This window comes from Gossypium hirsutum, chromosome A05, assembly GCF_007990345.1.
Source record: "Gossypium hirsutum isolate 1008001.06 chromosome A05, Gossypium_hirsutum_v2.1, whole genome shotgun sequence".
NCBI classification, from domain to species: domain Eukaryota; kingdom Viridiplantae; phylum Streptophyta; class Magnoliopsida; order Malvales; family Malvaceae; genus Gossypium; species Gossypium hirsutum.
Genome location: NC_053428.1, coordinates 103,556,915 through 103,676,056, shown reverse-complemented (window position 1 = coordinate 103,676,056; position 119,142 = coordinate 103,556,915). Strand labels below are relative to the sequence as shown.

Genomic DNA, 119,142 nt, shown 5'->3' with positions numbered 1-119,142 from the left:
ATATTCTAACTTGATTTATTGTTTTAGTATTGAAAAGCAAAGGAAGTTGGTGAAAGTTAGAAAGGGAAAGAGAATGAAAATGAGAAAGTAACAGAAGCTTAGTTGGTTTTTGTTTGTATATTTAATTTTTTATATGCTTTATATTTTTGCCTAAATTGCTTGTTTACAGAATTGTTTTTATAGTGTTAGTGTGATATGAGTCTCAAGACTCAATTTCAAGCCCATGGATGTGATGGGTTTACACTAACTCAAGACCCAATAAAAATGTCAAAGGTCAAGCAAATCAAATCAAGATTCGACCAAAGCCAGTATGTGTGGATGAGTTTTTTTCAAGGAAAACAGGAATGATACATGCACGGAATTAGTGAAATGTATTAAAGTCAATTCAACCAAACTGTTAAATTTCAACCTGAAAAAATTAGTTAACTTGCGATAAATTTTTGGATGGGATCTAGGCATTTCTAGATTAATATGTCTTCATAGCGTTCGAATATCTATCTCTTAGCTTTGAAACGCACTTTGAATCACCCAATTTCAAGTCCGAGAACTCAAGTTACGATCGTTTAAGTAAAGATTGCACAAATAAAATTTCTGGACAGGATTATTACAAAAATTACGAGTTTCAAGCTTTTAATTTGACTAATAAGTCAACAAATATGCTGATCAATTAACTAATTTGGCTCAATATATGGCAGATAGTTTTGTCCAATTAGATCGCCCACCTACAAGTAATTTACCCCTATTACGAGTCGATGCTTGTCGGCATAGGATAACTAGATTTTATATGGTTTTCTTTTACTTCCTCTTATGTACCAAAAAAATGTATCTTGAAAATAAGGTAAGCAAGGTAATTTCCTTGAGTACTTACTTAGCATTGTATATATTTAGTGCGTTTGTTGATTTATGCATAGGTTGAAAAGTAAGTAAGAATATTTCGTTGAGTACTAACATTGTACATGCTTAGTGCGTTTGTTGATTTTATGTGTGGGTTGGAGACCATAAATTGAGGTGATAATCGTGTCTCTTCAACTTGGATCACATCACTTGAGAAGAAGACATGTACTTCTGGACCTTTTTGTATTTTGAATTATGGTCTTTGTTTGTTATGCACCTAGGATCAATTTTAGAAAGAGAGCAAGGCATAGATAAACTATTTTAACTTGCTTTTCTATGAATTATTGATCTTTTGTACAACTCTTAGCATGCATGTTGTTTATCAAGTGAACATTGAATAATCTATGCTTATCGAAATGATATTATGAGATGTTTTAACGTTGTTAATTGATCATAATAGAAATGATATGTTTTGATTGGTTTTGGTATGATTTTAAAAGTGATTTTTAACTTAAATTTTGAAGTCCTACACCTAAGTATCGTTTCTTGGCCTATTGGTATCGATATGTGGGTAAATAGTAGTTAAAATTTATTTCTAGCGGAGCAATGTATCAATACTGTAACGACCTGAATTTTACGGTTATCAGAAAAGTGTATTTTGGGGTCTTTATTTCTGAAAAATGGATTCGTAAATATTTATTAGAAATATTTACTAAGTTAATTGTAAGGTTAATTAAATTGTGGATGGGTGAATAAAAGTTAATTAGGTATAAGGATTAAATTAAATAAAGAGTAAAAGTCTAATTATAGATTAAAAGAAAGTTAAAAGGACTAAAATGACAATTAGGCCATTTAGCATAAATGAGGTGGCAAAGCAATGTAAAAATCTAAAGATTTTTTTTTATGATTTAATTTAGATTATTATTATTATTATTATTAAATAAGTTAAATAAAGACAATTGTATGGTAGTGATTTAATACAAGTGTATTAATAGAAATATATATATTTGTGATATTTTATTTAATTAGTAAAAGATATTTATTAGATAAAATAATTAAATTGTGAGATTTTTTATGTAATGAACAAATTAGATAGTGACATTTGTAATAATGTGAATATATACATTTGTATTATATTTATTTATTTACTTAAAAATTAAATAAAAGATAATTACTAATTAAATAATTATATTAGGAAATTTTTATTAGTAAATAAATTGGTACCTAATTGATTAATTAATGTCTTAATATCGTAAATTGAAAAGTTTTAAAATAAATTTTAAAATACGATCCCTTTTTATGAATGTCGAGTTTAAAAGTGCTTGAATTGGATCAAAACGATTGCTAAAGATTTCCTCGTCTCGAGACATCAGAGAATCACATCCCGTAAGTTAGGACGCGATACCTTGAACTTCCGAGCGCAAGTTTATCTTTAATTTTAATTGAAATTTCATGTGTTCTTAAAACTCGAAAGGATATTTGGCTATTTAGAATCAACGAGAGAATCGAAATCCCGTAAGTTAGGGCACAATTCTTCGGTGTTCCAAGACGCGAAACATTGTCTTATTTTCAAGATTTTCTTTTGTTTTAAATTTGGATCTAAAAATTTTAGTGAAGTATTTAAGAGGTACGTTCAGAAACAAATCACGATGAATAATTAAAATGATGAAACAAAAATGTACCATAAAAAGGTCATAATGTTAAAATGTTTGGACATGATTAGAATGACAAAGCTTTACGAATCAATGTATGAAACATATAGACCACTCAATGAATAGGTGAGCAGGCTAAACGTATATAGTATTAAGCATGTATATTTCGAAATAGAAATAATATATAAATAACATGAATAATGAATAGATAAATAACATAACAGGGTAAACGAATAAATGAATATAAAATGCAAAGTATTGAATTTAGAACATAAAACATGTAAGGGTATGATAAACGGACAAATAAGACCAGATGTAACAAAAGGATAATCATTTGAAATCCAAGCAAAATGAGTTGGGATTTAACCGATTTCAAAAATGGAATTTGGAGTTAAGAAATGTATAAAGTAGTTTTCCTTTATAAAAATAATGATGTAAATGAATTTTGAAGTGCACAACATACAAAATAATTTAAACCAAGTAATGCATATGAAACTTTAAATAGATGATATATACAATAAAAGGCCCAATATAAATAATATATGAAAGGGATAATGATATATGAAAAAGTTTTAAATAATAAAAATATATAAAAAATTTCTTTTAAATATATACATAATAGATTTGAATGGAAATGTATATATGTACATACATATATGTAAATTGGTTTAAAAGAAAAAAGACAAATCGTATATATAAGATAACGTGAAATCAATGATATATATTAAAACGATTTTATCACGAACTATGTATATAGATATGTATGTAAGATAATGAGTATATAAAATATTTTAGAGTAAGCAATGTACAGAAAGTTCAAAATAAGTAACAATGAAAGGAATTTAAAACGATTGATGTATAAGATAGTATAAAATAATGTATACGGAATTTTAAAATATGTGTTATGTATAAAATAACTTAAACTAAAAGATATATAAAAAATCGCAAGATAATAATGCGTATGGTAGTTTAAAATACACAATATATGTGGAAAGATAACTTTAGAATAAAAATATACATAAAAGAGTTTTGACATAAATAATATAAATAAAAAAATCTGAAGTTTAAAAAACTATGTAAAAGATATAAATAAATGAAATGATAATAGCAAGAATAAAATATGTATATATGAAAAATAAACGTAATATTACTATATAAATATAAATAAAAGTATCATGAATAGAAATATAATAGGAACATAAATAAATAAATAAATAAGATCAGAGAAACAGTGATAATGTTAGAAAAAATAGAATAAACATGAATATAAGTATAATAATAATAGTAATAATATAATAATGACAATAGTGACAAAAAGTAACAACAATAATAATAATAATATCAATAATAATGATGATGATGATGATGATAATAAATGAAATGAGTAATTAATGAAAGAAAATATATATAAAAAATGAATGATAGATGAATAAATAATAAAATAATAAAAGATAACAAAATAGCAACAACAAAAGTAAGTAAAATTGGAGAGAAATAAAAGAATTATAAATTAATGATTCCAATAATGTAAACGAATAATATTTACCAATAAATAAATGAACAAGTAAAACAGATGAATAATGGAAAAATATATTTATAAACAAATAAATAGATGAATGAGGGAGTGAGTAAACTAACAAAAATGGACTAATTTGAAAGTCAAATAGGGTTTTGGGGTAAAAATAGAAATAAAATAAAATCAAAGGACCAAATTGCGGTGCGCTGAAAGTAGCAGGGACTAAATGAGATAATATCCCTAGTCCTTATGCGTTGTGTTTTGGCTAGCAAGGCCCTGGGTTAAATTAAAAATGAAATAAAATTAAAGAGGATAATTTGAAGAAAAATAAAAAGGAAAATGGGATTAAAATGAAAATGCGGAAAAGTGGAAGAGACTAGCCACACAAATGATCCATTTTAGGCGCATGGACCCTTTCCCTTTACCCAAACGGCGTTGTTTTAGTTTTATTATTTAAATCAAACTTTTATTTTGAAAACCTTTATTTCCTTTTTTATTTTTTTTCTAAAAACCTAACAGTTTCAAACTCCTCTATCTCTTCTCCTTCTTTTCAGCCGACAAGGCCATTCCCTGCTCGCCTGCACGCTGCCATGGCCGGTGACCGATGTTGCGGAGAATGAGCTTTTACGCTCTGTCTTCAAAGCCTCTTTTGAAGGCTAAACTTTCAGCAACCAAAGAACGAGAAAAAAAAGAGTTCTTTGTCCCTTTGCCGAACTCGATTACAACGACGGAGAAATCACTCCGACGCGAGCTCAAAGGGATTCAGGTGAGCCATTTTCCTTCCTTTTAGTTTTTGCTTAAACAGATTCGCGAAGAGAAAGAAAAAAATAAAAGAAAATACAAAAGAAAAAAACTAAATAAAAATAAAAAAGAACCAAGAACACCTTTTAGTTTCCAATCTTTCTTAGATTTGCTTGTGTGCGTTTTGATTTCTAATATCTGTGTTACAATCTTTCTTTTTGTAAAAAAAAATAAAAACCCCCCTTTTCAAAATACAATCCGTTTTTTTTTTCAAAATTTCTCCCTTCGGTTTTATAATCGATTACAATAACAATAAAAAATGCTCTTATTCCTCCGTTGTGGCTGCTTTTTTTGTTGTTTGTGTTTGCAGGGTATGGGCGTGTCAGACGCGTGGAGGGAGCATATGCTGGTGGTGCCCGAGGCGGCCATTGGTTGGCCGAGTGTGCTGCTGAGGCTTGAGGGCTGCTGCTGTTTTCTCTTCTCTGCAGTGGGCTAAGATTTGGGCTTTAGGGTTTGTATTTAATTGGGTTTGGTCTTTTAGTTTGGGCCGGGCATAATTGGGCCTGTACAATATGTATTTGTGTATTAAATAGATATTTATTAAATTATTATTATTATTATTATTATTATTATTATTATCAAATAAATTGAATTATGATAAATGTAGGGTGGAGATAAAATAAATGTGTAATAATATGTATAATATAATTGTAATACATGTATTGTTTATTAAAATAGATATTTATTATTTATTTATTGTTATTAAATAAAAGATATTAATAATTTTTATATAAGATTTTTATATGACAAACTAATTAAAAGGTGACAAATGTAATATAAATATTTGTTAATAAAAAGAAATTTATTATTATTATTATATAAATAAATATAAAAGAAATGAAACAAAACAAAACAAAAAGAAACAGAGAATAAAAACGAAAAACTGGGGAGAAAGAAAGAAAGGAAAAAGGGAAAGAAAGAAAAGGGAGAAATAGTGATTTTAAAGCTTGGAATTTAAATAGGTAAGTCAATTAAGTTTTTTTTTAATTTTGATGTTTTAGAAGTTTTAGAACAAAGTTTTGTTGAAATTAAGTTGGAGGTTTTGGAAGTTCATAGGTTTATCAATATGGTTCATGTTGAATAAAATGATGAATTAAGGGGTTAATTGAATGAATATTTTAAGTTAGAATTGATTAATGGATTAAATTGTAAAAGAAGCTATAAGTTTTATGTTAGAGGAACTAAATTGAAAGAAACTTGAGATTATGGTTTTAGGATGAAATTTAGATAGTTATGTCTAAGTTTGGTTGAAAATTGAGTAGAAACAAAGTATGAATTGAGATAGAAAAATAAGTGAAATTAGTTAAGAACAAAATTGAAGTTAAAGTAGAAATTGAATAGAAATTAAATAAGAAATTTAAATATTAAATGTAAATTAGTATTGTATTATGATTATGAAAATTGTTTTAATTTTCGTAGTTAATGTTGTGCCAGAAAACCTCAGCTAAGAAAGGAAAAGACAAAGTCAACGAGGGTTAGTTCGAAAATTAAGGTTTGTATTTCTATAATCTGAACTTAATATTTAATTTTTGAAATTATTATTTAATATTTATGGTAAGTGCACCGAGATGATTATTTGAATTGGAGTGAATATTGGTTGAAATTGAAAAGTGAATTTAATTATTAATTGTTGTATTTTGATTAAATATTATGGTAAGTAATTTAGGTGAGAATTATTTGTATTGTGTTTTACAATTGAAATAGATTGACTTGTTATGTGATAAATTTATTGAATTTATATGGATATATATGATTGATGTGGAAATTGAATATTGAATATATGTTATATTAAAAATTAAATTGATTGGAAATGTGATTAAATAAAATATGAATATGTGATTAATGTGGAATTTGGAATATTTGTTACTGAAAAGTAAATTGAATTGTATTGAATTATGAATTTATGTGATTAATTAAAATGTAAATTGATTGATAAAATTAAAAGTGAATTGAATACCCTATTAACAGTATCGAGCTAGTCAGATATAATTGGCATGCCATAGGATTGGAAGTGTTTAGGGATACTTCGACCTTGAGTCGATGAGGCATTATAAGTGTCGTACTGTTACTTCGACTTCAAGTCGATGAGGCACCTTGTGTGTTGTACTGCTACTGTTACATCAGTTTAATCCGATGAGGTACTGAGTACCATACTGTTACTATTTACTTCGCAAAGCCGATGAGGCACTGAGTGCCGTACTGGTGTGTTGGTTGGATCCGTGTATCCGTCAATGTCCGAGTCATGTTAATAAGGGTGAATAAAAGTACTGAACGACTAACTGTTATTGAATAATTGATTGTTACTGAATAACTGATTGCTACTGAGAAAATGATTATTACTGAATGATATTGATAAACTGATTGATATTGAAAAATATTGACTGATATTGAGCTTGGAACAAAATGAAATTACTAATTGAAATGTAAATTGTTGAATATTATTTATTGATATTGAATAGTGAACTGAAACATAATTGAAACACATGAATTATGTAACTTTAAATGGGAAATAAGTGAATAATATTATTGTTCAACTGAATTGTGAACATATTGTGGAAAATTATACGAGTTAGTAGATGAAAGAATTGATTGAGTTATAAAGAATTTATCTATGAATTGAACAATTATATAATTGTGATTGTTATATGATTTTTAAGTAAATGTTATATTTTCATATTATTAAGTGTCTGGGTTATAGAAATACCACTGAATCCATACTCAGCATACGATTTGTTTCCGTGCAGGATAGGTTAAAGTCAGACCGTTGAATCAGCATCCTAGGCCGATCCCGAACTCAATGTGATGAGGTATATTAATTATTGGTAATGGCATGTACCTAAAATGTCTATGTACCTAAAATGTCTATGTGTGTCATTTTGGATTGTCAATGTAAGGATGAAATAAGTAAATTTAGATGTAGTAATAGTATATGGTAAGAACTGGCTTATTTGGTAAGAATTTGAACTATTTGATAATGTATGTGAAATACTTAAAAATATTCATCATATAAGCACGTAAAATGTTTAATTTGACATGTTTTGAGTAGGTTTGAACGTGATTTAAAGTAATTGAACTGAATTGACTAGTAATGCCTCGTAATCATGTTCCGTGGACGGATAAGGGTTAGAGGATGTTACAAATACTTACTCAAACAGTGTCTAAATGAGGTTTTTAAAGGGATAGGGTATTGATACCCTATTGCAAGGTATCGACACTTGCAACCCAATTTGTTAAAAACGAGATTTTTATTGACCTAATAAGTTTGAAAGATGTTTTAATGTTTATACTTGAGTCTTAATCATCAAAATTGAATTTAATAAAGACCAAAATGGTGATTTGTAAGTTAGTAGATGTATCTGAACATCAATTGTAACAACGATTATCCATAGTCTTCGTCAATACAAGTATAGAGTGTTATAGATCATCTAGCAATCAAACACTTTTAAAAATCAACTCTTGTTACGCAACTCTTGAAAATTAAAAATTATTTGTTATATTAAAAAAAACTTATATAAAAATAATAACATATTTTTTAGCACTAAAAAAAAGAATAACATGATATAAAATAAAGAATATTGGCTTTTTTACGCAAATAATATATAAAAAATAATTACAAAAAATAAGTAAACTGAACAATTCCTGTCGGTGCCACTTGACACACCAACGACAATATCTTGCTTTCCCCCTAATTATGTGGCCGTAATTAGTTTAAAAAAAAATTAGTGTCGCCACTATATCAGGTAGGTGGCACCGATATATATATTTTCCAAAATATTCGAGAACATACGAGTATACTAAGGAACAAAAAATAGTTTTTTTAATGGTGTCATTGGTCTATTAGGCGGAACGAGAGAAAATAAAATAAAATAAAAAATTGATTGGAAATGAAAAAGAAGCTAAAGTTAAAAAAAATAGCCTTAGAAAAAGAAGAGTAAAAACTTCAGATGCACTTGTAAAACTGTTTCGTTCATCTTTTATAAGAAAAGAAAAGAAAAGACTATTGAGTTTTGCGACTTCACTTTTTGTTGTCGTCCTTGCTTTGCTTTTCTTCTCTAATTTTCAAATGTTTAGAAAACTAAATATTCTCAAATGTTGAGAAAGATGAAATGTTTTCAAAGATACAAAAAAGAAAGGTTGATAAAAAAAAGTAGAATAGTACAATTAGATTAAAGTTTTAAAAGGTTTTTTTTTTATAAATAAGTTAAAAGTAATTTCGATTCCTTAAGAGACGAGGAGTCAAATAATTTGAAGTTGACTCGAGAATAAACAGTTCAACTGACATCATTATAAGATATCATTTATTAATTGACTAAATATATTATTTAAAAAAGGTTGAGTTTTTTTTTTTTTTAATTTGGTCCCATGCTCCTGTCAACACATCAAAATCAAGCTAAACAATTTTTAATTTGTTGCAAACCAAGAATGGTTAATAGTCTCAAAATAATAACTTTTAATCTGTGAGACAATTAAATCATAGACTGTGTGAAAATGTTTGTTTTTTTCCTTCGACTGAAATGATTTTATTAAAAGAAAGAATGAAATTATTTTTCATAAAACCTTAAATTAAATTTTTTTATTATTTTAAAAATTAATTAATTTTTTTATTAATAATTAATTAAATAATAAAAAAAATTCAAATTTCAAAATCTATCTTAAATCTATATTCTTATCTAATATTATTTTATAAATGGATATATTTGAAACACTTTTTTTTCTAAATTAAATATTGAGAATTTAATTGAATTAAACATGAAGTCTACACAGGATCAATCAACAAAATTTTATCCTATACATATATATATAATTATTTTCATTTTCATTTTTACTTTTACTTTTTTTTTAATAACATGCTTAGTAAATCAATAGTGATACCTCATGATGATGCCAATTAAATCATTTATTCTCAAGAGAATTTAAAATTAATTGACTCCTCATCTTTTAGGAAATCGAAATTACTTTTAATTTTTTAATTAAAAAAAAAAGAAATAACTTCTAATTTAAAAGTTTTAAAAGTCTATGTCTAATTGTACTATTTTATACTTTTATCTTTAATAACATTTTATCTTTTTCAACAATTGAGGATATTTAATTTTCTCAACATTTGAAAATTAAAGAAGAGAAACAAAATAGGGAAGACAATAAAAAGTGAAGACTCAAAGCTTTTAGTTTTTCTTTTCTTTTCTTATAAAAGATGAAGGAAACAATTGTGCAAGTAGATTTGGAGTTCTTACTCTTCTTTTTTTTACGTCTATTTTTTCATTTTCAATCAATTTTTTTATCAGCGCCAGATGAATTTTCTTAGATATTAAAAAATATATATATACTAATACCTCCTAACATAGTGATGATATCAAAAAATATAACTAATGATGATAGTATAATTGGGAAGAAAATGGGGTGGTGTTGCCGATATGTCAGACAGTACTTGCAAAAACTGTTTATTTTATTTATTTTTGTAATTAATTTTTTACTTGTCTCATTTTTGTAATTATTTATTTTTTATATTATTTGTGTAAAAATCATGTGATATAAAATAAAAGTGTGGTCAACATGTGCAAACATGAACAAAAATTGGAAGGATGTTGAACTTGGAATCATACAATCAAAATATCCTGAAAAGCATCTTTAAATCTGTCCAAATCCATCATGTACTGCCTTGAAACTTGAAATCTCTATTATAAAATAATATATACACTATTATTTTTACAACTATTTCAGGTAATGTTTATCTATTAAAAGTTTTAAATATATATTTTATAATTATAAAATTAATCCTGATCCCTCCACTTTATAAAAATTAAAAAAAACCCACTACTTTTACTTTAATTTATTTGAATTTTGTTTTATACTTCATGAAAATTAAAAAATTATTTTTGAATGTATGAAAATTAAAAATTTTAGCCTAATTAAATAATATTATTAAATTGTTGCCTTTAAAATCAGTTATTTAACAATTTATATTCATAAAATAAACAAAAATCTAGAATTCAATAATTTATGTGCAATAAATTAGTAAAAGTAAGTGACTCAAATTCACGTATTTACCAACAATATAGGCTCTCTGGTTGTCAAGGAACAAACTGATGCATGAAGGAACAAGGCAAACAGTTAATGAGCTCAGTTCGTTTGTTTTAGGGTATGTTAAAGAACTGGAAATGATAGAAAAGACTTACCCAAAGGCTAGCCAATACCAACTTATGCGATGGACCCTTCTAGAGACCTAATGGGTGAAGGCCAACTTTGACGGAGGGTTTTGCAGTGACCTGTAAGAATCCAGTATCGAGATGAAAATGGTCTGTTAATGGGGGCATATTGTAGTTGGAATAGAAATATTTAGTCAACTGAAGTGGTGGAGGCGCTGGATGCAGTTCAAGCTGTTCATTTTGCCCAGGATATGGGTTTTCACTGATCGCCTTTAAGGGGGATTCAATGGTGGTCATTTCGAAGATAAAGATGCAACATTTGGACATATCGAAAGTTAGCATATATATATGGGAAGCCAAGCAATTACTTATGGGTTTTTGGAAGTTTAAATTTCAACGTATAAAAAGATGAGGGAATCGAGTTGCTCACCTATTAGCCAATGAAGGTTTTCGTCAAAAATGAGACATGCACTAGGTGGAAGAGGGCCCAACGGTGATACGAGAAACAGTGGCGATGAAGGAAATGAGGATCAATCGCGCTGATTCATAGCCTTTTCGTGGTTTGGGAAAGCTGTACTTGTGAATCTAGGCAACAATTCATGAACACTCTTCATTTTGGAGCTTTCACTAGAGATTGGGATCAGAAATGAAAGGTCTCTGAGCTGGTGTACATAGGTGTTGAAAGGCTGGTGTTGGTTACTGGTTAGTTTGTAAATCTAACTAAAGGTTGTTACTTAGTTAATTAGTTAAGGACTAAAATGCTGATATATAAATAGGTTATAGGTGTAATTTAAAAATATTCCTTTTATTTCTTAATGAAAGCATCTTTTAGATTACTTTCGTTTCCCCTATTTTTCATGCCCTAACTATCGACGCTATTACTATGCTCTATTTCTTTGTGATTATCACCGGCGTACCACCGACCAACAACGGTCACTGATGTTTTCCAACATGGTATCAGAGCCACCGGCGGTTGCTTCTTTTCCAGTTGCCATGAGTTTGTTCTCGTTTGATTTTTTGTTTACAAACGCTACTTTCCTCTTCTGCAAATTTCTTCTGTTTAATTGTTCACCAATTAGTAACTTTCGTGACATAAGTGTGGTTATTGCTGATTATTGATTGGTTAGAATGGTGACTCCATTGAATTATATTGTCGGTTTCAACCATCCATTGTATTTGCATCCGTCTGATACTCCAGGTACACAATTAATTTCTTATCAACTTCTTAGGCTTGAGAATTTTACTGTTTGTAGTCGTGCTATACAAATAGCACTGTTGGCAAAGAATAAATTGGGTTTTGTTGATGGTTCATGTTTTAAAGAATCGGTGCCAGCCGATTTGTATCATAATAGGATAGATGCAATGCTCTAGTGTTGTTATAGATTTTAAACATTGTTAGCAATGAGCTTTCAGCTAGAATAGTCTTTGCTTCGAGTGCTGCGGTAATTTGGACAGATCTTAGTGAACGTTTTAACAAATTTGATACTTCTCGATTTTTCTTTTTGCATCGAAAGATTGCTTCTCATTATTAAGGGACTACATCAGTATTTATATATTTCACCAAAATGCGCCTGTTGTGGGATGAGTACGATGTGCTTGTCGCGTTTTCTTCTTGTGATTGTTGTGAACACTCAAAGCAAAATGACCATATTGTTTAGTAACGTTTGTTCCAGTTTTTAGTGGGTCTAAATGAAACTTATGGTGCTATTCGTAGTCAGATTCTATTAATGACCTTGCTACCCACTGTTAATCATGTCTATTCCATGTTGATGCAAGAAGAATCTCAATGGTTTCATGCTTTAGGGCCAGTTGCTTCCGAACCAGCATTGATTTTTCAGCTAATGTAGCTCAAAAGAAATGATTTAATGGTGTCTGTGACCATTGCAAAATCAAGGGACACAAAAGGGAAAACTGTTACAGGTTAACTGGATATCCTCCCGATTTTAAGTTCACAAAAAGAAAGACTACCAATTCCGCTAACTCTGTGGTGAATAATGTAATTGCAATTGACACGGTGGATACAATTACTAATGTTGGTCCATCTCATACTCCTCAAGCTCCTGTCTTCACATAAGCTCAATATCAACAAATATTAAGCTTGTTGAATAAAGAGTCTTCTGTAACACTCGCTGCAAGTTTGCTCGAGACTAGTTTGGCAGGTATGGTCTTACCTTGTGAATGGATATTGGACACTGGCGCTACTAACCACATGCTATCTAACTTTCACTATTTGGAATCTACTGTTTCATGTGCATTATTTTCATATTGTGTTCGATTACCTACTAGTTCATCCTCACCAATCACACATATTGGTTCTTGCACTGTTTCTCCTTATATTAAATTAACCAATGTGTTGTATATACCATATTTTCGTTATAATTTGCTGTTTATTTCTAAGCTTATTAAAGACTTACATTGTTATTTTTCATTTTATCTCTATTTCTGCATATTTCAGGATCTCTCAAGTTGAAAGATGAATGGGATTGGTAGAGAACAAGATGGTTTGTTTACCTTTCATCCTTTTCGAACTATTTTTTCCCTAAATTCAGCTTCAATTCTGTCACCAAAATCTACATCAACCATGGGTAACATCTCATTTCATACAACTGCCACTACTGATTCGTCTTTACTCTGGCATTCTCGACTTGGTCATGCTTCTATTTCGAGGTTGAATAAGATGCCTTTGCAACCATGTATTTTTTTTAATAGTACTTCTATACAACAATGTTCTGTATGTCCTCTAGCAAAACAAACTAGACTGTTATTTCCAATAGGTAAAACTCGGGCTAAGGCAATGTTTTCTTTTATTTATTTAGATTTGTGGGGTCCTTATAGAGTTTCAACCCATAGTGGGCATAGATATTTCTTGACGATTGTAAATGATTTTACTTGTTTGACTTAGGTGTATCTTTTGCGTTTAAAGAGTGATGTTTTAGTACAGCTCAAACAAATTTTTCTCATGATTAAAAATCAAATTTTTACTACTATTAAAACTATACTGAGTGATAATAGAAGTGAAGTTTTTAACATTGCATGTATTGAATTTTTTCGTACCATGAAAGCTATACACTAAAGTTCTTGTACTCACACTCCACAACAAAATGGGGTGGCGAAGCGTAAACATCGACATTTACTTGAGGTAGCCCGCTATTTAAAATTTTGATCTCATATACCTAGCAAATTTTCAAGAGAGTGTGTCTTAGCAGCCGGTTTTTTTATTAGCCATTTATGGACTCCTCTTTTAGATTGGAAAAGTCATTTTGAGGTTTTCTACAAGAAATTACCTGATCTTTCTTGCTTAAAGTTTTTTGGTTGTCTTTGCTATGCCACCACGCCTCATTATCGTAATAAATTTTCCCTAAAAGCAATACCATCTATTTTCATAGGGTATTCGACCGTCCAAAAAGGCTATATTTTATTCAACCACCACACGAAAACATTTTGTTAATTGGGATGTCATTTTTCATGAAAATATTCTTTCTTTTAAATTTCCCGTTCAATCTCATTTTTTCTTCCCTATATCTAATAGTACCATTTTTCTTGACCTTGATAATTCTTTTTCCTATCTCCCTAATATCATGGCTTCACCACTCAATTCATTATCCGTTCTTCCTGTTTCATTCCCTGATTCACCCGTTGTTCCTCTATCACCTACACCACCTTTTACGTCGTAATTCACGTCTTCTTAAACAACCACAATAGATGCAAGACTATGTTTGTTCTAACCAATCCTCTGCTCCTTCGCTTGAGACAGTTCAGTATGCCATTTCCCGGTCTTATCCTTCTTCTCATTTACTATATCATTCTCGTTCTTTTGCTGCTAATATTTTTGCTATTACTGAACCCCAAACTTATTAAAAGGCTATTCTAGATTCGAGATAGATTGATTTTATGAAATAAAAAATTCAGGCTTTGGAAGAGAGTGACACGTGGGAGGTGGTATCTACCTCATGGTAAGATTCTCATTGGCTGCAAATGGGTTTATAAGGTGAAATACAAATCTAATGGCTCCATTGAGCGGTTCAAGGCATGAGTTGTTGGTAAAGGTTATCGACAGCAAGTAGGAGTGAATTTTCAAGAGACTTTTTCTCCAGTGGCGAAACAGGTTACTGTTTGTACTATTATTAGTGTTGTTGCTATGAATGATTGGCCGTTTTTTCAAATGGATGTGTATAATGCATTTCTTCAGGGTGATTTGTATAAAAAGGTTTACATGGACCTTCCGGAGGGTTTTCGTAAACAGAGGGAGCATAAGGTTTATCGTTTGAAACAAAATTCTCGACAATAGAATTTGAAGCTGAGTGAGGCTCTCTCACATGGTGGATATGTTCAGAGCAAACATGATTATTCTTTGTTCACAAAAAAATAATATGATAAGATTGTTGTGTTACTTGTTTATGTAGATGACTTGTTGATTGTAGGAAATGACATTGGGATGATTGATAGGTTAAAAAGGTTATTTATAGGTGTTTTAAAATGAAAGATTTGGGAGAACTGAAGTATTTCCTTAGCATTGAGATGGCACAATCAAACAAAGGCACCGTTTTAAGTCAGAGGAAGTATGTATTGGAGTTGATATTAGATGTTGGGTTCAGCGAAGCCAAGCCGGCCAGCACACCACTTGAGCAAAATACGAGGTTTACCACCACAGCTAAATATGATGAACTTGTGCATTTAATAGGCTATGATGATGAGTTGCTGCTAGATGTGTCAGCATATCAAAGATTTATGGGTCGATTGTTGTACTTAACAATACACGGCCAGATATATCATATGCGGTTCAACACTTGAGCCAATTTATGCAAAAACTAAAGAAATTTTACTATGAAACAGCACTTCTAATTGTTTGATACATAAAGAAGAGTCCAGGGCAAGGGATTTTTTTTGCTGCTAAAAACAAAGTACAACTTGTTGCCTATTGTGATTCTAATTGGGTTGCATGTCTTATGACTAGAAGATCAGTCACTGGTTTTTGTATTAAGCTTGGCAATTCGCTTGTTTCTTGAAAGTTAATAAAGTGAAGCATGGTTTCACGTTCATCAGTTGAATCTGAGTATAGGAGTATGACATCAATAGTTGCTGAAATAGTATGGTTAAGTGGTCTGTTTAAAGATATATATTTTGATCAATTTGATTCAGCCTTGTTGTTTTCTGATAGCCAAGCAACACTTCAGATTGCAGTAAATCCAATATTCCATGAATGAACTAAACAAATTGAAATTGATTGTCTTTTTGTTAGAGAAAAAATATGATAAGGGTTAATTCAGACACAACATGTGCGTACAGATGAACAATTTGCAGATGTGATGAAAAAGGCACTTGAAGTCCAACAACATGAGTTTTTGATGTCCAAGTTGGGGGTTAAGGATCATTATCACCCTCCAACTTGAGGGGGAGTGTTGAAAGGCTGGTGTTAGTTACTGGTTAGTTTGTAAATCTAACTAAAGGTTGTTACTTGGTTAATTAGTCAGGGACTAAAATGTTGATATATAAATATGTTGTGGGTGTAATTTAAAAATATTCCTTTTATCTCTTAATGAAAGCATCTTTCAGATTACTTTCGTTTCCCCTCTTTTTCATGCCCTAACTATCGACATTATTACTCTACTCTGTTTCTTGTGACTATCACCGACGTACCACCGACCGACGACTATCACTGTCGTTTTCTAGCAATAGGAAACTGGTAGATTTCTTCTCTTGGTTTTTTATTGTTGGTTTTAATGCATTGATTGTTTTGCTTTTATTTGTACTCTATTGGCTTATCGAGTTTTGACCCTTTTATTTAATGTTGGTTTTAATAAAGCACACCCGTTTAATACTAAAAAAATTTAGATTATCAATTTTTATAAAATACAAGAACTAAGTTATGACAAATTAATCTAGCGATACTAACTTTTTCATTTTTCGTATAGAAATAAAATTCATAAACTAACCTAAACTTTTTCAATATAATTAAATAAGATAGGAAATGATTGCACACAAGATCAAATCCCCAACCTTATTTCAACACAACTTAACTCACACAAATGGTTATCACTAGCCTATTAACTTGCTAGCCTATAGTTTTCTTTTAAAATAAGATAACATGGCTGCATTAAGGTTGAGAAGTGCTCATTCCTTTAAGATAGAAAAATTTAACTTTTGATGGGCGGAGCCTAATATAGGCTCAAGGGGCCATGACTCCTTAAAGGTTTAAAATTTTTGCAATTTAACCTTTTGTAGATATACTATGGCCCACCCAAAAATATAAGTAGACCCCCTAATGTTAAAGATTTTTGTAATTTCCCCCTTTGTATATATATACTATAACCCTCAGAAAAATATAAGTAGGCCCCTTTAATAGTTTTATAGTATTAAAAATAATATTAAAAAAATTATTCTTGATAAAAACAGTGGTTAAATATAAAATTAGTACCTGAACTTGTCTAGTTCTCCCATATTGGTATCTATGGATTTTTTTGTCTTAGATTGGTATCCAAAATTTTTTCGTCCACTAGTTTGGTACTTGAGCCTAACGACGTTAAGATTTTGTTGATGTGGCAACGCTGGCTACTCACATGGCGCCATGTGGACTACTTTTATAGATCATTTTCATTTTCATTCTCTCTTTTTCATTTTTCATTTTCATTTTTCCACCCTAGCCACCCTGCTTTTACGTCGCTGCTAGGCCACCGTCCGGTGAGCTCTTTGACCAGCGGCGACAACATCATTTTTTTCCTCCCTTGAAAATCCATCATTAACTATTTTATGTGTTCTTTTTTTAGTTTATTTTTTTAATCCTCACGTGAGAAAGTGAGAGAAAATAAAGATACAACAGAGAGAAAATGTGAGAAAATTTTAATGAACTGATTTTAGTTTTTTCTTAAGCTTAAATTTATAGCTAATTTTTGGGTTTTCTTTTTTCTTCTTTGTTTTCAAATGCTGAATCGAAAAATCGGTGAATGAATCAGAGAAGAGTTTAGATCCACAGCTATGGCATGCATGTGCTGAACCCAACCCCAAAATTTGAAATTTTCTTTACTGCACAATGAAACAAATTTGCAACAAAAGAAAAAGTTTTCTTGTAAAACACTTAGTCCAATTTGCAAAATTTAAAGCTTTAGTTTAGAAATTTCCTTTGTTAGGAACTAACCTAAATCAATAAAATAAAAAATATATTTGTTAAAAACCCATCCATTCCAATCGATGCTCAACCCTATGAGTTCCTCCATCAACAGTCCAAACAAGAAAAGGAATAGCTCTCCAAAATAATGCTAGGAAGTCTCCTTGTACGATCTTATCCTCTTGACATGGATGAAATAATGAATTGGTTTAAATTTTTTTCAAGTTTAAATTCATAGCTAAGTTTTGGGTTTTCTTTTTTCTTTTTTGTTTTCAAAGTCTAAATTGAAAAATTGATGAAGGAATCAGAGAAAAACTTAAATTCACAGTTATGGAATGCATGTGTTGGACCCAACCCCAAAATTTGAAATTTTCTTTATTACATGCTGAAGCAAATTCGAAACAAAAGAAAAAAATCTTTGTAAAAATTTAGTCTAATCTGAGAAATTTAGAGCTTTAGTTCAGAAATTTCCTTTGTTAGGAACTAACCCAAATCTGTAAAAAAAAAAAATTGCTCAAAACCTATCCATTCCAACTGAAGTTCAGTCCCATGAGTTACTCCATTAACAATCCAAAAAATGAAAAAGGAAACAGTTCCCCCAAAATAATGCCAAAAAGTTTCATTATACGATCTTATCCTCCTGATATGGATGAAAGTTTGAGAACAGCTACTCATCGGTGAGTGGCGGTTCATATCAGCAACGACGATAGAGGTGGCAATGAGGCAAGAAAAAGAGAAGGGGGAAGGATAATGAAAGAAAAATGGGGGGGGGACTAGGAGGAATGTGTAAGGAAAAGTTGAAGGGTAAAAAATAGAAAAATTAAAGGAAAAAAAATAATAACATTATCATGATGTCACTAATGACATGTATCACTGTTTGACGCTGTCACGTGTCCCAACATAACGATTTTAAAAAAAGGTACCAAATTAGTTGACAAAAAAAATTTCAGGTGCTAATTTAGAAAAAAAAAACCATAGGTACTAATCTGGGATAAGTGGATAAGTTCAGATACTAATTTTATATTTAGCCCTAAAAACAAAGGGAAAATCTTCTTGAAGAAGCTAAATTATTCATGATAACTTTTGAATGATATTTTTGTTAAATAATTATTTAATATTTTACTTCAAATAATAATATTTTATAAGTAATATAATATATATATAAAGAAAAGAAAAGAAAAGAAAAGAAAAGATGAACATATTTTTATCATCTTTCTTCTTTATATTCGTGCCTAGCAAGAAAAGAAGAAAACAAAAATCTTCATCATTTTCCTCCAAATTTTAAGTACAATGTATGTTTTTCTTCAAAATTTTCATAAACTTTGAATCATTGAAGCTTCTTTTACATATATGTACCAATAGTTTTTTATTTTATCAAGTGCATTAAAAGTTGCCATTAAAAGATATTGATGGAAGCTTATAAAATTAAGTGAAATGTGTATATTTTTTTTTATAAAAAATGATTAGGAGACGGTTTCTAACTTGTTATAAGTGTAAAAACGAAACAAAAATAGCTAGATAATATTATAGTAAGTTTCGGCCAAAGTGAATGAGAGGAAGAAAACTTAGGTCACTTTGTTTAAAATTATGTTAAATGATTGCTTGTTAATACTGTTTTTTTAATCAATTGTTTGTATGTTTAAATCGATTGTCATGCTGTAATACTGTTTCTTTTAAATCGATTGTTATGGTGGAATATTGCTTCTTTTAAATCGATTGTTATGGTGGAATATTGCTTCTTTTTCTTTTGAGTCGATTATTTATTTGTTTAAATTGATTGTTATGTTAGAATACTGCTTCTTTTAAATCGATTGTTTATATGTTTAAATTTATTGTTACGTACCACATCTAATTTTAGCTTCCCCAAGATTAACATCCTAGCTCCGCCAATGATTTAGTCTTAGCTCAATTGGCATGGACATTATTGTCAATGTAGGAGGACATGGGTTCAAGTGCGCTGAAGTATATTATCCTCTTATTTATGGGTATCCTTCATAATTTATATAAACTATTAAAATGCAATTTCGGAATTTTAATAGTTTAAGCATAGTATAATAACTTTTTAATTATTATTTACTATTAAAAGCGGTCTAGTGATGTGTTTACAATTTTACACTCTATTAATCAAATAATAAAATCTCACATTCCAATCAAATGTAAAATAATAAACTCTGAAAAAATACAAAATATTTATAAATTCAAGTATTCTTTTTGATAAGACCAAAAGTCTAGTTATTGGTATATAGATTTATTTTGAACTAGATAATTAAATTACTTGATTACTTTATTGAATTTGCGTCACTTCCAATCGAGTCATCAATTCAATTGTTAAATTATGAAAATATTTTTAATTAAAATAAATTATATTATTTAATGGCACTTAAGTCTTTTCCATTTAAACAAAACCCCCCAAAAATATGTTTATTGTGTGATTTGAACCGAACCAATTTTATCAGTAAAATATTTAATTTATCACTCAACTAAACTTTATTTTAATATTTTAATATATTTTATATTTGATTGAGTTTATATCACAAGTTAACTCGACATTGACTTAAGATTGATAATAACACAAAGATAAATAATTAAACCTAATTTTTTTAATTTTAATTTGTTATTACTTACACTTATTTTGATGATCGAAATACAAATTTATTAAAGTTTGATAATTAAAATGAATGTATATAATAATAAAATTAACGATGAAATATTAAAATGATAAAAGTATACAACGGAAGTGACTAAGATGAATATTACAAAATTCTTTTTGGTGAAAAAAGAACAATTACCTATCTAAATTACATAAAGTTCTTCTGAAAAGGAATAAAACTCCTAAGTCTGATTCAACAAAAGCTAAAATCTCATTTAAAGTGAATAAAAACTTGCAAGTATTTTTCCTTGACCAAAGCCAACTTTGCTAAACAATTTGTACTCTAGTTGTGCTCTTTAGGGATGTAACGCAAAAATCACTGATATTCTTGAGACAAAATTTGCTGTATTTATCTAATTAATGTGAAGTTCAATGAGTTAAAAAATTTCCTTGTAAGACTTTTACAACTTCTAAGCTATTAAATTGAATTATTATCTTATTGTAACCACCACGTTAGATGTCTCAAAATTCTACATCGAAAATCAAACACTTTTCTATATATCGATTATATCCAAAACCTTAAACTTGAGCTGCAATACTACAAATTTTTTAAAGCGAAAATTAAAACGTTATAAAAATTAGATGACAAATTGTACAATTTACCCTTATTTTTGTGAATTATAAACAACACTCGCACGTGAAAAACATAAATCAAAATGACGAATTAGAATATAATATTTACGCACGAAGCTCAAAATCAGAAAAGAAATATTTGTTCAATAGTTTTATGGTTGAAGAGAGAGGGTAGCACATAGGAATTTCAATAGTAAACAAAAGGAAAAAGGAATGACAAAAGTAACGGGGAATCCAACACAGCACACAGATCTTGTCTTGAAGAACCAATAAACAAAATTAAATGTAAGAAAAATGGGTAATAAGACATCAGCTGCTGAGAGGGACTGACATGCAAAATGGGTAAAGCTTACACTGATGATGGCCATGTATGGTAATTGGTGAAGACTTTTTTGGCCTTACTTTTTTAATACTAATAGTGATTGCCCCCTCATTTGGGTAAAGCTTTGCCCTTTCATCGTCAAGGTCTTGGGTCTATCTTGATTTTTATTTTTATTTTTTTGAGTATCGCAGTACCCGTTCAATCTTTACATTATAAGAGTAAACGATTGATTGAGTATGATGTGATATTGGCATTGAAACTTAAAAAAAAAAAAGGGAAAAAAAATCAATCTTTCTTCTCTACTCACTCAAAGTTTGAAACTTTACAGTAAGAAAAGTAGAAAAAAGGAAAAGGAAATGAGTAGAACAAGCTCAGGGACGAAACCCACAATGGTTCTTCCCTACCAGACCCCAAGCTTGACAGAGCATTATAGCATAGGGAAGAAACTTGGGCAAGGTCAGTTTGGGACTACATACCTCTGTACCCACAAACCAACGGGGCAGCACTTCGCGTGCAAGTCAATCCCAAAGCGGAAGCTGATTTGTCAAGAGGACTACGATGATGTTTGGAGAGAAATCCAGATAATGCACCACTTATCCGAGCACCCACATGTGGTGAGGATCAGGGGTACCTACGAGGATCAGCTATCTGTGCACTTGGTGATGGAGCTTTGTGAGGGCGGTGAGCTTTTTGATAGGATAGTCCAGAAAGGTCATTACAGTGAGAGGGAAGCTGCTAAGTTGATCAAAACCATTGTTGGAGTTGTTGAGGCTTGTCATTCTCTTGGGGTCATGCACAGAGATCTTAAGCCTGAGAACTTCTTGTTTGATACGGTTGAGGAAGATGCTACCCTCAAGGCCACTGATTTTGGGTTGTCTGTTTTCTACAAGCCAGGTTTATTCTTTTCTATCTTTTTCTTCTCTGATTGGTTGTCATTGATGCCATATTGTGTTTTCTCTTTGTTGCGAAACTAGGGTTCACTTTTGATTTGGGCTTTGGCAATGAAATCCTGGTCCTGAATTAGTCAAACACATCAATTTCATTTTCAGTGATACGAGCACTGTGATTTGCCTAGCTTAGTATTAGCTGGAATATCATTGGATACACTTTTTGTTAGCGAGGGAGGTAAAGGGAATGAGAGATGGGATTTAGTCGGATTAAGGTGTGTCAATAGTCAATAGGAGGAAATGGACTTACTTGCAGGTGGTAGAAGTAGGCTGCTGAAGAAAGCCTTATATGCTTTTGTTGTGTATAACAATATACATGTCAACATATACATACAGTGGGACGGCCAATGGGCTAAAAATTTAAGATGATGAAAAGGAAAAGCCTGTTAACTGGAATGCAACAAACATTGGTACTTGATGATTACTTGAGTGTGCAAAGGGTGAAAGGAAGGAGAAATGAGTGCTGATAGGGGTTAAAAGTGCATACAGCATAGTGTGTGTTGCAGGGACCTTTCAGAACCATAAAACCCTCGAAGTTACTAATATGCTGTCATTAATGTTTTGGTGCCAGTAACTGCAACGATAAGCAGCAGAAAATGTAGGGAAACCCCTTTATCATATCGTGTTTGATTTTACAGCAAGATCTTTTTTTATTCTATGGCTGTGTAGCGCTTTTGTTGTGGTGGAGAAAACTTTCAAGATCTGGATTGTGTTTCTTAGCCTTATTTAATGTTTCCGAGTGTTATAAACTTTCTAGCATGTCTTATTAAGTTGTTCTGTTGTATCACTTTTACAAAAACTTTATAGTTTTTCCCCTATCTTTCTAGGTGAATCTTTCTCTGATGTTGTCGGGAGTCCATACTATGTTGCACCAGAGGTTTTACGGAAGCATTATGGACCTGAAGCAGATGTGTGGAGTGCTGGTGTTATCCTATACATATTATTGAGTGGGGTGCCACCATTTTGGGCAGGTAGAGATTCTTTTAGTGTATATATTGCTGGTAGAAAAAGTTTGTAGTTTTGAGGAGCAATTCTTTTTTATACTTCCAAATCTGATCATTGGCGACATTCTTGCATTCCTTCCAGAAACTGAAATGGGAATTTTCCGGCAGATTTTACAAGAGAAAATAGATTTTGATTCAGAACCTTGGCCTGCTATTTCTGATAGTGCAAAGGATCTCATAAGAAAAATGCTTGACCGCCATCCAAAGAGAAGGCTAACTGCTCATCAAGTCTTGTGTAAGTTTCTCTTGCTGCATAAAGGGGATAATGGATTTGTCAGATATGGCTATTATTGAGATTCGGAACTTGAATTTGTAAGAAGGGATTTCAATCTCAATTTAATATAAAATGTGTAATAGAATCATTAGAACATGACTTTCATGATTATTTTGATTTCATTTACTTCCTAGATCTCTGCTTAATGGTGAATTTAGAATACCTGAATGAAATATGGAATTGAAATCCATCTTGTTATGCAATCTAAAATACATAAGTGTATTAGATCTTAACTAGTATTTACGTAATGTGAGCCTTCATCCTCATCATTTATATTCAAATCAAAACCGAATCCACTTTATCAAATTTATAGTCCCAAACACAACAAAGAATTGTCAGGAAATTTACTGCTGATGTCCTCAACCTTATGGTTGTAACCATTTATATCAGGCCACCCATGGATTGTAGATGACACCATTGCACCCGATAAACCTCTTGATTCTGCAGTATTGTCACGCCTGAAGCAGTTCTCAGCAATGAACAAACTTAAAAAGATGGCTTTACGAGTAAGTAAATGCATAATATGTATTTTAATTTTTAATTAGATAGCTTATATGTTCTTGGACTGCTAAAGCTTATTTGTTTTTCTCTTTAACATTTCTTTTTTCAATTTCTTTGGAAAATATTCATTTGCATCTATACTAGTTTGGTTCAACATGAGATGAGCAGATTTCTTATGTTTGAAGCATTTTGCTGGCTCCTGTTAGCTTCACTTTTCTGTTTACATCCTTGAAATACTGTATGCTGTGTAAATATTTTATTCTCTGACGTTTTTTTCTTATTTGTTCTGATGGCTCGATACCCTTTCTCAGTTTCACTTATAGAAAAGGCTTCAAGGAAGATCAGTGTGATGAGCAAATTTCCTACGAGTTTTCTAGTTTTACTTTAGAGATAATGCGACATAGTTATAACGGCTGAAGTAAATCTAGTGAATATTATCTACCTCATATATATTTAAGCTAGTACCATAAGGTGGACTCTCAAGTCATGTAAAAATTTTGTAGGACTTGTTTTATCTTTCCTAAATAAGACAGATATCATCCCAATTATAGAGGTTTAAGACTCTCATCCTGCAAATGAGGTTTTAGCATTGTTGGCAAAGGCTGAGGTCCCAGACCTTGAAGGCCTGGGTTCAAGTCCCACCATCTGCAATTGCAATGTGTGGGTCTCCCTCCCATCCTATGTGTATGCCTTGTGTGGGTTTTGTTTGGTTCTTTACGGATTAGCCTGTTTTTTCACCCACTGTTTATTGTTTTGGATGGATTCTACATTCTCTTGCCTGTTAGCAGCACATTGTTTAATCTCTAAAATTTCAAAGGATTTGTTGACCTGAAAATCAACATCTTAATCTTGGTGTACATGCTCATGGTCACGGCCTATGAAGTATGTTGCATGAAGCTTAGTGGAATGATTCTAAACAGTTTTTTAATAGAAGTATGAGTGAAGTGCAGTTCATGTACTTCTGAGTGTTGGAGTTGGTTCTTGGTAGAATGGTTGAGAACATGCTAATATTTTACACATTCGTGTTTCCATCTCATGTTATGTATTCTTACCATGTTGTAATCATGTTTAAGTTATTTTTTATATTTCTAAATTTTGGTATGTTAGTAATTTGTATTAAAAAGATTTTGAGGCATTTGTGTATACGTATTGTGTTTATGTTTCTATTTTGCATCATCTCATGTTTCTGTTGTGTTCTATTTGTTAAATTTTTTATTTCATGTTGTGTACTTGTCGTCTATGATATTGCTGAATTTAGTAGTGGCAAGCTCTCAAGAAAGGGTTCTTAATCAATTGCTGTTATGATTGGTTTCTTGAACATGTAAAACCGTTTTTCTTAAAGCATTAGATATCATTCATGAGACCCTCTTTGGTCTTTGATGCATTTTCCCTAGATGTGTAACCGTAACTTCTAATTTAGGATTGAACAAAAGTCTATCCTCGATTGATAGGGGTATAGCGAGTTTTGTTAATGTTGAGCGAATTTTTTTTGTGAAATATTGTTGACATGGCGGTACTTTCAATGTTGCGAAACTTGACCTTTTCCTAAGCTCTTATGAGTTAGGACACTTCAGCAAGACAATAAAAAGATTGCAGGCTTCCCCTTTTTCTCTCCCTTTCCATCCCTTATATGATAACTGCTGAAGTTTTCCAAACTGCTGAAGTTTTCCAAATATGGATTGCCATCTCGAGTTTTGACCAAGTATTTACAAGTTACCTAGATTTATTGATGGCCTTAGATTGATCAGTTTCAGCTCAGAGTAGAAGATTGGTTGCATCTCTTATTTTCCATGTTATATAATCCATAACCTCTGTTACTTGTGATTTGTTCTTCCATATCATCATTTAGGAATATATTGTAAAAAACACTGTTTTCGGGCTTTCTCATATTATGTGTGTTGTGCAAATATTCTGCTAACTTCCATACACAATGTTAGGTTATAGCAGAAAGGCTTTCGGAAGAAGAAATCGGTGGTCTGAAAGAGTTATTTAAAATGATAGATACCGACAATAGTGGAACAATTACATATGAAGAATTAAAAGACGGCCTCAAACGAGTGGGTTCTGAACTTATGGAATCGGAGATCAAAGATCTTATGGATGCAGTAAGGAATTCCATCGATGTTATTCGGCAATCCTTGTGTACACCTCTTGCACTTACTTTTGATCCTTTGCTAAATGGACAAACCTTCATGTTGTTTTGGCAGGCAGACATTGACAACAATGGGACAATCGATTACGGTGAATTCCTTGCTGCCACGGTGCACTTGAATAAACTGGAAAGGGAAGAGAATCTGGTGGGTGCCTTCTCCTTTTTCGACAAAGATGGGAGTGGATACATAACCATTGATGAGCTTCAACAAGCCTGCAAAGAGTTTGGATTAAGCGACGTCCATCTCGACGAGATGATCAAAGAAATCGATCAAGATAACGTGAGTTTGTTTTGCTTTCTTGACTTCACCATACATTTAAAAAAAGCTTGTATGTCCACAGTTAATGGAATGTATTGTGTAATAAATAGGATGGACAAATAGACTATGGGGAGTTTGCAGCAATGATGAGGAAGGGCAATGGAGGTATTGGGAGGAGAACTATGAGAAGGACGATCAATTTGGGAGACGCGTTCGGAGTGACGGCAAATGGGGCTAAGGAATTGAATAGTTCAGTTTGAAGTAAGTTTTTTTTGTGCTAAAACATTCAGTGGCTAATTACTATTAATTAGTTACTATATAAGTTGACATTTTCAAGTTTATGAGAAACTTGTGCGGTTCCAGAAATGAAAATGAGATATAATGTGGGACAATTAACACCACCTGCAGGCTGCAATGCATTAGCAAGTGTCAATTCAAAACGAATCCAGAAAATTCTTTATATAGAAAAATATAAATTTATCATTTTACAATTTCTAAAAGGATTAAACTATAATTGTTTTTAATTTCGAGGGGTTAGAATTGAATATAAGGTTTTCAATAAATCAAAGCGCAATTTTACCATGTATTGACTAGGGCTTGTGCTCATAATGATTGCTTCATAAGAGAGCCTAAGTGACCCTTCTTCAATCATCCATTTTTTTTATTATAAAACTTTCTTCAATCATTTTTTTTATCCCATTATGTGTAAATATTTTTTTAAAAAAAATGTGAAGTTAAGTTATTAAAAATTATAAAGTTTTAAGTTTAAATTTCATTACGGGCAGATAATTTTTTAAAAAAATGGTAAATAATTTCATTATACCATGCCAAACCATACCAAATTAAGCTTATCACACTTTGAATCTGAAATCAAATGCTCAAAAGGCACAAAACTCATTATGCAAGCTTGAAATCATGAATCCAAATGGCATCAAACATGGTCAAAACCATTCACAAACCTTGACATTAACAAGTAAAGATGCCCATTTACATAATAAAGACTTTATATACATGTTACAATATTAGGACTCAAAATAAACATAATTTTACTGTTTTGTTGATAGTGTGTTATTTGCACTGATCCGGCTTGATGAGTTCCATAAGTTGGGAAATCTACATGTAGGAGAAACAATGATAGGTGAGCATTCAATGCTTAATAAATTCAAATAGAAATTACAACACTTATCTTACTCATAGGTGAGCATGTAACATATCAAAAGTTAGGCATACATTTAACTAGCACGTGGCACTAAATGCCACAACAAAAACGTAAGCACGTGGCACTAAATGTCACAACAAAGTGAACATAAGAATCATAAGCATTCATATGCATTAAACATGTTAGTTACGTACCTATTTAATGTATCAAATTCGATTCATTTCCATTTTTTCGTTTCAATGTTTAATTTCAATATTTCTCTCAATAGAACCCTAGTAAAACGGATTTGGACACGCAGGTGAACTGCAATACACCAAGATACCTTGTACAAGCATAAACAACACCACACCAAGGCACCGAAGTGCGAAGCCCGTAGCCATCAAATCTTTAAAGATATTTGAATACATTCCTCCACCAGACCAAGGTCTCCGTAGAAACAATGAATACTCAATGATCCACAACAAATGCTGGATCCCAAAATAACCTATTATAATCTCCATATCATCAATTATGCCGTACATAAGTGCGCATATGACCCTATTGGCGTGTCAACTGTATCCTAATCTTTTACTAAGTTCACATGGGCATCAATCATTCATATTTGCATATTTATTCAAAATAAATTAATACATTATAAATTTCATTACCAAATATTGATATTATCTTTATATATATTAGTAATCTCACACATTTAATTATTATAGTTATGATCATATCTGTTTCTTTTTAACATCATTTCTAGAACTAATCATAGCCTCTCCCTAACCCATGAATAAGAGAATAATGTACTTCAGTGCATTCGAACCTACGTCCTCCTATATTGGCAACAATGCCCATACCAATCAATGTAAGACTCAATTGACAAATTATCAAATTATATTCAATAATTTTATAGATTTATAGTTTTATTACTTTATAATATATTATGTTATAAAAAATATGACCAAATTGGTTAATTTCTCATTAATATATCATCATATTAATTAATATTACTTTTATCATTTTCACATAATAATACTAATAATTTATTATTCTAATGTCAATTTAATAATACAATTACTATTACTAAAATTTGAACATAATAATATTAACAATAAAAGGTATTCTCATAAGTTCAAAAGTTTACCAAAACTCGTTTATATATATATTATAGATAAAATATAATTAATATATTTTTTATATATAAAATTTGAACATTAAAATAATATTTTAACTAAAATTTTTTATTTTTATTTCGAATCAATTTTACTAAAATTAGAGATAATATGATATAAATAACTAATTTAGTAAAGAGTGTACTTCATTATTTATGATTGTTGTTGTTATAAATCAAGTACCAAACTGATACAAGAAAATTAAAGTTAAAGTACCACATTGAAAGATGTCTTAAATTAGAGGGGTAATTTTGTATTTTAGAAATATATGCTGGATTTCAATGTAAAATATAAATTAAAAATGGTAAATAAATAGAAATGTTGGCAGTACGTTAGAACCAAACAACTTGCTTTGTTGGTTTATGATAAAATAAACAAAAATATCTCTCTTTCTCTTTTTCTGTTTTCCATCTCGAAGCAATCGAATCTCGAAAACCCCATCTGAGATAGAACAAAAGAAAAGGAAAAAAGAAATGTCGCCGCCAGCAGCAGCAGCGGTAGCGGCAGCGGCAGCGGGCGGAGGAGGAGGACAGCCTCAGCGGCAGCAGCAACAAGGTGGATTTGGACAGAGCATAACCGGAATCATAAGGATCGCCGTCTTCTGGTACTTCGCTTCCAAATTCTTCTCTCCCAAAAAGCCCGTCGATCCTTCTAACCTCATCTCCAATCTCTTCCAGAAGGGCGAACCACTGGTACGGTTGTTCCTCAATTAGGAAACTTCCTTTTTCTTTGTTTTTCATTGTTGCATGATTTTTTTTGGCATTTTTCAGGATATGTGGTTGTATCTTTCTGAGCACCAAAGGTTCAATGACTTTGGGAACGAAGCTTCTCTTGTTTGGCATGAAACTAATATTCCTTATGCCACTTGGGGTCCTGAAAGCACTCGTACTCTTTCTTTAGACTACCATCCTTCCGATGTAAGGTGTTCGACAATATGTATATCTTTTACTTGCTTGCAATTCGCTTGTTTCTTTCTTTAGAGTTTAGAACGGTTGATGAAGTTTGATGTTTTAATCTCTCAGACCTTGAAAAACAATGGCAGTCTTTATGCTCATGTTTTCTTTGCACGCTCGGGTTACCCTCCAGATCCAAATGATCCTGAATACCAGCCTCAAGCTGCCTTTGGGAGGACTCACCGTGAGTTCCCTTCTCTGTCATTACATTTCTTTTTGGAGATTAATGGTGAACAATTAACCTCCTTTTAATTGATTTCAGCTGTGGTGAAATATTTGCCCAAGTCAAGATCAGATAAGAGGAAAAGTCTTCTTGGGAACTCCAAGGACGGTGAAGTGTTTGAACCTGAGCCACAGGTTTGTTCTTTACCAGTATCGGCATAGCTTATTTATTTGAACAATGTTGTTACCTTTAAGAAAAACTATTTTGGGTTCGGGTAGGGTAGATCTAAACTTTCTTGGTGTTTGTTCTTTTGAATCGTTTGATGCTCCTCATAATAACATCTCTTGTATTTCCAATCTTTAATTCCCTTCCAGTTCCACCGAAATTTACTACAATATAATGATCTAAGTGCCGAATCATATTGATTCAGGTGGCTGATGATACTGAAGCTGACTCTAAAGATGAGGGCCCTGTTGAATGGATTTCTTATTGGAAACCAAATATTACTATTAACTTGGTTGAAGATTTTACAAGGTAAGTTTCTGCTTAATGTCATGCTTCTGTAATACACTGTAAAAAGAATAGATTGCTGTTTATCTTTATTCTATGGCTTGTGTTTTTGCTCTCTTTTCTTTCTTTGGAAAATAAACTAATATTTTGGCTCCTTTTTTTTTTTTTCTATTCCAGATATGCGCATAATGCTGTACCACCAAATATTGCTCCTTGTATCCTTCAGTTCTTTACCCTTTTTTCATTCCACATCTCAATCACGGTTGTTTGAGACTTACACATAATTTGCCACTTTCTTGGTTTTCTGTTATAGTCTTGTTAAAGATTTTTATTCTTGAAGAAAATTATTTAGATTTTACATAGTATGATTTTGATCCTGGAACACTGTTTGATTTTTACCATAACTTGTTGGAAACAATTGTAGATATAACCATAATATAACCATAACTAGCTTACTGACAGTGATCTCCGTATCTTCCAGAAAATGCTCCTAGCTTTCATTTTTTTTTTCTTAATTGGAAACCATCTTGCTGGATATAGTATGTTTGTTGAATTGAGCCGATATTTGATAATCCGATAGTCACCTCTGGTAGCTACTATTTTAATGTGTTATAGCTGCAAAGTGCAGACCAGCTTTGAGTTTCTTGACTTCAGATTTGCAGACTTAAATATTGATCCTAGTCAAGGAAATTACTATCCTACCATCTCCTTCAATGAGTTTTGGTTACTTAGAGATAAGTTGATTGCAATCAATGAGACAGTGACAGTATTGCCTCTCAATTTGGAGGTTGGACCCATAAGCATGATGAAGTGGCAACTATTCATGCAGATTGACCAATCATTCCAAATTCATCGTAGTTATGGCAGCATGGTTGAAGGCGAGGCTGATGAACTTAAGGTATTCCTATCTTTTATTGCCTTGGAATTTTGTCATCTTAGAAATCATTATGAAGAATGACTGGCTAAAAGGTTTAAGATTTGGTTATAGAATATGATTTTTACCTTTAAAGTTACATTTGAGAAATTTAAAACTAAAATAAAATCTCATTTCGCAAAAGAAAGCAAATAAATGTAGGATATGGAATAAATCTTATCATCTCTTTGACTCGGATAAACTAGCCCTTACCACCAGCATGCTTTAGTTGGAGTTTGAATGTATAAGATGAGGCTGACTACCGCTCTTTGTTAGAAACATGCTTAACATGCCACAAGTGAGTGCTAAGTCTCACATCAGAAATGGTACTAGGTCAATTTTGAGAATAAATAGCGGGGATGGTTATCTCACCTAATAAGTTAGTCTTCTTGTTGAGTGCTATGCCTGTAACATGGGGTAAAGAGCCATGTTGTGGGTGTTATAATGTAGACTTGAAGGCATAATGGCATCAAACCCCTCATCTAATGTAGGCTCAATGAATGAAATGAGGCATGTGTGGTTAGTCTAGGGAGCTGTCATGTGGCTCAAGTGCGTGCTAGTTGCATTGAATTTATGCTAGGGTGAGTTCACATATAGAAGATTGGACATCCAGTTGTTAGGCTAGTTTTCTGGGTTGAGCGCCTGGCATATGACAAAAATATGCTGCTCAAAGTTGCATCCCATGATATATAATCAATATGAAATGTAAGTGCTAGAATTCTATTATCTATGGGATGCTTTTCTTTTTGAAGAGCCTCTGGATATTTTACGTCACTAGCTTTTTAATTTTTTGTGTCTACTTTCTCTGTGCTTTGTTTGCTTTCCAGTGACTTCATAATCTATTTAAACAGAGAAAAAGGTAAGTAAATGAAGATAAAAAGAAATTTTGCTGCCATACTAGTGAATATAATCCTTAGATAATCTATATGGACTGGGTTTCTTTTCAAACTAGGGTTGATTAATTCTGCTAGTTGGGTACTAGGATGTTGATATTTAAATTTACTCTGGTCAGGTCATGAATAGATTTAAGCTCTATAGTATCATCCAACCTATAACTAAACTAATCCACTAGCGAAGGTAGGTGACTTACTGAGGAGAGTCCTTTATTGAGAGGCTCTTAGTTGCTTATCTGGGGTTGGAAAATGGCATAACTTCTCTTGTTACTTCTTTCAAAGAAATACCTCAAGTTGAAAGAGATATGATCATAAAATAAGTGGGTTTGCAAATAAAACTGATAGCCTACAAGAAGGATGATTTCTCCTTCCCTTGCTTCTGTATTCTTCTAGCAACCAATTCTTTTCTTAACTAACAGAACCACCAGGAGGGTATTTTCAAGCACCTCTTTTTTTTGATATATATGTATAAATATTAATTGGATTCTTTTTGTCATTAGATTCAGTTTGTTTGTAACTCTTGAACTGAAAACATTCTATACTCTTCCATTGATGAGGGAGATAAAAAAGTTATGGATAATGAACCACAGAAGTTGAAAGGACTAATTGTTTATTCTTAGTTTGGGTGGATGCTGCTACCGTGGTGTTAAGGATCCTTTTATTCTCATTTATCTTTCAAATGCTGACATTTACTCGATAAATTTTGTAGAGGGTCTTCCTGGAAGGAAATCCGTACTTGCTAGTGATCACAATGGTCGTTTCTTTGCTTCATTCTGTGTTTGACTTCTTGGCTTTTAAGAATGGTAAATGTTTCTGTTATCTTGAAAATGTTTTGTTCCACACATGGATGGGTTCTTTTACGGTTCTGTTATACACTCTGGAAACTTAGGTTTAGCATGCTGGTTTTTCTTCTCTGCAGATATCCAGTTTTGGAACAAAAATAAGTCTATGGAAGGATTGTCTGCAAAGTCTGTTGTGGTGAGCTTTTTGTGTCAGCTTATAGTTTTCCTCTATCTACTCGATAATGAGACCTCATGGATGATACTGGCAAGTTCTGGAATTGGTTGTTGCATCGAGTTTTGGAAGATAGGGAAAGCAATGCACATAGAGGTATGAGCTCATACATGCACTTATTTTGCTGGATCTCATTTATATCTTGGGCACTCTTCTAATAAAGAAAAAGAAAAACGAAAGACCAACCTTTAGATACATTTGTACTGAAAGTTTGATACTAATGAGATCCTTTTCTGTGCTAAAGATCTCAGATTCTATTGGGATATAGGCAACTTTGTATTGTAGATAATCTTGTGCTCTATATTCAAAGGCCATTATTTTGAGGATTGCTAATATATTTTGAGTATAAATCTTATATTCTGTGTAACTTGATGCAGAAAACCATCATTTTCAATCCGCTTTCAAATAATTTGGCGGCAAATTATCACTTGAATTCTTTTTCCCATACATGATTCTTGTTTAGATTCTTCTCTTTTGTTGTAGCTGGAAAGATTAAAATAGATCCATAATTCTTCTTGGCATGCCATTCTGCTTATTTGTCTGAATGACATCTGAAAGCCTGGTCATGTTTTGCTAGTATGTCTGCGTAGGTTCACTGAATGTTGCATATATCTTATATTATCATCACCTTCCATTTGGAACTCATTTTTTATCTGCTATCTTCTAGTTAATTCATCGCAACAATATCAAAATTTGCAATAATCCTTTTTCATCTTCAGGTCGATAGAACCGGAAAGATACCTATGTTGAGGTTCCGAGATCGTGATTCATATGCAAGCAATAAAACTAAGGAATATGATGATATAGCAATGAAGTATTTGTCCTACGTGCTCTTCCTCCTTGTTGCAGGCTTTTCTATTTACTCCCTTATGTATGAGCGCCATAAGAGCTGGTATTCTTGGGTTCTCTCTTCACTCACAAGCTGTGTCTACATGTTCGGTAAGCCATTTGTCCTCTCCTGTTCCTTTATTTGATAACTTTGTCGGTGACCTACTGACAACTACAACTTATTGACATTGTGAAAGTTTGATTTCATTAACATTGTAGAAGAAAATAACAATTACTTCTAAAATGTTTCTTTCCTTGGGGTCTTTTAGTGTTGTCATCTGCTCTCTTTTTTTAACCTTTATGCATTGGTAAAGCTATTCAGCCTTGGTCCTTATTTCATTTTCCCATAAGTTTTTCCAACAAGTATAAGAACTCTGGACTATTTATACAAACAACATTGATATTCTTTCTTATTGTGCCTGTGCTGTTTTATTTGGCAAAACGATTGTGAGATATCATGTCCTGTCAGGCTTAGGAAAAAGCTCCTGATAGGCCATAGCTGTGTGGTCTGATGTGCTGGACTAACGAGGATTCAATCCTTGGCAACCAACTGCACTTAGGTAGAGGACAAAAAACTTGGTGAGCAGGGACATTTGAAGATTAAAGTAACTCATGGAATTTGGGCTTTTACTTGGTCTTTTGTCTGTTTTATAATATCTAATCATTATGTGAAATTATGTTATGATCAAGCTTATCAGTTATATACCAGGAAGAGAAAGGGGCCATCTAAATAATGATGAATTTGACTCTCTGTCCTTATGACTGCATGAATTGGTTTGGTCAATGAACCTCAACCTCTGCTTCTTGTGTGAATAATAGCTTTTGTTTTCATCTATAACTTTTATTGAAATTTTTTCGTTTACTTGCTTATTTGCTGCAAAATTTTCAATTTGTGCATATTTGAATAATAGCTTTTGTTTTCATCTATAACTTTTATTGAAATTTTTTCGTTTACTTGCTTATTTGCTGCAAAATTTTCAATTTGTGCATATTTGAACTGCAATAATGTTGCTTTCCTATATGTTTTTGGTAGGTTTTATTATGATGTGCCCTCAACTTTTCATAAACTATAAGCTTAAGTCCGTGGCTCATTTACCTTGGAGGCAGATGACTTATAAGTTCCTCAACACCATTATTGATGATCTCTTTGCATTTGTCATAAAAATGCCAACACTTCATCGACTTTCTGTCTTCCGTGATGGTAAGATATTATTATTTCTTGTTTTGTACCTTTCCTTCCCTTATGCTTTGTTTGGTTTGGGGGATGCAAAGAGAAGAAGAAAAGGTTTTTAACCAATGGTTAAGCTACGAAATAGGAAGGGAATTATGAAATGTAACCATTGCATTAAAGAAGTTTCCATCCTTTTCTCAATCATCCTTACCAAGTTTGTTTTGGATTTATAATCCTAAGAGATAAAAAGGGCAGATTGGGTCACTACCCAATTATTTGTTTGATTTAGTAAGGGCAAAGTAATTATGAAATACCCTCAGTAAACCACAATTTAAAAAAAAAAATTAAAGGACAGAAACTTGGAACTCATAAACTTGGTACGTATTTTTGAGATAAGTGCTGCATAATCTGCATCTCATCAGCCATTTTATTTTACATGCACAAAGGGTGAGAGGTTGCTTAGCTATTACTGTGTTTCTTGACCTTTCTTTTACTCTTTGAAGTTACTTTTGATTTTGAAAATATATAGTTGTACCAAAGAGAGATTGGGTATGCATAACAAAAAATGCTAAGCTTGCATATATATATATATGTATAATCTGTGTAAAAAATTCATTCTGAACAACAGGTGTACTGTGAGTACATACTGTACTCTTTACTTATTCAGGTGTAATTCTCATTCTCGTGCTTATTTTGCAGATCTTATATTTTTAATCTATCTGTACCAGAGGTGGGTATATCCTGTGGATAAGAAACGAATAAATGAGTTTGGTTTTGGGGGTGAGGATGAGCAGACGCCTAGCGATACAGGTATTACTACTGCCAAAGAAGATGAGAAGAAAACCAACTGAGCTTGGTTTGATTGTCCTTTTTCCCATTAGTTTAGCTTTAGCAACTCTGTAGTGCAAAGAAACGCAAAATTCCAAGATGAATACTTTTCGTGTGGTTGCTTTAGAAAAATATTCAGGAAAGAAAGAGACGGAGAAGGTTCGATAACAGACTGATGCCTTCTCATCAGGATTGCTATAGAAAGAATGAAAGTGCAAACAGTTTAAGAACCTTGGTCTCAGAATTGTGGTACGAAGCTGGCTAACATGGTTGTATCAAGATCTTCTCTTTTCCTTATTTTATTTCCTTATATCTGATTAATTTGTTTTTGGCATTTTGACTCTGTAGAATGAGTTGAATTACTTGTTCCTTCTAGGCTGGTTTTTATTTTTGTGGCAGGTTTAGTGATTTCAAGGTCTAGTTTGATATGTTAATTATGATTGGCTTTTGCAATAAAACAAAGAAGGAATTATGATAATATGGTCCTTGCTTTTATGATTGAGATGTGAGAATAGTGCAGATAATGTGGAAAGAGGTTTAGGAATCAGTATTAATGTGTGGGTGGTAATGGCATGCAAATCCATGATGGGTGTAAAGCTAACAACTGAAATGGTTAGTGAAGCTTTCTGAGGGTTTAACATGGGATTTACTTCAATTATCCTACAAGGAAGGCCAACAAATCAAACTCCTTTTATTGTTATTTGAATCAGAAGATAATTCCAGCTTATTTGTTTTATATTAAAACCAAAATGCTCATATTTAAAGTTTTAAAATACAAACCTTTTCTATTACATAAAAAAAAATAGGACAAGTCCAAAGCCGACAATTAAATTTGAAAAACGAGTTCAAAAGTCGAGTTTTGTTGTATTTTTAAGTTTATGATATGATTTTTGGAGTATTATATGATATAAAAATTAAATAATAAGAAATTAAATAATGGAGGCAGTAAAAAATGTATAGGAAAATAAAATATTAAAAAAAAAAACGTGATTTGGAATTGGATGGAAGTTATGATGAGGCTTGAATCACATTGAAAATTGAGAGGCCGGGCCTAATCTATTTGAAAGCCGAAGGTTTCTCTCAATTCCGACGTACGCTAAAAATAGGAAGAGCCGCCCCGCTGAACCCCCCTTTACCTCCTCAACTATATAGACATAGCTGCAGCCGTCGAAACTACTTCTCCTCTAATCTCATGGCCTCCAGGTAACATTCTCTTATTATCTCTATTAACCTGCTTTGTCTCCATTAACAAAAATGCTAAGAGTTTCAGCGCTTCCTATTGTCTCTTTATGCATGCTAGCAGACGATTAAGGGCATTCAAGAGGTGGATGAAATCCCAAGGAATCCAATGCAGCGATACCCTCGACTTCATGGACTGCCCCCAACAAGGGATTTCTGTGAGAGCATTATCTGACTTACATGAAGGCGATGTGGTGGCCAAAATACCAAAAACCGCTTGCCTTACTATCAAGACCAGTGGGGCTCGAGAAATGATTGAGTCCGCTGGTTTGGATGGTCATTTAGGTCTCTCCGTGGCTTTGATGTATGAAAAGAGCTTAGCCCAGGATTCTCCTTGGGCTGGTTACCTTCAGCTTTTGCCACCTCAAGAATGCCTGCCTTTGGTTTGGACTCTGGGTGAGGTTGATTCTTTACTCTCTGGGACCGAACTTCATAAGGTATGATTCATCTTCTAACTGATTCTCTTCCTGTTTTTGGTGTTGGCTTGTTGGGATCTTGCTCTCTACAAGTTGGTTGATGATATAGAAAGAATCCCATTTTGGCAAAGAATCATAGTTAGGGAGGCTGGAACTGTTCTATTAATTGTACGTTGAGAATTTGAAATTTATGTTATGGAAAGTTGTGGGAATTGGAATCATGGTGCAATATTTGAGTTAGGAGCATGTTGTGCATTGTCGTGTGCCGCTGCTATGAGTTGTTTCTCTAGTGTTTTTTTTTTTTTTTTGCTTAATCTTTTACTATTCTGGAAGTTTTTATGCTAGTACGTTGGCATGATTTAGGAGCAACATGTTTTTTTCTTGAGGTGTCATTTTCTCTTTCTGATAATTTGTTCTATAATAGGCAGGCAATTAAGGAAGACAAAACTCTTATGTATGAGGATTGGAAAGAAAATATTCTGCCCCTTGTATATTCGGCACCTCAATCCCTTAATCCAAGCTCTTTTAGTGTCAAAGAATACTTCGCTGCAAGAAGTCTTATTGCTTCTCGATCTTTTCAGATAGATGAATACCATGGATTTGGGATGGTTCCTTTGGCAGATCTGTAAGTACACCCTCGCAATTTTTATGATAACTTCCTAATCTCTAAATAAAGTTGTGAAATATATATCCATTTACAAATATTATGGGATATTCGAATTACCTAAATTGCTTGCATCCTAATGAAGGGTGCAGCTTCTACCTCAATTCATTGCTCAAACTCAGAGCTGTCGTAGGTATAGCTCATAGTACCATTTCCTAATCTTTGCAACCATTGCATGTAGGCAAAATGCCTAAAAAAATTTTAAGTTTGTGATTAGGGTTTTGACGTCGCTTGCACTATATAGGAATGTACTGTGATAGCTTAACATGATAAGCGTATAGTAATTATATTCTTAGCCTCATTATTTTTTCTCTTTTCTTTTATTTTTTTCTACTAATTCCAGCTTTAATCACAAGACTGGAGCAGAGGAGGTACACTTTACCTCTGTATCCCCCAATCAAGAATATGAAGATGATGTTGACAGTGAAAATGGTGATAATAACGAACTAAGTAAAATTTCTGGCCATGATAAGAGAGATTCCACCTGTGAAAATTCGTACATTCATAGTGATTCGGAATCAGATTACTCATCAGTTACAGGAGAGGATCCTATGATGCTGCAAATGATTATGGTGAGAGAAGTAAAATCAGGTGATGAGGTTAGCATCAACTTGTGCCTTGTATTGATTTTTTTGGATTAAATTCTACTAGTGTTATATTATTAGCTTCTCAATTTTTCCCTTGAACTAGGGCTTGAGTAAAATGAGGAGCTCGTTGATGGATTGTGGATTCAAGTGCAGTGGGTTGAATTTTAAGGAAAATAGGTCTCTTTTTGAGTTAGGATTGAAGGCTTTTTATTCAACCACCTCACTTTTCTTTTATGCTTCCCAAGTATGGAGATACTTTTGAGTTAGCAGTTTACCTAGGAGTACTTTTCTGTAATGTGGTAGACACAAGAAAAGCCTGTCTGAGTGAAGTTTTTCTTCAAGTTATTATTTCTTTTTTGATTAACTATAGGCAAAAGGGAGACTATATCAAACTCTGTACTTCTCAATGTTTTGCATATTCAACAAGTATGGAACCATAAGGAAATCATACATATTGGCCAACAAAATAGAAAGAAACTTTTGCATGTTTTCTATTATAAATGGACTACTCTTTAGAATTTGTTATCAGAATCTTACATCTGAAGCTTACTCTGTATATAGATCATAGATATGAATACAATATTGCAGGTATTAAGGCGCATGTTTTCTTTGTGTGTGTGTATGTGTGTGTGTCTTACACCCCAGGAAATGTGAGGATTCTAGTGCACAATGTGTGCCTTGCACCCTTACAACATTGAGCAATAGCATAATAATTAGAGGTGGACAAATGCTTACAACTTTGCACCGATCGTAGGAAAAGTATGCATTTTATTGTCTAAACTATTGTGTATAATTCTTGCAAAAAAATTTGCTTTCATATTTAAAATGAACTTTTTGTGTTTCTGCTTCCAAAAGCAAAAGGCAAATGATCAAGTATTGCAATAAAGTTTTAGAAATAGTTATGAGGGAAATCATGTTGGCAATATTGCTACCAGTCTACATTATGCTTGCTAATATTTGCATCCCCTAGTAGCGAGTGAGATTTGTATTATGAGGTCAACAGTCCCAGATTCCTCAACTTCGTATGAGGCCATTATGAGCAAGAGTGGTAAGAGAGATGGTGAAAGGAGGTTGAAGTAAATTGATTGAGAGTGAGACATATAGGGTAAAGGAGATTAGGACCTGGCTCTGTTTTGTTTGCATTTTGACCTTGGGACTTGCATGTGTGCCAAACAAAGAGAAGTTTTGTGTTAGGCTTGGATAGGCTCTTCTCATCTTGGGAGTTGGGACCAATGTTGTCAATATGTGCCCCTTATGTAACAAAAACACCTCAGACTCTTCCAGGCGAGGCCTATTAGATCAGGTAGTGCGCCTAGGTGTGCTTGTTTGTAAGGCTATAAGCATAGAAAAAAGTCCGCTTGATTGAATTTCTCTTTAATCTTTTTTACAGTTTTCATTTGATATACCTTTACTAGTAAGAAAGGGATAATATCAAACTCTAAATTTTCAATATTTGAGCATTCAACGACAGACATTGACCATAAGGAAATCATGCATATTGACCAATGAAAAAACTTGCATGTTTTGTACATAAGCTAGACCACACTTTAGATTCCCCAGCCACCATGATGTCATCTATAAATACGATTAGTATAATCATTTCCCCTCTCTTCTATGCCTAATGAGTAACATGTGGTGCCCTGGACTTTGGTGGAATCCTATTTGTAACATAAACATAGCTATCACCATGCTCTTGGAGATCGCTTCAGTCCGTATATTGCCTTTCTCTGCCAATATATCCTTGTTCTTGATTTCCTCAATGTTCAATCTGTGTTGGATTTCCACTTATACCCCCTCTTCTAGGTCTCCATGGAGGAAGGCATTCTTAATATCCTATTGATATCGTTGCCAATCTCTTAACTGGTAGTGATATCGAGATTCGGATAGTTGTAATTTTTGCCACATGCTAATGTTCCAAAGTAATCAATCCCTTGAGTTTGTGTAAACCCCTTTGCTAGTAGCGTTTCTGTAAACCTTTCTTGAAATGTTTCAACTAACTCATTAGCTTATATTTAATTATAAAGGCCCATTTGTAGCTTGTTGCTCTCCTTTTTTTTTTCTCGGCCAAAAGTCATTTTACTGGAAAAAGGAGATGCAACTGAGAATCAGTAGCATTACGAATCAAAACCAACACCGAAGCAATTTGTCAAAAATACAATTCCAAACTGAATCAGAAGAAACAAAACAACACCAAAGCATAAAAGACAACAGCGGACACAAATCAATCTCGCATCCAAAACTTTACAAAATTCTCCTAGAAAACCAGTCTCTCACTTCAAAGACTTGAAAACTCTTGAAAAAGAACATCACCTCCAATCTTCAATCACAACCAAAGACAAACTTGTTGCTCTCTTTATATGATTATGATGCTTTGATGATTTCTTAACTGCTTGGATGGCATGATTTTAAGGTTCTTGAATAACTTATGTGGTATACTGAAAATGATGCTTAAACTGTGAGCCTATACTTACTGAGCTGTGGATTGCTCATAAGTTCCTTTACATTTTTCAGATCATAAAATGTTAAGAGCTTTAATTTGGTGGAAAACTGAGACAATTTGGGAGCTTACTCTTGGTATTGAGATGCTATTGGCTCTATGAGATCATATAACGTAAAGATATTTGCATATTTTGTGTAGTTTCTTTGTTTCTTGAAGGGACCTTTAAGTTAGTTGTTTTGAATTCCAATATCAGATTTGCAATAAGAATATCTTTTGGGCTTTTTTGTTTGGAAAAAGAAGTGATTTGTGTTATCTTGGAGCATTGCTTGAGATAATATGGCTTTGGTTTGGGATGATAAGGCAGTTATATGTCCCAGTTTTGGGGCGTGATAAAAAGCATGTCTACTTTACATCTTAGGTGGTTTGGTAGTTTTCATCTACTTGACATTAATTTCCTGTTTTAGTTCTCACATCCAGCTTTTTCTCTATTTTTCACTGGCTTCCTTCTCACGGTGAATCTAAATTTCTTATCTCAGGTTTTTAACACATATGGGTCACTTGGCAATGCTGCTTTGCTTCATAGATATGGATTTACAGAGGCTAATAATCCTTTTGATATAGTGAACATCGATTTGGAATTGGTTCTCAAGTGGGGTTGTTCACTGTTCTCTAGTCGGTACTGCAGAACAAGGTTATCCCTTTGGAGAAGAATAAATATCTCTGGAAGCGTAAGTGAGAACTCTGAATATTTTGAGGTCTCATCTGATGGGGAACCTGAATTGGAACTATTGACATTATTATACATAATGTTATTGCCAGATGACACATGTCATAAGTTGGATATTAGCATTTGCACTGCAGACAAGGTTAGTGCAAACATTGGCATGATCTTAGCAGAAAAACATGATATTACATGGAGCACAAGCTCAGAAATCAGCAAGGACTTATTGTTGACAGAAAAAGTTTGTCGTGCTCTCTTGGCACTTGCGGACATTCGTGAGAGTTGTTATGGTTCGAAGTCGATAGATGAAGATGTCGAAGCTCTAGAGAGATGTTGCATGACAGAAAGGAAATTGTATCATTCTTTGATGTTACGAATAAGTGAGAGGAGGATCCTTGAGAAGTTTAGGACTTATGCTACTGCAGGAGCTCAAAGTCAAACATTTCAAGACGCAAATGGAACCTCTACAAGGAAGAGATTGAAAAAGCATTAAGGTGAAATAATTCATCTATCTTGCTTGTTTTTGATTACAGTAAACTTAAGTCAATTTTTGCCTGGGCTTTCATAGATTAGATGAAACTAAATTGTGGAAGAACTTTAATCTTGCATTTATTATTTTTATTAGAACTGTTGGTGCATTTAGAATATGTAGTTGTGTTTCTTTATGATAGGTTGCTGGTATTCAATTATAAGCTTGATCTGCAAGAAGTATTTAATCAGCTGCTGCTGCTGTAAGAAGTATTTAATTAGCTTACCTCACCAGTAAGGAGCAGTTTTTTGGTAATATTTTAGTGGTCAATTTTCATTCAACAAAATTTTGGCAAAAATAATCTTTAGTAATTCTACAACTCAGTAAGGGAGTATGGTGGGCAGGTAGGGCTTGACAAATTGGTTTTTAATTTTTGCTTAAAATTAAAATTTTAATTAAATGAAAATGTATTTTAGGGCTTTTTAAAAGTTTAATAATTTAAATAAGTATTTTTGATAAAGAAAAAACAATGTTTAACGTCTAGTTTTGGTTCTCTCAAAGTTGTATAACTTGACATTGATGTAAACAAAATTTTTGTGTTCCTCTAATACCAAGAGTATTATTGCATACAGTGATTAGCAAACTTTAGAAGAATCTACCTACACATATTATTGTAATTTTCAAGTAGAGTAATTTATAATTTATGAATAACATTTAATTGCAAAATGGATTTAATTAAGAAATAGAATTTTACATAATCCAATTCCAATATATCCAAAGAAATTTGATTTAGTTTTTGAATATTGTGAATACATAAAAGGAAACGACAGACACAAGCTCCACTAATTTTTCAGATATTTTAATTTTTGTCATGAAATATTTCAAGAAAAAAAAACCTTGGGAATGTCAGAATTTGTGAAGAAAACCTCAAATGTGTTTTTATCACAAATAGAAAGTCAAAATGTGATATAACATTAAATAATATAAATCCCTTTTCTTTTTAAATTTTCAAATAAGATTTTGACAGCAAAATAGTCCACCAAGCCCCAGTGAAATGTGCTGTAGCCCATGTAGGTGTCGAATGAGCAGAAAGCGGAATAAATAAATGGCCCATGCAGGTCTCGAACCTGCGACCTTCGCGTTATTAGCACAACGCTCTAACCAACTCAGCTAATAGGCCGTATGCTCAGTGTTTTATATACAAAGAAAGAACAGGTAATGGAAAAGAAAGTGTTTTAAGTTATATCAACTTTATGAAATTACTAACCTACTTCTCATAGTTTTATTATGGGTTAATATATATGAAGTTAAGTGAACTTCGCACTTTGTACGTATTTGGTACTTAATTTTTTTTGACCTAATTGATACTTAAATTTGAAAACTATAAGCTAACTTATTTTTTAGGTTCCTTACTAACACCGTAAAAAATATATTGATGTGACACTAGTAACCAATAGCATGGTGACATGTGGTAGCATCACATGTTGACACGTGGAAAAAAAAATTAAATCAATCTTGATAACCATTTATCTAAGTTTATTCCCTATGTGTAAAGAAATTATAATTTTTAAAATAAATTATATATATATATTTTAAGATATATTTTTAATTTTTACCACGTGTCAATATAAAGCTATTATGTGTCATTGTGCTGTTAGACGTTAATGTTATGTCAACATATTTTTAACAACGTTAATCGAGTACCTAAAAAAGTACGAAATTAATTGGCTTTCAAGTTTAGGTACATAAAACGCAATAATTATACTAAGTCGGCTAGCTTTCAAATTTGAGTACATAACAAATTATATCAACTTGTGTACTACATAAAATGCTAAGTTCAAGTACTTCCGAATACATTAAACCTTTTATAATAGATATAATTCTTTATAGTTTATTTAAATAATTATTTATATTAATCCAAGTGTCTTGATCATTATTTTATAAAATTTTTAACGATTTTTAATATATCAAGTTGTCATAATATCATGTTATATGTTTAATATTAATATTTTAACGCAATGATTAGATAGAAAGATCAAGACATACTTTAGGCAAATATCACAATTATTGATTATTCAATCAAACTATTTTAGCATGGAAATAAGGTCCCTACATGATCTTCAAATAACCCCCGAAAGGTAATGATAATTTTAACACTTATAATTGAAATTAGATTACTTTTTGTCCCTTTTATTAAAAAATGAACAAATTAATCTTATCACATTTGATTAAAAAATAAATTGATTCTCCTGTTAAAAAATTAATCTATTTTTACTATTAAAAACTATTTGATAATTCTATCAACTATGTTAGTTTTTAACAGTAAAAATAAATGACAGTTTCAACAAGGATCAATTACTATTTAATCTAACATACAAGGACTAAATTACACTTTTTTTTTGTGAGGGAGGTAAAATACAATTTAACTAGTAATACAAAGGCCTCTATAGTATTTTTACTCTAAAACCACATACTAGAGAAGCCAATAAACCAATTGAAGACCCATTGAGGGCTTCAGTGAAAATTTCACAATGCATTTAATCAAACTCACCTCACCTCAATGGTGATATCCGAACAACATATTAGGGCTAAAATTTTGCATTGAAAGCTGTGAACCCACATTTGCATCTAAAGGGATTCTAAGTAAAGAAATAAAAACAAATAAATAGACTAGATAGCAAATTTCATCAAAAGACCATTTTTTCCTGTAACACACCAACTCAAGTTAATTGGATACACAAACAAGTTCGTTCGGTGATTGCTTATCTGTTGGATCACTAAAGGCTTCAGGTTCAGTGAAAACTGACATCTTCTTATTACAATATATATTCAAGTATATTTTTCACATCTCTACCATGGCCAGAATGAGGCAATAAAACTCAGCTTTCATGATCTTTGCTGCCAACAATGCTGCAAAGCCCCTTGAGGATATTTAAAGACTAAGAAACTAGCTTTACTTGGGCATCAGAATAGGCACAAAGCGCTACAAACTTACCATTGTCCATTGCAGAAAAATGAGAGCTCCACAATGAATTAAGTACCCAAAATTACCACACCAAGGCAACAAACAAGATAATCATGAATTCTCAATTGTCATTCAGCAAACAAAATCCAAAAGAACAAAAGAAAAGTCATTAAGCGAGTAGTTCCTCTCAATTCCCACTCTCTGTCCCACTAATAAAATGTGAGGCCAGTAAAATCACAGGATTACATTGGTGTAGTAATATGTACAACGCCAAATGCCTAATTCTACAACCCCATGCATGTTCCTTGTTATTCATTAGAATATTGGATGGATGCTACAAGAATATTTCATCTTCTAATAACAGGACCCTTGTACAGCCCTCTCCGAATCACAAAGTCATCAGGGGGCTGAAACTCTTCTAACCATGTCACTTCCGAAAACGTTTCTCCATTCATTTCAATCTCACCTTCATTTTAAATGAGGAAACGAATAAGAAAATAGCATGCAGCATTTGTCTTCAGGTTACAACATATCATAGAAGCTACCATCTAATACTAGGTTCAAAATTATATTTCTTACCAGGTAAATCCCTTCTTGGGGACCTCCGGAAGTAAGTGCAGTGTCGTCCATGCTCTGAGGAGTAAGGTGGTGATAAAATATCAAAAATAGCACAGGGAGTCCGTGCCCTGAAACAATGGATGTTGCCTCCACTTGTGGGATAAAGTACTGTTGTTGCACAAGGGGCTGTCATCTCAGTATCCTTGACAAGTTTTGCAGCTCTTGCTACAAACCACCAAAAATAAGCAAATCAAAGTCAAAGACTGAAGAATATACAATAAATGCCCTATACCCTAGGAAGGGTGAGGAGAAAACGGCATTATTTAAAATCAGATACATCACCACTTTGTCCATGAATATATTATCAATACTATTACATCAGTTGAACAAGCAACTACTTTGCGATTGGTGACAGATAGGCAGGTTTCGCTGCCATAGGCCACCAATAATCTCTTCTGTTAATCAGAAAAAAGGTCTAATCCAGATTTAGTATGTCCTATTTATCTGAAACGTCAGATTACAACATAAAACCCCTAGATTGTCTAGTTACTTTATTTCGTTAACAAGTTTGTTCATCAACTTTCTTACACTTACTTTGCAACCACCAACTTGAAATCAAACTAATGTACCCTAAGAAGAAATTCTTTGGTTCTAAACTTACCACTAACACCGCTCTGTATCCCTGTTTCCATGAATGATTCCAATTTGAATTGGTGGTCAAAATATTTAGATGGGATCAAATTCCAGTAAAAAATTGTTATTATAAACCCAAGTTGAAGTCAAAATCTCATAAGGTCTATGCTTTTGTTGGCTTCTATAACCATTCATTTTGTCTGGTTTGCTTTCAAACATTTTCTTTTTGGTGACAAAAGTTTCATTCTAATTCAACTATGCATTTCCCTAGCTAAGCGCAGTGGTCTCCAAATTTTTCACCAAATCAGTTAAGAAGTTATGTCATAAGCATTCTCCATAACCTAAACTACATCCATACAAGATGAGAAATTGAACAGGCGTTTTCACTTAGATGCTAGCCAAAAGGCTCTTTACATCTACCCTATTGAAAGAGTCATTAGCTGTAACAAAGAGACATCCACCAATTAGTACATTTAGTATTACCTAGGCCTTCTTCCTCCTATTCCAATCAACTTTCGATCAAGTAAGTTTTGTTCTAAAAGTATTTTCTGTCATTTTTAACCAAACCACCAGCACATGCAGTAACACAAAGAACTGTATATCACAAAGCAAATATAAATTTAAAAGGAGGTCCATTTCTCTCTGTCCTTCAAGAATACTAATTCTATAATATAAATGGAAAGAACAGCAGTTACATAGGATTTCTAACATCAGAAGATTAACATAACTCTATAAAGGTACTAGATCTTCTGGAACAAATTAAAAGAGAAAACTCCCGAAACAAAGGTATTTGGAAAAGAATAATAATTAAAAGTGGGACTGATGAGGTTTCAAGGAATACAAAGGATGATATCAGTACTGAGTCAATTGAATACAAATATATTAATTTGTTACCAAATTTATACGCAAGAACATATTATTCTATGAACATCCTTATTATGGTTTAGCTAGCATTCATCGAAGAAATATGGAAATGTTAAAAACATACCTTGTAGCGGATCTTCAGGCTCTGTTGGGTCAAGCCAATCATATGACTTAACGTGTAATGAGCCATAGATAAGCCTGCTCAACACTGTCATTCCAGGATGATTGTGCAGAGGTATGAGAGAGGAAGGTGGCATACAAAAAATTCCTATCTGCAGAGAAAAAGGAAATCAGAAAAATGAAGGCCTGATGGTAGCTGGTAATGCAACTACTATTTTCAAAAGTTCAAATTTAATTTCAACGGAAGTGTTTATTTTAATAAATTCTAGGAGACTTTCAACTAAATGCATCTTCCTCAGTTTAAAACTCTTAAAATTTTAGGTTCTCAATAATAGGTGATATCTTAAATAATAAAAACGATAGGTTTTATGAAGTTTGTGCTTACAGAGAAGCTGTCGCACTCATGCAAGTGCAGATACTTGATAGGTGGCAATGACTGATGGGTTCCATTCCGCTCATTTACAGGACCAGACCAATTACGTACCACCTGTGCCTCCTGTTCCAAACCTACATCAGAAGGCTTCATTTTCTCTGAAATAAAGTGACATTTTGTGTTAAAATACAACGAATATGCCATGAAACTTGGTTTCATCACTTCATGTGGAAACAAAAAAAACGTGGAGTTACATATGCGGTGGTTTAAAAATTTGCATGGTTAATCAAATAACAGAAAAGTTGAAATGATCAATTCTACCAAGAAAAGCACTTTCTCAATGTTATGGTATACCCTTATTCTTTGTACTCTAAATTAGAATAGTTGCAACCACTCACGATGATATGTTGATCCAAAACCATTAAAATACCAACAGATCTCAAAACTCACCATGATAGGAAAAAAAATTGGAATTAGGGTAGATAGATTCTAAGACCACATAAGGAAAAAGGGAAAATACAGAAAACCCCAATCACTGTTTTTCTATTTTATATCTAGAAGCATCCAAATGCTAAAGAATTATCAAGGCGTCTAGCGAGTAGAAAACATACTGTTCCACAACAATGGAGCAGCAGCTCAATGTGGAGAAAGCAGAACAATTTGGACTTTTAACTCATCATACAACAAGCTTTTATGCTCAAGATAAAAGTGCTTCAAAGATAACTAGTAGCTATTATTTTGAAGGTTGATTTTTAAAGGCCAAAGGCAACTAGCAATGAAGTACTGATATAGGTTGGTGAGCTGGATAACAAATTTCTCATTCAACTGAAATTCACTTTGCCAAAAAACTTTTCTTGTTTTTGTAATTAATGCGGGAGAAAATCTGGAAAAGTTTTGCCAATTAAATAATGTCAGGACCTCTTCCTACAGGACTAAAGTTTGAACTTAAACAAAAATGAGCTTTACATCCTAAACAATGAAGGATAATATTTCTTCTTCTTCTTCTTCTTCTTCTTCTTCTTCTTTCTGTTTTAACTATCAAGCCACATGGAAACTAGGTTTTCAGATCAGCCAAAAGGCGTGGCATTATTTATTGGTAGATCATGCACTTGCCAAGAAACTAACATAGTAGGAGTAGCATTAAGAAACTTCCAATAGCCGATGCCATCCCAAGAAAGATCCAACTTACTTAAATTAATTAACCCAAGAGTAAATTCATATGTTTCAATTTTGATTGAAAAATAAATAACAGCTAAATGCTAGAAAAAGGAGCTTCCATAGTACTTACTAACTACTAATTCTGAAAACATGCAGAAAATTAAGTATTACTTTCAACATGATTTTATCTCAGTTATAATACCAATAAAACATAGAAGACTTGGTTCAACTATAAGCTCAAAGAACAAACATGAAGAAAGAAAGAATCAAATAGTAAATACCTAGCACAGTACGAACTCTTTCAAGAGCTTCATCAGAAACAGGGCCATTGGGCGAGAACGCCGCTCTGCAAGTGTTATAAAGTCTCTGTATGTAATATGGCATGTTTGTAAAGACGATACCAACTTAACTGAATGGACCAAAAGCCTCTATATCAGCAAGCTGATAACGCCTTTTTGCAAGTAATGTACTAATTGATAGTGCGATAAAAGATACAATTCGGTGACAACTGGATCTGCGAAGTAACCCGCCGGTAATAGATCTGCATGGCAATTATTTCATCATTCCTCCCTGCTAATTTCACATACAACCACCCCACCTGACAAGGTACACATTGAGCCCAAAGTAAATCAACATAATTCATTTACAACAAAAACAGAGACTAAATAAATATAAAAAACACAGCCTCCCTTATTATGAATTTCAATTGTTCAGTGCACAATTTTATTGGTAATATTACTTTTGTTGATCGCACCCAGAAATTGATATGAACGATGACTTAAGCAACACAAGTCATTTGCCAGTAATATTGCTACTAGTATAACATTAGCTCACCCAAAACATAAAATGCAAGCAAATACAACAAATACTAAAATATTGAACAATTTTTCCATTATTTTTTCGTTTTTTTTAATTTTCTACAATTGAATCTAAATTTCCGAGGTTAAGATATGCAGAAAAGGAACAATAAACAATAAGGAATCCAATTTGCGATAAACATGAAACAGGATAGGATAACAAAAATATAAAATGAAAAATATGCGTGCAATTAATTAAAAGCAAAAACCAGAAAAGATGGAGAATCGAATAAAAAAGGAACTAACCCAATTTGAGATCCATCAAACTGATTATAGAAATGTTCGCAAGAGTTGAAATAAAGAACGAAGGAGGAATTTATTTCGTTTAAAAAAGAGAGAGAGAGAGAGAGAGAGAGAGAGGAGAGAAAGGGATCGCTGAAAGCAACACAACAGTGAGAAAGAGGAAGGAATAGGAGGATCTTTGTTGGCTGGGGGAGTTTTGGGGGCTGCGAATTGCGATTAGCTTATATGAATGAATATCAGCTTGATTTTACATAATTTGCCCTTCGCCTAAAATCCTCGTACTTTTTTTGGCCTTTTTTTTTTTTTGCCCTTTAATCATTATAGTTTGAGTAGGCTATTTTTTAAAGGATTAATTCAACAAGAGGCCCTAAATTATACCATTTGTTTTTGGAATTTTGATTTTTTTTTGGAAGTGAGTATCTAAACTTTATTTTGTAATTAAAATTAAATTTTATTGTTTCTACTTCGTTAAAAAAACTCATATCAACCAATCAAAAGTGTCAGTATATTAATATTAATATTAAATAAAAATAATTATTATTAATATTGAAACAAAAAAAACTTCTATATCATCCCTACCGTCTCTCTTCCGCTCCCCCTATATCCCTTTGCAACGAAATACCATACATCGTTCATGGTTAACTTCAAGGATCGACTTGCAACAAACAAACTTTTTGGCTCTTTTTTCCATCCAAACATTTTTCAGTTTCTTTAAAAGCAATATGTAACAGCCCGTTTTTAGTAAAATAAAAACAGTGATTTCAGGACCACAAATCTGAGATTAAAATATTTAATTTATTATTATTTTGAGGTCTGCAGCATGATTGTATGATTGTATGAAAATTTCGTTAAGAAATTTTATTATTTGAATACTCAATTTGATAAAAATGGCTAAATCGCGTAAAGTGTAAAACTTGAGTTCTAATAGCTAAATGTGTCTAATAACTATGGAACCTTAAAGTAAGGGTCCTTATGTTGTAATTAGAACATTTTTTATTTGAATGGACAAAGATGGACACATGACTAACTGAATTTAATGTTTTAATTAAAGGTTATTTAAGTAATTTAATAAATAAATATAGTAAAATAAGTAAAACAAAACAAATTCTCTTATTCATCTTCTTTTAGTCGAATTTTGGGGAGGAAAAACACATTATTTTTGAGCTTTTCATTCGTCCATATCTCTTTGCTTGCATGTGAGTATTTTTTGTCCCGTTTTTAATGATTTCTATGTTATTTGAGTCGTTGTAACTTAATCTAGCTAGCCCAGGAACTAATTTGCAAAATTGTTAAAGGTTTAGGGTTTTACCATTGATGAATATGTGTGTATCTTGATGTTTGATGATAGAAAATGAATAGTTGTTGTTAGAAAAACAACATTTGTTAAGTAATTTTGGTTGAAATTGCAAATTAGGGATTTATTTGTAAAATGTGAAAAATTCATGGTTAAACTGTGAAATAAATGGAATATAGGGCTTGCTAGGGACTTAATTAATATTCAACTAGCATGGGTATAAGTTAAATTGCATAAATTTGCATTTTTATGAGATAGGGACTAAATTGTAAAGAAGTTGAAATATTAGGGGCAAAAGGTAAAATTTCCATAATATGAAATTTGGATTAAATTGAATAAAATGATAATTAAACAAGTTAAATTTGATTATTTAGATCAAGAAAAGCAACGTACAGATCTAGATCGGGGAAAAAATAAAGTATTAGATTAATCGACCTGTTTCGATGTTTTTGTGATCGAGGTAAGTTCGTATGTTAATAAGCATTAATATAATTGTGTTTTAAATGCTTTATAATTGTATTATTGTTGAATATGATCTTACGGAAATGTTCGACGAAGAATTGGCTACGTATGAAATCCTGGTTGAACCTTAGGAGAATGACATGTCATTAGGGGTTATTGTGTTTGGGTACTGGTCCGTACATTCTACCGGTGGCTGAGTTTTCTGGCATGTGTTGCTGATTCTCGTCAGCTTGTGTGAGTAGCACCGTGTAGTTACGTCTTGATCGTCAACTTGTGTGAGTAGACCCGTTGATAGCTCAAGAGTGAGCATTATATGAGATATGAGATTGAGATAGCTTTGGCTATGTATTGACACTTAGTGTAATATCCCATACCCGTACCTGAGACCAGGATAGGATACGAGGCATTACTGAAATTTTCAGAATAATTTCAATTAATTTATATTATTTAGTATTCTTTTTCATGTTTCATGTAACATCCTTTTCATATATTCAATTCAAAATATCATATAAAATACGATACAATACTTAAATTTTCATATTTACATGCTCATTCAGGGTATCCGAACCTACCTGACTAAATTGCAGAAATACCAAGATTTAGGGGCATATTGGTAATTTACCATTTTCCCAAATTTCACTCAATCTTAAATTGATAATTTCATTCAATTTATTAATTTAGATAATAAAACAATTTATTCCCTTCAATTTAGTCATTTTTGACATTTTTACAAAATTGCCCCTAAAGTTTTACTTTTATTCAATTTAGTCCATGAGCTTAAAACATGCAAATTAGCCATGCTAACTGAATATTCATATATATTTTTCCTCCTCCTCCTCTCCATTCCACATCCTTAATGTATATAACATTCTTGTAAGTACGATTTCACAATTTACTTATTAATGCTCACATCAATCTGTTCACACGAGTCATAGTCACTCAATTATTTATAATTCGAGCTACAGAGCTCAAAATTAAGATCCGTAAATTTTCTCTAAAACTAGACTCACATATCATTCCACCATAAAATTTTAAGAATTTTTGGTTTAGCCAATTAGTAAAGTTTATTCATTTAAGTTTCCCCTGTTTCACTGTCCAACAGTTCTGACCTCTCTTCACTAAAAATTAATTATATCACAGTAAAAAACTCGGATAATGTTCCCATTGATTTCTATTGAAAATAGACTCATTAAGGATTCTAAGCATATAAATTTGAGGCTCTAATTAATTTTATCCAATTTTTGGTGATTTTCCAAAATCAAAACAGGGGAACCCGAATTCATTCTAACATTGTCTCACAAAATTCATTATATCTCATAATTTACAAATCCATTGCTTACACCATTTCTTCTATAAAAAACTAGACTCAATAAGCTTTAATTTCATATTTTATTCATCTTCTAATTCGATTTCTAAAATTTATGGTGATTTTTCAAAGTTAGTCTACTTCTACTGTCCAATATTGTTTTAGTTCAAGATGTTTATTACCATTTTTCCTCTAAATTTCAAAGGTCATACAATTCAGTCCTTGCTCAATTAGCCCATCTATTAAGCTAATTTTTCTCAATTAACATTTTATTCCATCATTCTAAACTATTACACAATCTTTAAAAATCAGAATTTTAACACTAAACCTTAACTCACAAATTTTCACAATTAGGTCCTAAAATCAATTTCTATTGAAATTACTTGATAAAATCATCAAAAAACAAAATCAAAGCTTCAAATTCATTTATTTCATCATAAACAGCTAACACTTATCAATGATAGCTTTTAATTTTGTTCATAAAATCAAAAACTAATGAATTAAACACTTGGACCTAATTGTAAAAGTCACAAAAACATAAAAATCTCAAAGAAAAGGTTAAGAATTGAACTCACATATGTCAAAGTATGAAAAGCCAGCAGCTTTCAGACCTCCCATGGCGTTTTTGCTGAAGAAAAATGATGATATCTCTAGATTTTTCAAATTTGTCTTGTTTTATATGTTTAATTTGCAAAATTTCCCATTTTGCCCTTGTTTCTCCTTGTCTTTTTTGCTGATTTTCTTGCCCAACCGTCCAGCCCATACAATTTGGGTCCAATTGCCTTTTAAATCCCTCCTTTTTAATCACTTAAACTATTTAATCATAATTTAATAAATTTCGCACTATTTTCAATTTAGACTTTTTTAATTAATTGACTAACCAAACGTTAAAATTTTCTAACGAAACTTTAATACTAACTTAATAACACTCCATAAATATTTATAAAAATATTTATGGCTCGGTTTATAAATCCGAGGTCTCGATACCTCATTTTCAACCAAATTTACCTGATTAATTCTTTTAAAATTGCAAAATTCACTAATTAAAAATAATTCTTTTAAGTTCGCGCTTGGCCTATAATTATTATTTTTTAAAATTTCTAAACTTACTCGTCGGATTTAGTGATCTCGAATCACTGTTTCCGACACCACTGAAAAATTTGGCTGTTACACTTAGGGTGCGAGATTCCCGAGTATCTGATATTATTCTAAATGGTTCAACGAGTATATAGATGAATTGGAAGAGTATGAAATTGATACGAGTTAGTACAGGTATGTACATGAACTATAAAATCATTGAATCGAAGAAGTTGATGGAATTCATGTCTAACCTTTGGATTGAATATGTGTTAAGTTTTGGATTTAAATTGAATTGTATTATGTAATGTTTAAGTACTTGTATTGTGGTTGAATGGTAAGTTTTTCTTATTAAGCATACGAGCTTACTAAGCTTTATAGCTTACTCTGTTTACTTTTCCGTATTTTATAGTGTTTCTCGAAGCTTGCTCGGATTTGGAGTTACCAGAGATCTCATCACACTATCAAGCTGTCATTTTGGTACTTTTGAACTTGTGATTTTGGTTATATGGCATGTATAAGAGTTGTGGCTATTATGGTCTATTGTTGGTAATGGATTTAGCCAATTGATTTGGCTTGTAAATTATGAATGCTAGTTGTGTGTATAGCCATATGATTTGGCTTATTTTGGTATATTTGGTTATGTATATAAATGTGCAAATGCCTTTTCTTTTATGTGGTTTAAAATTTCCATGTGAATGGTTATTTGTGGATTAGTATCTTGAGTATCAAATGATTGAAACTTGAGATTGGTATGCTTGTGGTATTAGGCAAAATAACGCATAATTGAAAATGACTATTTAGGTGAATTGTGAATGTGAAATTGGTATGTTTTGAATTGACAAAACATGATCTTATGAGCATTATAGTTGTTGATATTGGTATAGCATGATTTTAGGCTTGATTGAGATTGGTTGGAATGCCTATTGATGCTTATGTTATATGCCATTTGACATGTTTAGGTTGAGGCAAATTTGGGTGAGAAAGATGGCTTGAAAAATAGCTTATTTTTGTCCACACGAGCAGAGACACGGGCGTGTGTCTTAGTCGTGTGTGACACACGGCCAGGTGACACGGTCGTGTGTCCCATGATGTTTAATTAGAAACCAAGTTAGTATGCTCCACACGGCCCAACACACGGGCGTGTAACTTGGCCGTGTGGCATAAGTCAGTATACCTTACAGTTTTGGCACGACATAGCATACGGCTTGACACACGGGCGTGTGAGGCCATTTCGAAGGGTACACAGGCTAGTCACATGGGCGTGTGGTTGGTCGTGTGACGCAAGTCAGAGAGTTACATGGGGTAGGACACGTGCTGGGACACGGCCAGGTGGTCCCATTTTGAATGTCTACATGGCCTGTGGCACGGGCATGTCTGTGGCAGTATAAAACATACGGTCGGGCCACACCGGGGTGTGTCCCTTGTATTTTGAAAAATTTTCTATGTTTTACAAAAAATTTCCTAAGTTCTCAGTTTAGTCCCAAACCACTTCTAATGCATGATTTGAGCCTCGTAGGCTTGTATTAGAACAATATGATTGATTGTGAATGCATTTTATTGGATATGAAAAATATATAAGAAATGTATAATTGTTTAATTGTTAAGCCCGATAATGCTTTGTAACCCTATTCTGACGATGGATACGGGTTAGAGGTGTTATACAATGTGTCACGAGAAGTGGAAACTTCTGTTGGCACTATGCATCTCTATTGGCACTGTGCATCTCCATCTCAGATAATGAAACATCTTAAAATATTGAGGTCTAAGATATTCGGAGGCACCATAATAATAACAAATCACTCTATGAAAAATTTTTACCTTCTTAACAACCCCGATTAACATAGGCTTGGTGGAGCATTCACCAAGTTCTTTATGATTTGAAGCTTTCACAGAAACAGTGAGACTCTTGACGATTGCTTTTCCTTTGTCTACATATCCAATCCCTCCCTTGCCTGGATCTCTTTTTCCTATGGTAAGGATTTCATTAAGCTTGCTACTGCTGAAATTGAATTTTTTAAGCATAAGCTTGATTGCAACAAGCTCATTCTGGGTCTTCACTAGGTTGTTAAGTTTTTTCGCAAGTAGTATTCTTTAGCTTCATTTTGCTTGACTAGCCTTGAATTTTCATATTTCAAATGACCATTTTTTGTAACAATAGGCATTCACATCACATACCTGCTCCTATTTCCCCAGCATGATCTTGTAAGTCTTGAAAAAGGGCTGGGGAAAGTTTGAATCCAATTCCAACAGTGATGAATATAAGTGCAATTGAAATTCCTGGGGAGTTATGCATTTGTGTATTGATAAGACCATTCATTATTTCTTAAAGCTTGATCTTTCCCCCGAATGAACTATATAGCCAAGAGAAACCATGAACTAGAATAGAAGAGCTTACCCCACTTATGAGTAAATATTTCGTAGCAGCCTCATTAGACCGTACATCTTTCCTGGTATATCCAAATAATAGGTAGGGGTATAAATTGAAAAATTATGGGGCTACAAAGATAGTTATTAAATCGCTTTTAACTTGTGTGTGATGGTGCCAACATGGCATATTGGTTAGGGACTATTAGGATGTTATGTGACATGTTTTAGCTTGGTTTTACAGTGTTTAGAATAAGGTTTCAAGTTGTTTGTGTACTTAAAAGTTACCTTAATGTTTGGCTTGATTCAATTACCAAAATGGCATATTATAATGTCACAGGGTTAGCCACACGACCGTGTGTCACACATGAGATTGTGACACGGTCGTGTGCCATTGGGAAATAGGTTACATTTAGGTCACACAGTTTCTGATTGTCACATGGGTTGTCCACACGCTCGTGTGAGTACTATAGTTTTAGTAAGTTAAATTGTCACACGGTCCAGTCACACGACCATGTGACTTTTGTTGAATTTTTGCACTTTGATCCACATGACATCAATGAGTTACATGGTTGTGTGACTCCAATGCTACACAATTTCAGCCTATCATATGGTCATGTGACCCTTATTTTGTACTTTTGCCTTTCTTTTGTGAAAAGTTTCAAATCAGTCATTATTTGATTCTGGGTTGATTTTAAAGCTTTCATAAGTTTAATTTAAATGATTTTAGAGCATGATGTATGAGATTAAATGATTGTTTTAAATAATTTTTTTATTTAAAGTTGCAAGCTCTTATTATGTTATTTGTTGAAGCATCTCGTAACCTGATTCCATTTACAGGGACAGGTGAGGGGTGTTACAGCTTTCATGAGTTCCTTCTAGTAAGCATAATTGCTACAATCTAACACTGGGGGACTAGTGGTTAATGATCCTTCCATAACTTGCAATTAACAATACAGGATTCTCTACTAACTATGTTAAGTGGAAGCTCTTATACCAGTTGTTGACTTGAACTAATTTCTATGTTACATGAAACATAGTACGAGCAGACGTGACTGTGAAAGTGGGCACTTCTACAATAATTGTGACAACCACTGTGAAAGTAGGCAATTCTACAATAATTGTGACAACCACAACGAAAACAGGGGCAACAAAGTTGTTTATGCAGTCTAGTTTCCCTTAGTCTGCAAAGCATAGCTTAGTGAGATGAATCAACTATCTTTGAAACAAATACAACAAGTAATCTTAGTTCTAACACACCCCAGTAAAGAATCCCCACACTTAAATCTCAAAGACTAAATCTCTCACTAATAAATTCTCCCTCCAAAAACTTAGCTTGTAAAACCACTTATAAATAGGTTTTTACAATTCAAATGCACTCTTACAAATAACGTTCCTTACTAAATAGATAAGTACTCTTAATAATTAGTACAACCTATACAAGACTCTCGATTATATAAATTTTTTCGAGACTTGCTAATATAAGGAAGATCAATCATGATCCCTTTTAAACAATAGCTAAAATAGCTAAATACAATATAATATTAATGACCAAAGCAAAATGATTTATGGTAGATAAGAATTCAAGTTTCGACTAATCCAACTTCTTTTATCCAAAGGATTTGATATACTCGATTCAATCCGATCCAATTCTCAATATATGTTTCTCCAAGAGAATTACTTTTCATTGATGGGCTTGAATCATTCCACGATATTAGCATAGTTTAAAATTTTGGTTGAATAAATTGTCAATCTTCCAAAAATGATAAGTTGTTATTTTGTCGCAGTGGTGAAGGAAGTGGGCACTTCTTTTGGCATATCACAATAACTACAATATGTCAATAATCAGCATGAAGATGATGTTTCTCAACCTTAACCATCTTTAAGAGTAAAGAAGAATCATTCATTGGATAATGTTGTTGGTGATATTGAAGAAGTCAAGACGAAACATAAGTCTAAACTTAATTATCAAGATATTGGTAGATTGGCATGCTATACTTCCTCTATGAAGTCCAAAAAAGATTAAGAGCTCTCAAAAATGAAAATTAGATTCAAACCATGCAAGAAGAGTTAAATTAGTTTGAAAGATATGATGTATGGGAACTTCTCCCAATACCTATTGAGTGTAATAAAGTATTATCTTGACTATTATCGTAAGCAAATGTAGGTGACTTACTAAGTAGAGTCTTTTAGTGAGAGGCTTTGAGTTGCTTATTTGAGACTAGAAAATAGCATAACTACCCTTGTTAATTTTTTCAAAGAAATACCTCAAGTTGAAAGAGTTATGATCATATAATAAGTAGGATAGCAAATAAAACTGATAGACTTCAAGAAGGATGATTTCTCCTTCCCTTTGTTTTGTATTCTTCAAGTGACCAATTCTTTTCTTAACTAACAACGGGGTATTTTTTAGCACTTCCCCCCATAATAGCCCTTGAACTATTCCAAAAAAATTAATTAACCCCCATAATCTTTTGCACTCAATTGAGCCCTCGAACTGGTGAATTCCATCAAAAAAGCTATTTGATCGTCTTTGACTGTTACTCTGTTGATGTGGCTGTTAACGCACTAACATGATAATGCCACGTCAACAAAAATAAAAAATTCAAAATATTAAATAAACATATTTAATTCTTTTTTCTGGAATGAACTTGAACAATTTATTGTTCATGTTTGTTTCAAAATTATTTAAAAAATAAAAATTTAATTTTTTTAAAAATATTAAATTTCTAATTAATTATTGGATTTCTTTTTTTATAAAAAAATAGAAAACATATATAAATAAATTTTAATTTTATTAATTGTATGTGTAAAGTTTTTTTTAAGTGGGAATATTTTTCATCATGGACTTAACTTTTAAATGGTTTTTATTAATTTTATTAATATTTTTATAATATTTAATAATATTTTAGAAATTTATAAAAAATGTAATTTTTTTATAATTTAAGAAATTTAAGTTTAAAATGAATTTGAATAACCATTTGTTGAGGTTTGATCCAATAAAAAATTAATTTTTTTTATTATTGTTGACGTGACAACTAGTGCCACATCAACAACTATTATTGACATAGAGCACCATGTTAGCACCGTTAATGACCATGTTAGAAAAGTAACTGTTAAAAACTATCAAAAAACTTTTTTAATAGAATTCACTTGTTCAAGTGTTCAATTGAAAAGGCTACGAGGGACTTAATTAATTTTTTTGGAGTAGTTGAAGGTTATTTAAACTCTTTTCCCTCAATTTGGTTTGTAAAGTTTTTTATTGTAGTTTTTGGAAAATCAAGACTTTTTATTGTAGTAATTTAAAAAAAAATTACAGTATATCTTAATTGTAATTATAAATAAAACATATGAATAATTAAGTCAGAATTAATCGTTATAAAGCACAATCAAATTGATAATAAAAATGTATAGAAAATTAGAAATATATATATATCTAGACAAAATTTACAAATAATAAAACTTAAATAATTATATGTCTAGAGATGTCTTGCATTAAATTTATACATAGTATGAACCAAATTTGAAATTGCAAAGTTTCAAACCCTAAACCTTATAATTTAATTAAGGGTGTCTTTGGATGAGCAGTGATTGTGGCACAATAAAATCTTTTACCTTATAGATACAGTAATCAATCTCATCGCCACCATTATTTTTAACTTTATTGGAGTTAAACGCACCGCCCCTCCAAAAGTACCCTAAGACCTATTTGAAAATTGAAGCATGCCTTTTTAGTCTTTTAGTGGTTAATTTTCAATCAATGGCAAAAATAATATTTGGTAATTACAAAACTCAATAGGCTCCTAAGCAAGGGGTTATGGGCTAGTAGGACTCAACAAATTGCTTTTTAAATTTTTTTCATACGTCAAGTTATCCGCCTAATCCCGAAGGTTCACCTAAATGTGGGACGGTATGAGCAAAAATATTAGGCCCTAAAAATGAGTTTGGATAAAAAAAATGGGCTCATTTAAAATATAAGTCCGGCTCGAATTTGAATATTAAGGCCTGAGCCCAGCCCGACCAGGCCTATTTTTAAGTTTATAATACTTTATATTATGTAAATTAAAACACATTAAAAAAAATAAACCTATACTAAATATATAATACTATTCTAATGTAAAAATTAAAATAATGTTAAGATGACTATATAAAAAATAAAAAATATTAAAATAAATATATTATTAATTAACTTTATGTAATAAAAATAAATTTCTAAAAAAGCAAAATTTTAGTTAATTTTAGTTACAAAATATTTTATTAAGAGTAAATTTTAAGTTATTGGTGGATTGGACGAAAACCGAAGGATTCTATTAATCACAATCTTTTAGTGGGAAATGGGAAGACACTAAAACGGCACTCACCTTCTTTGGGTAAATATATATTTTGGTACTTGGATTTGTTATTAATATTCAATTTGATATCTAAACTTCTTTTTGGTCCAATTAAGTATCTAAACTCGACTTTTTGGCTCAAATTGGTACATGGATTTGGCTTCATAGTAAAAATTGGACCAAAATAAACTTTAGATATCTAATTGGATCAAAATTAACTTTAGATATCAAATTAAACCTTAAAGTCTTGTTCAAGTATGTAAATTGACAAAAAAAATATCTTAGGTACCAATTTAAATATTGAAGCTAACTTCAAGTACTAAAATGTGTATTTACCCTTTTTTTCCTTAAATATTCTTTAAATATTATTATTTTTATAAATAAAATTATATTAGTTATACCTATTTTTTAGCAAAATATTTTTTTAAATCTTATTTTTAAAATGCCCTTACTTTTTATTTGTAATTTTAAATAGGGATAAATATCAAATTTATATATTAACTTTGCTCTTTAGTGCAATTCGTGTATCATATTGCGTATATATATTTTTGGTGTGTAAATTTAAGATTTATCCCATAAAAATATAGCAATAAATTTTAGGTTATAATATGCTCTAAGTTTCTGTAGTATCCATTCACTTAAATTTAGTCCAATTACTTATCAAATTTGAAATTTAAGTCCAATTGTTAACACGGTTAAAATTCTTCATTTAAATTCTTTAGTGTGACATTTTGAAACAATAAAAAAATGATTAACTCGAATTTAACAAAAGATTTAACAATATTACCAATTACACCTGCATTTTTAAATAGGAAAGTTGAAATAAAAAAATAAAAATAAAGGGACTAACTTGAAAATATTGGAGAGACTTGTAATGGATTTCAACGTATATTTTAATTCCCGCGAATCAAATGAAAGACAGGTGCAATGGAAAACAGGGCAGCGGCCCTGCTTTTCCTTTCCTTTACCAAGAGCAGGAGGGGTTAGGTACTAACCAAAAACCATGAGCTATATATATATAATATCAATGTCAGACTCGGAATTGGGATATAGAAATCCGTTTTAATTGCTTAAGAAATACGGATATCGTTAAAAATGGCGTCGACGATGAAGGATACTTTCTACATATCACACGGAGCACCGACGCTGGCCATAGATGAGTCGCTTCCCGCCAGGTCTTTCTTGTAGTCATGGAAGGACAAAGTGTTCCCCCAAAAACCCAAAGCCATCCTCGTCATTTCTGGTCAGTGGGACACTTCCTTTCCCGCCGTTAACATCGTTCACCGCAATGATACAATCTATGATTTCTATGGTTTCCCTGACCGTATGTACAAGGTGGCTTTCCTAACCCTCCTAACTTTTCTATTTTTGTTTATTTCGGACTTTGGTTGATCGTATTTCGATTCTGAAAATTAAAAGCAAAGGACTGGGGATGTTAATTTGAATGGGGTTCTTCAATATAACTGGAATTTAGGCCATTATATTTTATTCATTTGAATGAGGTGTTCTATATAGCAGCTATGAAAATGATTGTTTTTTAATGAGATTCTTCAATATAAAAGTAATTTCGGCCATTGGATGTTGTTAATTTGAGCAATAAATGGTAGTTTGAGAACCCTGCTTTGAGGCCGGCTTCTCACTAGATTTATTCTGGTTTAAGTCTTACTATTTGTGGAGCCAATCCGGATTTATTCTAGTTTAGCTCAGGATATTCTAGTTATCAATCTGATCAAATATCGTAATAATTGATTCAGAGTGTAGTTATTCGGATGTGTAGCGGTTGTAATTGAAATTAAGCTTCTAACTTCTTAGGGGAAAAAATGGTAGTCGTAATCGGTTTCTTTTCCTTTTCGGTTAACAGCTGAAATATCCGGCACCAGGGGCGCCAGAGTTGGCACTAAGAGTGAAGGAATTGCTGATGGGATCCGGTTTCAAGCGTGTTGATGAAGATAGAGAACGTGGGCTGGACCATGGTGCTTGGGTTCCACTCATGCTCATGTATCCGGAGGCTGATATTCCAGTTTGCCAACTCTCTGTTCAGTCAAAAAGGGATGGCAATTACCACTACAACTTGGGAAAGGCTTTGGCCCCTCTCAAAGGTGAAGGTGTTCTTATCATGGGTTCTGGATCCGCCACTCATAACTTGAGGGCCCCTAGAATTGTAGATGGTATTGTTCCATGGGCTTTGGAGTTTGATACTTGGCTTAAAGATGCTCTCCTTCAAGGAAGGTAAATCATTCTTTCTTTTCTTGTAACTTCATTTTTCTTTTTCTATATTTTTACACGTTAGATTGACAACAATGTGCAATTGGTGTTTAAACATGGTGACTGATGTAACTTCTAACGAGTGATGATAAAACTAGCAAATCGATTTAGACAATGGAATCATTGGAAAGCTGAAAAAATGTTTAGGTTGTTTAGTGACTCTTCGCTTTTCTACTTCAATAATCAGACTGTCAAAAGGCTATGACTGGCAGTAGTATTCACATAGTATGTGTAAAGGTTATGAATTTGATTGGATTATGGTACTGATCCTAAATATATGCCCCCCTCAAATGTATATTTAACTGAGAAGTATATTGTTTGAGAAGATTCATGGCTCATGATTGCAAATTGCACTTAAAAGAAAGGGATTGATTTTAATGAACCAAGGCTGACATTCCTTTTATCTCCAACTTACTATCACTCTGTTCTTTGGGGTAACAATGATAGCAATTGGCATTTAATGTTTCTGATGAATGTTTTCTGTTTGTTCTTTTTTGTTGTCTCTTCGTTTGATTCTTTTTATAGATATGAAGATGTGAACTGCTATCAAGAGAAGGCACCGCATGCGAAGATGGCTCACCCATGCCCGGACCACTTCTATCCGTTGCAAGTAGCCATGGGTGCTGCTGGTGAAAATGCAAAGGCCAAACTTATCCATCACAGCTGGCAACTTGGTTCCCTTTCCTATGCTTCTTACCAGTTCAACTCAGCCAGCTGATGTTTCATTTAACAAGTGTGCTGCAATATCGCCTATTTATTCAATCTATTTTATCTCAAATTAAGTATATACAAGAAAGATAAAAATGCAAGCCCTTTGTTCAATCTGTGCAGTGTGTATATCTACACCTTTAACGACTTGAACTGTGTTCAGTTTGTTCCAATTAAATTTGACGCATGCAAAGTTTGTTTTACAACAGCCTGCTTTTGTTCTGTTGGTGTTATGTCCTTGTGGGCAAAGACTTGGTTGCAACACAATTCGGGACAATTTTTATATTATTTCTCAAACTAAACATCTTCAAATATTATTTTTCGGAATAAGTATTTTTCAGGAGTATTATGGAGTTTTTTCATTGAAGAAACACCATGAAAGAGATTTATATATATATATAAACAGAGACATATATATATGTTACAACGGATATTTGCTAATTGCTTAAAAAACAAAGTGTTTGAATAGAAGTAATACTTGTAATGATAACAACAATAAAACAGAGAAAAACAATACCACAGAAAATTGTTTGTACAATTTGGTTTCCTTACGTTGGCGGAGTCTAATTTAGTGAGTAAATCCAGTATCTTTAATCTCAATACAACAAATGATTTAAATTCTATCACAGTACAGTAACCTCACTTTTGTAATATCACTCACCACTAAGTTCTCCCCCTAAAGAACTTATGTAGTAAGCAAAACATGTTTACTTTCTCAAATGCACTTTTAAAAAAAACTCGTTCAACAATGAACAGATAAGTGCTTTCAATACTCAGTTACAAAGCATATACAAGTTGCTTAATACATAAGAGTTTTAGACTTGTTAACATAATGAAGATCAATTACAATTCAGTCTCCTATTAAACAACTTAAATAGCAGGATACAATATATATAAGAATAAAAACCAATGTAAAATGGATGGTTGAGATATGTCTTCAATGCTATCTCGGTTCAATCTCCATAATATAAGGGGTCCTATTGATTGATCTAATCTAATCCAATTCAATATTCAAGATAAGTTATTACGAATGGGTTGTTCTTCATAGTCAGGCTTATATACTTCCACAATATCAACCTCATTTAAAATTCAAAGATATTGCTTTAAAAATTGTCAACTTCAAATATTACAAGTAAATTGGTCTGTTGTAGTGATAGTTGTAATGGTCACTTTTCTTGACATTTTGATAGTCACTTCAAAACACTTGCCTTAACAATCGCCATCTTTAATAATTTTTTGAACAAAACCAAATAAATAAAGAAACTTATCATCAGAACAATTATGGTTGCCCTTCAACACAATTCACTTAATCCATCAAACTTAGCTAAGAAAATTAGCCATTAATGCCTTGTTTGAATTTGCATTATCAACAAAAAAACTATACTTATATCTATGTAAGATGATAAGAAAATGTGCAGTAGAGTAAAATCAATCACCAATAAAATCTCAAATATCCATTAGTTACAAAGCTTGTAATAAAAAAGTAACAAAAAGTTTGTAATAACAAAGTAAACAAAACAAAATAACTCTTATAAGAAGGGGTAACAAAAAAATCAAGCAGCAGCACCGTCATCTAGGCACCTACATCAGCTGAGCAAATTGTTGGGCAAAGCTATCTCGCAATACCTAATTTGCTAGATAACCTTGATCTCTCTTGAAGCTTTGCTATGACCCGGTTGCAAGATTCAATGGAAGCAGTGATATGAATAACCATCCTTTTTTTGAACCCTTCAAGATTACTCGAAAGGCTTGTGATAGTGGACACTTTAGGAGCCATACTCACTAGTAGGTTATACTTTATCCTCATCAGGTTGATCTGTAAGCTTAGTCAATGTGTGCTTTTCTTCGAGCCATTTTAGGGGAAATTTGAGCTCGGCAATAGCTATTCTAGGATGTTTAGTCGCTCGAATTAGTTTAGGATTTTGCTTCAAAAATACTTGAAAGTACCTAGCATGAACATTTTTAGCGTGTTTGACCGCCTTTTCATAGGCAATGTGGAAACTCCACCATTTCTACTACCTTTCTAATCATATTGGCAATTTGGAGGAGCAAAAGAAGAAAATAAAGAACAGAACAAGACATCAAGATCCAAGAAATATTTGTACTTGCTTACAAATGTGCAGCAAGGGAACTTATGGCTGATAGCTTATTTTTCTCATTTTTTCAATCAGAAAAACAATATATTTATAAAAAAAAATACATTACCAAATACTCAACTAACGCCACTAATCATACTTTGAAACAAGTAAAACTTAATTTGCACACAAGTTGATTATGTAAATCAATACCTAAAAACATAAAAAAATACCAACTTAGTTCACTTTCAACTAAGTAACTTAACAAAGTAATTAAACAACAAACTTGCTGTGGAGCAAGCATACGTGTTGCAACATGTTTACAACATGTACTTCAACCAAAAATATCACAGCAACATGGGTGACCAATTTTCAACACTCTTCTTTGGACTCCATGTTGCGAATACCAATCATTCAACAATTTTTAAGCTTGCCAGTACCAAAATGCCTTGTTTCAAGTTAACCTTGCTCAAACACTTCATTTTCAACTTATCTTCAACCATGGCCTCATACTCAACCAAATATGACTCACACATTTGACCATACCAGTCTTTTGTGCCAAAGATTTGTTCTTAAAATGGAGTATTTCCTCCTTCACAGCATTGGTTGGTAATTTTCCTTCAAAAACACATCTTGTCTTGTTCCCTTGTTCATTACAGTCCTGTTTATTCTTGTACAAACAATTTGTGATTATAGTTTGCTTGCCTTCAGTCTGCCATTTTAGCTTACACCCGCTTGAGTTTGCATTTTGACTATTTGCCACTTTGGCTTGCAATTCGATAGGCTCACACTTTGATAGGCTCGCACTTTTCTTATTATCTTTAACATGCTCGCAACTTTACAAGGCTCGTACACTTTGATAGCTCGCACATTTGGCTCATTGTCTTCAACAGGCTCGCAACTTTACAGCTCACACTGAGCTTCCACATGTTGCTAAGCTCGCACCTTTGACAGGCTCACACATTTGCATACTGTCTTCAACATGTGTCTTCAATAGGCTCGCACCTTTATAGCTCACACTAAGCTTCCACATGTTGTTGAGCTCTCACATTTGACAGACTCACACTTCGCATATTATTTTCAACAGGCTCACAACTATACAGGGCTCGCACCTTTTGATGAGCTCGTACCACTTGCTGAGCTTGCATATTTTGCTTTCAAGCTTGCCACTTGCATTTTGGACAACTCAGATACTTTCCTTGAAACTCCTCCTTCAACTTATCCAAGCTTCTTTAGAAGTCACACAGGGTTGAGTTGTTGTTGTCTTCTCTACAAGCAGTTTTAAATGACATGCTATAACAACACGTTTTCAGTTAAATCAGAATAGTAATTTTGAGACCATAAATCTGGTGAGTAAAATTTAATTTTATTATTATTTTAATGTTTATGGAATGTTAGTATGGTCATATAAAAATTTCATTAAGAAATTTTGACGTTTGCATGTTTAATTATGTGAAAAAGACTAAATTGTAAAAAGTGCAAAAGTAGAATTCTATATGTTAAAAGTATCAATTAGCTATAAAAATTTAAAGTGAAAGGACTTAGATAGTAATTAGGCCAATAGATTAGTTAGTGGGATTATATGGCAAGATTTGATTGAAACTTTTTAAAGTTTTAAAGGTTATTTTGGTAATTAAGTAAATAAATGTTAAAATAATAAAAACAAAAGAAAGAAAAAAGATATCATCTTCCATTTGTTTCCTTCTTCAACAAAAATTATCAAATGACCATAGCTAGGGTTCGGCCATTTCATTTTTGTTAGAATGGTATGTATTTCGATTCCGTTTTTAATGATTTTTATATTTTCGGGATCGTTGTAGCTTAATCTAGCTAGCCCATGGACTAATTTACAAAGATGTTAAAGGTTTAGGGATTTTACATGAATATGTTTGTATGGTTTTTGAAGTTTAATAGAAGATTTTAAGTTCTTTTTGCTAAATAAACAAGTTTTGTAAATAGATTTTTGATGAAATTATTATTTAAGGACCTATTTGTAAACATGATAAATTTTATGTTTAATTCTTGAAATGATGATTTGTATGGATTAGTAGAGGTCCTTAATGCATTCGGCTAGCATGAAATGTGGATGAGATTACTTAAATTTCAATTTATGAGCTTAAGGACTAAATTGTAAAGAAGTTAAAATATTAGGAGCAAATTTTTAATTTTGCAAAAGTATGAATTTTGGACTAAACTAAATAGTTTGAGTATTAAATGGATTGAATTTGCTTATTTAGCTTAAGATAAACCTCATACAGATTTAGATCGGGAAAAAGCGAAAGCCTCGGATTGATCGACTACGTTTTTGCATTTTGTTTGTCGAGGTAAGTTCGTATGTTTAAATAACATTTAGTGTTATCTTGATTCATTGCCATTGTTCTATTTATCATGTAAATAAATACAGAAATCCATTGATGTTACAACGATTATCGAGCCTCGTTTGAACCTTAGGAATATATAGGATACAAATGACATGTCATTAGGGTTAGCATGTTTCGGGTGCTAGTCCTAAATGTCCTACCGATGGCTGAGTGTAACAGCCTGATTTTGGGCCTAGTTGGAATACTGGTTTGGGACCACAAATTTGACGTAAGAAAATTTATTTTTATTATATTTTTATGGTCTACGATTTCACGAAATGATTTTGTGAAAATTTCGTTCAAAAATTTTAACGTTTGGCCACTCAATTTAGTCAAAAGGACTAATTTGTAAAAGTGCAAAAGTTGAGTTCTACATGCTAGAGGTGTCCAATTATGAAATTTTAAATTTGAGGTCCTTAAATGGTAATTAGACTATTGGATAATTTTTTGGACAAAAATGGACATGAAATAGGTGAAATAAAATATTTTTAAGTTAGGGGTATTTTGGTCATTTAGTAATTAAAAGAATTAAAAAGCCAAAATCAAAGTAAAATTGTGTCCATCTTCAAGCTATGCTGAATTTCACAAGGGGAAACCATGGCTAGGGTTTTTCAAGCTTCCAAGCTCGATTGTAAGTCCGTTCTAGCCTCGTTTTTAATGTTCTTTACATTTTTGAGATCCTCGTAGCTCGGTTTACCTAATTTCTACCAATATTTTGAGTTAGGGTTTATATTTAAAAATTTACCCATGGATGACATGCATGTATTTTGATGTTTTATGGAAGAATATGAATGTTTGGGGTGTGATAAACAACTTTTACTAAGTTATTTTTTATGAAATTGCATAAAAGGACTAGTTTGTAAAAAGTTGTAAAATGTGTGTAAGTGTCTGATTTAGTGCAAATTTTGGACTGCTATAGTTATGAAAATGGTTCGGCTAGGCCTAAAATGCAAGGAAATTGAATAAAAATTATTTTTCTAGCCTAGGGGCAAAATCATAATTTTGTGAAACTTTAGGGGCAAAATTGTAATTTTTGCCATAGGATGTTTTTGGGCTTATCTGAATAATGTGAGCATTGAATAAGTAAAATGTGTTATTATAGATCAAGAAAGACGTGGAATTGACTTTGATCGGGGAAAGGAAAAGATTATGGACTAAATTGCAAAACTACTATATTTTTTGCACCGAGGTAAGTTTGTATGTAAGTAATATCTTGTTTTTATTTATGTTATAATTTTTTGTTATTATATGAGATGTGGTTGAATATTGAATGACCACTTGATGTAAATTTTGAATTGAAATTGATTATTGATGAACTGACAAAAGGTTCAAAAGTGTGGAATTTACTGGTTGGACCTTCGGAATAGAAAAGATACGAATAATTCGTCGTGAGAACACATGTATAGTACTATGTGCAGGCTACTATGTGTTTAAAATGGTTTTAGGTCACGTGTGTAGTACTAAGTGCAAGCTACTATGCGTACCTGATAGCTTCGATCACATGTGTGGTACTAAGTGCAGGCCACTATGTGTAAAAGATAGCTCTGGTCACAAGTGTGGTACTATGTGAAGGCCACTTTGTGAAGAAGGTAGCTTTGACTACAAGGGTGGTACTATGTGCAGGTCACCGGGCATCCGTTATTATTTCGATGTGTTCAACGGGAAATGACTAGGTGTAATTGAATATGACTATGTGATGAATAAGTGCCGGTTCATGTGTGTAAACTTATGAGCAACGTGCTCGATATGTGATCGAACTTTGGTAAGATTGATATGGAGTAAGTGTTACAATGAAAGTTACTACAAAGAAAGTATGAAAGAGTGAAATTTAGTAATAAAACAGTTTTGGACAGCAGCAGTTGTGTAACTTTGAAAAATTACCAAAAATAGTGGAAATCGAATTAGAAGTTGAATAAGATATTAAATAAAATATTATTAAGTCTATTTTCATATAAAGGAAACGGTGTAAGTAAAAGAATTTCATATTATGAGATATTTTAAATTTTTTGAGACAGAGTCAGAATGATTTTGGAATCCCCTGTTCTGATTTGGGAAAATCATTAAAAATTGTAAAAAAAATAATGATAGGTTATAATTTATAGGCTTAAAATCCTTAATGATTTTATTTTTCAAAATAAATAAACGATAACATTATTCAAATCTTGTACGAAGAGAAAATTAATTTTTAGTGTAAAGGGGTCGGAACTGTCAGACAACAAAACAGGGGTGACTTTAAAGAATAAACTGTACTTATTGGCTAAACCAAAAATTCTGGAAATTTTATGGTAAGAAGATATATGAGCCTAGTTTTAGGAAAAAATTGCGGATCTTAATTTAGAGTTCTGTAGCTCAAGATATAAATAATTTAGTGACTATGACTCGAATAAACAACTTGAGATGAACATGAATAAATAGTGGAACTATGTGCAATTATGATTGTATTATCTTGAGACCATATTGTGAAGATTTATAAAAGCATGTTAATAGTACTTATCATTTACATACCTACTTACCAAGCGATAATGCTTACCCCCCTTCCTTTCCTTTTTCTAGTAGTGTCATAGATGCTAGCTCGAGTTGGAGGTTGTCGGAGATTCTATCACACTAACAAGTTATTGATTGGTACAATATTAACGATTTTCAAGTATTTTTAAGTCTATGGCATGTACAAGGACTTGATTATGTGTATATGTTATTATGAGTTGGCCTAAAATGTTGGCCTATAATATTTGATAGTTCATTTTGTATAAGGCCATTGAGGATGGCTAATATTAGTTAAGTTATATGTTTATGATGTTGTATTTTGTGGATGTGCAAGCTTGCATGACTTGGTTGAATGAGTGTGTGATGATTAATTATGGAAAGTGAAGCATGTGAATGGTTGTGTGAAGAACACGGCCTTAGACACGGGCGTATACCTTTATTTTCAAGAAATTTTCTAATGTTTTCCAAAGTTTACGGTTTAGTCCCGGACCATTTCCAAAGTATGTATTGGGCCTCGTAAGCCTATTATGCATGTGTATGAATGATTTTAAATTGAATGAAATTTTATGACTTGGTTTAATACGTTTACAAGCGTATGTGTTTCAGTAATGCCTTGTACCCTATTCTGGCGTCAAATACAGGTAAGGGGTGTTACACTGAGGTCTGGCATTTGTTGCAGATACTCAACAGCTTGTGTGAGTAGCACCGTGTAGCTTACATTTCGACCATCAGCTTGTGTGAGCAGACCCATTTTACGGCTTGAGTGAGTAACGATGTAAAGGAAATAGGAAAGGAAAGGTTATATGTTTAGCACAGTTCGTGTGAGCTCTCTCGCGTATCTAATGTTATTCTAAATGGTTCAACGGGCATGAAAAAGGAAAGCAACGATAAGTACCCTAATGACATATGTCATGAATCTATGAAAAGATTTGAAAAGGAAATGTTTAATGTAAGTATACTTATGTTCATAAAGTTGATGATTTCTAATGAAATTGTTCATGTATAATGACTTACCTTATGATAGCGCAAGTGAATTGTGAGTTGATGTACTAACATATGTTGTTGATGGTGCTTAGGCTTGTGCCAAGCTTGTGGTTGGATTATATCATGCTTAATTTTAATGTTATGCATAGGTTATGTTCATGTTACGCATTGAAATGGTAAGTTATGTTCTTGGTTGGATTATATTGTAACACCCCTAACCCGTATTCGACGCCGGAACAGAGTTACGGAGCATTACCAGACTAATAATCGAACAAACGGACATTTCATGTTCATATCACATTCAAATCAAGCCCAATCATAATCAATCATAAAGTCTTTTATATGGGTCCTCGAGGACCAAAATAAAGATTAGAATCAAGTCGGGACTAAATCGGAAGCTCGGAGAATTTTTTTTTGCAAAATCACAAAATTTCTCCTAAGTGCAAGGGACACACGCCCATGTGGCCAGGCCGTGTGGCTCACACGCCCAAGTGACATGCCAGTGTCTCAAGCTGTGTGGGCATTCGATATGAGGCACACGACCGTGTCCTAGCCCGTGCCCATATTCGTGTAACTCTTTTACTTGGGTCACAGGCCAAGCCACATGCCCATGTGCTAGGCTGTGTAAACAATTAAATTTGCATTAATTAGGTGCAGGGGTCACACGACCAAGACACACTCCCGTGTGCTAGGCCGTGTGTCACACACAGTTGAGACACATGCCCGTGTGGACGAAAATAGGCCATTTTCTAAACCATATTTCTCACCCAACTTGGTACCAACCTAAACACCTCAATGTGCATATAAACATGACATATTTAAACATTCAAAACCAATCAATAACAAGCTTATAACATCTTATAAGATCACACACAACCATGATACTAATACGCACCTTAATTGGCTACTTTAAACATGCCAATTTAAACTTCCAAAGATCTATCTAAATGGTCAAACACATGAAGGAGACTTTGTGCTTAAAATTTAACATACATATCATATCTCAATTTCAACCATTTGGTGCATAAAATACCAATTCAAAAACAAGACGTTCACATGGAAACCATACACCACATATCATAAAGTCACATACACATGTTTACATAACAAAACATATATCATTTTCAAGCCACAACAAGACATATAGACTATCATTAGACAAAATGACCTATACATGCCGTTATAACCAAGATTCTAAAACCACAATACCAAAATAGCCGATAGATAATGTGATGAAATCTCCGCCAACTTCCAACTCGAACAAGCTTTTGATATCTAAAAACACAAAGAAATTAACACAAAGTAAACATGTAATGCTTAGTAAGTTCGTAATTCAAAAATAAATCTTACCACTACAATTTATAACCATAAGCCACTTTAGTCAATCTAACATATCTTGGCCTTAGCCTAAACAACATTAGCCTCTCAATTTTAATTATCACATAAACTAACAAACCATCTCAAAACATCATAGCATAAGTACACACTCCTGAAATGCATTCACATTTTCAAGCATGTGTCTAAGCTTATTTTGGTCATCTAATAATTCATACTTTTCCATGCTTTCATAGCAATTCTAATTGAAGCATTTGACGATCTTTCCTTCTTTTCATACCTATTTAACCACAATTTAAGTAAGTAAAACAAGGCATATCACAACTCGATTTGGCCCAAAAGCCTAACACATAATCATCAACCAAGTTAGCCATGCCATGTATTCATATGTCATAAACGTATACCATTTCCACGTATTTCGCGTACATACCTGTACTAGTTCGTATTGAACTCATATAACCTTGTAACAGAACTGTGCCCGTTGACCTACTTAGAATAATACTAGATAAAAGGGTATCTCGCACTCTATGTTACAACATGTAAATCAATTTACCATTAATAGGTTCCAATTATTAGCTAAAGTAAAAAACAATCAATATTAGTATGAAATTATAACTTAACCAAATAAGATTTCAGTTCTTTCGATAATTCAAGTAACCTTTTACCAATATCTATTAGCGACGTGGCACTCGGTGCCTAGCGGTAAACCATAGAGAAGTTTGCACCCAGCGCTAGTCAGATTAACCAACGATATTGAATGTGAGCCCAGCTCTAGTTGGATAAACCAACGATATTTGCACCAAGTGCTAGTCGGATATACCAACGATAATAATAGTGAGCCCAGCTCTAGTTGGATAAACCAACGATATTTGCACCTAGTGCTAGTCGGATATACCGACGATAATAATTTTGAGCCCAGATTTAGTTGGATAAACCTATGATATTTGCGCGCAGCACTAGTCAGATAAGTTGAAAAAGATTGCGCCCAATGCTAGTCGAATATATCGATGATTGTACAATTATTTACTTCCATAAATTCCTCATTCATTTTCCTTAACATTAATTCCATAATATGCATACATTTTATATCAATAGCTAATTTATCATTAATTAATTTAAATTGTAATTAAAAATAAAATTAAGTTCGAGTCCACGAACTTACCTCGACGAGTTTACGTAAACTTGAAGGAAACTAGTCTGATATTTTCTCTTCGCCTCATTCTAACTCCGTATGAGGTCTAACCGAATCTATACGAATGAATTTCAACTTATTTCAATACAAATCCCATTCAATTTATTCCAACACATATGTTTTACAAAATTATTATTTTACCCCAATACTTTTAATTCTTTGCAATTTAGTCCCTAGGCTCGGAAAATGAAATTCATTCAATTTTATCATTACCCAAACCTAGCCAAATATTAAGCATACTTATATCAGCCCATATATTTCACATATTCACACTTTTATCAGACAATTTATCACATTTCTCAATTAAATCCTTATTTGACAAATTCATTAAAAATTACTTAACAAAAGTTGTTTAATCAATAACAATGATTTATTTTCTTCCATTAAACTTCAAAAACAACCAATATGTTCTAAAGTAAAAAGCTTAAACTTTCAACCATCTAGATTAAGCTATAACAATTCCAAAAACATAAAAATCATAAAAAACGGGACAAGAATCACTCACCAATTGAGCTTCAAAGATGTCAAACCCTAAGGAGCAAAAAAAATGGCTTCTTTTCCCCTTCACAAATGGTTAAAGAAGAATAAGAAAATATGATGCCTTTAATGTTTTATTTATTTTTATCAATAATTACTAAATTCCAAATTTTACTTTACCAACTTTACTATTTGTCATGATTACAAAACCATGCTCATCCACTATCACCTTTAATGGTCTAATTATCATATAAGGACCTCCACATTTAAGTTTTATATCTATTTAACCCCATTAGCTAATAGAACACAACTTTCACAATTTATGCGATTAAGTCCTTTTCATCGAATTGAACATATCAACGGTAAAATTTTTAACGAAATTTTGATACTATCATACTATCATGCTGTAGATCACATAATAATAGAAAAATAAAATTTTCTACATCATATTTGTGGTCCCAAAACCACTGTTTCGATTTTACTGAAAACGTGCTGTTACATATATAATGTCCACACGGCCTAAGACACGGACGTGTGTCTTAGCTGTATGTGACACACGACCATGTGTCCCTATTTCGATTGTTAACGGCCTGAGACATGGGCTTGTGACTCTTGCAGTTTAATTTTTTTCTATTTTTTCTCAAATGTTTCAAATATTTTTGATTTAGTCCAGAACCATTTCTAAAGTATTTCTAAGGCCTCGAGGGCTTGATTAAGGGACAATATACATGTATATGAATGGATTATGCTATGTTTATATCAATATTTGGAAATGTATGTTTTTATATTACATTTATACGGTAATGCTCCGAAACCCTATTCTTATGATAGATGTAGGTTAAGGGTGTTACATTTAGTGGTATCAGAGCTATGATTTAGTCAGTTCACGGATTGAACGTAGCGTGTACAAGTCTAGAAATAACGTGTACCTAATTTGACATTTACATATTGCATGTATAAATAATTATAATGATCTAACACGAAATTAAATTGATATGTTTATTTTTTAAATGTGTATAATTAAATAAAAATTTCATACATTAACCAAAATTGGAAGTTTATTTATATAATTGTATCGAATCAAAATTCGTGTATCATATTGCGTATATATTTTTGGTGTGTAAATTTAAGATTTATCCTATAAAAATACAGTCATAAATTTTAGGTTATAATATGCTCTAAGCCTTTATATTATCCACACATTTAAATTTAGTCCATTTACGGATCAAATTTGAAATTTAAGTCCAATTATTAACCCGGTTAAAATTCTTCATTTAAATTTTTTGGTGTGACATTTTGAAACAATAAAAAATAACATTATAATTAACTTGAATTTAACAAAAGAATTTTAACAATATTGCCAATTACACTCGTATTTTTAAATTGGAAAGTCTGAAATAAAAAAATAAAAATAAAAGGACTAACATGCAAATATAGGAGAGACTTGTAATGGATTTCAACGTAAATTTTAATTTCCGCAAATCAAATGAAAGACGGGTGCAATGGAAAACAGGGTAGCGGCCTTGCTTTTCCTTTCCTTCAACAACCATGAGCGGGAGGGGTTAGGTAGAAACTAAAAACCATGAGCTATATATATATATATAATATCAATGTCAGACTCGGAGTTGGGATCTGCAAAACCGTTTTAATTGCTTAAGAAATACGGATATCGGTAAAGATGGCGTTGTCGATGAAGGATACTTTCTATATATCACACGGAGCACCGACGCTGGCCATAGACGAGTCGATTCCCGCCAAGCATTTCTTGCAGTCATGGAAGGACAAAGTGTTCCCCCAAAAACCCAAAGCCATCCTCGTCATTTCTGGTCATTGGGACACTTCCTTTCCCGCCGTTAACATCGTTCACCGCAATGATACAATCTATGATTTCTATGGTTTCCTGACGCTATGTACAAGGTGCCTTTCCTAACCCTCCTAACTTTTCTATTTTTTTGTTTAATTCGGACTTTGGTTTATCGTATTTCGATTCTGAAAATTAAAAGCAAGGGACTGGGGATGTTAATTTGAATGGGGTTCTTCAATATAACTGGAATTTAGGCCATTATGTTTTATTCATTTGAATGAGGTGTTCTATATATCAGCTATGAAAATGATTGTTTTTTTAATGAAATTCTTCAATATTAAAGTAATTTCGGCCATTGGGTGTTGTCAATTTGAGCAAAAAATGGTAGTCTGAGAACCCTGCTTTGAGGCCGGCTTCTCACTAGATTTAATCTGGTTTAAGTCTTACTATTTGTGGAGCCAATCCGGATTTATTCTAGTTTAGCTCAGGATATTCTAGTTATCAATCTGATCAAATATCGTAATAATTGATTCAGATTGTAGTTATTCGGATGTGTAGCGGTTGTAATTGAAATTATGCTTCTAGCTTCTTAGGGAAAAAAATGGTAGTCGTAATCGGTTTCTTTTCCTTTTTGGTTAACAGCTGAAATATCCGGCACCAGGGGCGCCAGAGTTGGCACTAAGAGTGAAGGAATTGCTGATGGGATCCGGTTTCAAGCGTGTTGATGAAGATAGAGAACGTGGGCTGGACCATGGTGCTTGGGTTCCACTCATGCTCATGTATCCAGAGGCTGATATTCCAGTTTGCCAACTCTCTGTTCAGTCAAAAAGGGATGGTAATTACCACTACAACTTGGGAAAGGCTTTGGCCCCTCTCAAGGATGAAGGTGTTCTTATCATGGGTTCTGGATCCGCCACTCATAACTTGAGGGCCCTTAGAATGGTAGATGGTATTGTTCCATGGGCTTTGGAGTTTGATACTTGGCTCAAAGATGCTCTCCTTCAAGGAAGGTAAATCATTCTTTCTTTTCTTGTAACTTCATTTTTCTTTTTCTATGTTTTTACACGTTAGATTGACAACAATGTGCAATTGGTGTTTAAATATGGTGACTGATGTAAGTTCTAACCAGTGATGATAAAATTAGCAAATCAATTTAGACAATGGTATCAATTGGAAAGCTGAAAAAATGTTTAGGTTGTTTAGTGACTCTTCGCTTTTCTACTTCAATAATCAGACTGTCAAAAGGCTATGACTGGCAGTAGTATTCACATAGTATGTGTAAAGGTAATGAATTTGAGTGGATTATGGTTCTGATCCTAAATATATGCCCCCCTCAAATGTATATTTAACTGAGAAGGAAGTATATTGTTTGATAAGATTCATGGCTCATGATTGCAAATTGCACATAAAAGAAAGGGATTGCTTTTAATGAACCAAGGCTGACATTCCTTTTATCTCCAACTTACTATTACTCTGTTCTTTGGGGCAACAATGATAGCAATTGGCAATTCATGTTTCTGATGAATGTTTTCCGTTTGTTCTTTTTTGTTGTCTCTTCGTTTGATTCTTTTTATAGATATGAAGACGTGAACTGCTATCAAGAGAAGGCACCGCATGCGAAGATGGCTCACCCATGGCCGGATCACTTCTATCCGTTGCATGTAGCCATGGGTGCTGCTGGTGAAAATGCAAAGGCCAAACTTATCCATCACAGCTGGCAACTTGGTGCTCTTTCCTATGCTTCTTACCAGTTCAACTCAGCCAGCTGATGTTTCATTTAACAAGTGTGCTGCAATATCACCTATTTATTCAATCTATTTTATCTCAAATAAAGTAGATACAAGAAAGATAAAATGCCAGCCCTTTGTTCAATCTGTGCAGTATGTATATCTACACGTTTAACGACTTGAATTGTGTTCAGTTTGTTCCAATTAAATTTGAAGCATGAAAAGTTTGTTTTACAACAGCCTGCTTTTGTTCTGTTGGTGTTATGTCCTTGTGGGCAAAGACTTGGTTGCAGCACAATTCGGGACAATTTTTATATTATTTCTCAAACTAAACATCTTCAAATATTATTTTTCAGAATACGTTTTTTTTCAGGAGTATCATGGAGTTTTTTCATTGAAGAAACACCATGAAAGAGATATATATATATATACACACACAGACATATATCCATGTTAAAACGGATATTTGCTAATTGCTTAAAAAACAAAGTGCTTGACTAGAAGTAAAGGTTGTAATGATCACTGCAATAAAACAGAGAAAAACAAAACACAGAATATTGTTGGTATAGTTTGGTTTCCCTACATTGGTGAAGTCTAGTTTAGTGAGTAAATTCACTATCTTTAATCTTAATATAACAAATGATTTAAATTCTATCACACCTAGTATAGTAATCTCACTTTTGTAATATCACTCACCACTAAGACCTTAGGCAGAAAGCAAAACATGTTTATTTTATTAAATGCACTTTAAAAAAAAATCGTTCAACAATGAACAGATAAGTGCTTTCAATACTCAGTTACAAAGCATATATAAGTCGCTTAATACATAAAAGTTTTAGACTTGTTAATATAGGGAAATCAATTACAATTCAATCTCTTATTAAACAACAACTTAAATAGCAAAATACAATATATAACAATAAAAACCAACATAAAATGGACAGTTGGAGATATGTCTTAAATGCTATCTCGATTCAATCTCCACAATATAAGGGTCCATTTGATTGATCTAATATAATCCAATTCAATATTCAAGATAAGTTACTTCAAATGGGTTATTCTTCATAGTTAGGCTTATACAATTCTACAATATCAAAATCATTTAAAATTCAAAGATATTGCTTTAAAAATTGTCAACTTCAAATATAACAAGTAAACTGGTCTGTGGTAGTAATAGTCGTAATGGTCACTTCTATTAATATTTTGATAGTGACTTCAAAACATTTACCTCAACAATTGCCATCTTTAAGAATTTTTTAAACAAAACTAAACAAATAAAAAATCTTATCATTAGAACAAATAATTATGGTTGCCCCTCAGCACAATTCCCTTAATCCATCAAACTTAGCTGAGAAAATTAACCATTAATGCTTGTCTGAATTTGCATAATTATCAGCAAAAATACTATAATTATATCTATGTAAGATGATAAGAAAATGTGCAGTAGGGTAAAACCAATCACCAATAAAATCTCCAATATCCATTAGTTACAAAGCTTGTAATACAGAAGAAACAAAAATTCTATAATAACAAAGTAAACAAAACAAAATAACTCCTATAAGAAGGGGTAACAAAAAAATCAACCAGCTGAGCAAATTGTTGGGCAAAGCTACCTCCCAGTCCCTGATTTTCCGGATAACCTTAATCTCTCTTGAAGCTTTGCTATGACTCGATTGTGAGATTCAATGGAAGCAGTGATATGATCAACCATCCTTTTTTTGAACCCTTCAAGGTTACTCGAAAGGCTTGTGACAGTGGGCACTTTAGGAGCCACTGATGCGTACTCACCAGCAGGTTCTTCTTTATCCTCATCAGGTTGATCTGCAATGTTAGTCGATGCATGCTTTTCCTCGAGCCATTTTGGGGGAAATTTGAGCTCGGCAATAGCTCTTCTAGGATGTTTAGTGGCTCGAATTAGTTTTGGATTTTGCTTCATAAATACTTGAAGGTACCTAGCATGAACATTTTTAGCGTGTTTGACCGCCTCTTCATAGACAAATGTGGAAACTCCACCATTTCTACTACCTTTCTGATCAACACAATAGCTTTCTTGCTGACAATCCCTTTGACTGTTTGGCAGTCAGTTCCTTGTGGCAAGGGACGATGCATGAATGTTACCCTTTATTGGCCATGAGAGTTGAACATTGTTGGTGATGATCGAAGTAATTTATCCAAATGCTCATCCAGTTCAATGTTCTGGTAGTAGCAAATTCATCACCTTCCTAATCAATTCAAGATTAAAGTCATACCATCTTCCTTTGATGTATACCTTGTTTTGACCATCATTGATGCTTCTCAACATATTAGCATAAAGCTAAAGTACCATTTGTCTAACATAGGACTTTACAAAGCTTATAGATCCTATTAAACCATTGTTTTCAAGGAGAGAATCAAGTTCATGCTCAGCAAAATAGATTCCTCAATAGTTTGCTTCTTAAATCCATTTTTTTACCTAATATTTTTGCTGGAACACTTCCTGCCTTCAGAAATAATCCAATCATTTAATAACTCTAAATTAATGCTATTCAATAGTTGTAACGCTTGTTATTCGTTCTATTAAATTTTTTATTTATTCGAACCTCATGTATTGAACTAATAATTAAAGTGTTCATCGTTCTAAATGTAGTTTAATTTTGAGTCTTATATTTTTTGAGCTTTGATTTATAATCTATTTTTTTTACCAAAAATATAATTTCTAAATTAGTTGTTTGGTTTTAATGCAAAACTTTATGAAGATGAACCAAGAAGCTCATCTTAGTTTGGCCTATTAATGAATGCTACCGATCATACCTGTATAGGTGTTTGAAATTTATGGTGGTATTAATTATGAATAACTCTACTTTTTAAAACCATTTTTGTTTAGTCATCATTATGTATTTGATAGGTTGGTAGGATGTATAAAAAAATATTAAAATAAAGAATAGATGGGAAATTATAGTTGTAAGAAGAGAAACCCTAAGATGAAATTATAAGAATAGTAGAGAAAGATGTAGATAATGTTGAAATAAATTCAAGCAGCAGAGACATTGTTTTTGTTTGCAAAGCTTTGTTTGTTATTGTGCATCCACACCTTAAGGACTCTCCTCTTGATGCCAATCTCCTGGCAAAACTGCTGCACCACATTCTCATCCAGCTTTTGAATTCTCCAACCAGCCTTCTCTGCAAAGCTCAACATCTTTTCCTTTTGTGCTTGGCTGAACTTGGTCCTAAACCTTTTCCTCACTTTCCCATCATCTTTCTCATTTGTTTCTGATGGGATAGACCCTCCACCTTTGTACGACACTGTCATCGGTTGCGGTGAGGACCTCAACATGTAACTTTGAAGATGACCCAACATGAGTTCTCCCCCAAACTCAGAGGGGCAGCAACCACTGCATTCTGTCTCTTTTCGATGGAAGTTCCTATGGCAGTTGCAAGCCGAGCAGATGAGCGCCTCGAGGGAGCCTTCTTCTCCATTTGGCATGAACTCCCCGCACCCATCTGTGGCGTTCCCTCCAATGGCTACTGCATGGTTCTTTAGGCATTCCTTGTACCTCACCACCACTTTGTTGCAGTTATCTCCTCCATCGCCGCTTGTTGAGATTGGCTTATTATTACTCATCTCTCCCCAAAAAAACCATCCACCTGCAAATTAGTGACAAACTTAACAAGTATAAATATGGGGGCTACCTTTCCTCACAAATTAGAGGAAGAACATTACAAGCAAAGAGACAGCTTTTTATATGGTTAGTTTTAAAAGTGAAGCAACAAATAAAGGGAAATATATTTATAAATTAAGAGGGAAGTGGTGGGCGAAGACATAAAGAAGTAGTAGAGGAACAACCAGTAGTAGCTTATAAAAATTGAAGCGTAAGAGAGACAAAGAGAGAATCTAACATGGAGACACCAAATTTAAGGATAATTATAATATGGGTAGGGCTTGCTTTGCTTGCACAATCAATCACTTAGCTTAGCTCAGGCTATGGAGGATAGCAAATGCACCTTTTTCAATTAAATTCATTTCTTATTCTTTCATTTGTCAGTACTTTGAGCTTTTCTGTCCACTGCATCTGCATGTATATAAATCAACATTAATGGTAAATATATATTATTAAGAGATGGTGAAAATAAAATTATTTGTAATAGTGGGCAGTGTTGCAAACTTAGGATCTGCCTTTGGATCATTTACCAAAATCATCTACATGCGGCTCAAAATTTGAATGAATTTGAGTAGGATGGGCCAGTTTCTATTGAGTTCACGCATCGATTTCGCAGATCGAATTTGTAGATTAGGTATCTATGTTCTCTCGCGAAGTCACACATAATACTATATAAATACATGTTAAGTCTAAAGTAAAATACGTGTTAATGTGCATGAAACTCACCTAGCACGTCACATCAATGAATAATACTTATATCATATAAATAGGCAAATACCACTATTCAAATGAAACAGAGAAAAATACTCAACAATAGTAATAATAATATTAGTTAGGGTTTAGTTGAATTAAGTGTGGAATATTCACTACAAAAAAACAGACTTTTAGTGGCATTTTTAGTGGCGTTTGAATGAAAAACGCCGCAAATATTATACATTAGCGGCGTTTGAATGAAAAACGCCACTAAAAACTGAGTAATAGTGGCTTTTTCGTGCAAAACGCCACTAAAAATTGAGCAATTGTGGCGTTTTCGTGCAAAACGCCGCTAAAAACTGAGTAATAGTGGCGTTTTCATGCAAAACGCCGCAAAAAACTGAGATATAGTGGCGCTTTAGGTCCAAACGCCACAAAAGGTTGAACTATAGTGGCGTTTTTGTAAAAGCGCCGCTAATATTTATTATTTTAACTACTCTATTTTGTTATCCCCGAAATGCCTTAGTATTTTTCCAAAATTAGTTCCCCCTCCCCAAAACCAAACTTAATCAACTACTTTTTAATGCATCGATTTTTATTTTGAATCTTATAAAATTGAATCCAACTTAAATATTAAAATTTTACGTCTCAAATTACAAATTCAACTTGAATTCGAGTTTTTACAATCTCAAGTGAATCATATTAAATTAGGGACATAACTACGGGGTTGAAAGGATTTCGACCCCCCTAAAATGAAATTTTTTTTATTTAAACCCTACCATACAAACTAAATCCTTATAAGGGTCTAATTAAACCCTACATAAACATTAAAACTCTAAACCCTGAAAATAAATTATAAATGGAAAAAATATGGGGACTTATAACGTTCCAATAAGAAAATGATCATCAGATTGCATTTTCACTTACAATTGAATTTTTGCCCCTAAAGGCTAATCCCAAAACCTTAAACTACATTAAACCCTAAAATATGAAGCCTAACCCTTAAATCATAACCCATGACCGCCTAACCCCTAAATCATAACCCATGATCTAAACTCTAAACCATTTAAACCTTAAACTCTAAAGCAATATCCTAAAACCTTAAACTACCTAATTAAACCCTAAAATATAAAGCCTAACCCCTAAATCATAATCCATGACCTATAAACCTTTTAAACCCTAAAACTCCAAACTTTAAAAACTAAATCTTTAAACACTTATACCCTAAATTATAAACCCTAAATTTGTAAACCCTAAAAATAAATTTCACAAAACAATAAAAGAGGAAAAAAAGTGAAATGGCAAAATGATGCATTTCACAAATAGATGACTAATTATATATCAAAATGTTAATTGATCTCCTTTTCAATTCAACATATATTTCATGTTTACTTTTAGATTTATGAAAAATATTATTTTGGAATTCGTAATTATCTCTCTTAAATTATGGCTAGCATTCTAATTTAGTTCTTTTAAAACATTTTATTTGAGTTATCGAATAACAAGTGTCTTAACAATCATATTTTTTTTGTCATTTTAGTTGTTTGCATTGGCCATTAAAATTTGGCTATCTAGATTAGGGTATAACGTGAATCAAATTTTAATTAAGTTAAACAATAGTGGCATTTTTATTAAAAACGCCACTAATATACATTAAAAAGATATTAGAACGCTACCGTTTAATACTGTGTAATTAGTGGCGTTTTCCACAAAACGCCGCAAAATGTTATGCTTTAGCGGCATTTTCATTCAAAACGCCACAAATGTGTATTACGAGTCCAAAAAACGACGCCGTATTATCCTTGTTCTTAGTGGCGTTTTTCAAAAACGCCACAATAGGTTATACATTAGCAGCAAAACGACATCGTTCTATGTTTTGTTTTTAGTGGCGCTTTGTACAAACGCCACAAAAATGTATTACGAGTTTAAGAAACGACACCGTTTATACTTGTTATTGGTGGCGCTTTGACAAAAATGCCGCAAATTTGTGTTATGTGTTTTCTAAACGACGCCGTTTTATTCTTTGTTTTTAGTGGCGCTTTATATAAAACGCCGCAAATTTGTATTAAGGTTTTAGTGGACGATGCCGTTTTGGCAATGTTATTAGTAGCGTTTGGTTCCAAACGCCGCAATAAGCTATACATTACCGGCGTTTTATCTAGAAACGCCACAAATATGAGTTAAATGTTTACAAAACGTTTGCGTTTTGTTCTTTGTTTTTAGTGGCGCTTTATTAGAAACGCCGCAAATTGATTCAGTTTTATACGAAAACGTCGTCGTTTTTTTCCATCCAATATATCCATGATGTTAAACCCGAAAGAACTTAGTTTTCCCCCACCCAAATTTCCCCAAATCCCTAACTTTTCCCCTAATCCCTAAATATTTCCCCGAATCAAAATCGAAATATCCTTCTGCCGTTGAAGGCTCCGACTGCCGTTGAAGACTCCGAGTGGACGACCTGCTGCATCGCCGTCTCCTCTACTGTGACCGTCACTTTCGCTCTTCTCTGCCACAACCAATCGGTAACTTATGAATTAAATAATGTAAGTTAATAGTTTGTTTTCTGCTTCTTTTCTTACAAGGACAAACATAGTTCCTGCAATGGAAATGGCACAGTGGCACTACCATTTCACAATTTTTAAGCTTTGCAAATATAAACTTGCAAAGGGCCAAAGGCTTTAAAGAAAGCGGAAGAACAACAAAATTTAAAAAAAAGGAAATTTAACTTCATAAAGAATAAACCAATCACGTGAATAAGGTATTTTTCATTACATTTCACATTTCAGTTTTAATTTTTTTGTTCGGTTGTAAATATTTTGATTCAGTTAAAGTATTTTTGTTTTTGGGTGAAATATAAAAAAAAAAGGTCAAATTTTGCTATTAACCCTTGTACAATCATAGGTTGCTTGAATTTGGTTAATTTTCATTTTTATATTTTTAAAATTTTAAATTTTAAATTTTAATCTAAACAATATCAGTTAAATTTGATAGGTCAAATTTAGTTATTAGTCTTGTGCTATGCAAAAATTGAGGATTTAGTCATTATTCTCCAATTGATCATTTTTTTAGTCCTTATGCTTTTAAAGATTTTGAAATTTCAGTCTCGACTTAGACAATAATTGTTAAACTATTAACTAAAATAATATGCCTTTTTGTGCGAGTATTATGTAATAATAACAAGTTTTCATAACATTACAAATAGGGGCGAAGCTAGGAAGTGATTTTTATGGAGGGGTTGAAATTAAAATTAAAATTTTTATGAGAACAAAAATGTTTTTTTAATTTGTAACCTTAAAGCTTTATAATTTTTAGAAAGGTTAAATCACAATTTTATCAGTTTAGGGAGACAAAATACCATTTTATCATGTATTAATTTGCAATTTTTTAGATTTTAAAAGGGTTAATACAAATTTTTATTTTGGGGGCAAGGCAAATCACCCCTGATTACATATGTGATAATGTGTTTATCGCTTAATATTATTGAAAATGGTAGAGTATAGAAATTGGGTTAGGATTGAAATTTTAAAGGTCAAAAAGTATGGCTAAAAATGACGATATTAAATTATAGAGATTAAATCTACAATTTATACATAGTATAGGGATTAATAGCAGAATTTGACTTTCTTTTCTTTTGTTATTACTAGGTTAAAACAGGCTCGAAAATGTTGGATCATAAATTTGGAATTGTTTACTTTTGTACATGTTCATTTGATGATTTTATGTTTGCTTTATTGAGGCTATTGTTGTTGTTGTTTTTATTTTTTTTTCTTGATGTTATTTGCCGGTTTATTTAGTGCTAAAAATTTAGTGGGAATTGCTTTGATGTTGGGTCTTCGGTTTTTTTGTATATGTTTGATTCTCCTTATCATTTTTATTTATTTTTTGTTATGTTACTATCCTGGCTTCTTGATCTGTTATCTTGATATGACTATGCTTTTTGTTGTCTTACTCTCTAATGGCTTAGTCATGATGCAGGAATTACCGTTGCTTATTTTGCTCCAAATAGGCATGGATGTTTGAAGGTAGTTGAGAATAATTACTGTGCTTCAAAAAGAGGTATGCTGTATTTTTCATTTATTTAATTTAATTTCTTATTGGTTTTGGAACTTTGGTCCTTTGTTATAATTCCTTAAAAAATAGAAACTGTTTTCTCACTTCTTGCATTTGGAGGTTTCAAGTAAACCTCTTAATTGCAAAATGAAGTATAAGCTGTGTTGTGAAGCAAATGGTTCTACTTGTTGCAATCTGTTAAGAAGGAATTTGAATCTGTTCTAGGTGCTATTTCATAGTAAATAACCAGCATCTTTTTTCTGTTGTTCATCCTTTTGAAAGTTATTAACTACTATTAACAAGTTAGCTGCTTGAATATACTTTCATTTGCTAGCCAAGTTTTCTTTGTAGTTACCTGACTGCTAGTTCAAGCTGGTTTCCTTCTCTCTATTTTTATATAAATGCGCATGTTACTATCATTGATTGGAGTGGATGCTAAATTCCCAACAGAAATCTGTAGGTGGAGTTCGCTGCCTGTCTATTTTGAATGCGGTTTTTGCTGTCATCTTTGGTCTTCTTGCTTTGTTTTTCGGTTCAAGCCTCCTCACGCGGTTAATCGGCAGCTTCTATTTTTTTTTATCATTTTATTTGTTTATTCCCACCTGTTATTAGCAAATATAAGTTTGGGATTGTGCATTTGGTTATTGCTTTTCTAGGTTTAACTAATCAAACTGTGAGTATCCTTATCATATATGCATTAGGAACTATGATAGCTATATTAGTGAATATGGACTATAATTGATAGGCTTACTCTTGAAAGTCCTTGCAAAGTTCTCTTCATCCTTAGGGTTGGCAATTGAAATGTCTAATCCTTTATGGGATAGAAAAACAAGCACACCCTTTATTTCATAACATTAATCAAATGTATGAATTGCAGCCCTTTAAATAAACTTGAACCAGACCTGATTCTTGTAGCTTAATTATTATTTGAAGTATGAATAAGTTTTTATATTTGGTTTAACTTAATTATTATTTGATTCAACTTAAGTATGAATAAGTATGAATTAATTTTATTACCATGTAGCTTGCTTGTCCATTAAAATTACAACAATAGCTGACCTTCTCTCCAACCTTATTTTAAATACTTTAAAGATTCAAAGTATATAGGCTGGAAACCTGACGGGTTGCCTTATATCGAGCTGTAAGATATAATGGATCCTACCTAGATGTAACAACGCCACGTATGATGGATCTTAAAAAATTTAAAAAGACATGAAAAAAGTTTTATCGAGCTCATTTACTATTGAATATTTATATAACCTTAATTTATTTCCAATTTACTTATAAAAATAAAACTACGATTCTTTTTTGATATTATTATATTCAAATTACTATTTTTTTATATTAATAATGTTTGATTTTAATATTTAATATTTTTAAATGTCTTTAAAAGTTATAACTAATTTTTATCAAAATAATATTAATATTGATCATTACTTAAATAAATTACATAACTTACATAACTCATATAACTTACATAATTTACATAACAACTTACATAACTCACATAACTTACATAATTTACATAACAACTTACATAACTCACATAACTTACATAATTTACATAACTCACTTAACGTACATAACAACTTACATAACTTAACTAATACATGTAGTTTAATCTAATAATTTCCTTAAAAGCATATAGTTTAAAGTTCAAATTTCATAACTTACATAATCTACATAACTTACATAAAACATAAAAATATATCATATCAAGACTTACATAATAAACAACTTACCCGTGTAACTTATTGCCAACTTTAGACTTCAACAACTACGAAATGGATAGGACTTGGATGAATTTCTCAAGGGCAAGCAACGAGTATCAAAATGGAGTGCAATCTTTTTTAGATTTTGCATTTCACAATTCAAGCCAAGAGAATATGATTCTTTTCACGTGTAAGAAGTGTAGTAATATCTATTGGCATTATTATGAAGTTGTCTACGAACATCTAATTGTTGATGGCTTCATTCGGGGGTATAAAAAATGGATTTTCCATAGAGAGTGTACACCTAGTGGAGCCTTTTCGACGATTAATCCGGGTTATCCTTATAGTGGTTACCGTTAGTATGTTAGAGAAGATGACATGGAAGGTATGATGCGGGATGCATTTAATATGCGGAGTGAAAGTTTCCAATCATTTCTACCAAACTATGTTGCATTCGATGATTATAATTTCAGTGGGAATACTTTTATGGAAACGAGAAGAAGTGTACCGGATGAACAACCAAATGAAGAAGCGACGAAGTTCTACACGTACTTGGTGAAATGAATGAAGAACTTTATGAGGGATCAAAATTTTCGAAAATGTCATTCTGTATTCGCCTTTTCTACTTAAAATGTTTGGGAGGGTGGACCGAAAACTCTTTGACAATGCTGTTAGAGCTTTTGAGAGAAATATTCTCGTTTGCAAAAATCCCTCAATCATGTAAAGACATGAAGAAAGTGATAAAAGATTTTGGCCTTAGCTACAACAAAATTCATAGTTGCCCAAATGATTGCATGTTGTATTGGGGTGATCGGAGAAATCAACAGTCTTGTCATGTTTGCGGTAAATCTCGTTGGATGAATAGAGATGCAGAAGATGTTAATGAGGATGAATATGGGCCACAGTCAATAAGGAAGCCGAACAAGATTTTACGTTATTTCCCGCTAATCCCAAGGCTTCAAAGGCTATTCATGTCGTCAAAGACAGCCGAGTTTATAACGTGACATCATGATCAACGAACGGATGATGGATTATTAAGGCATCCTGCAGATTCTTTAGTATGGAAATCATTTGATAATAAATTTCCAAGCTTTACAAGTGATCCTCGGAGTGTAAGGCTCGGGTTAGCATCTGACGGATTTAATCCTTTTAAAATCATGAACACCTCGTACAGTACTTGGCATGTGGTCCTTGTTCCTTATAATTTGCCTCCATGGCTCTGCATGAAGCAATCTTCTTTGATATTATCTATGATTATCCCCGGAGAGAAAGGCCCCGGAAATGATATTGACATATATCTGCAGCCACTTATTGAAGAGTTAAAACAATTATGGGCGGGTGTTGAGACGTATGATGTATTGAGAAAGGAGAACTTTTACCTACGTGCTGCTTTGCTGTGGACAATTAATGATTTCCTGGCACATGCGAATTTATCTGGTTGGAGTACCAGAGGACGTTATGCTTGTCCTTGTTGTGCTGCTCAAACGTGTTCACAGTGGTTATATAATGGGAAGAAGTTCTGCTATATGGGGCATCATCGGTGGTTAGATGAAAATCATAGCTATAGATTTCAGAGGGCTTTATTTGACGGTACTGAAGAGTTGAAAAAAGCTCCTGAGCAGACCATTGGATCTGAAATCTTATTCATGTTAAAAGATATGGATTTCAGTTACGGGAAGCTGAATCAACCATCTAACAGGCAAACAAATAGACGATCGAGGGATGAATCTGATGAAGAATCTGACGAGGAGGATGACCCTAATGAGGCGGACTTGTGGAAGAAAAGAAGTATTTTTTTTGAGTTGCCTTATTGGGAGCATCACATATTACGCCACAATCTTGATGTGATGCATATTGAGAAGAATGTCTGCGAGAACATCATCCAGACAATTTTGAACGTCAATGGTAATTCAAAAGATAATCTTCAGAGTCGACTTGATTTAGTTCACATGGGAATTGGCGTGATCTTCATCCCCAAGTACGTCCTAATGGAAAATATTGGTTGCCGCCTACAATTTTTGCAATGTCAAAGGAAGAGAAAGAAATGTTCTGCACGGTGTTGAAGGATATAAAAGTTCCAGATGCGTATGCATCAAATATATCTCGATGTGTAAGTCTTAAAGATCGAAGACTCTATTCATTAAAATCACATGACTATCACATCTTGATGCAAGATCTACTTCCAGTTGCTTTACGGTGCTATATGTCAAAGAAGGTAACGTCCTGTATAATTGAACTGTCCAATATAATGAAAGCAATTTGTGGCAAAGTTCTGAATGTTGAAGAACTTGAAAAAGTACAAGATCGAGCCGCTTTGACATTATGCAATTTGGAGAAGATCTTTCCACCTTTCTTCTTCACTATTATGGTGCACCTTGTCAATCATCTCCCTCGTGAAGCAATAATTGGTGGGCCGATTTTCTATCGTTGGATGTATCCAATTGAAAGGTGCTAATTTATTTCAAAGGCATTCACCTTTATACCTATAGTTACCAGTTTTGATAGTGTTGTATATGGTGTTTAGGTTCCTAAGCAAATTGAAGTCTTATTGCCGTAACAAGCGTTATCCGGAAGGATCAATTACTGAAGGCTACTTGGCAGAGGAGTGTATGACATTCTGTTCTAGATATTTAGAAGATGTTGAAATAAGATTGAATAGACCAAGTAGAAATGCCGGACTCAATGATCCTAGCTTGGCTGAAACTTATTTATTTCAAAGTTATGGAGAACCAATCGGCAAAGTTGAAATTGCAAAATTAGATGACCGATCTTGGATACAAGCACATAGATATGTTCTTTTCCACCACGATGCACTTGAACAATTACGCAAGTAAGTTCTAGAATATGATAAATATTCATCTTTTTTTGATTTGTTTATTTTTTAACGAATTAAACATGTTTTTAACATAGTGAGTACAAACAAGTCTTAAGATCTCGTTTACGCTCACGAAGATTACAACATCGCGAGATTAATAGGTTATTCGCAGAATCTTTTCATGAATGGTTAAGCCAAACGGTATGTAACTCGACATTTTATTGACAAATAATAATGTTTTCTCATAACATTTACAATTACTCAATTTACTTTTGATTCAATAGGTTTGGAGTGGGAATGTCGTTAATGACGAAGTTAAATGGCTTTCCCAAGGTCCGAATCGAGTAGTAAAAAGATATAGTGGCTTCATCATGAATGGATTCAGATTTCATACCAAATATCGCGAGAGATTGAGGAGAACTCAAAATTGTGGAGTAGTTGTTAATTCTTTAATTACAAGTTACGCTAGTGCTAGGGACAGTAATCTTGTTGAGGGAAATGTGGAGTATTACGGACTTCTAACCGACATTATTGAGTTGGATTACTATGGAAAATGGAAAGTTGTCTTATTTCGATGTGATTGGGCTGATGCTAATACTGCTCGCGGAATTAAAAATGATCAGTTTGGTTTTACAATGGTGAATTTCTCTCGATTAATTCACACTGGAGAACATTTGATAGACGAGCCGTATGCATTTTCTTCTCAAGTTAAACAAGTTTTTTACTCGAAAGATCCAATTGATGAGGGTTGGTACGTTGTACTCCGAAACACCCCTAGAGACTTGTTTGACATGGGGAATGGAAGTAGAGAGGACATCATTGAAAGATTAGAAACTTTGCCTTTTCCAGAACAAAACTTAAATGAAAATATCCCTAGTACTAGTACACAATTTCAATGGGTTCGTCAGGATGTGGACGAAGATATTTACGATTTATGATGTAGTAAGATTTTGTGATATTTTTTTATATGTAATGTTATAATTTTAACATTGGTCATGTTATATAATTTAACTATTTTATATTTACTATTGTTGTTATTTATTACTAAAATTTTAACTATTTTATATGTTGCAGGAAAAATGCCTAGAAGAAGATTAAGAGATCTTAGAATTGTACAGAATACTACAAATTCGGAAGAGGTAAGTACTGAACAGCAGACAGTTGTTGGATCTTCAAGCGTGCCGGAGACACTTGACGAGTCTGTGGAATTTCAAAGTAATGTTAAGTTTATTTTACAAATTGTATTAAATTTTATTACTGATTTATTTTTAAATTTCAATATAGTAATAATATATTATTTTTCAGCTGAGAATGGTGGGACGCGCAGAGGTCGAGGACGTACGCTCCTAACAGATTTATATAACTTAAATTCTGTCGAGCGTGTCAAAGTAACTAGAAACAGCCATGGTCAGCCTGTTGGACAAGAAGCTCGACTTTTAGCAGGCTATTTGGGCATTATAGTACGAAATGTCAATATGTTGCCCATCAACTACGAATCATGGCATAACATGCCTGATAGCAATAAAAATCAAGCTCTCTCTAATATTAAGGTAACAAAACGTTAATGTAATTTATAATACTTTGGTTTAAGTTTCATTTATATTTAATTCCTAAACTTGTGCTTTTTAGGAGAGGTTTGCTTTAGAGGTCTCTGATGCCTATATCAAGAAGGCATTGGGTAAAAAAGGGAGAGACCATAAAAACAGTTTGAAAAAAGAATATTTTAAAAAACCCATAAGCCTCGAAGAAAAATTGCAAAATGTCCCACCAGGAATGCTGAGGTACCAATGGGAAGATGCGGTTCGATTTTGGAATTCGAAGAAAGGAGAGGTATTATGTACTTGCAAACTCTTATAAATTCTTCGGTTTATAGTATTTACTATATACGTAATAATAATTTCATTATGTAAGACCGTGAGCGAGTTGGAACAAGCAGCAGGCAAAAACAAAAATTTACGCACACGGCAGGGTCGAGAAGTTTTGCTTGTGTAGCTCAGGCCGCGGTACTATGGATTTATTAATTCTATCAAGTATTAATGACTTTTTACTATTAAATAATATTTTTACTACTATATTGTAGGAAGCCTCGTCTGGTCAAAAAGTTGGACGCCTTCAGCTTTTTGACATTACGCACAGGAAAAAAGATGGAACTCCGATGACATCTGAGGCTGCAGAAATTATGATATATTTACTTAATAAAATTTGATTCATTATAAATATTTATAATATTTAATTATAATATTTTAATTCGTTGTTTTTATTAGTTTAATTTTAAATAATGTTATGTTGTATTCCTTTTTATTGTATATTTCGTTTCTAACTCTTTGACTGATTTATTAGGAGAAACTAAAAGATAAGAATGCAGAGTATGAAGCGACCGCTTCGACTGATAGTTCAGTTAATTTTGAGGATATTGATAACAGAATTATTAATGAAGTTTTGGGTCCTGAAAGGTATGGTCGGGTTAGATTTCAAGGATCTGGTGTTAACCCGACCCAATATTTTGGATCCACCTCGCACCAATACATGCCTTCCGGGAGTCAAAGTCAAGCTGAAGTTCAGAGGCTAAAAAATCAGATAGTTCAGATACAAGCTAGCACAGATGAGAAAATTTCTCAACTTAGAGCGGAGGCAGCAGCGAGGGAAGTGGAGGCAGCAGCGAGGGAGGCGGAGCAGAACAGAAAATACAATGAACTCCAGCTACAGCTTCAGTCTATGATGACTATGTTCCAACAATTTCAAAATCCGCTATCTTAGACATTTGTTTTCTTGTAACTTTTAACATTATTGTAAGAATATTTTGAATATTCATTTACAATTTATATAATATATTTTTCGTATAATTTTGTATTATTTAAATTTGCGGGTTTTGGTTGGATTTCATAGTATATTCGCTGTTTTTGGTTGAATTTCTTGCAGGAAGGTTGGATATAGGCGCAAAATACATATTGCAAAACTGGACAAATTAGTGGCGTTTTTTAAAAAAGCGCTGCTAAAAGTCCTGGTCTTTAGCGGCGTTTTTTAGAAAAGTGCTGCTAAAAGTCCTGGTCTTTAGCGGCGTTTTTTATATAAGCGCCGCTATAAGTCCTGGTCTTTAGCGGCGTTTTTTTATATAAGTGCAGCTAAAAGTCCTAGTCTTTAGCGGCGTTTTTTTAGCAGCATTACATATAGTGACGTTTTTTGCTCTATTTTCCTGTAGTGATTAAAGATTGAAAAATTAATTAGTAAATTAAATTATAGTATATATTTAGCATATTAGTTTAAATTATGTAAATAATATAATTAAATTATTTGATAAATATGAAATTTAAATTATATTTTATGTTTTTATTCTTACTTTTTTAATATATTATAGATTATTTTAGAAAAATTCAAAAATTTTAATTGACTTTTAATATAAATGCAAAATATTTTAAATAAATTGTAATATTAATATAAAAATATTATCAATTAAATACCCAAATAAACTCCAATATTAAAATATAAACATAATTGATGAGGTGATAATTTAGTTCAAGATCGGGAAAAAACATGTTTTAAGGATTAAATTAAGTGTTGAAATTATGGAAAATTCTGATATTTTATAGAATTCATGGGTTGTTATCAATTTGTATGAGAATAACGGCTGGAAATAAAGATTAAATTGCAAGAATTTTATTTTTTTGAGCCTAATGATGAAATCGTCATTAATTAAAAGTTTAGGGGTAAAATGGTAATTTTATTTATAGCATTAATTGAATGTATTAGAACATGAAATAAATGAAAACGAAAATCAAATTTATTATAAAGATCCGGATGACTTAAATACGAGACTTGAACGTGGAAAAGAAAAGATATCGGATAAATGAAATTATAAACATGAACAATCAACGAGGTAAGTAGTGTAGCTTGAATTGTATTTTTAAATGCATGAAATATCGATATAATGAATTACCCGATTTATGTTTATGAAGAAATGACAAGAGAATAATATTTATCATGACATGTAAATATGTGATTATCTTTGATATGTTGATATAATGAAATTAAGTATATTGAGACGAGTAATAAATTCAAGTAAAACATGTCGAGAAAAATAAGTACGTTTAAGGAACAACATGTTTGATTTTAATTGGTTCCAAATATGAACGTTAGACGAAATAAAATATCTGATAAATAAATTGGTAACTTCAGTAATGCTCCGTAACTCTATTCCGGTGATGGATTCGGGTTATGGGCGTTACATTTAGTGGTATTAGAGCTAAGGTTTAGTCGGTTCTTGGACCCAATGTAGCACATGTGAAGTCTAGAAATACATTACATAACCTATGATAGTGTGATATCTTCCGATTCTGATAAGATTTGTATTACTATAATTAAATTTTATTTATTATTAATTGTTATATTTTAAATAAATACATGGTAAGTAAAAATTAGGTAAGCAATTGAAATAATGATATTGATTTGAATGAAATTGATTCAAAAATGTTTATGGCTATTGAAATTGAATTGAACAAATTGGAAATTAAAAGTTATTTAAATTACGTAATTGAATTATGAATTATGTGAATATTTGAAGGTATATTGATTAGAAACTAAAAGTGATTTTAATTGAATCAAATTGAATTAAATAAAGAAAATATGTGAATATTTGAAATGTATATTGATTGAAAAGTAATTAGTGATTTTAAATTTGATTGGACAATAAATTAAAAATATGAATTGAATAAAAATAAATTAAATTATGAATATGTGTAAATATGTGAATTGTGTATTGATTGAAAAGTGGTTGGAATTGAATCGAAGTATGATTATATGTGAATATCTGAAATATGTATTGGTATTGAATTGTATACTGATTAGAAAGTGGAAGACATAGAAGTAATTGTTAATGTAAAAACTTTAGAGGATGATATAGTTTAAAAAAAATACGTATTTGAATTCAATCACAGCTTTAGAGCAGTTGGTTCAGTTAGTTTGTTCAATCGATTTTCTTACAATTGGCTTAATCGACTTTTTTACAATCGGCTTAATCGACTTGAACACATCAAAATCGACCTAACATACTTTCATTGATCAAACTAACCAAACCAAATAAACTTAACTACTATTAGAATAGAATCTGGGCAGAATTAGAGAGTTTGCACAATCAGTCCAAAGCGCAAGTGAGTCAAAAAGATAAGTAAAGAGAGAATTGACATATGACATTTGTTAACACAGTTCGGATTCCTCAATCCTACATATATGGAGCCTCACTTAGAGAATGATTTTATTTACTAATTGTCCAGATCAATTATTAGTTTAAGTCCAATCTATTTTACACAAAGAAGTAATTGCAACCTTAATATTGACCCCCAATTATACAAATCACTCTCTTCATAATAGATCTCTAAACAGGGAGTGTCTAAAATACTCCACATGATCAACAACTTATTTATAGGTCTCTTCAAGTGATCATCCACTAATGGTTTGATAGCCTAAAGGAGACTGATTTTATTCATTAATTATCTTTAATATTTATCTCACAATAGCCTTCATAAACAAGTTCCTCAACAATTTGAAATACTTTAAAAGATAAGAATTCAATCCTTATCCAATAAACTCATGACCATCACAAGGATCGATTGAAACACTTGAGAGTCATAATCGAATCAAATTGTTGTTTTGTCGAATATGTCACAATTTTGTAGGCCATAAACAACTAACATCAAAGAGACTAAATTCTTCCCATGGCCAAGAAGAAAATTCATTCTTGTTCAAATAGAACATAAGTTAGTCAAAAACTTTATCAACAAAAGTATCAAATAATATATAAATTGATAATTTGAGTATTACATTGAACATTTTCAAACCATATTCACCACACAAATTTTTGGGAATGTCTCAATTTGTGATTGGTATATATATATACATATATGTGTGTGTGATTGAGAGAGAGAGATGACATTAAATAATAAAATAATAATATTTTCTTATCCTATAAATGTCATTTATTTTTAAAATTTAAAATTAGATTTTGACAGCAAAATAGTCCACCAAGCCCAAGTGAAATGTGCAGTGGCCCATGTAGGCATCGAATGAGCAGAAAGCGGAATAAATATATGTATTTAAAAAATAGTAAAAGGGAAAAACAAATAAAAGTGGCCCATGCAGGTTTCGAACCTGCGACCTTCGCGTTATTAGCATGACGCTCTAACCAACCGAGCTAATAGGCCACTTGCGGCCTTTTTGAATTTATATTTTATATGTAGAAAAAAGAAAAAGGCTGCGTATTGGCAAATTGTTCAATTCTACTTATTTCTGCTTCACAGAGATGGGGGGTTTGTAAGTAAATTGCGATTTGTTAAATGTTATCACTCGTGCTTAGTTCATAATTTTCAAAATAATTAAAAAAATTAATTAAGACACAAAATAAATACATGCAAAACTTAATTAAAATACTTAATGATACTTCGATTGAGCCTTAGCTCAATTGGTATGAGTATTATTGTCAATGTAAGAAGACGTGAGTTCAAGTACACGGAAACACATTATCCTTTTATTTATGAGCTAGAGAAGAATTATGGGTAGCGTTAACAATTTCAATTAAAAGAATCCGTGTTAGTTGAAGAAAGAATTAAGAAAAAATAACTATTTGAACTAACTAATTACATTATAACAGTGGAAAATCAATTTATGCAAAATTAAAGTATAATGACTAAATCTATACTTTGTGCATAATAGAGGGACCAAAACTAAAATTTGACCCACTCTTTTACTTTATTGAGTGGGAACGGAACGCTGCGTTTAGTGGTATCTAAATGAATAAATGCTAGGGTTTCCATCTTTTCCAAAAGTTCCAGGGTTTTAGGGTGCGGCCGTCGGCTTCGAGTCTATAAATGCACTCCAATCGCATTTTCCCCATTGGGTAAGCTATTATATGTGTTCTTTTCGGAAGAAGATAGCGTTTTGCATGGTTTTTAGTGATTGGATGATAAAAAAAAGGATCAAATGATGAGTCTGAAAGACCAACAACATGCTGGATTCATTCCCATGATTCCTGCTCGTTTTTAAGTCACTGATGATCTCTTCTTCTTTTGATTTCAGATGCCAAATTATTTTTTCTAGTTTTGGCAAAATAATAAAGATATCTTGATTTTCTTTTCTAATTCTTTAAATTTTTTAAAAATAACCAGAGAAAGATGTTCTTTTCTTTGCCTTGATTGCTCTTCTTTTTTCTATTAAGCTGTTGCTTATTGATGAACATGCTTTGAATGTTGGTACGTAATAGCTGCTGAGATTGTTTTGGAAAGAAGACTTGTGAGAGGCCATTTTTTTAGTGAATATGATGTTTGTTATTGTTACAAGTAGAGGCTCTGAAGAGGGTGAATTAGCTGGAATTCTTGATTTCATTTTCTATTTTGAATCAATGCAACATTTGTCTTTTGATTGTTTGAATAGAAAGTTGATTGGTAGAACAGGGAAAATGTAGCGAGTGATGTTGTTGTCGAGATTAGAGCTATCCATTGCTCACTTAGCTCAATTGGCCTAGCCTCATCTTGGTTGGGCTTCGACAAAAGGATTTTCTTGATTGGCTGGTTCTACTAGGCTTGAATTTGCTTGACAATATTTGTGAAAACAACATGAAAAAGAATATATCTGTCCATAGGTTGGATCATCCCACTTCACCCGAAGATTCTTTTTGGGTATTTGAATATAAGTTCGAAAAATAAATTTAGAAAAATAGATAAATTTTGTTTAGAAAACTAGTTAAGGTTTGTGTAAGATTTTTTTTGTTTTTTTATTGTTTTGTTACTTTTTTTTATTGTTTTGCTATTATTTTACTATTATGTTGTTATAATTTTATTGTTATTTTTTTGGATAATAAAGATTTATTAAAACTAATTTTTAATTTGTTAAGAAATATTTATTTTAATGTTTTTAGTGTTTTTGATGTATTATATATTTTTTTAAATGGTACATAAAAAAATTAATACAGGCAGAACATGACTGACTTGGGTTTTAGCATTTTTATTCGAGTTGATTTGAATAAAATTTTAGGCTTAGATCCAGGTCCGGATGGACAAACTTTTTTCCTTACAAAATTTAACTTCCCTTAATCCCTTCGAACTTTTTTCTTTTACTTTTCCTTGAACTTTTACTTTCCTCTTAAATTCTAAATTTCACATTTTGTTGATTTGTTTAATCATGCTAAATATTTATCAATTTCTTTTAAAATTAAATTATTGATGATAACATAAAATATTTGTGTTAAATTTTTTTGTCTATATAAATTTTACATTTTATCTTTAACATAATTTTTATTAAAGAATTACATTTTCTACATTTAATATATATTTTAATTTCAAAACACACGGTGATAAGAATCAAAAGATAATTGAAGCAACTAAGCAAGTAAAAAAGCCAACCCATATATAATATATTAATAAATAAATTATTAGGGAATGAAAATTAATAACAAATCTAATTACGGTAGGTAATAAATTTGATTACGGTAGGTGACAGTAGCTACAAGGATCTAAAGTAATTTTTTAAATTTAATTTGAACAAATATATTTGATTTGATTTGAATTTCAAATTAAATTAAGATGATAAAATAGGATTCGTAATTCAATTAATTCAAAATTTGTTCATTTGATTTGAACAAATGCTCACTTTAAATTTGGGTCTATTAAATGAGCTTAAAATTTTGTTAAGGCTTAATCTAAGTCTAACTCGACCCATGAATAGGCTTAAAAATGAATGTTGAGTTTTATTTTTTTTAAAAATAAGAATTGCCCCTATGTTTTTTTTAGGTGGGATTCAACACCTTTTATCTTTTAAAAAGAAATTTTAAAATTTTAAAAAAAATTTGGTTTACTTTAAAATACAAAATAATGTTACAAAATTTAAGAGCATCAGATTGTTGATGTTTCCAACTAACACATGAATTGACTACATATACTAGAATTAAGGTGAATAGGCAGTTTATTTATCTTCGGTTAATATAAAAACAGTAGTAATAATAATATTATATATTATAATAATATTATAGCGTGAAATAAAAAAATAAACTTAACGTACCGCACATTCAAAGCCACACTTAATACATTTATATAAATATATCGTAAAACAAATCATAATTGTAGTCAAATAATAATAATAAACATTATCTATTCATCTTATAGCAATCCACCCACATAAGTTGTTATTGAAATAGCCCAATTCCACATTTAAAATTCATAAAATTGTGAAGATCTTTTAGTACAATAAATAGTGGAATCATCCCAAAAACTTATCATATTATTTGTGAGGCAACTTTTCCATCTCGTTATTTGTAATATTATTGCAGTGATATATTGTGCTATTAAATTATATTATAGAAAAATTTTGTCTAGATAGTTAAATTTTAAGTAAGATAATTTGTAAATTACTATTGACTCTTTTATTTGATGGGTAGGGTAAATAATTTATTTTAAGGTGAATTAAGTGAAAATTACATATTTTTATTATTAATCAAATTTTAAATATTTTTAAAATATTAAAATAATATGATTTTCATAAATATAAAGAATTACTTATTGCAAAATTAGAGCGGGTCTTTAGAATCAACGAAGAACACTATGATAAATTGGTTTTCCTCTCTCGATACTTTTTTTCTTTTGTTACGTAAACCCTAATAATTGATGATTAAAATTTTCTATTAGTTGTTTGGTTAAAAATATGTTGCTAGTCTTTGTACTTGGATAAAAATTGAAATTTAGTTCCTATACTTAAAATTTTAAAAAATTTAAAATGAAGTCCTTACTTTTCTTACTTAAAAACCTCAGTCCAATTATTATTATTGCCATTATTTTTTTTGTAGATAAAGACAGTCTAAGGCGAAATTAAAAGATTACATTAATCTCTCACATTTTTAACATAATCCAACTCAACTAAATCACGAACTGATTGTGGAGGCTCTTCAAACCATTGGATCCTTGTAAAACATGATGCCATAGACTTGGCCATATGATCAACAACAGTATTCTGTGATCTCGGGATGTGACGAATAAGAATCTTTTAATTTTTTTGACAAAATTGGCCAACTTGACATGTTGATTAGACTATTCTTATATGACATTACATTTAATTGACAAAAAAACAAACATATTAAATCAACAAACTTTGATTGAAATTATAAACAACGATAATGATTAAACTAAAAATTTTAAATTCAACAATTTTGGATTAATACAACATATTTTAACCTAGTTTTTAATTTTTATGTGTATGTGACCTAATAATAGAAGGATCATCTATTTATAACGATAACTTAATCCCTCAAATTAACAATTTTATTTTAGACTTATAACTTTTTCGTTATTAATTCATTTATTCATTTTTTAAAACCAATAATTGAAATTGGTTAAGTAAACATTAGATAAAAGTTAAATTTGATTTAAATTCAATATTCTTACCGTAAAATGTTGATTGAGTCTTAACTTAATTGTTATAGGTATTATTGTTAATATAGAGGATGTGGGTTCGAGTGTGCTGAAGTGCATTATCCTCTTCTTTATGGATTGATGAGGGATTATGAGTAATTCTAAATATTATGTCAAAAAAATAAATATGACGAGAACCTATAATAAAATTATTCATATATATATTCTTATGGTAAAATGCTAAATGAAAGAAACACAAGTTTGAAATTTAGATATCCATATTATATAGTTTAATCATTTTGGTTGCTACTTAAAATATCAAATAGGAAATTGACATGACATTTTTTCTTTTAAATTTTGAGTTTTTATGTAATAAACAATAAAATTCATATATTTTAATTTATTAAAAGATTATCATCTTATTCCCTAAACTTTTAATTTAATTTAAATAAAGTATAATCTTAAAAAATTTAAGAGTTCTGGGCTCTCTATCTTTTGTTTTTATTTGGTCTATCAGGTGGCCTTCTATGGAGTGGGGACAATGTTGAAAAATATAGACATTACATATATAATAAGAATAATTATATGTTATTATTTATTATCATAAAAAGTTAGCTCAAATTAAAAGTGATCTAATTTTGTTAAAGTTTATTAGATTTTAGTTATTAAATAAAGTATGGGTCAAATATGTATAGATACTTAGAGCATTAAAGGTATTGGTGTCCAATCTTCAATTACAAATAGAGACGGATGAAGCAAGAGAAAAGAACTGGAAATCGGGTAGATCTCTTAGAAAATCAGATGCCCAGAACCCCAGATCTCCCAAATTTTTTAGGGTTTACCATATTTAATTTAAATTAAAAGTTTGGGATGAAAATATAATATTTTTAATGAATTATAATGACATGAATTTTATTGGTTATTTCGTGGAAAATCAGAATTTAAAAGAAAAATATCATGTCAAATTTTATTTGAGACTTTAGACTAAAATGATCAAGTGTCTAAATTGTAAATTTTTTATTATAATTATTTAAAATAAAAAATTTTGATAGTTGGTTTACTATCTGTATATTTATTTAAACCTATTGGTGAAATTAAAAATCTTTTGTGAAAGAGCGAGAAGTAGGTAAAGTAATTTATGGATTATTTAATTTTTATGTAACCATAAACATAGAAATGGCAGAATTTGTGGTTGATACAATTTAGATTACAGAAAATCAAGCTGTAGAACTCAAACTAGTATAATAAACTTCAATTAATTTTGCGGCAATTCTGTCGAACTTCCCCATTAGATCCTTCCTTAACATCAACCTTCCCCATTTTCACCATTGCCTGCTGGAAATCAAAGAAAAACATAGCTTGGTTCATGGCGTAACCATACACAATGTTTCTTGTTCTCGGCGTCGTATACAGTACTTGATCGGAGAAAAGAACCCCACTTTTCCTTATCAATGCGTTGAAGTAGAAGTTGTCGAAAGTGTTTTGCGTGGCATCGAACGGTTGCTCCGCGTTGTCGCCGGCACTGCATGTCTTGGACAACGTCTTGGCGAATTCCGAATCCAGGTTAGCATCTGCGTTACTCAATCTGTTTTTGAAGGACGAACACCTTGCCACTCCTAACGTATGTGCCCCTGCATTACATTCAATCACACCAATCTCGAGTTGGATGGATGTCTTAGCTGTGTATCAAAGTGTGATAACCACACTTAATTTATATTTAACACAATTTAATTACCAGATAAAGCAACCATTTCTTGAGCAGTGAAACCTCGCTTGCCGAAGGCGCTGATGAGCTCTGAGGTGTTGAAGGTGGGGAATGGCAGGTTTATGGTGTCTTCTATCTTGGACCTCCTTCCATCTTTTCTTCCTTTTGGTATATCATACACAGGTCCCTCTGACTGTCATATTATTATAATCATAATTAACTCAAACAACCTACCCATCATGTATATATTAAGTAAAAGTATCATAAACACATCTGTATTAAGAATTGAATCACATTTTAACTCTTTTATTCAAAAAATGAGTAAATTAATCTTTGATGAAATAGTAAATTGGTAACATGAAGGACACAAAGTTACATATTACTATTTGATTATTGTGTCAAGCACGTTAGTTTTTAACAATGCAAATGGATAAATTTTTAATAAAAAATAACAAATTTACTCTTCGATTTAACATACAATAACTAATTTATCTATTTTTTTTAATAGAGGAGACAATAGAATACAATTTGACTATTAATACTTTAGTATCCATAAAGTTTATAGATATATTGTTACCCAGAAAATGGCATCTCTGGCAGCCATTGCAACAATATCAGCACAGGAGACAATGCCAGGGCACTGATCTTCCAGCTGCTCCTTTGCGTCATCAATAACTTCATAGCCTCGCAAGCTCAAGTTTCCAGGTGAGTCTTTTTCTGCTGTGTTATCCTTGGTCGAGTCAATCAGAATGGAGCCATCACATCCCTAATCCCAACAAATTACCAATATTAAACACATTTATACCATCCCATTTAAGCTGAAACTTTACTATAAATTGGGAAAAAAAAAAGAAAGTTGAAAAGCAAGGAAGAAAAGAGATACCTCAATGAAGCAATCATGGAAATGCATCCTAACCAAAGCTGCTGCCAACGTTGGATCATCTTGCAAAGCTCTATTAACAGTGTTCTTCACTATGGATTCAGCAAATGGGCAACTCATTATGTAGTAGTCCATGCGAAGACCATCAACTCCAAATCGAAACCCACCCGCCACAACCTCCATTAATATAAACATACTTAGCATATTAGCCATCGTTATCATCTTCACTAAGTTCAACACCATTATGTATATACAATGACCAACTACTTCAAGAGAGATCACTTAGCTTGCTACAAGGCTAGCTGGAGATACATTTATATATACACACATGCATGATAAGATGTATATACATAAAGTTGGTCCACATGAATCGGCAAACCTTTTTTTAACTTTGTTGAAGATAGTGGTGGTCTATCACTTCATCCACCAAATTTCTTCATTAATGAATATGATAATCTAAGGTTAATTGCATGTTGATTTGCACGTAAGAGGGACACGTAGACAAATTCACTAAATTGATTGTGAAATCCAACTTAGCCAAAATTAATGACGGCTGGCAACAACAGGACTCATGTAATAACTAGATAGGTTGAAGATTGTCAAACATGGAAACTAAAGTCAAACATTAATGTTTTACAAAATCAACAAGTAATTAATTAGAGAAACATATATGCATGATCCAAATCAAAATCCCACTTTCCAAACAAATCATATGCTGAGCGGAAAATTTGTGAGAAGACATGATTAACCTCATCCTCCACACAATTCCTATTCCTCTATGGTTTAGTGGGGGTGGGCGGCTGCAAATGGCCTACATATATAAAACTCAAACGACTCCACCAAATCATTGTCCTTTCTCTTTGCTTTTTCTTTTTTCACCTAAAAGACTGGACTCTTGTCCCATTTTATATATTTATCATATATATACATTGTGGTGATTTACTTATTCTTCCCTTTGAAGTTTGCCCTTCGTTTTGACCCATTTGTGTGTATATATCATGTAATTTCTATTTATAATGCCTCTACAATATATTAAAGTTTGCCCTTCGTTTTGACCCACTTGTGTGTATATAATGCCTCTACAATATATTAAAGTTTATTTTAACTAGAAAAAAATTATAATTTGGTCACAGTTTTTATTTAAAAATTTTTATTTAAGTTGCTGAAATATTCAAAAGTTTTTATTTAAGTCACCGGGCTGTTAAGTTTTCTTTTTCTCAAAAATATTCTGCTAGCAAGTTTCAAGCAATCATTCGATGATTGGTGCGGTGAATTAGTACCCATCGGCAAGTAGAAAAACATACCTTAAATCCAAGTCAATTTGGAGGTTAGTGTTGGAGATGGTAGAAAAAAAATGTTTAAATTTTGGTTCGAGATTTGTAACGTCCAAAGTTGTTTCATGAGAAAAAAACTGAACTTTAAAAGAGAAGGGAAAAGAGAACTTTCGATTGGTGCAGGAAGTGCGAACAAAAAATTCATATAACCTCAATTTTAATAGCCTAGTGACGTAAATAAAAACTTTTAAAGAATTCAGTGACCAAATTGTAACTTTTTTTTAATAAAGTGACTAAAACGAAAACTTACACATAGTAATTAATGGTGTAATTTACCCTAAAATTTAAATGTTTCATCATGCATTTAATTAGTTAATTTTCTCAATTCCCATTTGATATGTTGTTAACTGTTCTCTATTAAGCATCCAATTAGAAGAGATTAAATTTTAATATTTAACATAGGCAAGATAACACCATTTAACATCTTTAGGAAATACACCATACATATTGTGGATATCAAGTGCCATTTAAGTGTTTAAAGCATAGAAGTAGATACATGAAGCAAACTTAACTATTGAAATGCATGTTAGAATTACAACTTTTCTTTCCTAATTTAGTATGGTTAAGTTTGCTAAAACAAAATTATTGTTGCACATATTTTAATTCCAAGTTACCATGAGACCAAAATTGGAGTAAATTGCATAATTAGTTCATCACCTTTTCTACAATTAATGTTTATTATATTTTTGAATTGTATCTGTCACAATTTGTTGTGGCAAATTAGAGTCTTTTCGGTACTTAATGAGCTTGATCTTAAGTATTTTTTTGTCATTTTGTTTCGTTTTTCGTTTTAGTAACTTCGACCTACTTATTAGCAAAATAAGTGTTTTTAAGCATTTTCTAGTGTTTCAACAACCCGTTAGGCCAACTTGGGCCTCAAGAATGACTAATAGGCTATTTGAGTGTACAGAGTGCCATTTCTAGTCCAAAAACACAAAGGACGAGAGTCATGTCGTGACATAGGCACCCAATGTCGTGACACCGAAGATCGAAGCAAAAAATAAAATTCTGGAACAAAATAGGCATCGGTGTTCCGAAACCGGAACCTAGTGTCGCGACACTGACTTCTGTGTAGCCAAAAATTCCTGTGCGCTGTGGCTACGATTTTTAGAGCAATTAAGAGTATTTTTCTAACCTAAAACTCTAATTGACATTATAATTGAATGTGCACTTTAGCCTTTTGGATTTTTTCCTAGTATTTTTTTTTTGTCTATATAAAAAACCTTATAACCTCGTTAGGTGGGGGGAGTCAACCTAAGGATTCACCCTAGGGAGCCGTCAAACAATATTTTCATATTTTTTTAATTTTCAATTCTCTTTAGTTTTTATTTTAGTTTTTCTTATGTTCGCTTAATCATAACTGTTCTATTCCGATGTGAAGATGATTGTGAGCAAAGATTGTTATGAAACAACACTTCCATTAATTATTAATGAGCATTCTCTTTTCTTTATTCTTTTATTCTGTTAACTTGATCAACTAACATTTATATGAATATTGTGATAAAGTCTTGTGCATATTTTATATTTTGCATAATTCGGTTATGGAATTGATTTATTTTTAAGTAATTATTTATCTAAAATTAGGTGTTTATTCAAGAGTGCTTAGTATATTAGGGAGTGATGCCCCTAGTAGAATATCTAAACAGGTGAGACCGAGAGGGTATCTTGTCGGGTATAACTTGTGTCAAGTGGTAAGGCTGAAAGGGTATCTGCATGTCTAGGAAGAGACCGAAAGGGTGACTTAGGTGGTAATCCTTAGTGAAGATGAGACCGAAAGTGTATTCTTAGCTAAGGGTGGTAAATAACTCAATTGAAGGTAATTAATGATTTAATTGATAATTAGAGATTTAATTGATCATAGGCCAGAAACTCGCATCATCGACACTAGGAATAGAAAATTCCATTAAGTTATTTTAAGTTAATTAATTTAATTAGTTTAATTAATTTTTTTTCCGCGTCAACACTACTGATTTGTGATTCAATTAGATTAGTAATTATTTTTATAATTAATTTAATAATAAAATTTCTCCAATCTGTAATCCCTTAGGTACGATTCTCGGAATACTTCCCAAAGTGTTTCGTTGTAACATTATACTATATTACAATTTGACCCATATACTTGTAAGTATCGCTGCTTTATTATTTATATTTTTACTGGAATATTTCTAGTTCAGACGTTCACACGTTTAGTGACCATGAATAAATTTAAGAAAATTAAAACGATGAAGATTAAAAAGAATAGAAATAATTAACTAATAAAGAAAAATAAAAGGTTGTACAAGAAATTCTTTTTGTTAAAAATGTAAGAACAATTATTGTTAATACAAGGAGTCAACTAAAGTGGGGAAGTGCATGGGAATTGGCATGCAGCTGGTTTCCATTCATCTTTTTGAGTTTTGAGGAGTTTGGTATGTATTTTATGATTTAGTATTTGATCGCTAGTCCTGAAATTTTTTTATTTAAAATTTAAATATTATTATATGTATTTTTTATTTTTTTATTTTTAAAAATATATATATAGACATTAAATTCTATTATTTAAATTATATTGGTAGAGACTCATAATATATGAAATAAATAATTTAATTTGAATTTATAGGAAAGGAATTGGTTAAATTAAGGAAAATGCGCGTGCATTCCATTGTCCCATTGAGTGGTTTGTACGCGTTTACCTACTCTACGGCCTTATCATTGCGCCAAAAATTCCATCTACCTCCTTTTGGATTTTAGTAATCCTTTTTGGATTTCATTTTTTTTAAATGAAAATATGTTTTATGTTAATTTAGAATGTGTATATGCGAATTAAGTCTCAGTTTGATTAGTATCGATATTATTATCAATGTAGAAAAATATAGGTTCGAGTGTGTTGAAGCGTATTATCTTTCTATTTTAAATGTTGGGGAGGGGTTATGAGTAGTTTTGATTAGGGGTGAGCATTCGATCGAGTCGAATTGAGTAAAAAAATTTCGAATCAAGTCCAGTCGAGTTAATGAATCTTATTATTTTTATTAAATGTTGTATTTATATGAACGGATTATTTAACTAGTAGATGAAATACTAGATTATTTAACTACATAAGTAAGGTTGATGGGTAAACATTTATAAAAATGACGTAGTTTTGTTTTTTCTTATTCAGATTTTCGGATAACTCGAATTATGTAATTCATATTTGAGTTCCGAAAATTTTGATTTTTTTATTCGAGTTGGTCCGAATAACTCGAACTATTTAATTTAAAATTTAAATTTTTATTGAATTTTTTAAATCAAATCGAATTTTACTTATCCCTAATTTTAGACATTATATAAAAAAAGTTTATATGAACATGAATATAAAGAGATGGATGGTTGAGATTTAGAATACGATGAAGATAACAATGAAAACATCAAGCATTACTCAAAAGGTGTAAATATGTAACAAAATTTGTATTTTATTTGATTTATGAAATTAATAAATACATTATATGTTTTTTTTGAAGTTTAATAATAAGGTAAATCTTGAACAATAATCGCAATTAGCATAACTCAAAAACCGAGGTCACATTTGGTGCAATGAACACCTTTAACCATCAGGTTATTACATGGGGTTCAATAAATTATATGTTGTTAAAGATAGGAAAAATATTTGATGTAATGTTGGTGTATAAGTCTAATGCACCATCAATGAATAATAATATAACATGTCATCATTAAATTGAAAAAAATTTTGGGGACTTGTAAATAAATACTAATAATTTTATTTAAACATTAATCGTAATTATTATAAATAAATATTAATATCTCCCGAATTTAGGATATTGGATTTAAATGTTTAAGATTTAGGGATTTAGTATTTATTTATAATTAATTAATATTTAATTATGTTTGAATAATATTATTAGTATTTATTTATAAGTCTTCCTCTATTTTTTTGTTTTATTTAGTGGTAATGCATTATTTTATTATTCACCGATAGCACATGAAATTTATACACTAACAAAGCATCAAATATTCTCCCTTAAAGTTATATTTATATCAAATAATTATATAATGGATAATTAAATTTTTTTATCAAATTTATTTTTATGTAAAATAATAAATTATTTGATAAAAAATTATAATTTTATTTATAGTATTAAAAGTTTTTATACAAAATACTAAAATAACAAAAAGGAGAAGGAAGAAACGTTGGAAAAGTAAGAAAGAAACGAATAATACAATAGCTAAAAGGGGAATAAAAAAAATCCCTAAATTTCTATCCAACTAGACTTGGTCATGGGTGGGTTATGCCCAAAAGCCTGTTCGAAAAGTGAGAATGTTTGAGCAAAAATATAAGTCTAAAAAATAGGCTTGAGCAAAAAAATAAGGCACATTTTCTAAATGGGTAAGGCCTCATGTAAGTTTTTTATCCGAGCCTGCCTTAACCTAAATTTGCAAAAAAAAAACAGAAACAACTGTTGTCGTTTCCACTCTTTTGGTGTTGTTTTATTACTGTTTTGTTGTCATTTTACTATTATATTGTTACTATTTTAATTGTTATTATTTGAATATTGTATAACTATTCTTTTATGAGATAAATCTTAAAATTGTACATAAACTTTGATTTAATGTGTAATTGTATACATTAATTTTAATTTGGTTCAATTATACACGTGAAACTCTAGTTCAAATTTATAATTGAAACTTTAATTTTGATTTAATTATTAACATTTAAATAAATGAATACATCAATTTATTTTTATATTGGATAAATGTAATTATTTATATATGAAATATATAAACATAAAATGATGTTATATTTGTTGTAGGCCAATTTTAACCCATTTACATCAAAACCCAATTTAGCCTTACTTAACCTACCAAAATTAAACCCAAAACCCAAAATCTTAACTACTCAAAGCCCAATTTACATCACAACCCCAATGGCCCAAACCCTAAGCCCAAATCAAAATAAAAAACCCTAGCCCACAACCTAAACTTTTCTCAACTAAATCCTAGCCTTTGCCACCACTAACTCCACTAGCCACACTTGCTCCACCACCAACTCCACTAGCCACACTTGCTCCACTACCTACTCCACTAGTCACACTTGCTCCACCACCACTTGTACCTACAAATGAAGACATAAACAATAAAAAATATTTTGTAAATGACTATATAAGCCTTCTCATATTTTGTATTTAGGGGAGGAAGAAGTTTTGGGGGAGAAAGTTATTGTAAAGGATTTTTGAGAGATTTTTTGAGAGTAATCAAGGAGAAGAGTTATTGTAAAGGCTAGTTTTTGGAGAGAGTAGTTTTTTTGGAGATTAATCAAAAATCAAAGCAAAAGAGGTTTCTTCGTCTATTCTCATTTTAAGTTCTTTGTTTGCTTATCATTTTTTCTTTCAATCTTATTTTGTTTCTTTTATCCGAAAGTAAAAATAAAAGGAGGAAGCTTATCCATTTTTACCGAAAAAGTTTTTTTTGAGGTCCGACTGCCGTGTACGGTGGCACCTATGGCGGCCGGCGGCGGTCCGGTGACCGGACGGTGGCCGGCCTTGTGGCCGAAAATCACCCACTCTCTCACTCTCTCTTTTTTTTGTTATTATTATATTTCTTAATATTATATATATATTCTTTTAATATATTAGGTATATTCTAAATTCTATATTACGTATATATATATCTTTAATACTATATTATATATATTTATTTTTACATGTTATCTTATGTATATATTTTAATTATATTATGTATGTATTTTTTACACTATATTATGTACATATTTTTAATATTATCACGTATTTATTTTTATATATGTACATATTTATGTAGTATTATTAATAGTATTATTTTTAAACATCATTGTTATTTCTAATATATATATTATGTACACCTTTTATTTCTATTTTATTTTTTATTTGTCAATATTAATTATTATTATTCTAATATTTTGATATTTTAATATTTTATATTATTCACATCACTATTCGCATTTTTTACAATAATATTCTTAGATTTTTTTACTATCATTTTAGAAACTTTTTACATTTTAATTTTAAGAATAAGGCAATGTACCGTTTTTAACATTAAGTCATTGATTTCATCGCTATGTTGGGTGAAGTTAGTCGGCTCGTGTTAAAAACGGGATATTCTTCTAAAAAACCAAAAACTTACAACTTCTCATTTCCTTCAATCGGATCACACTTAAATGTCAAATTGAATTCGTATTTTTAAAAATCAAGACAACACGTGTTTAATAAGATATCAATTTTGGGCGTCGCGAGGGTGCTAATACCTTCCTCGCGCGTAACCGACTCCCGAACCCAACGTTTCTCTGGCATTTGACGTAAACCTAAATTCGGCCTTCATTTTTGTGCAAGAATAAGTTTTCTTTTCTAAAAAAGGATGATTTATTAGGTGTCCGGTCACACCTAGAAAAAAGATCGGTGGCGACTCCCTTTTTTTAATAAAATCGAAAGTCGATTTTTAAATTTTCAAATAATCGCCTCAATTAGCGATCGAAAGAGAAATTTTTACGTCACTACAATATTAATAATTGTGTTAATAATTTACAAGAATTGAATCAAATCAAAATTTCATGTACAAAATTTCACAAAAATCAAAATTCATGTGTAGTTTTGTTATTTATCCTTTTTTTCTATTGTTACTTTTTCTATTATATTCCCAACAAATGTCTCTAAAAAAGTAGCAAAATTAACAATAAAAAAAATAGTTCTACAATATCCAAACAATAACATTTATTTTCAATACTTTTTAATTTATTTTTAATTTGTTGAGAAATATTTATTTTAATATTTTTAGTGTATTTGATGTATTATATTTTTTTAATTTATTTTTATATAAAAATAATAATATAAAAAAATTAATATGGGCAAGCTGGGTTTAAGTTTTAACATTTTTATCCGAGTCGAAATTAGAAAAAATTTTAAACCTATTTTTTAGATCAAACCGAGCCCGAACTTAAAAGACAATATAAAATTATGTTGAGACCCGATCCAGCCCATTTTGAGCTCTATATCTAACCTACATGGTTGATGTCAAAATTTCAATCTCTAGTTAAGTGAAAAATCATAGCAGTAAAGGAGGTATATTCTTTCACTATAGTGTAGAGGCCCAATTTAGCCCGGGGCCCATAAACCAGAAACCAAAATAAAAAAAATAATAATTAAAACCCAACAAGCCCATTTTACGAATGGCCCAAACATAACCCAAAACCCCAACCCAATTTCTATCGGCCCAATAGGCCCAAAACATTAAACCAACTCAGAAACCCTAGGGTTTCTGAGCTTCCCTCTCGCCGCAGCCACCACCCACGTGCCTCAGCGCGCACTTCGCCCGAGGGTCGACTCTCCTTGCATGGAAGTGGAAACTCCCTCGTTCGTTGACCTTCCATGGACCTGCAAACATGGCAGAAAAAGGAAAACAGCAAAAAAGTAGAGAAAACAAAGCCAAAACAATAGCAAACAATAGATTTAAATTTTTTGTTTTCGGCTATAAGAAGCCAAAAAGGCGAAATATTGTAAAAAAAGACACACGATTAAGCAAAAAAAAAAGGTTGAATTTCATTCTCTCGTTTTTTTATTTTTATTTTTTGTTCTTAAATTAGTTTTTAAAATAAAAAATAAAAAAGGGAAGAGAAAAGAGGACTTACCTGAACCTCAGAGTAGTGTCGTCGGAGCCCCTGCTCCGTCGTTGAAATCGATTCCCAAAGGGGAAGAAAATGGGCTCTTCTCTCGAGCTCGGGCCAAGAGAACACGGCCTTCGGGCGCTTTAAACCGGGGCTAAAAATTCCCTTTTCGTACAACGTCAACCACTGCCCACGGTGGCGTCGAGGTGGTGGCAGCGATGATGGGTTTTAAACCCTAGCAGAGGAAAATGGGGATGGGGGGAGTATTTCTGATTTTTTTTAAGAAAAAGGAAGAAGGATAAAAAAAATTTTAAAGCTGGTTTAAATGGCAAAGCAAAAACGGCGTCGTTTTGCAACAAGGAAACCGGCGCTGAAACAACACCGTATCCATGGCCATCCATGCGTGACCCGACCCACTCCAGGGGGTCCGCGTGTTTCAGATCATTGGGCTATTTTCCAGTTTGATCCCTCTGCTCCTTTGCGATTGTCGATTTGATCTTTTCCTTCCTTTTTCGTTTTTTAATTTTGCCCCAGGTTTTTTGCATCTGATTCATTTTAGTCCTGCGTAAAACGGTGCGCAGAGGATTTAAAGAATAATTTCCCGATCAGTCCTCATTTTATCGCGCACATTTAATTTTAGTCCCTATTTCGTTTTTTTATTTAATTTATTATGAGTTATATTCTAATTTTGTTTAACCTTCAATTTAATCCCTTTTATGGTCTCATTTATTATTATTTAAGATATTAAATTTCATTTTAATTTCAGTCTATCTTTTTAGTTTCGTTTAAGTTCTGATTTAGCCCTTTTGTTCTAATTAATTAATTAATTAATTTATATATTTACTTGTTTACATGTTCATTATTTCTTTAATCTTTATTTTTTATTTTATTTTCTTTTTTACTTTTCATTCTTTTGTTATATACATAAGTTCACTTTAAGTGGTTTTATATTTCATTTGTTAAATTCTTATATATCATTAAACCATTTTGCTGATCGTTTTTATTGTTATTCATTTTAAGTGTTTCCACATATCATGTATTTTAAACTATTGCCCATTTTAAATTTTATATATATTATTTATTTTTAAGTTATTATATACATTACTTATTTTGGTCTTTATATATATATATATCTTTTGTTTTAAACTATTTTATATGTATTATCTATTTTAAAGTTTTTATATGCTATTTAGTTATGCTATTTCATATGCTAATCCTAAAATCCAATTTTGTTATTATTTGCTCTAAACCTTCCATATATTATTTATCTCAAAATATTTTTTTATATATTCTTTATTTTAGATTATTTCATATATTATCTCTTCAAAATTTTCGTATATAGTATTTGTCGAAACCATTTTTGGTTTAAAAACGGGGATCGACTTTTGTGAAAACAAAAACGTGGAGTCGCCACCAATCTTTTGTCTAAGTGTGATTGGCTCACCTGATAAAATATTTTATTCCATTTAAATCAATTTTGGCCTGCATAAATTTGAGAAAAAGGATTCGGGAGCCGGTTACGTATGAGGAATGATTAGCACTCTCACTACGCCCAAAATTGGTACCAAATTGATTAAGTATTGTCCTTATGTTTGAGATTTGAAACTATTTTTGAAATATGGTTCCTTCGAAAATATTTGAATAGCTCAAGTTGATCGTCAAAATTCTCTTGTTTCAAAGGAATGCAGCATCATATCCAACACGATAGGACACGATCCTTTATTCCCTTGAGAACGCGATAAATTTTGATTTCCAAAAATTCATATATTGAAAATTACAACAGGATGCCCAATTATTTAGTCCAACGGAAAACTGAAACCCAGCACGGTAGGGCACGATTCCTTGAACTTCCAAACATTGAACATTACCTTGTTTTAGAATTTAAAGAATACGAATGAAATTCTAAAGGTATATTTGATTATTTTGAATAAACGAGAAATCGAAACCCAGCACGATAGGGCACGGTTCCCCGAATTCCAAGCATCAAACATTGCCTTGTTTTAGAATTTAGAAAAACACGAATGAAATTCTAAAGGAGGGTTCGATTATTTTGAACAAACGGGAAATCGAAACCTAGAACAGTAGAGCACGATTTCCCGAATTTCCAAACATCGAACATTGCCTTCGTTTTAAGGGATTTTCAAACGAGTAATTATAAAACCAGCTTGAAATGCATTAATTTGACTTGAAATCAAATGGAATAATTAGTTTTAAAGAGTTGGAAATTATAAAGTGATATTTGTAAACCAAAAGGAGAAATAAAAACATAGGATAATATGCATGTATGAAGTACTATGATGGATGAATGAATATAATTCATTTAATCAACTAACAAAATAAACAATTAAATTCAACCAATCTAAGAAAAATATTATCATTTTTCTAAACATGAATAAGGAATAATCCATATAATAGTAATACAAAACGAAAATAATACAATACAATAATATACATAGCCTAATACAACACAATTAAATGCAAAATATGCAAAACAAAATGAAAATAAGATAAAAAATGTATGAGACAAATTTAAAAGGATGAACACATAACATATTATAAATGAATTGTTGAATTTGAAACTATTTGTAAAAACAAACTAAAGATATATATGCATTCATTAAAATATGCGTTATAGGATGAACATTTTTAAATCAAATAATATATGCATGTAAAAATATTTATTAAATACACTCAATAAAGAAAAATGTGATAATATATGGAATATGAAAGTATAGCAAGAATACATAATAAGATATAATTTTGAGAAATATACATAATAGGTTCACAAAACATATATATATATATAAATAGATTTGGGAATTATTAGTTGTAAAAAATTTGCATGAAATTAATAATGTATATAAGACTAAATTAATTTTTCCATAAGTCATATATGTAACAGATTAAAAAACATAATAATATATATAATAAGAAAACCATATGTATAAACACAGGAATTTAATGTTGTATAAATCAAATATAAATACCAATATATATACATATACGTATAATAATAATGTAAAAAAAAATGAGACATGTGAGATTTTTCTTTAAATAATATCAATACATACTATGTAAATAAATTTAAAAAAAATTACGTATGCAAAATAAAATAAGATTAATAATATACATAAAATGTAAAAGGAGAGTAAAAATATATATAATAAGATATGAGATTAGGAAACACTTATATACATATATATATATATAATAGAACATATATATACATAAATAAATTTAGAAAAAATATATGCGAGAATAACATGGGATTAAATATGTATATAGGATTAAACTAGTTTTACTATAGATCATAGATGTACAAACATAAGAACGTTTGAATGGAATATTATACAAATAATTAAAATAATATGATGTAAAAATGAACTTCAAAATAATAATTTTTATAAAACAAAGTAAGATTATTAAAAAGGTTTAACACACACATGGAGAAAACTAAAAGGATATTAAAATTACAATGAACAAAAGACTCCATTGAAATAATGCATGTATAAGCATATATAAAATATTTGAACGAGATATTACACAAAACGTTAACATAATATGACAAAAAAATATTTCAAAATAATTGTACAAATAAAAACAAAGCAAAAAACATTAAAGTGAACCCACACATAAAATATCAAATGAATCTTAAAATAGTGAGTTATATACAATTAGTAAAAACAAATTTAAATACATAGTTCATAAGACAATTTAAAAAAACAATACATATGTATAAAAGAGAAACAAAACAAAAAATAAAAAATTAAAAATACATAATGTATATGAAAAATGAATAAATAAATAAATAAATAATAAAAGGATTAAAATCGAACTGATTACAGGCTAAATTGAAATAAAAATGAAATTAGAGATAAAAACTAAAACATAATAAAAATTCGAGGTCAAAAATGGAAATATGCACAAGGTTTGAGGACCAATCGGGCAAAAAAACCAACAGCCGGACACGTGTCCGCGTTCCAGTGCACTGATGGGTCGGGGATTCGATTGGTAAGAATAACAAAGTTATAGGGTCAAATTTATAAAATAAAATGGTAAATAAAGGGACTAAATTAAAATAACAACAAATTTGGAAGGACCACGGGCGTAAATAGTCCATTCACCGCAGAAACACTCGGATCCTGATGGTTCGGGTCGGGTCGCACGGGCATGGCATAAAATGACGTCGTTTTTGGGTTATTGGACTTAACTCAAAACGGCGTCGTTCCATATGTCTATAAAATCAAAATTTTTTTTGAAACATCATCATTTCATCAGTGCATTTTAAAAAAAGAGAGAGAGAGAGAGATAGGTTCCTCCGGCCTAGGCGATTTTCAGCCATCGAATTGCTGCCCGTCCGTCGCTGACGTCTGCCTTCCACGGCAACCGGAGGTGCAAAAATGGCCCCAAATCGATCCCCTCGTCCCCTTCACTCCAAACTCAAGTTCTAAACAAACGAAAACCCCTTAGAGAATCAGATCGAGCCACGGGAACCGTTCGGCTCCGACTTCTCCGACCTCCAGCAAGGTAACGATATCCCTTCCTTTTTGAATATATGTATAAACTATCTATTGCATAAACTCGTAAAGAAAAGAAGTATAAGAACAGAATAAGAGACCACCTTTTTTGTCGAATATTGTTTCGATTTCTTTTTTGATTGATTCTTTTTTGTATTTCAATCCGTGTGTCCGAAAAAAAGTTACATTTTGTTCTCTTGGCTATATAGCCAAATACACATTTCTTGGTCTCTGTTGCCTTTGCGTATTGCGTTGTTTCTGTTCCCCTTTATGGTCTGTTTGCAGGTTGGGAGGAGGGTCAACGAGAGGGGCTTCCGTTTTGGTGCAAAGGACGGGCAAAGTCGGTCCTCGAGCGTCGAATGCGCTGCTGAAGCAAGTGGGCAGCAGAGGGGAGGCGCAGCACTGAGGCTGGCTAGGGTTTCGGCTAGCTGAGACCCAGTTTGGACACTGGGCCTATTAGGCCGATTGGGTTAGGGGTTTAGGGTCTGTTTGTAAAATGGGTAGGATTTGGGCCTTGTATTTGGGATTTATGTAACATGAACTGTCTTTATTTTTTAGTTTTTGTTTAAACGGGCAGGGCAAAATTGGGCCCATACAGTATTTAACCTAAACTGTTTTATATGTAATTCATTTTAAAATTTTTATATACTATTTATTTTTAAGTTCCTTTATTATTTTTTTAAGTTCTTATACATTATCCATTTGGAAACCCTTTTTATATTCTTTCTTTGTAATTGTTCCATTTGTTATTTGTTTTAAAATGTTTTATTCATTTCAAAATTATTCGTATATATTATTTTGTTTCATTCTTTTGCAATTATTAATGTCGATCTATTAAAATGATGTGTTTTGTGAACATTTAATTCATGTATTATTATTGTAATTTGTTTGTTAATATTATTATGGCTATTATAGTACATTAGTATTATTATATCA

The 119,142-nt window shown here is 31.7% G+C and overlaps 7 protein-coding genes, 5 long non-coding RNA genes, 3 other non-coding genes and 1 pseudogene across 18 annotated transcripts; 9 read left to right on the top strand and 7 right to left on the bottom strand.

Annotated features, from left to right (window-relative positions):
- Nucleotides 1-10,702: 10,702 nt before the first annotated feature.
- On the bottom strand, nt 10,703-11,517 carry LOC121229637 (uncharacterized). Its single transcript, XR_005927486.1, has 3 exons — nt 11,377-11,517; nt 10,977-11,066; nt 10,703-10,883 (listed from the first exon to the last, which is right to left on the bottom strand). It is a non-coding gene; the product is annotated as an uncharacterized lncRNA (long non-coding RNA).
- LOC107937650 (uncharacterized) lies at nt 10,986-15,985 on the top strand. Its single transcript, XR_001694730.2, has 3 exons — nt 10,986-13,105; nt 13,402-15,051; nt 15,136-15,985. It is a non-coding gene; the product is annotated as an uncharacterized lncRNA (long non-coding RNA).
- A 5,581-nt stretch (nt 15,986-21,566) lies between these two features.
- On the top strand, nt 21,567-27,131 carry LOC107937641 (calcium-dependent protein kinase SK5). Its single transcript, XM_041114359.1, has 7 exons — nt 21,567-22,487; nt 23,368-23,511; nt 23,627-23,779; nt 24,209-24,324; nt 26,257-26,424; nt 26,527-26,751; nt 26,841-27,131. The coding sequence occupies exons 1-7, from the start codon at nt 21,950-21,952 to the stop codon at nt 26,988-26,990; spliced, it is 1,494 nt and encodes a 497-aa protein (XP_040970293.1). The 5' UTR covers nt 21,567-21,949; the 3' UTR covers nt 26,991-27,131.
- A 2,237-nt stretch (nt 27,132-29,368) lies between these two features.
- Nucleotides 29,369-36,794, top strand: LOC107937646 (CLPTM1-like membrane protein cnrB). Its single transcript, XM_016870576.2, has 12 exons — nt 29,369-29,735; nt 29,814-29,960; nt 30,066-30,180; nt 30,259-30,353; nt 30,590-30,693; nt 30,847-30,884; nt 31,332-31,567; nt 33,185-33,278; nt 33,395-33,585; nt 34,209-34,428; nt 35,351-35,518; nt 36,188-36,794. Exons 1-12 carry the CDS (start codon nt 29,517-29,519, stop codon nt 36,337-36,339), a joined length of 1,779 nt encoding a protein of 592 aa, XP_016726065.2. The 5' UTR covers nt 29,369-29,516; the 3' UTR covers nt 36,340-36,794.
- A 132-nt stretch (nt 36,795-36,926) lies between these two features.
- Nucleotides 36,927-43,102, top strand: LOC121229635 (ribosomal lysine N-methyltransferase 3). 3 transcript variants are annotated; one of them, XM_041114358.1, is made up of 5 exons: nt 36,927-37,519; nt 37,620-37,992; nt 38,553-38,596; nt 38,979-39,234; nt 42,199-43,102. In XM_041114358.1, exons 1-5 carry the CDS (start codon nt 37,509-37,511, stop codon nt 42,874-42,876), a joined length of 1,362 nt encoding a protein of 453 aa, XP_040970292.1. In that variant the 5' UTR covers nt 36,927-37,508; the 3' UTR covers nt 42,877-43,102. The 3 variants fall into 3 exon arrangements, with proteins under 3 accessions (XP_040970292.1, XP_040970291.1, XP_040970290.1); XM_041114357.1 differs by having other exon boundaries at nt 38,400-38,596; XM_041114356.1 differs by lacking the exon at nt 36,927-37,519 and having other exon boundaries at nt 37,606-37,992; nt 38,400-38,596.
- Nucleotides 43,103-43,958: 856 nt separating this feature from the next.
- On the bottom strand, nt 43,959-44,032 carry TRNAI-AAU (transfer RNA isoleucine (anticodon AAU)). Its single transcript has one exon. It is a non-coding gene; the product is annotated as a tRNA-Ile (tRNA).
- Nucleotides 44,033-45,925: 1,893 nt separating this feature from the next.
- Nucleotides 45,926-50,910, bottom strand: LOC107937660 (plant cysteine oxidase 4). Of its 2 annotated transcripts, XM_041114355.1 has the most exons (7): nt 50,627-50,871; nt 50,019-50,121; nt 49,805-49,869; nt 48,378-48,523; nt 47,997-48,144; nt 46,397-46,600; nt 45,926-46,283 (listed from the first exon to the last, which is right to left on the bottom strand). In XM_041114355.1, the coding sequence occupies exons 4-7, from the start codon at nt 48,516-48,518 to the stop codon at nt 46,165-46,167; spliced, it is 612 nt and encodes a 203-aa protein (XP_040970289.1). In that variant the 5' UTR covers nt 48,519-48,523; nt 49,805-49,869; nt 50,019-50,121; nt 50,627-50,871; the 3' UTR covers nt 45,926-46,164. The 2 variants fall into 2 exon arrangements, with proteins under 2 accessions (XP_040970289.1, XP_040970288.1); XM_041114354.1 differs by having other exon boundaries at nt 49,805-50,121; nt 50,627-50,910.
- An 11,470-nt stretch (nt 50,911-62,380) lies between these two features.
- LOC107937647 (extradiol ring-cleavage dioxygenase) lies at nt 62,381-64,636 on the top strand. Its single transcript, XM_041114353.1, has 3 exons — nt 62,381-62,795; nt 63,322-63,689; nt 64,251-64,636. The coding sequence occupies exons 1-3, from the start codon at nt 62,787-62,789 to the stop codon at nt 64,441-64,443; spliced, it is 570 nt and encodes a 189-aa protein (XP_040970287.1). The 5' UTR covers nt 62,381-62,786; the 3' UTR covers nt 64,444-64,636.
- A 12,195-nt stretch (nt 64,637-76,831) lies between these two features.
- Nucleotides 76,832-79,110, top strand: LOC107937664 (extradiol ring-cleavage dioxygenase-like; annotated as a pseudogene).
- Nucleotides 79,111-81,813: 2,703 nt separating this feature from the next.
- Nucleotides 81,814-82,848, bottom strand: LOC107937649 (zinc-finger homeodomain protein 4). Its single transcript, XM_016870579.2, has one exon. It carries the CDS (start codon nt 82,470-82,472, stop codon nt 81,882-81,884), a length of 591 nt encoding a protein of 196 aa, XP_016726068.1. The 5' UTR covers nt 82,473-82,848; the 3' UTR covers nt 81,814-81,881.
- A 15,051-nt stretch (nt 82,849-97,899) lies between these two features.
- On the bottom strand, nt 97,900-97,973 carry TRNAI-AAU (transfer RNA isoleucine (anticodon AAU)). Its single transcript has one exon. It is a non-coding gene; the product is annotated as a tRNA-Ile (tRNA).
- Nucleotides 97,974-98,589: 616 nt separating this feature from the next.
- On the top strand, nt 98,590-99,415 carry LOC121229634 (uncharacterized). Its single transcript, XR_005927485.1, has 2 exons — nt 98,590-98,665; nt 99,029-99,415. It is a non-coding gene; the product is annotated as an uncharacterized lncRNA (long non-coding RNA).
- Nucleotides 98,742-98,824, top strand: LOC121230179 (small nucleolar RNA Z199). Its single transcript, XR_005928128.1, has one exon. It is a non-coding gene; the product is annotated as a small nucleolar RNA Z199 (small nucleolar RNA).
- A 3,872-nt stretch (nt 99,416-103,287) lies between the features above and the next one.
- LOC121202811 (peroxidase 47) lies at nt 103,288-105,102 on the bottom strand. The gene is made up of 4 exons (XM_016870574.2): nt 104,753-105,102; nt 104,447-104,635; nt 103,900-104,062; nt 103,288-103,795 (listed from the first exon to the last, which is right to left on the bottom strand). Exons 1-4 carry the CDS (start codon nt 104,990-104,992, stop codon nt 103,416-103,418), a joined length of 972 nt encoding a protein of 323 aa, XP_016726063.2. The 5' UTR covers nt 104,993-105,102; the 3' UTR covers nt 103,288-103,415.
- An 8,031-nt stretch (nt 105,103-113,133) lies between these two features.
- LOC121229633 (uncharacterized) lies at nt 113,134-114,002 on the bottom strand. The gene is made up of 2 exons (XR_005927484.1): nt 113,714-114,002; nt 113,134-113,459 (listed from the first exon to the last, which is right to left on the bottom strand). It is a non-coding gene; the product is annotated as an uncharacterized lncRNA (long non-coding RNA).
- A 3,883-nt stretch (nt 114,003-117,885) lies between these two features.
- Nucleotides 117,886-118,872, top strand: LOC121229632 (uncharacterized). Its single transcript, XR_005927483.1, has 2 exons — nt 117,886-118,216; nt 118,492-118,872. It is a non-coding gene; the product is annotated as an uncharacterized lncRNA (long non-coding RNA).
- The last annotated feature ends 270 nt before the right edge of the window (nt 118,873-119,142 follow it).

What these genes read in the sequence shown, in the direction of transcription:
- LOC107937641 (XM_041114359.1), top strand. Translation starts at nt 21,950, where the DNA reads ATGAGTAGAACAAGCTCAGGGACGAAACCCACAATGGTTCTTCCCTAC. An exon ending in GTCTGTTTTCTACAAGCCAG is followed by an intron (nt 22,488 to 23,367) that starts GTTTATTCTTTT and finishes CTATCTTTCTAG; the next exon opens with GTGAATCTTTCTCTGATGTT. An exon ending in AACTGCTCATCAAGTCTTGT is followed by an intron (nt 23,780 to 24,208) that starts GTAAGTTTCTCT and finishes CATTTATATCAG; the next exon opens with GCCACCCATGGATTGTAGAT.
- LOC107937646 (XM_016870576.2), top strand. Translation starts at nt 29,517, where the DNA reads ATGTCGCCGCCAGCAGCAGCAGCGGTAGCGGCAGCGGCAGCGGGCGGA. An exon ending in TTGGTTGAAGATTTTACAAG is followed by an intron (nt 30,694 to 30,846) that starts GTAAGTTTCTGC and finishes TTTCTATTCCAG; the next exon opens with ATATGCGCATAATGCTGTAC. An exon ending in ACTTTCTGTCTTCCGTGATG is followed by an intron (nt 35,519 to 36,187) that starts GTAAGATATTAT and finishes CTTATTTTGCAG; the next exon opens with ATCTTATATTTTTAATCTAT.
- LOC121229635 (XM_041114356.1), top strand. Translation starts at nt 37,606, where the DNA reads ATGCATGCTAGCAGACGATTAAGGGCATTCAAGAGGTGGATGAAATCC. An exon ending in CTGGGACCGAACTTCATAAG is followed by an intron (nt 37,993 to 38,399) that starts GTATGATTCATC and finishes TATAATAGGCAG; the next exon opens with GCAATTAAGGAAGACAAAAC. An exon ending in AAGTAAAATCAGGTGATGAG is followed by an intron (nt 39,235 to 42,198) that starts GTTAGCATCAAC and finishes TTCTTATCTCAG; the next exon opens with GTTTTTAACACATATGGGTC.
- LOC107937660 (XM_041114354.1), bottom strand. Translation starts at nt 49,907, where the DNA reads ATGCCATATTACATACAGAGACTTTATAACACTTGCAGAGCGGCGTTC. An exon ending in GCCTGAAGATCCGCTACAAG is followed by an intron (nt 46,601 to 47,996) that starts GTATGTTTTTAA and finishes GGTGGTTTGTAG; the next exon opens with CAAGAGCTGCAAAACTTGTC. An exon ending in CCCAAGAAGGGATTTACCTG is followed by an intron (nt 46,284 to 46,396) that starts GTAAGAAATATA and finishes TTTAAAATGAAG; the next exon opens with GTGAGATTGAAATGAATGGA.
- LOC107937647 (XM_041114353.1), top strand. An exon ending in GATGCTCTCCTTCAAGGAAG is followed by an intron (nt 63,690 to 64,250) that starts GTAAATCATTCT and finishes TTCTTTTTATAG; the next exon opens with ATATGAAGATGTGAACTGCT.
- LOC107937649 (XM_016870579.2), bottom strand. Translation starts at nt 82,472, where the DNA reads ATGAGTAATAATAAGCCAATCTCAACAAGCGGCGATGGAGGAGATAAC.
- LOC121202811 (XM_016870574.2), bottom strand. Translation starts at nt 104,992, where the DNA reads ATGGTGTTGAACTTAGTGAAGATGATAACGATGGCTAATATGCTAAGT. An exon ending in CCAGAGATGCCATTTTCTGG is followed by an intron (nt 104,063 to 104,446) that starts GTAACAATATAT and finishes ATAATATGACAG; the next exon opens with TCAGAGGGACCTGTGTATGA. An exon ending in AGAAATGGTTGCTTTATCTG is followed by an intron (nt 103,796 to 103,899) that starts GTAATTAAATTG and finishes AATGTAATGCAG; the next exon opens with GGGCACATACGTTAGGAGTG.